The sequence below is a fragment of the Hemiscyllium ocellatum genome, chromosome 31, assembly GCF_020745735.1.
Source record: "Hemiscyllium ocellatum isolate sHemOce1 chromosome 31, sHemOce1.pat.X.cur, whole genome shotgun sequence".
Taxonomy (NCBI): Eukaryota; Metazoa; Chordata; class Chondrichthyes; order Orectolobiformes; family Hemiscylliidae; genus Hemiscyllium; species Hemiscyllium ocellatum.
In genome coordinates, this window is record NC_083431.1 from 47,218,297 (window position 1) to 47,340,081 (window position 121,785).

The window sequence follows — 121,785 nt, forward strand, 5'->3', positions numbered from 1 at the left end:
GTTAAGTCTCTCTTCATAATACAACCTCCTGATCTCTGGAATCAATTTAGTGAACTTCTCGTGAACTGCTCCACTATAACTACATCCCAAATTTTCTACATCTAGTTCCTGTAGGAACGTTAATGCCATTTTGCGTAAGGGGGGATAATCTGTTTCATTGGCAATGGGATGTTATTGTAAGCTCAAGCCACACTATGTTCCTTGTCAGGGGAAGTGGAAAACACGCTCAGTGTAGAAAGATTATGACCCACAACAGCCTGCACCCTGAACCCGCAATGTTGAAAATTGGAAGTGGTGGGATTGAATTACAGAATCATACAGTGAAGAAGAGGCCATTTGGCCCATCGAGTGTGGTGCCACTTGAAAACACCTGACCTTTAACCTAATCCCATTTCCCAGCACTTGGTTCATAGCCTTGAATGTTATGATGTGCCTAGTGCTCATCCAAGTCCTTTTTAAAGGATGTAAGATAACTTGCTTCTATCATCCTCCCATAATTATATATTAAGGAGAAAGTGAGGACTGCAGATGCCGGAGATCAGAGCTAAAAATGTGTTGCTGGAAAAGCGCAGCAGGTCAGGCAGCATCCAAGGAGCAGGAGAATCGATGTTTCGGGCATGAGCCCTTCTAGCTTATGCCCGAAACGTCGATTCTCCTGCTCCTTGGATGCTGCCTCACGTGCTGCGCTTTTCCAGCAACACATTTTCAGCGCTAATTATATATTAAAACAAATAAACGAATCTCATAATATTTGATTTGCATTCCAGCACTCTGGGAAAAATACTTTATGAAGTATTTTAAAGTCTACTACTATCTTTAATCTGTCTGTTCAGTATTGTTATGATACACCCATGGAGCAGGTAGGGATCTGAACCCAGATCAGAGGTAGGGACATTATCACTCCACCACAAGAGCATCACATCAAAAGTTATATATTTTTCTTCCTTTTCTGGCATTCCTAGTCATTTCTCTCCTATCCTGGAATCCTGAGAGAGACAACAGACTGACTAGTGACCCCCATTACACTCTGATGCAGTCAGTCAGACCTGGTGTTTGGGGGGAGTATTACAAATGGATGGTATATTACAATGAGGAACACGTCCTTGGAGCCTCCAGCTCTGAGTGGTGACCCATATGAAGACGTTGCCAAGTTTGAAAGTGTAAAGTTCCCTACAGATTGCTACGTCACTAATTTAAAAGATAATCCACCTGTCATATAACCCTGTTTTTATTTTATTCCGTGCAGGCAGGATAAGCACTTTGAAGACAGTTTCTGACTTCAGCATTTGATCAAGAAAGAAACTAGTTTAAGACGACGAGAAGGGAATGTCTCTGAGGCACCGTGTGAAGGTCCAGCTCAGAAGATGGAGGCTTTCCCTTTGGCTGCTTGGTATCCTCATCACCTCAGTAACTATTGTGATGATCTATATGGTTGTTCCAGGTAAGTTTAAAGTCCTGTGCCCCTTGCTGTCAGTCAGGTGAGTGACAGTAAATTCTTTCTTTGAATTTTTAACATTTGGAATTTGAAGCAAAGTTGCAGAATCAGAAACAAGCAGCAATGGGACTATTGATTATCTGATGGATGACTTCTGCTAGCTTTGCAATGGTTTTATTTTAAACTTGAAAACACCTGAGAGTGCTTGTCATTCACGTTTATTGAGAAGATTAGCTCACCAAAAGGAATGGATTACCTCCAAATCTGGAACCACAGGTCAAGACAGTAGTTATTGCTTATCCTAACAAGAGTCTAGTAAAGACTGAACTGTATTCAGGTGGAAGTGGAGTCACAGTGCAGGGGACCCAGGTTTGATTGAAGCCACACTATCTGTGTGGAGTCTGCTTGTTCCCCCCCCGCCATGCCTGCATGTGTTTCCTCCCACAGTTAGGCAGATTGAACACGGGAAGTGTAATGTTACGGGGATAGGGTAGGCTGGTGGGGTCTGGGTGGGCTGCTCTTCCAAGAGTCGGTGTGGACTCAATGACCTGAATAACCTGCTTCCACATTGTAGGCATTCTAAAGGCTAATGTGATACCGTCGGCATGTATCCTGCCCTAAAAAGCATAGTTTTTAAAGCCTGTCTTGTTCACTATCAGACTGTTTCATGGTAATTTTATTAACACCGACCTTTTATCGGTTTTAAATTGCCATAGTGAGATTTGAACTCATTGCTTATTCACTACGTTGCTAGATTGCAGTGAATAGCAGCTAAATTTGAACTGGTTTCTTCTGAGTGCCAAGCAGTCACCCTCTATAGTGCTCCTCATCTTTTGTTGTGTAATTATTTAGCAAACACCTTCTATTTTCCCCATTCCTCCTGGTGCCTTGATTGGATACAGTCTGACTCTCCTCATCCAGAGTCCGACTCTGCCTTTCATAGCCCACAGTGCCCTCTGCAGCCACTAATAGAAACAGCAGTTGTACAATTCTGACTGAGGCTGTGCTGGAATTGACCAGTGGGATGTCAGGATAACAATGAAAGAGCAACCCACTTGCATTTATTGGGAAATTGGAAAACCCAATAAACAGCTGAACATAAGATGCTGCCGCACATTAGGAGTGCATTGCAAAGTCAGCAGCAGTAACGTGTGGTGTTATTGAGCACCAGGTGGTTCTGCTGAGTGTGCAGGAAGAGATTTGATTCTTAAGATGCAGGGGCATAAGTAGGCCATTCATTGCCATCAAGTCTGCTCCATTATTCACTGAGATCCGTGTTAGTGCCTCAAATGCACATATGTATGCACAGTCTTGTATGTGTAGGAGATGGCCTGGATTTGTTGGATAGAGGGTTTCAAATGTTTCTTTCCTTGGTATGCTACCTTAGAGAACTGAAGTGTGTTTGTGACTATGTGAATATATACACAAAGATTGGTTTATGAATAAAGTAAAACAGGAACCCTGTTGAAATTCAACCACAATATTTCAGAGAGTGTAATGGTTGGGAAACCCCTGGTGGAAATCAACAGGAGAGATACAGCAGGTTCAGGTTCACACATGCCTCTGGGAACACAGCCACACTCAGAAGAGATTATATGGTAGAGATAAATAGCTCTTTTGGAAATGTTGTCAAATTAGGAATTTGCATTTAGTATCTTTTCTTTCTTTCAGAAACTGAACACATTGCAAAACGTGAAGTCACAAGTAAGTCACTTGTAAGAATGGCCGCTATGCAGCTGGTTCTGCTATAACGCATGTGTCTTCAAAGCAAATTGGCTTTAACGTGATGGGCGAAGTTAGACTGTTATTTATAGAGTGTGAAGTTTCCTTACCTGTATTTGCTGTAACACGATTCCAACTCCACTAAGCTAAATGGCACAATTTCCATATAACAGGAGAATGGAACTATCACCTTATCTGAGAACTGACTGTGTATTACCATTTCCTGGGGACTGACAGGATAGGTAGGTGTAGCAGGGATGGAATTTAATTGGTTGCAAGGAGCGCTAACCATGCGGAAATTAACTCATCCCTGACTTTAACCCGGCCCTCTCCCCCACCCCCCCCAGCCTAAAATGCTGCTCCACATTTGGCAAATCCTTGAAGGTGTATCATTTTTACTTAACACTGTGGAAGTATTCTTGTTGTTATTTAAGTGCAGTGGGAGGTTCCTCAGATATCACAGAATACACAGTCTCTCTCTTCAGAATTCACATCACCTCTTTCATGTTCAGAGATGAAGGGGAGGAGATGCCTCATTGTCTGGATAGAATTGCAGCTCTAGCCATTCATTGATGTGGCAATAAATCCAATCAATTTGGTTGCCAGTAAATTACCATTTGTAATCTGTCAGTCAGTTCATCATGAGGAATGGTTAATGGGGTAATTATTAACCCAAGTATATCGGGTATAAATGAAAGGGAATGAGGGGTGGCCCAGGATAGCAAGACAATCTGAATCGTGTTGTTCTGATCAGATTCAGGGAAACTATACCTGGATGAAAATGCCAAGCTCCTGTTCTCTGGGGACTGTTTGTTTGCTGTGCCCAGTAGAGCCCTTCCCAATCGTGAAACACTCATGGGAGCCCTTGTTGTATGTTTCAGAGTGATGCAAAAATACTTCTAGATGATTAAAGGGTTTTCTTAATAGTTTTTATTTCAAATGTCTGCCCCTTCCTTGCTTCAAGATCAAGGCTTCCAGCTCTTTGTAAGATGTGTTTACTTTCCTCTGAGTCCACACCCAGTCTAACCAATCAAGCACTGTGAGCACCAATCTATTAACACACAGACTGAACCAATCAAGCACAGTGAGCACAGATCTATTAACACACAGACTGAACCAATCAAGTACTGTGAGGATAGATTTGTTAATAGACACTCATAATCAAACCTCAAACAGTTGAACACCACAACCCCCCTTACCAGCATCTCCCTACTTCACCTGGGTATTGGGTATTTCTAATAAAGTGCAAAGTGTACATTTGCTGTGATCTCATGCAGTGACAAAACATTGCGAGACTAATTGAGGCCAACAGTTTCTAGTTGACACACACAGGCAGATAAACCCCTTTCCCACACCTTCCAGAATATTTTATCAGCGGCAGCTCAGTGGTAGTACTCACAAGTTTGATTCTGAAAACAGTGAGCTTGATTCCTGGGAAGTTAGCCCTGGTCAAGAAAATAGCAACAGCCTGGGACAGCTGTACCCATTAGGAATCCTGTGGAGTGCTGAGTGGAAATCTGAGTTGAGCTGAATTGAGCTGACTCCTTTGGTACATGTATGATGGTTGAAATGTGAATACATTGGCAGGAAATAGAAGACTTTTTGATTGAACTTTTTTTATTTTTAAGTTTGATAAGCTGATTACCATTTGTACCAGAGTGGTCTCAGGTCAGTGATTACCCCAGGATCTCAGTGAAATTCAGTCAACTATGAGTGGGTGGCACAGTGGTTAGCACTGCTGCCTCACAGCACCAGAGACTGAATTCAATTCCCACCTCAGGTGACTGACTGTGTGGAGTTTGCATGTTCTCCCCGTGTCTGTGTGGGTTTCCTCCGGGTGCTCTGGTTTCCTCCCACAGTCCAAAGATGTGCGGGTCAGGTGAATTGGCCATGCTAAATTGCCCGTAGTGTTAGGTGCAGGGGTAAATGTAGGGGTATGGGTGGGCTGTGCTTCGGCGGGTCAGTGTGGATTTGTTGGGCCGAAGGGCCTGTTTCCACACTGTAAGTAATCTAATCTAATCTACAGGTATATTTCCCAAACAATACTGCCTGAAGTTAGTGCCTTTTCAATAGTTTGCAGTTGACTTCTCTGTCCGACAACTCTCTTTATGAATCCTGCTGAATAAAATGACAGGTGGCAACCACCCTTTGTATTTTTACAGCCACATTACTTGGCAGGTCTTTGGAATTCCTTGTAGTTTTTTTGTGTTCTCACCAGGACTTCTGCTAATTTTGGGAGTGTTAAAGAATAAATAAATAGATGATTCTTTATCTCTTTGCTCTAATTATTACCATTGGCATTGCATTATGTTCCATGCCTGGCCCTCCACTCACCCACCTCCCACTATTTTTACAACTGCATTAATCCTATTACATCCCTTCTTCAATTCCAACAAAGGCCAGTTTGGACACGAAATGTTCACTCTGTTTCTCTCTCTAAAGATGCTGAGTTTCTCCAGCAATTTCTGCTTTTCATCTCAGATCTCCAACATCTGTCACATCTTGCATCAAATCTGAAATACAAGCGTTGGCATTTCAGTCAGTTTGGGAGCATACAATTTAATGAGACTTGTCTACCCCTCTCAGAACTAACTTGTGTGTCTCCTCTTTCATTTTAGATGATTCAGCATCAGCCCCTGTTTATGAAGGTAAGGAGAGGTGCCTTGGATTAATATCAGCGTTTCTTTTCTGCTCATTAATAAAATCTCATGTTTCTATAAAGGTGAACATAGTGATTGTAATAAGGTCAGCCAGGTAGACTTTATAGAACATTCCTGAAGAAGGGCTTATGCCCGAAACGTCGATTCTCCTGCTCTTTTGATGCTGCCTGACCTGCTGCGCTTTTCCAGCAACACATTTTATCAGCTCTGATCTCCAGCATCTGCAGTCCTCACTTTCTCCTAGACTTTATCGAATATGAGTTCCCTAATTGGGGCTGTTAATCTGGTCCATTCAGGGAGCCCTGGCTGACAGATATAAACAGGAGTGTCAGATGTGTTCACTCTCAGAGCTGGCTCTGAGCTAGCTGGGTCAGTGTCATGTACTATGTACATGGAAATAAAGAGTTGCTTGGTGACAAGACGCTGGTCTTTGTGGAGTTATTTCAATGAATATTTCTGAACCTCTAATTGATGAACGCAATTTTTTTTAGATTGCTTACAGTGTGGAAACAGGCCCTTCGGCCCAACAAGTCCACACCGATCTCCAATCCACCAGTTAGCAGTGGCTTAGTCACTTCACATTGCAGTTTGCTCCTCTGACCTTCCATCTTAGACACCAGTCAACAAACTCTGAGGGCAATGCACTGACCAGGACCTCCAAACCCTCTGTGCCAAAGCAAAATGGCAATTTCCCTCTGTCCAACATGTCTGGAGCAATTGACAAGAGCCGTGCAGGGCAGGAACATTGCAGGGAAGCTACATTTCAGGCTGCCAGCACTTGCTGGAAACGCAGACTGAGCCTTAATGACAATGTTGGCACCAGGCATCCTGGGAGGTCCAGGCAATGGCCAGTACTTCCACCCACAGCAAGTGGGAAACTGCAAGGGTTGGGCTGCCACAGTGTCATGGGGCATTATTTCTCATTTCCTGTCATTCAACATGGCTTCCTTTTACCCAACTCTTTAAGCCACCTGCCTATCCATTTTGATAATTGCCGCCTGACTCCAACCTTATTCTCTAATCTATTGCATGGTAACATACAGAGGGCTGCTGGTAAGTTAGATAAATTACATCTATGATGTTACCCTTATCTATCCTCTGTGTTACCTCCTCAAATAAATCTGTGAGGTTGGCCAAGCAAGACATCTCTTTTCAAATCCTTCTGACCACACATTGTTGTATTTCTGATTTCTGGATGCTTTTCTATTTGGTCCTTTATTCCCATTACCTTTTCTAGTGCCGATGTTGAGCTGACTGGTCTCTCGTTCCCTGAACATGTTCTACATGTTTTTTTTTTGTCTGGCTTGCAGCTGTTTTCTGATGAATTGTTAGAAAGTGCCTGAGCTATATCCTGCCTAGACTCCCTTAATATCTGCCCATGTAAACAATTAGGACCAGGGCTTATCCTCTTTGAGTTTGTTGAGTTTATTTAAAATTTCTTTCCTTTATTATTCAGAAGAGTTGTATTTGTAGCCCACATCGATGTCAGCTGATTTCTCAATAACCTATTGGAACTATTGGACCAACTCTGAGCTTAATGTGATAATGATAGATTGATAGTTAAGCCAGACTCATACTGCAATGATAGCCCTCAGGATTACGCCCACAAATTTCTGTTGAGGTTTTTTGTCACCCGAAAGAGAGAGAGAGAGAGAGAGAGAGCAGGTTGTACATTTTCAATTTAAATAGCGTGTCAATTTGAAAGTTCAGCAGACCTTCTGTACCTCTTTCACACATTCACGGGTATCCTGAGAACGGTAAATCACACACTGTAGAAAGCGAAACTTGTTTCAGCAAAAATTGTTTGAACTCTGCATTAAGTTCAGATGTCCCTGACTGGATTGAGTTTCCCAAATGTGTATGACTAACATCCCCCCTCCTTTATCCTGGCAAAAATAGGATCTGTTGGAAATGGGCCTGGATTTCAGCATTCAGCGTCCTTCTGTTATCTTGGCTTGGCATAAAATCCTTATGACTGTGGAAATGTGGGCCTGGGTCAGGCAAGGGAACAAACTGGAAGTGAATCTATCATGAGTTAGCCTTGACTGCAGGATCTAGTTATTCTTCTTGGCAGTATGTACAATATTTTCATTCCTTCATGTCATAATCAATATTTCATCCTTCAATCAATATCACATGACTATGGAAGTTGGGAAGTTATGTTGCAGTTGTACAGAATGTTGGTGAGGCCGCACTTGGAGTATTGTGCTCAGTTTTGGTCACCTGGCTATAGGAAGGATATTATTAAACTAGAAAGAGTGCAGAAGAAATTTACAAGGATGTTGCCAGGATTTAAAGGTCTGGGTTATTGGGAGAGGTTGAACATGCAGGAACGTTTCTTTGTACAGCATGGGAAACTTAGGGGGGGACCTTATAGAAGTGTATAAGATCATGAGAGGCATGGATAGGGTGATGCACCTCAGTCTTTTTCCTGGGGTTAGGGAATTGAGGACTAGGGAGCATCAGTTTAAGGTTAGAGGGGAAAAAATAAAAGGGAATCTGAGAGGCAACTTTTTCTTCAGAGGCTGGTACGCAGGTGGACTGAGCTGCCAGAGGAAGTAGTTGAGGCAGGTACGTTAACAACATTTAACAGGTATTTGGACGAATATATGGATAGGAAAGGATTAGAAAGATATGGGCCAAGTGCAGGGATATGGGGCTCGACTGGATGGACATTTTGGTCGACATGGACCAGTGAGGGCCAATCTGAGGAAGGGTCACTGGACCTGAAACGTTAACTCTAATTTCTCTTCACAGATGCTGCCAGACCTGCTGAGCTTTTCCAGCAACTTCTGTCTTTGTTTCTGATTTGCAGCACCTGCAGTTCTTTCAGTTTTCACTGTCTTTAGTTTGTCGGCGTCCATTACATAAATAAGTGACCACATTTCCTGTACAACAGCTGTTAATATCAAAAGTAATTGCATCAGTGCTTTGGAGTGTTCTAACATTGTGGGCAGTGGGACAGCAGTTTTGTTTTAACTGGAAGTTGATGAACCAGCACTCTCGATAAACTGGTAAAAAGTATATGCCTCAAATACCATGGAGTTCACACTATTATTCTGTCCAATTATTATAGTTTTTAGTTTATTTATCTCAATAGGGATAAATATACTTGGTGTCCAATCGAATGGCCCTGCAGAACAACAAGAATGGACTCAGTTTTGAAACAAGTCCCCCTCAAATACCATGTGATGTCTGAGTAGTCACTTCAGAGTGTGAGTGAGAAGGCTGTTGGTATGTTTTATTTAAGGCAAAGTTGCGTTATTATTTAAATGACATATACTAGTGATGTGCATATCCCCTGCATTACATTTCTATTACTCAGTGTGTGTTTTTACATTGATTATGTGGGTCTCTTGATTATCCAAAATACTTGAACAATTGGCGCAATCCTGGTCCCATAGGTGCCAGTTAATAAAATGTTTGCAATAGTAACTCTTTTTCCTTTCAGTTTATAGTTCAGTTCTTTGAATGGACTACAGAAATGGAGAGGAGGCACCGAAAATATTGAGTATTTTCAAATATTGAGAATTTGTTTGTCAAACAAAGACAGTGAACAGTTTTTCACAAGTTGTTTTTTATTTTCTGACCCCAGGAGTTCGCTTGGTGAATGGGCACAATCCATGCCAGGGTCTTTTGGAAATCCTCTACAATGGCACTTGGGGAACGGTATGTGATGATGATTGGGACATCGTCGATGCCAATGTGGTTTGCCAGCAGCTTGGATGTGGCCGTGCCCTCTCTGTGGCAGGAACCCTGCCCTTTGGCAGAGGGTCAGGGCTGATACTGCTGGACAATGTAGATTGCAAAGGGACCGAGTCATCACTGAGCGAGTGTGGAAGCCTGGGCTGGGCCATTCACAACTGCAACCATTATGAGGATGTGGCAGTCATATGCAATGGTACAAAGTTTACTTTTAATCCTCATTAAATTTAGTTTTAATCTTAATTAAGTTTGGTTTTAATCCTAGACCTGAGAATTGTTAATACTGTAAATGACTGAACAAGTTGGTAATAACATACCTCAGTGGGTAAACAGCATCTCAATTCAGAGTGATGATAAAGTAATTAACCCACCTCAATGCTGTAATCTTAATTTCAATTCTGATCGATAATTCCAGTTTTGCTTCCAGAGTCCATTTTCCTGTCCACAGCCCTCTCTTAAAATGCGTGCCATGGTTGGACTAGGGTGCAAGCGAAAGTTAAAAGCCCCATTACCAGGATCCTAATCTCTGATCACTTGAATTGTATTGCTATCACTTTGCTGGCACAGAAAATCCCATCTGAGTTAGGCAAGAGCATATCACGGTAATGTGGAGGGAATAAGGACAAATGTTACATTCACCGGAGAGATGGTAATCAAACAAAACATATTTTCAATAATGGGCAAAGAAACCTGAATGTGATGAGGAGAATTTTATTGATGCAATGAGTAGTTATGATCTGGAATGCACCACTTGAAAGAGCAACAGTGACTTTCAGAGGGGATTGGATAAATGCTCAACCAGGAAATATCTTACAACGCTGTGAGTAAGGGTAAGAAAGTGGGACATTTTGGACAACTCCTTCAAAGATCAAGCACCAATATATAGGGCTGAAATACCTCACGCAATAAAAACTTTTATCACAAATGACACAGACGTAACGTTATAGCACAAAGATGTGCAGGTTAGGTGAATTGGCCATGCTAAATTACCCATAGTGTTAGATGCATTAGTCAGAGGGAAATGGGTCTGGGTGGGTTACTCTTCGGAGGGTCAGTGTGGACTAGTTGGGCTGAAGGGCCTGTTTCCACACTGTAGGGAAGCTAATCTAATCTAATGAGACATTATAAGACACGGATTGCATTGTGGCTCAGTGGTTAGCACTCTTCCTCACAGCGCCAAAGACCCTGGTTTGATTCCAGCCTCAGACAACCATCTGAAATTTATAAGTTCTCCCCATATCTGAATGGGGTTCGTCCAGGTGCTCTGGTTTCCTCCCACAGTCCAATGCTGTGCAGGTTGGAATGATTGTTATGGGAAATCTGGGGTGATGGGGATAGGGTGAACATAGAACATAGAATACAGAAAATTACAGAGCAGTATTGGCACTTCAGCCCTCGATGTTGGACCAACCTATGAAGCCAATCTGAAGCCCATATAACCTACACTATTCCATTATTATCCATATGTTTATCCAATGACCATTTAAATGCCCCTAAAGTTGCAGTCTACGACTGTTGCAGGCAGGGTGTTCCAAGCCCTTACTACTCTTTGAGTAAAGAAACTACCTCTGACCTCTGTCCTGTATCTATCACCCCTCAATTTAAAGTTATGTCTCCTTGCGCTAGCCATCACCATCCGAGGAAAAACTCTCACTGTCCACCCGATCTAATCCAACTTATATGTCTCTATTAAGTCACTTCTCAATCTTCTTCTCTCTAACGAAAACAGCCTTAAATCCCTCAGCCTTTCCTCATAAGACCTTCCCTCCATACCAGCCAACATCCTGGTAAATCTCCTCTGCTCCCTTTCCAATGCTTCCACATCCTTCCTATAATGCGGTGACCAGACCTGTATGTAGTACTCCAAGTGTGGCCGCACCAGAGTTTTGTGCAGCTACAACATGACCTCATACCTCTGAAACTCAATCCCTCTACCAATAAAAGCTAACACAGCGTATGCCTTCTTAACAACCCTATCAACCTGGGTGGCAACTTTCAGGGATCTATGTACATGGACACTGAGATCTCTCTGCTTATCCACACTTCCAAAAATCTTACCATTATCTCAGTACAATGAATTCCTCTTACTCGTTCCAAACTGAACCACCTCACATTTTTCCACATTAAACTCTACTTGCCCCCTCTCAACCCAGCTCTGCAGCTTATCTATATCCCTCTATAACCTGCAACATCCTTCCACACTGTCTACAACTCTACCGACCTTAGTATCATCTGCAAATTTACTAACCCATCCTTCTACAGCCTCCTCCAGGTCATTTAAAAAAAATGACAAACAGCAGTGGCCCCAAACAGATCATCGCGGTACACCACTAGTAATTGAACTGCAGGATGAACATTTCCCATCAATCACCAACCCCTGACTTCTTTCAGCTTGTCAATTTCTGATCCAAATCGCTAAATCACCCTCAATCCCATACGTCTGTATTTTCTGCAATAGCCTACCATGGGGAATCTGTCAAACACTTTACTGAAATCCATATACACCACATCAACTGCTTTACCCTCGTCTACCTGTTTTATCACCTTCTGAAAGGACTCAATAAGGTTTGTGAGGCATGACCTACCTTTCACAAAACTGTGTTGACTACCCCGATCAGATTATTCCTTTCTATGTGATGATAAATCCTATCTCTTATAACCTTTACTAACACTTTACCCACAACTGACGTAAGGCTCACTGGTGTATAATTTCCAGGGTTGTCTCGACTCCCCTTCTTGAACAAGGGACAACATTTGCTATTCTCCAGTCTTCTGGCACTATTCCTGTAGACAATGATGACATGAAGATCAAAGCCAGAGGTTCTGCAATCTCCTCCCTGTCTTCCCAGAGAATCCTAGGATAAATCCCATCTGGCCCAGCGGACTTATCTATTTTCACACTTTCCAGAATTGCCAACGCCTCCTCCTTGTGAACCTCAATCCAGTCTAGTCTAACAGCCTGTATCTCAGTATTCTCCTCGACAACATTGTGAATATTGATGAAAAATTTTCAATTAGCGCCTGTCCTGTCTCTTATCTATGTGAGGTGAGGTAGGTCTGGATGGGCTGCACCTCAGAGGGTAGGTGCAGATTTGATGGGCTGAATGGCCACTATCTGTACTGTTGAGTTTCTATGACATCCAGTACCACATTGTGCAGGTTTCAGTTTTAATTATTTGGCTTTGGTCCAAGATGATTTCTAACTTCATCCTTTTGGGCTGTTCACCTTCATTGCTGCTGGTGTTTACCACCTCTCCTTCTGTAGGAATGACCTTGCCATTTCAATAACCCAGCTTTGCTGAGCCTACTACATTGTTTGAATGGAGCATAGCACATGCTCAGACAATAATACCTCAATACAAAAACAAAACATTGTCCAATCCCTTTCAGTTCCGAAGAAAAATCACACTGGATTTGGAAAGTTAACTCTGTTTCCCTCCCAACAACTGCTGCCAGACCTGCTTGTTTTATGCAGCATTCTCTGTCTTTCCCCATGTCTGCTCTACACTGGGCCAGCAGGAGAGAGTATACATGATGTTGAAACTAGTAATGGGAGAAGCTCTATTTATCCCGACTGGAGTTTTACGCAGCGCTGAGCAGCTGAACGAAAGATCCCAGAGCATTTCTGTGTTTATTTTCATTTGAAGTACACCCTGTATGATAACCCTGTTTGTTACTGTGTGGTCAGTGTAAACAGTACGGTTTTAAATGTTCCCAATCACAGAAGGAGTGGTGTCAATGATACGAAGTGGCCATGCATACGAATTTATAAGTAATGCAGGCAGCTTTCTGCAACGGTTATAGTGTGAGACTGGTTAGAGGCAGTGCTGGAGTTACTGTGTAGACTGGTTAGAATCAGTGCTGGAGTTACAGTGTGAGACTGGTTAGAGTCAATGTTGAAGTTACTGTGAGAGACTGGTTAGAGTCAGGGGTGGAGTTACAGTGTGAGATTGGTTTGAGTCATTGCTGGAGCTACAGCGTGAGATTAGTTAGAGTCACTGCTGTCATTACTGTGAGAGACTGGTTAGAGTCAGCGCTGGAATTACGGTGTTAGACTGGTTAGAATCAGTGCTGTATTTACAGTGAGAGACTGCTTTGAGTCAGTGCTGGTGTTACAGTGAAAGACAGGTTAAAGTCAGTGCTGGAGATGCAGTGTGAGACTGATTAGAGTCTATACTGGAGTTACAGTGACAGACTGGTGAGTGTCAGTGTTGGAGTTACAATAAACGTCTGGTTAGTGTTAGAGCTCGAATTACAGCGCGAGACTGTTTGGAGTCAATGCTGGAGTTACTGTGAGAGACTGGTTAGAATCAGTGCTGGAGATGCAGTGAGAGACTGGTTTGAGTCAGTGCTGTAGTTACTGTGAGGGATTGGTTAGAGTCATTGCTGTAGCTACAAGGTGAGATCGGTTAGACTCAGTGCTGGAGTTACAGCGATAGACCAGTTAGACTCAGTGCTGGAGTCACAGTAAGAGACTGGTCAGAATCAGTACTGGTGATACAGCGTGAGACTGGTTAGAGTCAGTGCAGGAGTTAAAGTGAGATACTGGTTTGAGTCATTGCTGGAGTATACTGTGAGACTAGTTCTGGAGTTAGAGTGAGAGACTGGTTATGGTCAGTGCTGAATCTACAGCATGAGATTAGTTAGAGTCAGTGCTGGAGTTATTGTGAGAGACTGGTTACAGTCAGTGCTGGAGTTACTGAGTGAAACTGGTTCGAGTCTGTGCTGGTGGTACGGTGAGAGACTGGTTAGAGACAGTACGGGAGTTACAATGTGAGAGTAGATAGAGTCAGTGCTGGAAATACAGTATGAGACTGTTTAGAGTCAGTGCTGGAGTGACAGTGTGAGACTGGTTAGAGTCAGTGCTGGAGGTACTGTGCGAGACTGGTTCGAGACAGTGCTGGAGCCACAGTGTGAGACTGTTTAGAGACAGTGCTGGAGTGACAGTGTGAGACTAGTTAGAGTCAGTGCTTGAGATACAGTTTGAGACTATTTGAGACAATGCTGGACTTCCAGTGTGAGATGGTTAGAATCAATTCTGGAGTTAGAGTGAAAGGCTGGTTATAGTCAGACTGGAATTACAGTGAAAGACATGTTAGAGTCAGTGCTGGAGATACAGTGTGAGATTGGTTAGACTCAGTGCTGGTGTTACGGAGTGAGACTGGTTTGAGTCATTGTTGAACTACACCGTGAGACTAGTTAGCGTCAGTTCTGGAGTTACAGTGGGAGACTGGTTAGAGTCATTGCTGGAGTTACAGTGTGAGACTAGTTAGAGTCAGTGCTGGAGAGACAGTGAGGGACTGGTTAGAGTCAGTGCTGGAGAGACAGTGTGAGACTGGTTAGAGTCAGTGACGGAATTACAGTGTGAGACTAGTTAGAATCAGTGCTGGAGTTATTGTGAGAGACTGGTTAGAATCATAGAACATAGAACATAGAACATAGAAAAATACAGCGCAGTACAGGCCCTTCGGCCCTCGATGTTGCGCCGACCGAAGCCTACCTAACCTACATTAGCCCAATAACCTCCATATGCTTATCCAATGCCCGCTTGAATGACCATAAAGAGGGAGAGTCCACCACTGCTACTGGCAGGGCATTCCATGAACTCACAGCCCGCTGAGTCAGTGCTGGAGATACAGTGTGAGTCTGTGCTGGAGTTAACGTGAGAGACTGGTTTGAGTCATTGCTGGAGTTACAGTGTGAGACTGGTGAGAGTCAGTGCTTGAGTTGCAGTGTGAGACTGGTTAGAGTCAGTGCTGGAGTTACAGCGTGAGACTGGTTAGAGACAGTGCTGGAGTCACAGAATGAGACTGGTTAGAGTCAGTGCAGGCGGTACAGTGTGAGACTAGTTGGAGTCAGTGCTGGAGGTACAGTGTGTGACTGTGTGAGAGTCAGTGATGGAGGTACAGTGAGGGATTGGTTAGAGTCAGTGCTGGAACTACAGTGTGAGACTAGTTAGGGTCAGTGATGGAGATACAGTGAGAGACTGGTTAGAGTTAGTGCTGGAGTTACAGTGAAAGACGGGTTAGAGTCAGTGCTGGAATTAAAGTGTTAGACATGTTAGAGTCAGTGTTGGAGTTAGTGTTATCATGGTTCGAGTCAGTGCTGGAGTTAAAGTGAGAGACTGGTTAGAGTCAGTGCTAGAGTTACTGTGTGAGACTGGTTCGAGTCAGTTCTGAAGGTTCAGTGAGGGACTGGTTAGAGACAGTGCAGGAGTCACAGAATGAGACTGGTTGGAGTCAGTGCTGGCGTTATAGTGAGTGTATGGTTATATTCAGTGCTGGAGTTACAGTGGGAGATTGGTTCGCTGGAGTTACAGCGAGAAACTGGTTAGAGTCAGTACTGGAGTTACAGTGAGAGACTGGTTGGAGTCAGTGCTGGAATTACAGTGTGCTACTGGTTGGAGTCAGTGCTGACGTTCCAGTGAGAGACTGGTTGGAGTCAGTGCTGGAGTCACAGTGAGAGACTGGTTGGAGTCAGTGCTGGAGTTACAGTGAATGTGTGGTTATATTCAGTGCTGGAGTTACAGTGATTGTATGGTTAGAATCAGTGCTGGAGTTACAGTGGGAGATTGGTTAGAGTCAGTGCTGGAGTTACAGTTTCAGACTGGTTAGAGTCAGTGCTGAGTTACTGTGTGAGACTGGTTAGAGTCAGTTCTGGAGGTACAGTGAGGGACTGGTTGGAGTCAGTGCTGGGATCACAGTGTGAGACTAGTTAGAGTCAGTGCTGGAGTCACAGAATTAGACTGGTTAGAGTCATTGTGGAGTTGCAGTGTGGGATTGGTTAGAGTCAGTGCTGGAGTTAGTGTGAGACTGGTTCATGTCAGTGCTGGAGCTACTGTGTGAGACAGGTTAGTGTCAATGCTAAAGATACATGGTGAGACTGGTTAGCACTAGTGCTGGAATGACTGTGAGAGACGGGCTAGAGTCAGTGCTGGAGTTACAGTGAGACTGGTTATAGTCAGTGCTGGAGCTACAGTGTGAGACTAGTTAGAGTCAGTGCTGGAGATACAGTGTGAGACGGGTTAGCGTCAGTGCTGGAGTTACTGTGTGAGACTAGTTAGAATCAGTGCTGGGGCTACAGAGGGAGATTGGTTAGTGTCAGTGCTGAAGTAACAGCAAGAGACTGATTTGAAGATGCCAGTGTTGGACTGGGGTGTACAAAGTTAAAAATAACACAACATCAGGTTATAGTCCAACAGGGTTAATTGGAAGCACACTAGCTTTCAGAGGGATGCTTCTTCATCAGGTGATAGCGGAGGGCTCGATCGTAACACAGAATGTAGAGCAAAAATTTGCAGTGTGATGTAACTGAAAATTATACATTGAAAAATTATTGTCTGTTAAGCCTTTCATCTGTTAGAATACAGTGATAGTTTCACTTCTTTCATGTGTAAATCACAAAACCCTTTTTTTAAAAGTTGCATTCTCATGTTAGCTGTTAACAATGATGATAGCTAGACAATATGTTGAAGGTGGTGGCCCCATGTGTTCTCTGTCTATGACCTGATGTTCAGATTGATTCTAATCTAAAAAGTGAGATAAAAGTTTTACATAACTTCTTGCAGTTTTTGAGCTCAGAGTTCTACATGAATGCATGCAGTTTTCAACAAAGTGCAATGTAACTCTGCAAGTACAAATTCATGAGAGACTGGTTTGAGTCAGTGCTGGAGTTACAGTGTGAGACTGGTTAGAGTCAATGTTGAAGTTACTGTGAGAGACTGGTTAGAGTCACGGGTGGAGTTACAGTGTGAGATTAGTTTGAGTCATTGCTGGAGCTACAGCGTGAGATTAGTTAGAGTCACTGCTGTCATTATTGTGAGAGACTGGTTAGAGTCATTGCTGGAATTACTGTGTTAGACTGGTTAGAATCAGTGCTGTATTTACAGTGAGAGACTGCTTTGAGTCAGTGCTGGAGTTACAGTGTGAGACTGGTTAGAGTCAGTGTTGGAGCCACTGTGTGTGACTGGTTAGAGTCAGTGCTGGGGTTACAGTGACAGACTGATGAGTGTCAGTGTTGGAGTTACAATAAAAGTCTGGTTAGTGTTAGAGCTCGGGTTACAGCGCGAGACTATTTGGAGTCAGTGCTGGAGTTACAGAGTGAGACTGGACAGAATCAATGCTGGTGTTGCTGTAAGAGACTGGTCAGAATCAGTACTGGTGATACAGTGTGAGACTGATTAGAGTCAGTGCAGGAGTTAAAGTGAGATACTGGTTTGAGTCATTGCTGGAGTATACTGCGAGACTAGATAGAGTCAGTGCTAGAGTTACAGTGAGGGACTGGTTCGAGTCAAAGCTGGAGTTACAGTGAGTGTATGGATAGAGTCAGTGCTGGAGTACAGTGGGAGATTGGTTAGAGTCAGTGCTGGAGTTACAGTTTCAGACTGGTTAGAATCAGTTCTGGTGGTACAGTGAGGGACTGGTTGGAGTCAGTGCTGGGATCACAGTGTGAAACTGGTTAGATACAGTGATGGAGTTACACAGCGAGACTGGTTAGAGTCAGTGCTGGAGTCACAGAGTTAGACTGGTTAGAGTCAGTCCTGGAGTTAGTGTGAGACTGGTTCATGTCAGTGCTGGAGCTACAGTGTGAGACAGGTTAGAGTCAATGGTAAAGTTACATGGTGAGACTGGTTAGCATCAGTGCTGGAATGACTGTGAGAGACGGGCTAGAGTCAGTGCTGGAGTTACAGCATGAGAGTAGTTAGAGTCAGTGCTGGAGTTACAGTGTGCGACGGGTTGGAGTCAGTGCTGGAGTTACAGTGAGTGTATGGTTAGAATCAGTGCTGGGGTTAGAGAGGGAGATTGGGTAGAGTCAGTGCTGGAGTCACAGTGTGAGACGGGATAGCGTCAGTGATGGAGTTACAGCGAGAGACTGGTTATAGTCAGTGCTGGAGCTACAGTGTGAGACAGGTTGGAGTCAGTGTTGGAGTTACAGTGAGTGCATGGTTAGAATCAGTGCTGGGGTTACAGAGGGAGATTGGTTAGTGTCAGTGCTGGAGTTACAGTGTGAGACTAGTTAGAGTCAGTGCTGGAGGTACAGTGAGGGACTGGTTAGAGTCAGTGCTGGAGATACAGTTTCAGACTGGTTAGAGTCATTACTGGGGTTACAGTGTGCTACTGGTTGGAGTCAGTGCTGGAGTTACAGTTTCAGACTGGTTAGAGTCTGTGCTGGAGTTACAGTGTGAGACTGCTTAGAGTCAGTGCTGGAGTTACTGTGTGAGACTGGTTAGAGTCAGTGCTGGAGCTACAGTGTGAGACTGGTTAGAGTCAGTGCTGGAGATACAGTTTCAGACTGGTTAGAGTCATTACTGGGGTTACAGTGTGCTACTGGTTGGAGTCAGTGCTGGAGTTACAGTTTCAGACTGGTTAGAGTCTGTGCTGGAGTTACAGTGTGAGACTGCTTAGAGTCAGTGCTGGAGTTCCAGTGAGAGACTGGTTAGAGTCAGTGCTGGAGTTACAGTGAGTGCATGGTTAGAATCAGTGCTGGGGTTACAGAGGGAGATTGGTTAGTGTCAGTGCTGGAGTTACAGTGTGAGACTAGTTAGAGTCAGTGCTGGAGGTACAGTGAGGGACTGGTGAGAGTCAGTGCTGGAGTTACTGTGTGAGACTGGTTAGAGTCAGTGCTGGAGGTACAGTGAAAGACAGGTTAGAGTCATTGCTGGAATTACAGTGTGGGATTGGTTGAAGTCAGTGCTGGAGTTAAAGTGATAGACTGGGTAGAGTCAGTGCTGGAGTTAGTGTCTTTTTGGTTAGAATCAGTGTTGGATTTACACTGAGAGATTGGTTAGTGTCAGCGCTGGAGTTACAGCGTCAGACTGGTTAGAGTCAGTGCTGGAGTTCCTGTGTGGGATTGGTTAGAGTCAGTGCTGGAGTTACTGTGTGAGACTGGTTAAAGTCAGTGGTGAAGTTAAAGTGATAGACTGGTTAGAGTCAGTGCTAGAGCTACAGTGTGAGACTAGTTAGAATCAGTGTTGGCGTTAGAGTGATAGACTAGTTAGAATGTGTGCTGGGGTTACTGTGAGAGACTGGTTAGAGTCAGTGCTGGAGTTGCAGTGAGAGACTGGTTAGATTCCTTGCAGGCGTTACAGTGTAAGATTGGTTTAAGTCAGTGCTGGAGTTACAGTGTGCTACTGGTTGGAGTCAGAGCGAGAGTGACAGTTAGTGTATGGTCACATTCAGTGCTGGAGTTACAGTTTCAGACTAGTTAGAGTCAGTGCTGGAGTTACTGTGTGAGACTGGTTAGAGTCAGTGCTGGAGCTACAGTGTGAGACTAGTTAGAGTCTGTGCTGGTGTTACAGTGTGAGACTGGTTAGAGTCAGTACTGGGGTTACAGTGTGCTACTGGTTGGAGTCAGTGCTGGAGTCACAGTGAGTGTATGGTTATATTCAGTGCTGGAAGTACAGTGTGATACTGATTAAAGTCAGTGCTGGAGTTAAAGTGATAGACTGGTTATAGTCAGTTATGGAGGTACAGTAAGGGAATGGTTAGAGTCAGTGCTGGGGTCACAGTGTGAGACTGTTTAGAGACAGTGCTAGAGTTACACAGCGAGACTGGTTAGAGTCCGTGCTGGAGTCACCGAATGAGACTGGTTAGAGTCTGTGCTGGAGTTCGTGTGAGACTGGTTCATGTCAGTGCTGGAGTTACTGTGTGAGACAGGTTAGAGTCAATGCTGGAGTTACACGGTGAGAGACTGGTTAGAGTCAGTGCTGGAATGACTGTGAGAGACGGGCTAGAGTCAGTACTGGAGTTACAGCGTGAAACTGGTTATAGTCAGAGCTGGGGTTAGAGAGGGAGATTGGTGAGAGTCAGTGCTGGAGTTACAGTGTGCGACGGGTTGGAGTCAGTGCTGGAGTTACAGCGAGAGACTGGTACGAGTCTGTGCTGGAGTTACACTGAGAGACTGGTTAGTGTCAGCGCTGGATTAACAGTGTCTGACTGGTTAGAGGCGGTTCAAGTCAGTTCTGGAGGTACAGTGAGGGACTGGTTAGAGAGAGTGCTGGAGTCACAGAATGAGACTGGTTAGAGTCAGTTCTGGCGTTACAGTGAGTGTATGGTTAGAGTCAGTACTGGGATTACAGTGGAAGATTGGTTCGCATCAGTGCTGGAGTTACAGTGTGAGACTGGTTTGAGTCAGTGCTGGATTCACAGTGAGTGTATGGTTAGAGTCAGTGCTGGAGTTCCAGTGAGAGACTGGTTATAGTCAGTGCTGGGATTACAGTGTGCTACTGGTTGGAGTCAGTGCTAGAGTCACAGTGAGTGTATGGTTATATTCAGAGCTGGAGTTACAGTTTCAGACTAGTTAGAGTCAGTGGTGGAGTTACTGTGAGAGTCTGGTTAGAGTCCATGCTGGCATTACATTGTGAGACTGATTGGTGTCAGTGTTGGAATTACAGTGAGTATATGGTTAGAGTCATTGCTAGAGTCTCAGTGTGGGATTGGTTAGAGTCAGTGCTGGAGTTACTGTGTGAGACTGGTTGGAGTCAGTTCTGGAGTCACAGTGAGTGTATGGTTATATTCAGAGCTGGAGTTACAGTTTCAGACTAGTTAGAGTCAGTGGTGGAGTTACTGTGAGAGTCTGGTTAGAGTCCATGCTGGCATTACATTGTGAGACTGATTGGTGTCAGTGTTGGAATTACAGTGAGTATATGGTTAGAGTCATTGCTGGAGTCACAGTGTGGGATTGGTTAGAGTCAGTGCTGGAGTTACTGTGTGAGACTGGTTGGAGTCAGTTCTGGAGTTACAGTGAGTGCATGGTTAGAATGAGTGCTGGGCTTACAGGGGGAGATTGGTTATAGTCAGTGCTGGAGCTAAAGTGTGAGACGGGTTAGCGTCAGTGCTGGAGTTACAGTCAGTGCATGGTTAGAATCAGTGCTGGGGCTACAGAGGGAGATTGGTTAGTGTCAGTGCTGAAGTAACAGCAAGAGACTGATTTGAAGATGCCGGTGTTGGACTGGGGTGTACAAAGTTAAAAATAACACAACACCAGGTTATAGTCCAACAGGTTTAATTGGAAGCACACTAGCTTTCAGAGGGATGCTTCTTCATCAGGTGATAGTGGAGGGCTCGATCGTAACACAGAATGTAGAGCAAAAATTTGCAGTGTGATGTAACTGAAAATTATACATTGAAAAATTATTGTCTGTTAAGTCTTCCATCTGTTCGAATACAGTGATAGTTTCACTTCTTTCATGTTAAATCTCAAAACCCTATTTTTTTAAAAGTTGCATTCTCGGGTTAGCTGTTAACAATGATGATAGCTAGACAATATGTTGAAGGTGGTGGCCCCCTGTGTTCTCCGTCTATGACCTGATGTTTAGATTGATTCTAATCTAAAAAGTGAGATAAAGGTTTTACATAAATTCATGCAATTTTTGAGCTCAGAGTTCAACATGAATGCATGCAGTTTTTCAACAAAGTGCAATGTAACTCAGTGCTGGAGTTACAGTGTGAGACTGGTTTGACTCCGTGCTGGAGTTACAGTGAGAGACTGTTTATAGTCAGTTCTGGGGTTACAATGAGAGCCTGGTTAGAGTCAGTGCAGGCGGTACAGTGTGAGACTGGTTGGAGTCAATGCTGGGGTTACAGTGAGTGTATGGTGAGAGTCAGTACTGGAGTTACAGTGGGAGACTGGTTCGCGTGAGTGCTGGAGTTACAGTGAGTGTATGGTTAGAGTCAGTGCTGGAGTAACAGTGAGAGGCTGGTTAGAGTCAATGCTGAAGTTACAGTGTGAGACTGGTTAGAGTCAGTGCTGGAGTTACAGTGAGTGCATGGTTAGAATCAGTGCTGGGGTTACAGAGGGAGATTGGTTAGAGTCAGTGCTGGAGTTCCAGTGAGAGACTGGTTAGAGTCTGTGCTGGCGTTACTGTGTGAGACTGGTGAGAGTCAGTGCTGGAGGTACAGTGAGGGACTGGTTAGAGTCAGTGCTGGAGTTACACTGAGTGTACGATTAGAGTCATTGCTGGAGTTACAGGGTGAGACGGGTTGGAATCAGTGCTGGAGTTACAGCGAGAGACTGGTACGAGTCAGTGCTGGAGTTACACTGAGAGACTGGTTAGTGTCAGCGCTGGATTAACAGTGTCAGACTGGTTAGAGGCAGTGCTGGACTTACTGTGTGAGACTGGTTAGAGTCAGTTCTGAAGGTACAGTGAGGGACTGGTTAGAGTCAGTTCTTGAGGTACAGTGAGGGACTGGTTAGAGACAGTGCAGGAGTCACAGAATGAGACTGGTTAGAGTCCGTGCTGGAGTTAGTGTGAGACTGGTTGGAGTCAGTGCTGGCGTTACAGTGAGTATATGGTTAGAGTCAGTACTGGGATTACAGAGGAAGATTGGTTCGCATCAGTGCTGGAGTTACAGTGTGAGACTGGTTAGAGTCAGTGCTGGAGTCACAGTGAGGGTATGGTTATATTCAATGCTGGAGTTGCAGTGTCAGACTGGTTAGAATCAGTGTTGGAGTTACGGTATGAGACTGATTAGAGTCAGTGCTGGAGTTATAGTGTGAGAATGGTTAAAGTCATTGGTGGAGTTACTGTGTGAGACTGGTTTGTGTCAGGACTGGAGTTACAGTGAGAGACTGGTTGGAGTCAGTGCTGGAGTCACAGTGAGGGTATGGTTATATTCAATGCTGGAGTTGCAGTGTGAGACTAGTTAGAATCAGTGTTGGCGGTACAGTGATAGACTGGTTAGAATGTGTGCTGGGGTTACTGTGAGAGATTGGTCATAGTCAGTGCTGGTGTTACATTGTGAGACTGATTGGAGTCAGTGTTGGAATTACTTTGAGTATATGGTTAAAGTCAGTGCTGGAGTTACTTTGTGAGACTGGTTAGAGTCAGTTCTGGAGGTACAGTGAGGGACTAGTTAGAGTCAGTTCTGGAGGTACAGTGTGAGACTGGTTGGAGTCAGTACTGGGGTTACAGTGGGAGATTGGTTCGCATCAGTGCTGGAGTTACATTGTGAGACTGGTTAGAGTCACTGCTGTAGTTACAGTGACAGACTGGTTTGAATCAGTGCTGGAGCAACAGTGTGAGACTAGTTAGAATCAGTGTTGGCGGTACAGTGATAGACTGATTAGAATGTGTGCTGGAGTTACAGTGACAAACTGGTTAGAGTCAGTGCTGGAGTTACTGTGAGAGACTGGTTAGAGTCAGTGCTGGAGTTTCAGTGGGAGATTGGTTAGAGTCATTCCTGGAGTTATAGTTTCAGACTGGTTAGAGTCAGTGTTGGGATTACAGTGTGCTACTGGCTGGAGTCGGTGCTGGATTCACAGTGAGTGTATGGTTAGTGTCAGTGCTGGAGTTCCAGTGAGAAATTGGTTAGAATCAGTGCTGGGATTACAGTGTGCTATTGGTTGGAGTCAGTGCTGGAGTCACAGTGAGTGTATGGTTATATTCAGTGCTGGAGTTACAGTTTCAGACTGGTTAGAGTCAGTGGTGGAGTTGCAGTGTGAGACTGGTTAGAATCAGTGTTGGATTTACAGTTTTAGACTGGTTTGGGTCAATGCTGGAGCTACAGTGTGAGACGAGTTAGAATCGATGTTGGCGTTACAGTGATAGACTGGTTAAGAGTGAGTGCTGGGGTTACTGTTAGAGACTGGATAGAGACAATGCAGGAGTTCCAGTGAGAGACTGGTTAGAGTCAGTGCTGGAGTTACTGTGTGAGACTGGTTTGAGCCAGTGCTGGAGGTACAGTGAGGGACTGGTTAGAGTCAGTGCTGGATGTTACAGTGAGTGTATGGTTAGAGTCATTGCTGGAGTTACAGTGTGAGACTGGTTAGAGTCAGTGCTTGAGTTACAGTGAGACTGGTTGGAGTCAGTGCTGGAGTCACAGTGAGTGTACGGTTAGAGTCAGTGCTGGGCTTACAGTCGGAGATTGGTTCGAGTCAGTTCTGGAGTTACAGTGTGAGACTGGTTAGAGCCAGTGCTGGAGTTACAGTTTCAGACTGGTTAGAGACAGTGCTGGAGTTGCAGTGTGAGACTGGTTGGAATCAGTGTTGGAGTTACAGTTTTAGACTGCTTAGAGTCAGTGGTGGAGTTACTGTGTGAGACTAGTTTGCATCAGGACTGGAGTTACAGTGAGAGACTGGTTTTAGTCAGTGCTGGAGCTACAGTGTGAGACCAGTTAGAATCAATGTTGGCGTTACAGTGATAGACTGGTTAGAGTGAGTGCTGGAGCTACAGTGTGAGACTGGTTTGAGCCAGTACTGGAGTTACTGTGGGAGACTGTTTATAGTCAGTTCTGGGATTACAGCGAGAGACAGGTTAGAGCCACTGGTGGAGTTACTGTGTGAGACTAATTAGAGTCAGTGCTGGAGTTACAGTGTGAGACTGGTTAGAGTCAGTGCTGGAGTTACAGTGAGAGACTGGTTGGAGTCTGTGCTGGAGTTACAGTGAGAGACTGGTTGGAGTCAGTGCTGGAGTCATGGTGAGTGTATAGTTATATTCAGTGCTGGAGTTACAGTGGGCGATTGGTTAGAGTCAGTGCTGGAGTTGCAGTGTGAGACTGGTTAGAGTCAGTGCTGGAGTTACAGTGAGAGACTAGTTGGAGTCAGTGCTGGAGTCATGGTGAGTGTATAGTTATATTCAGTGCTGGAGTTACAGTGGGCGATTGGTTAGAGTCAGGACTGGAGTTGCAGTGTGAGACTGGTTAGAATCAGTGTTGCAGTTACAGATGAAGACTGGTTAGAGTCAGTTCTGGGGTTATAGTGTGAGACTGGTTAAAGTCAGTGGTGGAGTTACTGTGTGAGACTGGTTTGCGTCAGGACTGGAGTTACAGTGAGAGACTGGTTGGAGTCATTGCTGGAGCTACAATGTGAGACTAGTTAGAATCAATGTTGGCGTTACAGTGATAGACTGGTTAGAATGTGTGCTGGGGTTACTGTGAGAGACTGGTTAGAGTCAGTGCTGGAGTTCCAGTGAGAGACTGGTTAGAGTCAGTGCTGGCGTTTCAGTGTGAGACTGTTTGGAGTCAGTGCGGGGGTTCCAGTGAGTGTATGGTTAGAGTCATTGCTGGAGTTACAGTGTGGGATTGGTTAAAGTCAGTGCTGGAGTTACTGTGTGAGACTGGTTAGAGTCAGTTCTGGAGGTACAGTGAGGACTGGTTAGAGTCAGTGCAGGAATCACAGAATGAGACTTGTTAGAGTAAGTGCAGGCGGTGCAGTGTGTGATTGGTTGGAGTCAGTGCTGGAGTTACAGTGAGCGTATGGTGAGAGTCAGTACTGGGGTTACAGTGGGAGACCGGTTTGCGTCAGTGCTGGACTTACAGTGTGCTACTGGTTAGAGTCAGTACTGGAGTCACAGAATGAGACTGGTTAGAGTCAGTGCAGGCGGTGCAGTGTGTGATTGGTTGGAGTCAGTGACGGAGTTACAGTGAGTGTATGGTTAGAGTCAGTGCTGGGGTTACAGTGGGAGATTAGTTAGAGTCAGTGCAGGAGTTGCAGTGAAAGACAGGTTACAGTCAGTGCTGGAGTTGATGAGTTTTTGGTTTGAATCAGTGCTGGAGTTAAAGTGAGAGACTGGTTTGAGTCAGTGCTGGAGTTACAGTGAGAGACTGGTTAGAGTCAGTGCTAGAGTTACTGTGTGAGACTGGTTCGAGTCAGTTCTGAAGGTACACTGAGGGACTGGTTAGAGTCAGTTCTGGAGGTACAGTGAGGGTTTGGTTAGAGTCCATGCTGGAGTTAGTGTGAGACTGGTTGGAGTCTATGCTGGAGTTACAGTGAGTTTATGGTTAAAGTCAGTGCTGGGGTTACAGTGGGAGACTGGTTAGAGTCAGTGCTGGAGTCACAGTGTGCTACTGGTTAGAGTCAGTGCTGGAGTCACAGTGAGTGTACGGTTAGAGTCAGTGCTGGGGTTACAGTGAAAGACAGGTTGGAGTCAGTGCTGGAGTTGCTGTGAAAGACAGGTTAAAGTCAGTGCTGGTGTTAAAGTGATAGACTGGTTAGAGTCAGTGCTGGAGTTACAGCTTCAGACTGGTTAGAGTCAGTGGTGGAGTTACTGTGTGAGACTGGTTTGCGTCAGGACTGGAGCTACAGTGAGAGGCTGGTTTGAATCAGTGCTGGAGCTACAGTGTGAGACCAATTAGAATCAATGTTGGCGTTACAGTGATAGAATGGTTAGAGTGAGTGCTGGGGATACTGTTAGAGACTGGTTAGGGATAATGCTGAAGTTCCAGAGAGAGACTGGTTGGAGTCAGTGCTGAAGTTACAGTGACTGTATGGTTATATTCAGTACTGGTGTTACAGTGGGAGATTGGTTAGAGTCAGTGCTGGAGTTCCAGTGAGAGACTGGTTAGAGTCTATGCTGGCGTTCCAGTGTGAGGCTGTTTGGAGTCAGTGCGGGGGTTCCAGTGAGTGTATGGTTAGAGTCATTGTGGGAGTTACAGTGTGGGATTGGTTAAAGTCAGTGCTGGAGTTACTGTGTGAGACTGGTTAGAGTCAGTGCTGGAGTTTCAGTGGGAGATTGGTTAGAGTCATTCCTGGAGTTATAGTTTCAGACTGGTTAGAGTCAGTGTTGGGATTACAGTGTGCTACTGGCTGGAGTCAGTGCTGGAGTTACAGTGAGTGTATGGTTAGTGTCAGTGCTGGAGTTCCAGTGAGAAATTGGTTAGAATCAGTGCTGGGATTACAGTGTGCTATTGGTTGGAGTCAGTGCTGGAGTCACAGTGAGTGTATGGTTAGAGTCAGTGCTGGAGTTGCAGTGTGAGACTGGTTAGAGTCAGTGGTGGAGTTGCAGTGTGAGACTGGTTAGAATCAGTGTTGGATTTACAGTTTTAGACTGTTTTGAGTCAGTGCTGGAGCTACAGTGTGAGGCGAGTTAGAATCAATGTTGGCATTACAGTGATAGACTAGTTAAGGGTGAGTGCTAGGGTTACTGTTAGAGACTGGTTAGAGACAATGCAGGAGTTCCAGTGAGAGACTGGTTAGAGTCAGTGCTGGCATTTCAGCGTGAGACTGGTTAGAATCAGTGCTGGGGTTACTGTGTGAGACTGGTTTGAGCCAGTGCTGGAGTCACAGTGAGTGTACTGTTAGAGTCAGTGCTGGGCTTACAGTCGGAGATTGGTTAGAGTCAGTTCTGGAATTACAGTGAGAGACTGGTTAGAGTCCATGCGGGAGTTACGTGAGACTGGTTAGAGTCAGTGCTGGAGTTATAGTTTCAGACTGGTTAGAGTCAGTGGTGGAGTTACTGTGTGAGACTGGTTTGCATCAGGACTGGAGTTACAGTGAGATTCTGGTTTGAGTCAGTGCTGGAGCTACAGTGTGAGACTAGTTATAGTTAGTGCTGGAGCTACAGTGTGAGACTGGTTAGAATCAGTGCTGTAGTTACTGTGTGAGACTGGTTTGGGCCATGTCTGGAGTTACTGTGAGAGACTGTTTATAGTCAGTTCTGGGGTTACAGCGAGAGACAGGTTAGAGCCACTGGTGGAGTTACTGTGTGAGACTGGTTAGAGTCAGTGCTGGAGTTACAGTGTGAGACTGGTTAGAGTCAGTGCTGGAGTTACAGTGAGAGACTGGTTAGAGTCAGTGCTGGAGTTACAGTGAGAGACTGGTTGGAGTCAGTGCTGGAGTTACAGTGAGAGACTGGTTGGAGTCTGTGCTGGAGTTACAGTGAGAGACTGGTTAGAGTCAGTGCTGGAGTTACAGTGAGAGACTGGTTAGAGTCAGTGCTGGAGTTACAGTGAGAGACTGGTTGGAGTCTGTGCTGGAGTCACAGTGAGTGTATGGTTATATTCAGTGCTGGAGTTACAGTGGGAGATTGGTTAGAGTCAGTGCTGGAGTTGCAGTGTGAGACCGGTTAGAATTAGTGTTGGAGTTACAGTTTGAGACTGGTTAGAGTCAGTTCTGGGGTTATAGTGCGAGACTAGTTAGAATCAGTGTTGGCGAAACAGTGATAGACTGGTTAGAATGTGTGCTGGGGTTACTGTGAGAGACTGGTTAGAGTCAGTGCTGGAGTTCCAGTGAGAGACTGGTTAGAGTCAGTGCTGGCGTTCCAGTGTGAGACGAGTTGGAGTCAGTGCGGGGGTTCCAGTGAGTGTATGGTTAGAGTCATTGCTGGAGTTATAGTGTGGGATTGGTTAAAGTCAGTGCTGGAGTTACTGTGTGAGACTGGTTAGAGTCAGTTCTGGAGGTGCAGTGGTGAGGACTGGTTTGAGTCAGTGCAGGAGTCACAGAATGAGACTTGTTAGAGTAAGTGCAGGCGGTGCAGTGTGTGATTGGTTGGAGTCAGTGCTGGAGTTACAGTGAGTGTATGGTGAGAGTCCGTACTGGGGTTACAGTGGGAGACCGGTTTGCGTCAGTGCTGGACTTACAGTGTGCTACTGGTTAGAGTCAGTACTGGAGTCACAGAATGAGACTGGTTAGAGTCAGTGCAGGCGGTACAGTGTGTGATTGGTGGAGTCAGTGACGGAGTTACAGTGAGTGTATTGTTAGAGTCAGTGCTGGGGTTACAGTGGGAGATTAGTTAGAGTCAGTGCAGGAGTTGCAGTGAAAGACAGGTTAAAGTCAGTGCTGGAGTTACAGTGAGAGACTGTTAGAGTCAGTGCTAGAGTTACTGTGTGAGACTGGTTCGAGTCAGTTCTGAAGGTACACTGAGGTACTGGTTAGAGTCAGTTCTGGAGGTACAGTGAGGGACTGGTTAGAGTCCGTGCTGGAGTTAGTGTGAGACTGGTTGGAGTCAGTGCTGGCGTTACAGTGAGTTTATGGTTAGAGTCAGTACTGGGATTAAAGTGGAAGATTGGTTCGCATCAGTGCTGGAGTTAGTGTGAGACTGGTTTGAGTCAGTGTTGGATTCACAGTGAGTGTATGGTTAGAGTCAGTGCTGGAGTTACAGTGGGAGACTGGTTAGAGTCAGTGCTGGAGTTACTGTGAGAGACTGGTTAGAGTCACTACTGGAGTCACAGTGTGCTACTGGTTGGAGTCAGTGCTAGAGTCACAGTGAGTGTATGGTTATATTCAGTGCTGGAGTTACAGTTTCAGACTGGTTAGAGACAGTGCTGGAGTTGCAGTGTGAGACTGGTTAAAATCAGTGTTGGATTTACAGTTTTAGACTGGTTAGAGTCAGTGGTGGAGTTACAGTGAGAGACGAGTTAGAATCAGTGTTGGCGTTACAGTGATAGACTGGTTAGAGTCAGTGCTGGAGGTACAGTGAGATACTGTTTAGAGTTTGTGCTGGAGTTACATTGTGAGACTGGTTCAAGTCATTGCTGGAGTTTCAGAGTGAGACTGGTTAGAGACAGTGCTGTAGTCACATTGTGACACTGTTTAGAGTCATTGCTGGACTCACAATGTGAGACTGGTTAGCAACTGTGCTGTTGTTACTGTCTGACACTGGTTAGAGTCAGTTCTGGAGTTACAGTGAGAGACTGGTTATAGTCAGTATTGGGATTACAGTGTGCTTCTGGTTGGATGAATGCTGGAGTCACAGTGAGAGACTGGTTTGAGTCAGTGCTGGAGTTACAGTGAGAGACTGGTTAGAGTCAGTGCTGGAGTCTCAGTGTGAGACTGGTTAGAATCAGTGCTGGTGTTACAGTGAGAGACTAGTTCGAGTAAGTGCGGTAGTTACAGTGTGAGACTCATTAGAGTCATTGCTGGTGTTACAGTGAGTGACTGGTTTGAGTCATTGCTGGACTCATTGTGAGACTGGTTAGAGTCAGTGCTGGAGTTACTGTGTGAGACTGGTTAGAGTCAGTGCTCTAGTCATGGTGAGAGACTGGTTAGAGTCAATGCTGGACTCACAGTGTGAAACTGGTTAGAATCTGTGCTGGAGTTACAGTGTGAGACTTGTTCGAGTCATTGCTGGACTCAGTGTGAAACTGGTTAGAGTGAGGGACATGTTAGAGTCAGTGCTGGTGTTACAGTGAGTGTATGGTTAGAGTAAATGCTGGGGTTACAGTGTGAGACTGGTTAGTCAATGCTGGAGGTATAGTGAGGGACTGGTTAGAGACAGTGCCATAGTCACAGTGAGACACTGTTTAGAGTCAATGCTGGCATTACAGTGTGTGACTGGTTAGACTCATTTCTGGAGTAACAATGAGAGACTGGTTAGAGTCAGTATTGGAGGTACAGTGTGAGACTGGTTAGAATCAGTGTTGGAGTTCCAGTGAGAGACTGGTTAGTCAGTGCTGGAGGTACACTGAGGGATTATTTGGAGTCAGTACTGAAGTTACAGTCAGAGGCTGGTTAGAGTCAGTGCTGGAGTTACAGTGAGAGACTGGTTAGAGTCAATACTGGACTCAGTGTTAGACTGGTTGAAATCAGTGCTGGAGTTACAGTGAGTGTATGGTTAGTGTAAGTGCTGGGGTTACAGTGTGAGACTAGCTAGTCAATGATGGAGGTACAGTGAGGGACTGGTTAGAGACAGTGCTGTAGTCACAGTGAGACACTGTTTAGATTCATTGCTGGACTCACAGTGTGAGACTGGTTAGAGTCAGTGCTGGAGTTCCAATGCGAGACTGGTTAGAGTCAGTGCTGGCATTACATTATGTGGCTGGTTAGACTCATTTTTGGAGTTACAGTGAGAGACTGGTTACAGTCATTGCTGGCGTTACTGCGTGACACTTGTTAGCGTAAGTTCTGGTGTTACAGACGGAGAGTGGTTAAAGTCAGTGCTGGAGTTACAGTGAGGGACTGAGTTCGAGTCATTGCTGGAGTTACAGTGTGGGACTGGTTATAGTCATTGCTGGAGTTACAGTGAGAGGCTGGTTAGAGTCAGTGCTGGCGTTACAGTGAGAGACTGGTTGCAGTCAGTGCTGGAGTTATATCCTGAGACTGGTTCAAGTCATTGCTGGAGTTACAGAGTGAGACTGGTTAGAATCAGTGCTGTAGTCACAGTGAGACACTGTTTAGAGTCATTGCTGAACTCACAGTGTGAGACTGTTTAGCGTCAGTGCTGGTGTTACACTGTGTGACTGGTTAGAGTCAGTGCTGGAGTTCCAGTGCGAGACTGGTTTGAGTGAGTGCTGGAGTTACAGTGAGAGACTGGTTAGAGTCAGTGCTGGAGTTACAGTGAGAGACTGGTTAGTCAGTGCTGGAGTTGCAGTGAGAGACTGGTTTGAGTCATTGCTGGACTCATTGTGAGACTGGTTAGAGTCAGTGCTCTAGTCATGGTGAGAGACTGGTTAAAGTCAATGCTGGACTCACAGTGTGAGACTGGTTGGAGTCAGTGCTGGAGTTACAGTGAGTGTATGGTTAGAGTCAGTGCTGGGGTTACACTGTGAGACTGGTTAGAGTCAGTGCAGGAGTTACATTGTGAGACTGGTTCAAGTCATTGCCGGAGTTACAGAGTGAGACTGGTTAGAGTCAGTGCTGTAGTCACAGTTAGACTCTGTTTAGGGTCATTGCTGGACTCACAGTGAGAGACTGGTTAGAATCAGTGCTGGAGTTACAGTGAGTGTATGGTTAGACACAGAGCTGGAGTTCCAGTGTGAGACTGGTTAGAGTTAGTGCTGGGGTTACAGTGTGTAACTGGTTAGACTCATTTCTGGAGTTACAGTGAGAGACTGGTTAGAGTCAGTGCTGGATTTACAGCGAGAGATTGGTTTTAGTCAGTGCTAGAACTACAGTGTGAGACTGGTTGGAGTCATTGCTGGACTCAGTGTGAGACAGGTTTGAGTCAGTGCTGGTGTTACAGTGGGAGATTGGTTTGAGTCATTGCAGGAGTTACAGTGCGAGACTGGTTAGAGTCAGTGACGGAGTTCCAATGCGAGACTGGTTAGAGTCAGTGCTGGCATTACATTATGTGACTGGTTAGACTCATTTTTGGAGTTACAGTGAGAGACTGGTTACAGTCATTGCTGGCGTTACTGCGTGACACTTGTTAGCGTAAGTTCTGGTGTTACAGACGGAGACTGGTTAGAGTCAGTGCTGGTGTTACAGTGTGAGACCGGTTAGAGTCAGTGCTGGAGGTACAGTGAGGGACTGGTTAGAGACAGTGCTGTAGTCACAGTGAGACACTGTTTAGAGTCATTGCAGGACTCACAGTGTGAGTCTGGTAAGAGACAGTGCTGGTGTTACAGTGAGAGATTGGTTAGAGTCAGTGCTGGCGTCCCAGTGCGAGACTGGTTTGAGTTAGTACTGGAGATACAGTGTGTGACTGGTTAGACTCAATTCTGGAGTTACAGTGAGAGATTGGCTTTAGTCAGTGCAGAGGTTACAGTGTGAGACTGGTTAGAATCAGTGCTGGGGTTACAGTGAGAGACTGGTTAGAGTCATTGCTGAAGCTACAGTGTGAGACTAGTTAGAGTCAGTGCTGGAGTTACTGTGAGAGGCTGGTTAGAGTCATTGTTGAAGTTACAGTGAGAGACTGGTTGGAGTCAGTGCTGGAGTTACAGTGAGAGACTGGTTAGAATCAGTGCTGGAATTACAGTGTGAGGCTGGTTAGAGTCATTGTTGAAGTTACAGTGAGAGACTGGTTAGAGTCATTGCTGGAGTTACAGTGAGAGACTGATTTGAGTCATTGCTGGACTCAGTGTGAAACTGCTTAGAGTCAGTGCTGGAGTTACAGAGTGACTCGTTAGAGACAGTGCAGTCGTCATAGTGAGAGAGTGGTTAGAATCATTGCTGGACTCACTGTGTAAGGCTGGTTAGAGTCAGTGCTGGAGTTACAGTGCGAGACTGGTTAGAGTCAGTGCTGGAATTACAGTGCGAGATTGTTTCGGTAAATGCTGGAGTTACAATGAGAGACTTGTTAGGGTGATAGCTGGACTCACAGTGTGAGACTGGTTGGAGTCAGTGCTGTAGTTACAGTGAGTGTATGGTTAGAGTCAGTGCTGGGGTTATAATGGGAAATTGGTTAGCGTCAGTGCTGGAAATACAGCAAGAGACTGTTTAGAGTCAGTGCTGGAGTTACAGTGTGAGATTGGTTAGAGTCAGTGCTGGAGATTCCGTGTGAGACTCGTAAGAGTCAGTGCTGGAGGTACAGTGAGGGACAGGTTAGAGTCAGTACTGGAGTTACACTGAGAGACTGGTTTGTGTCATTGCTGGACTCGCAGTGTGCAAGACTGGTTAGAGTCAGTGCTGGAGTTACAGTGTGAGACTGGTAGGATTCAGTATTGGAGTTACAGTGTGAGACTGGTTAGAGACAGCTGTTGTCACAGTGAGAGACTGGTTAGAGTCATTGCTGGACTCGCCGTGTGAGACTGGTTAGAGTCAGTGGTGGAGTTACAGTGCGTGTATGGTTAGAATCAGTGCTGGGGTTATTGTGGGAGATTGCAGTTGAAAATGTGTTGCTGGTTAAAGCACAGCAGGTTAGGCAGCATCCAAGGAATAGGAAATTCCTATTCCTTGGATGCTGCCTAATCTGCTGTGCTTTAACCAGCAACACATTTTCAACTGTGATCTCCAGCATCTGCAGACCTCACTTTTTACCCTTATTGTGGGAGATTGGTTAGTGTCAGTGCTGGAATTACAGAGAGAGACTGTTTAGAGTCAGTGCTGGAGATCCAGTGAGAGACTGGTTAGAATCAGTGCTGGAGTTACATTGCAAGACTGGTTTGAATCATTGCTGAACTCAGTGTGAGACTGGTTAGAGTCAGTGCTGGACTAACAGCGTGAGACTCGTTAGAGACAGCTGTCGTCACAGTGAGAGACCGGTTAGAGTCATTGCTGGACTCGCCGTGTGAGACTGGTTAGAGTCAGTGCTGGAGTTACAGTGCGAGACTGGTTTGGTAAGTGCCGGAGTTACAATGAGAGACTTGTTAGAGTCATTGCTCACTCACAGTGTGAGACTGGTTGGAGTCAGTGCTGTATTTGCAGTGAGTGTACGGTTAGAGTCAATGCTAGGGTTATAGTGGGAGATTGGTTAGTCAGTGCTGGTAAAACAGTGTGAGACTGGTTAGAGTCAGTGCTGGAGGTACAGTGAGGGACTGGTTAGAGACAGTGCTGTAGTCACAGTGAGACACTGTTTAGAGTCATTGCTGGACTCACAGTGTGAGACTGGTTGGAGTCAGTGCTGGAGCTACCGTGTGTGACTCGTAAGAATCAGTGCTGGAGGTACAGTGAGGGACTGGTTTGTGTCATTTCTGGAGTTCCAGTGCGAGACTGATTAGAGTCAGTGCTGGTATTACCGTGGGAGATGGTTCGAGTCAGTGCTGGAGTGACAGTGTTAGACTGGTTAGAATCAGTTCTGAAGTTACAGTGAGAGACTGGTAGGATTCAGTACTGGAGTTACAGAGAGAGACTGGTTAGAGTCAGTGCTGGAGTTACATTGTGAGACTGCTTAGAGCCATTGCTGGAGTTACAGTGCGAGACTCGTAAGAGTCAGTGCTGCAGGTACAGTGAGGGACAGGTTTGAGTCCGTGCTGGAGTTACAATCCGGGACTGGTTATATTCAGTGCTGGAGTTACGGTGAGAGACTGTTTGTGTCATTGCTGGGATTACAGTGGGAGATTGGTTGGAGTCAGTGCTGGAGTTACAGTGTGAGACTGGTTAGAATCAGTTCTGAAGTTACAGTGAATGTATGGTTAGAGTCAGTGCTGGGGTTAGAGTGGGAGATTGGTTAGTCAGTGCTGGAATAACAGTGTGAGACTGGTAAGATTCAGTACTGGAGTTACAGTGTGAGACTGGTTGGAGTCAGTGCTGGAGGTACAGTGAGGGACAGGTTAGAGTCAGTGCTGGAGATACCGTCCGGGACTGGTTATATTCAGTGCTGGAGTTACAGTGAGAGACTGGTTCGTGTCATTTCTGGAATTCCAGTGCGAGACTGGTTAGAGTCAGTGCTGTAGCTACAGTGAGTGTATGGTTAGAGTCAGTGCTAGGGTGATAGTGGGAGATTGGTTAGTCAGTGCTGGAATAACAGTGTGAGACTGGTTGGAGTCAGTGCTGGAGTTACATTGAGTGTATGGTTAGAGTCAGTGCTGGAGTTACAGTGTGAGACTGGTTAGAGTCAGTGCTGGAGTCACAGTGAGAGACTGGCTCGAGTCATTGCTGGAGTTACAGTGAGTGTATGGTTAGAGTCAGTGCTGGAGTTACAGCGTGAGACTGGTTAGAATCAGTACTGGAGTTACAGCGAGAGACTGGTTAGAGTCAGTGCTGGACTCGCCGTGTGAGACAGGTTAGAGTCAGTGCTGGAGTTACAGTGCGAGACTGGTTCGGTAAGTGCCAGTGTTACAGTGAGAGACTTGTTAGAGTCATTGCTCACTCACAGTGTGAGACTGGTTTGAGTCAGTGCTGTAGTTACAGTGAGTGTATGGTTAGAGTCAGTGCTGGAGTTACTGTGTGAGGCTGGTTAGAGTCAGTGCTGGAGTTACACTGTGAGACTGTTTAGAGTCAGTGCTGGAGGTACAGTGCGTGTAAGGTTAGAGTCAGTGCTGTGGTTCTAGTGGGAGATTGGTTAGCGTCAGTGCTGGAATTACAGCAAGAGATTGTTTAGAGTCAGTGCTGGAGTTACTGTTTGACATTGGTTAGCGTAAGTTCGGGAGTTACAGAGAGAGATTGGTTATAGTCTGTGCTGGAGTTACAGTGTGAGACTGGTTAGAGACAGAGCTGTAGTCACAGTGAAACTCTGTTTAGAGTCATTGCTGGACTCACAGTGTTAAACTGGTTACAGTAAGTGCTGGAGTTACGGTGAGACTGATAAGAGTCAGTGCTGGAGTTACAGTGTGGGACTGGTTAGAGACAGTGCTGTAGTTACAGTGAGACTCTGTTTAGAGTCATTGCTGGACTCGCAGTGTGAGTCTCTTAGCGTTAGTGCTCGAGTTACTGCGAGAGACTGGTTAGAGACAGTGCTGTAGTCACAGTGAGAGACTGGTTAGAGTCAGTGCTGGACTTAGTGTGAGACTGGTTATAGTTAGTGCTGGAGCTACAGTGTGAGACTGGTTAGATTCAGTGCAGGAGTTAGTGAGAGACTGGTTATAGTCAGTGCTGGAGTTACAGTGTGAGACTGGTTCGAGTCGTTGCTGAAGGTACAGTGAGTGTATGGTTAGAGTCAGTGATGGAGTTCGTGAGAGACTGGTTATGATTAGTGCTGGTGCTATAGTGTGAGACTGGTTAGAGTCAGTGCTGGAGTTAATTGTGAGACTGGTTGGAGTCAGTGCTGGAGTTACAATGAGAGACTGGTTCAAGTCAGTGCTGGAGTTACAGTGCGAGACTCTTTATAGTCAGTACATGAGGTACAGTGAGAGAGTGGTTAGAAACAGTGCTGGAGTTACAACGAGAGACTGGTTAGAGACAGTGGTGTAGTCACAGTGAGAGACTGCTTAGAGTCAATGCTGGACTCACAGTGTGAGACTGGTTAGAGTCAGTGCTGAAGGTACAGTGAGTGTATGGTTGGAGTCAGTGTTGGAGTCACAGTGAGTGTATGGTTAGAGTCAGTGCTGGGGTTACAGTGTGAGATTGCTTACTGTCAGTTCTGGAGTTACAGTGAGAAACCGGTTATCGTCAGTGCTGGAGCTATAGTGTGAGACTGGTTAGAGTCAGTGCTGGAGTTACTGCGTGACATTGGTTAGTGTAAGTTCTGGAGTTACAGAGAGAGACTGGTTTGAATCAGTGCTGGAATTACATTGTGAGACTGGTTAGAGTCAGTGCTGGAGTTACAGTGAGTGTATGGTTAGAGTCAGTGCTGGAGTTTCAGGGTGAGACTGGTTCAAGTCAGTGCTGGCATTACAGTGAGAGACTGGTTTGAGTCATTGCTGGGGTTACAGTGGAAGATTGGTTAGAGTCAGTGCTGGAGTTACAGTGAGAGACTGGTTAGAGTCAGTGCTGGAGTTACAGTGAGAGACTGGTTAGAGTCAGTGCTGGAGTTACTGCGTGACATTGGTTAGTGTAAGTTCTGGAGTTACAGAGAGAGACTGGTTTGAATCAGTGCTGGAGTTACATTGTGAGACTGGTTAGAGTCAGTGCTGGAGGTACAGTGAGGGACTGGATAGAGTCAGTGCTGGAGTTACAGTGCAGGACTAGTTATCGTCAGTGCTGGTATTACAGTGAGAGTCTGGTTCGAGTCAATGCTGGAGTTACATTGTGAGACTGGTTAGAGACAGTGCTGTAGTCACAGTGAGACTCTGTTTAGAGTCATTGCTGGACTCGCAGTGTGAGTCTCTTAGCATCAGTACTGGACTCACAGTGTGAGACTGGTTCGAGTCAGTGCTTGAGTTACAGCGAGAGACTGGTTAGCGTCATTGCTGGGGTTACAGTGAGAGGCTGGTTTGAGACTGTGCTGGAGTTACAGTGCGAGACTGGTTAGAGTCAGTGCTGGAGTTACAGTGAGTGTATGGTTAGAGTCAGTGCTGGGGTACAGTGGGAGATTGGTTAGAGTCAGTGATGGAGTTAATGTGTGAGACTGGTTGGAGTCAGTGCTGGAGTTACATTCTGAGACTGGTTCAAGTCAGGGCTGGAGTTACAGAGTGAGACTGGTTAGTGACAGTGCTGTAGTCACAGTGAGAGACTGGTTAGAGTCAATGCTGGTCTCACACTGTGAGACTGGTTAGAGTCAGTGCTGGAGGTACAGTGAGTGTATGGTTCGAGTCAGTGCTGGGGTTACAGTGTGAGACTGGTTAGAGTCAGTGCTGGAGTTACAGCAAGACTCTGTCGAATTGCAGACACAATATCCACACATTTCCTTCAACTTCCTGTGCTTAGGCCTGGAGTTGACGCGAACCATTAAGAGGTGAGATCAGCTCAGGCCCTGCTGGTTTGGCCAGGTAACTGGTTGCATTTTGGATAGTGAGTTGAGTATCTGGCCTACTCATCCTGTCTGATACCTACTGCTGCATGTCCAATATTTTGTGGTTAAACATGCTTCCATCAGTGATACCCCCACAACAGACTGGATTTCTTCCTTTTCCTGTGTGCAGCAGCTTCACAGTGAGTTGGGCCGAGAAAATAAGATGCTTTTTATTTTGTTACTCCCAACTAAGTCATCAGCCATTATCCCTGCAACTGGAGTGAATCTCTGTACATAATGAAATCTCTACGCAGGCCGAGACATGGCACCAGTATCCAGTCTCAGTGGCCTTGGGCAGTGGTCACTGATGCTGGTGCCGAGGAGCACTATCTCTCTGTGCCCTCCATTGGGTTACCTGACTTCAAAAAAAGAGACAGGAGCCTTCACCCGTCAGTATTCCTGCTGATGTGTGCTCCTTTCTCTCCCATTCACTTATGGGAGTGTCTGGTTTGGCTAGCATTTATTGACCACCCCTAATAGTTCTGGAGAAAGTGGTGGTGAGTTGCCGCCTTGAATTGCAGCGGTTCCTGGGGTGTCGGGGCACCCACAGTGCTGTTAGGAAGGGTGTTCCAGGATAGTGAAAGAACAGCAACGTAGTTTGAAGTCAGCATGACTTGTGGCTGGGAGGTGAATTACTAGTGGTACTATTTCATGCCTCTGCTAGCCTTGAGCTTCAAGCCGGCAGACCTGGGCATTTAAGAGTCTTGTGAAGGTGCCTGCATAAACTGCTGCCGTGCAGCATGTAGGTGACACTCACTGATGCCATAGCACGACAGCGGTGGAGGCCGTGCCTGTTGAAGGTGGTGGAGAGCGAGCGGAAAGGTCACGGGAGTGAGTGAAAATGGGAACCTTGTGAGGCATCACAAGCCTGGATCACGCAAGGCCCTGGACATAACACTAAAACATTTTAAAGTGGCCCTGTATGAAGTGGTGTTGGTATATTGTGGTGCTCAGTGAAACCAGGATCAGCTATTTCACTAGATTTATTTCATTAAATGATCACCATGTGAACTCAGGTGTTCTATCTGGTTCAGGAATGTAAGTCACCAGTGATTGTAACTCTTCCTTCCTCACAGTCTCTGTGAGAGTGGCAGGCTATAGATTTGAGATCCCCACAATGAGATAGGAAACAAGAAAGTAAGTTCCCGTCAAAGATTCACTTCGGTGTTTCTCCAAGAAGCAATGTTAACTGATGTTTCTGTCTCCAGATTTCAGCTCAACGCCAAGCAACCTGGTCAATAAAACCCAAGTATCTGCCTGGGAATATAAACAAGGTAATTCTTATATAACAATCCCTTAACCAGCGTCAGCTTTATTGCCTTGAGTTACCATTTACACAGTGGCTCAGTGGTTAACCCTGATGCCTCACAGCGCCAGGGACCCGGGTTCAATTCTAGCCTCTGGCGACTGTTTGGGTGGAGTTTGCACATTCTCCCCGTGTCTGTGTGGGTTTCCTCTGGGTGCTCTGGTTTCCTCCCACAGTGGGAGAAAGTGAGGACTGCAGATGCTGGAGATCAGAGTTGAAAAATGTGTTGTTGGAAAAGTGCAGCAGGTCAGGCAGCATCCAAGGAGCAGGAGAATCGACGTTTTGAGCATTCCTGAAGAAGGGTTTATGCCCGAAACGTCGAGTCTCCTGCTCCTTGGATGCTGCCTGACCTGCGCTTTTCCAGCAACACATTTTTCAGCTCTTTCCTCCCACAGTCCAAAGATGCGCAGGTTGGTGAATTGGCCATGCTAAAATTACCCAGAGTGCTCAGGGATGTGTAGGTTATGTGTATTAGTCAGGGGTAAATGCCGAGCAGTAGGGGAATTGGGCTGGGTGGGTTACTGTCCAGAGAGTCGGTGTGGACTTGTTGGGCTGAAGGACCTGTGTCCACACTGTAGGCATTCTATATGGGCAGCATGGTGGCACAGTGGTTAGCACTGATGTCTCACAGCTCCAGGGACCTGTGTGGAGTTTGCACATTCTCCCTGTGTCTGTGTGAGTTTCCTCCGGGTGCTCTGGTTTCTTCCCACAATCCAAAAACGTGCAGTTTAGGTGAATTGGCCATGCTAAATGGCCCATAGTGTTTGGTTCATTAGTCAGGGGTAAATGTAGGGGAATGGATCTGGGTGGCTTACTCTTCAGAGGGTCAGTGTGGACTTTTTGGGCTGAAGGGCCTGTTTCCACACTGTAGGGAATCTAATCTAATCACATGCAAATTTACAATGCAGAGATCACACCATTAAGGATGAGGACTGGCTGGCCTAAGTTAAAGTACTAGAACAGGTTGGTTATCCGAACTGCAGTGGTACGTGTCATTCCAGACTGCAGTGGTACATGCAGTTAGACAGACCGGCCACTAAACACTGTTCCAGCTTATTCACAAAACATGCCTACCAGCCTGAGGCAGGTAGCCCAAGAAACTACTTTCCAGCAACATTCAACAATTGCAGAGTGGAGGGGAGTAAACTGGGTTGAGAAAATCCACATTGAGTCCACATGTCTCCACCATACAGTGTTCTGGTTATGATCCCTGTTATTCTGGTTATTTCGGCACACTGTATTCTGTCTGCTATACAGTGAAACAGAGAACAATCAAACACTCTCTCTGGAGAAGGTTGATGAAGAAGTTGCTGAAGTCTTTAAATGTATAATTCAAATTGAACCTCTCTATTTGGAAGTTAACCATTTCTTCTCTTTTCAGGAGAGGGCAATATTCGGCTCGTCAATGGCTACAACTCCTGTCAAGGCAGAGTGGAGATTAAGTACAGAGGACAGTGGGGAACAATTTGTGATGATGACTGGGACATGAATGATGCCAAAGTCGTGTGCCGGCAGATGGGCTGTGGCACAACGATATCCTCCACCACCAACTCTTATTTTGGATATGGCAAAGGACGGATTCTATTGGACAACGTCAACTGTGACGGGACTGAGCCATCGCTATTAAGCTGTAGCAGCCTGGGTTGGGGTGTGCACAACTGCGGGCACCATGAAGATGCAGGAGTCATCTGTACAGGTAATGCTTTCAACAAACCATTCACTTCATTGGAAAGCAAACGGCAACTCAATTTATGGCGCCTTCTCTCCCTCGCAATAAAAATATGTCAGGTTCTGGATATCGGTTTGCTCGCTGAACTGGAAGGTTAATTTTCAGATGTTTCGTCACCATACTAGGTAACATTTTCAGTGAGCCTCTGGATCAAGCATTGGTGGCATGGCCCGCTTTCTATTTATGTGTTTTTATTTCCTTGGATTGGTGGCATCATTTCCCATGATGATATAATTTCCTGTACATTTTCTTGGGGGTACCTGAACACGAAATGATGTCACCTCAGGAAATGACATCACCAACCCAAGGAAAACTAAACAGATAAATAGAAAGCGGGCCATGCCAGCAGTGCTTGATCCGGAGGCTCACTGAATTTGTTACCCAGTAGGGTGATGAAACGTCTGAAAACAAACCTTTCAGCTCCGCAAGCAAACCTACATCTAGAACCTCAACCTGAGCAACAAATCTCAATACTCGATATACCAGTTTCCTCTTGCTCAGCTAAACCGATATGGTTCCCCTCATGTGTTCTTGGATAAATGAATCACCAAAGCCTGCTGAATATTACAAAATGCGATGTTAATTTACTAAATGCTAAATGCATTATAATATAACATTTGATCATCGGTGCTTCAAATCTCTGAGACTGAGTATAGGACCCTTGAGATGGGTTCGCCTGTTCATTCTGATACAGGGTGCAAGAAGTAAGTCCATTGATAACTTTACAACTGAGCATGTGGTCTCAAAATTATCACAGGCTATCCCAGGTTTCAGCTTAAAGAGGGAGGTGAACTGTGGTTGGACCAGGTGCTGGAAGTCATTCCAAAAATAAGTTTGATGTGATATAGAGTGCCCAATGCTGCCTTGATTTGGTGCAGAGCTGGAGGAGAGGAGAGAGGTGATCAAACTGCAGGGAATAAGCAGGCTGTGACCCCTCGGAGGGAGAGAGGAGAAGATACTCCTTTGAGTCAATGCCTGGAGTTAACCCTTGAGGACTCGGATGCTGTGCCAAAAAATGTTCAGCCATTTTAACATGAACCTTGAAGGTTCAGTAACTGTATCGTTATGTGTCATATCTCAGATAATGTTTAAGGCAGCACAGCCCAAGCATTCATCCATCTGCAACAGGTCCCAGCTTGTTCCAAACGTTCACATTTCACCCTTACCCGCAGCTAAGGCGGTGGTGGTGAAGGGGTTCTATCACTGGATTAATACAATCCTTTGACTGAGATGTTTGTGTTGGTCCAAATCCCAGCACAGCAGGTGGTGAAATTTGATTTTAAAAAGCTAGCTTTAAGGATACTGTGTCAAGGGTTGTAAACCACCTGGATCTCTAATGCCCCTTAGGGGAGGGAATCCTGACTTGGCCTGGTTTCTGTGTGATTCCAGATGCACAAAAATATTACTGACTTCTAAAACCCTCTGGACAATTGAGGAAGGGCAATGAATGTTGGTAGAGCGTGAAATGTCCACCTCCCATGAATGAGTAAATGAAAATTTAACTCTATATCTCACAACTAGCACATACTACCAGTTGTTCAACGATGGCAGACACACCATCCAATGACAGCCACATCATCCAATGACAGCCACATCACCCAATGGCAGCCACATCACCCAATGGCAGCCACATTATCCAATGGCAGCCATGCCATCCAATGATGCCATGGCATCCAATGACGCCACACCATCCAATGGCAAGCACATGATTCAATGACAACCATATCATCCAATGACAGCCACAGCATCCAATGACAGCCACATCATCCAATGCTGCCACACCATTTAAAGGCATCCACATCATCCAGTGGCAGGTACATCGTCCAATGACAGCCACATCATCCAATCACAGCCACATCACCCAATGACAGCCACATCATCCAATGACACCCACACCATTTAATGGCATCCACACCATTTAATGGCAGCCACATCATCCATTGACAGCCACATCATTTAAGGGCAGGCACATCATCCAATGCCAGTCACATCATCCAATGTCTGCCACACCATTTAATGACAGCCACACCATTTAATGACAACCACACCATCTAATGGCATCCACATCATCCAATGACAACCACATCATCCAGTGGCAGCCACATTATCCAATCACAGCCACATCATCCAATAACAGCCACATCATCCAATGACAGGCACATCATCCAATGACAGGCACACCATCTAATGGCAGCCACACCATTTAATGGCAGCCACACCATTTAATGGCAGCCACACCATTTAATGGCAGCCACACCATCCAATGACAGCCACATCATCCAAAGATAGCCACACCATCCAATGGCAGGCACACCATCTAATGGCAGCCATATCATCTAATGGCAGCCACACCATCCAAACATTATGTTCATTGGCACCAGGACAGATCTAGTAAAAGTTCTGCACCTGGCCAGGCCGCTGACGTGAGCACCGTAGGCCTCCTTGAGCCCTGGTGATTGACTTCTGATATACCATCCTGTCCCAGGCCATAAGTGATACCCTCCTCTCTCTTGCATCCCCAGAGGCAATAGGGGATTTCCTATGGTGGGGAATGGGCACAGCTCCATTTCTGTACTCCAACTACTCAAGAGGGAGATGCTGTTTCCAAACATTGGAGTGGCGATGAGTGAGGCTGAAGCGGCCAGTGGTGGGGCCAAAGCGATTGCTGATGACACTTCCCCCTCAGGCTGTAACCCTTCTGTTTGCCAGGCTGGGTAAACATGAACCTCTTATTCCTCTCCCACCCTTGTGCCTTTCTCCTTTCAGTTAGCCAAGAACTGCTACCTGGCCAAGCAGCGGTGGAAGAGGAAAAAGTGGAAAATCCGAATGACAGCGATGAAGGAAAACACTTGCCATTCAATCTCTCATTCTCAGCTGTCAGCTCTGACACTGTCACTATGAACAGTTTGAAGGATAGCTCTGAGATCAGGTTGAAGCCATTGAATATACAGCAGTCTCTAGCCAGCTCAGTGGACAAGGGGAGGACTAGGAACTGATTTTATACATTGGTCCTACTGTTTGAAGGAATCAGATGAGCACTTCGAATGGGGAAGTTACAGAAGGAAGCTAATGGGTTTGCACAATGAAATATTTGATATATTGGCTGGTCTGGCAGAAAGCCTGTACCCAGTGTCAAGTAGCATGAAGGAGTCTAGCAGCAACTTGGCACAGCACATTGACATTAAACTTGACAGCCAATATTGAACAGGATTCGAACACAATGAGGCATCTGATGATTGAAACCTCAGCTTCCACCACAATCCACCAGAGACTGCGAGCTGTGCTGGAGGCTCAAACTGATGTCACGCAAGCCTAGCTCACTGCCCAGTGAACTCAGATTTCTGCCAGGATCACTGTGGATCCTAGTGTTCTGCAACTTCCCACCAGCCACGCTGTGGCCACAAGGGTCACATTTAATAGGAGCACTGGGGCAAATACGGATCATGGGTGATACTGAAACACACAAGGATAATTAATTGATGTTTGGTGTGATTGAATTAATAAGTTTTATTTGGAATGCTTATTTCTGTCTTGTGGTGAATGGATATGGAGAGATGGGAAGGTGTTGGATGTTTGAGAATTGGGGAATTGTGATTGTGTTCACTGGTATCACAATCACACGTCTAATTACAGGCTTGTCAGAAAGTGCATTTTTTTAAGTGCCTCCTTTCTTGCACTCAGCTACCCACTGTGTGACCCATGGCAAGGACTCATTACGGGCTTTCAGGAACCTTCATAAGGTCAAGGCTAAGGCGCATGCACACTCTATCACAAACCTTTACCAGCACTTTGCAGAGTCCCACAGAGCTTGTAAGAGCATCATAGATCATGGAAGCATTGTTGAAGCATCACAATTGATCTGTTTTATCACAAGCTTCCACTCAGTATCTGCAGCTGCAACTCAACTTTCCTCCCCACCCCGGCTCACGACATTGTGGGTCAACCCCCAGTGGGTGGACTGCAGGGGTTCAAGAAGGCAGCTCACCACCACTTCCTCAAGGGCAACTAGGGATGGATAGTAAATGCTGGCCGACCAGCAGCGCCCGCATTGCATGGATGAATAGAAGTGAACATGAATTCACACATGTTTAAAGAAAATAGGATTACAAAACAATCTGAAAAGTATATAGGCCCATCATGGGATCAGATTGGGTTGGATTTTATGTCCCTCTGCTGGCCTTGTTTGTGGTCAGACCGTGGGATTCCAAACCATGTCAATGGCTCGCTCCCCCCCATTTTCCCATCCTCTCCTCAACTGGCTCTCCATGATATAGTGGGGAGTGTGACATTGGTAGCCCTTCAGTCATTGATCAAAGTTAAATAGTTAATGAGCAATTCAGCTTGTTCACAAGTCAGCTGGCCCACACATAATGCTGTCCTCATCATAAACTGACTGTGTGGGCAGACGGGTGAATTTCAGAGACTTTTTAAAAAAATAATAACATGGTGGCAAAGATTTGATTGTCCAGGGTGGGTGGGTGGGGGGGCAGTGGGTTGTGTCTTTTGGAGAGGGACAGAGCACTGTCTGTGTTGGGGGCACCTCCTCCCTTCCCCATCCAGGATGTTCCAATCCCTTTGTTCCTCCCTGACTTTTGACTCTTCCCAGAGCTCACAGGAATTACTCTTCTAAGTGTTTGAGTCTTTGGGCCCTCCCGGCAATGCCCACTGCTCCAGTCCGGTCTCTGCTGGAAGTGCAAGTACTGCTGGTGAATCAGACTGGCCAGCCTCTCTCATACCCCCCCAATAAATATCAGCCCGATATGTGTGTGTTGATCAACCTGAATCTGACAATTTCCTTCTTCCCCATGTTGCAAAGTGCCTTTCTCCATTAAAAAGTACTACAGTAAGTGCACAAACCACTGTTGTAATTCTGAGCAGTTAGATTGTACATTGCTATTAAATATCAAATCTTGCGCTCAGCATTTCACTCATTATGTGATTGCTTTCCTTTTTTTAACTTCAAGATTCCCGGACTCCCACAACAGCTCCAGATGTTTCATCCATTACACTTATGGCAGACCACACTGGGACCGAATCTACTGCCACTACTCTTCACAGTATGTACACTTTTATCTTAAGCTTATCCAGAGCTGGTACTGAATTCCAAATGAAAGTGATGGAATTTTCTGTAACAGCCCCACACCTATCTGCGCCCCTCCGTGACTCCATGCCCCCCCGCCCCACCAACTCATCCTCCACTCCCAGCACCTTCCCTTGCCACCGCCAACATTTATGACCCGTCCCTAATTGCCTTTAACCGAGTGGCTTGCTGGGGCCATTTCAGAGGGAGCCACGTTACAGTTTACAGTCACTTAGGCTAGACCAAGAAAGGATGGAAGATTTCCTTTCTAAAGCAAATGGGTATTTCCAAGATAAGTGGTAGTTTCATGGTCACCTGTACCCACACCTCTCCCCTCACCTCCATCCAAGGCTCCAAAGGATCCTTCCACATCTGGCCCTCTTGAACTGTCCTACCTGTCCATCTTCCTTCCCACCTATCCACTCCACCCTCCACTCTGACCTATCACCATCACCAACACCCCCACCACCACCTGCATCTACCTATCCCAATCCCAGCTACCTTCCCCCAAGTCCCATCCCTGTCAGCCCCCTTGCATATCCCCTCACATTCCTGATGAAGAGCTTATGCTTGAAATGTATCCTGTTCCTCGGATGTTCCTCTGATACTGCCTGACCAGCTGTGCTTTTCCAGCAGCATACTTTTTGACTCTGATCTCCAGGACCTGCAGTCTTCACTGTCTCCCAGTTGATTAAGACCTTACTGTGAAACCTCTTCCAAGGATGCAGTCCTCACTTTCTCCGAGTTTACCACTTAAGTGTGGAAGGTGGTAAAATCACCCCTCATATTGTCCCGGATAGAAAGTCTATATCAGGTCCCGGACCTTCCCGTGGCCTGCCACTTCAACACACAATCCTGCTGCAATGTTCCAATGAAGCTCAACGCAAACTGGAGGAGCAGTTTGACTCGGCACTTCACAGCCTGCCAGTCTCAACATTGAATTCAACAACTTCAGATGATTGTCCCATCTCGACCCCTCTGTTTTAATTCTGCTCCGTAATTTTATTTCATTTATTTTATTTATCCTTTTTTTATATTTTGAAATTTTTTTTCACTGTTCTGTACCTCTTATTTCTTATTTTCTCTCTTTCTCTCACTCCCCACTCTCTCATCACTTCTTTCCTCTCTAATTCCCCCTTTGCTACCCTTCCCCCCCTGTTTTCCATTTTGCCTCTGCTTCACCCATCCCCCACATATTTTGTCACATAGCACTGGCTTCAGCCTTGGTCATTCACAGCTCCTAATCTCCCTATAATCTCTCTATGCACTCATTATCACCTCTTTATTGCTACCTGTAGCCATGACTCACCTTCTCTCAGCTTAGTATAAATACCTCCCTATTTCTCCCCTTTTTTTAGCTTTGACAAAGGGTCAGTTAGACTTGAAACGTCAGCTCTTTTCTCCCCTTACAGATGCTGCCAGACCTGCTGAGATTTTCCAGCATTTTCTCTTTTGGTAGTCTATATTTCAGATTGTTTTGGGGCAGCCTGGCTTCCGAAAGCTGGTTGAAAAATAACTTCCAAAAGGGAATTGACTAAAAAATTAAAGGGAAAGCATTTAGAAAGGAGGCAGTGAGCAAACAGGCAGAAGAATGGATTAATTGGATAGCTGTTTTCAAGAGACAACATGGACATTAAATGGCTTCCTCTTTAGCTGTATTGTTCTATTGTTCTGAGCAGTCAGCTGATTGGGTCGGGTGACATTTGGACAATCTTTCAGTTGGTGCTTTTCACTCTACCATAGATTTTGAGCCTCGCTGCCAAAGCCAACATTTATGACCCGTCCCTAATTGCCTTTAAGCGAGTGGCTTGCTGGGGCCATTTCAGAGGGAGCCACATTACAGTCTACAGTCACTTAGGCTAGACCAAGAAAGGATGGAAGATTTCCTTTCTAAAGCAAATGGGTATTTCCAAGATAAGTGGTAGTTTCATGGTCACCATTACTAGGACTTAGGCCATAAGACACATGAGCAGAAGTAGGCCATTCAGCCCATCAAGCCTGTTTTATCATTCAATGAGATCATGATCTGATAATCCTCACTCCCACTCTCCTACCTCTCCCCTTAGTTCCAGTACTGATTAGAAATCTATCTCAGCCTTGAATATACTGAATGACCCATCCTCTACAGTAAAGGATTCCACTTGTTTTCAATGCTATGATTATTAATTAAAATTAAAATCCACCAAATGCCTTGATGGGATTTGAATCCATGGAGAGTTTGGGCCTCTACTTTGCTAGTGCAGACCTATTGCCACTGTACCATTGTTTCTCCTCAAGCAGAATGGCGCAGAATTTGGAAATTGTTGACGTGTTTCCCCAGTGAATGGGGTCTGGGAGCAGTGGAAGGTCTATCTACAGCAATAGTTCTTATTTCTCCAGAGCTCCAGCTTATCTCTCCATGCTTCCAGCTCACTGCCTTTATTCCTGATGAAGGGCTTTTGCCCGAAACATCGATTTCGCTGCTCGTTGGATGCTGCCTGAACTGCTGTGCTCTTCCAACACCACTAATCCAGGAGAACCAAAAACCAGTCCATTTCCCTCAACGTAATTGCTGTCCGCTGTCCACTGTCCAGTCCCAGCTGGGAATGTTATGCTGCAGTGTAATGCAGGATATGGTCAGTATTGTGGAAATTTTGAGTCAGTGTGAAATCTGGCCATTGACACTTTGTTCCAGGTATATACAGAGTTACCATCTCTGAGCTGGAAGTGGGAACCACAGTCAGAAAATCTGGAAGTGCAGGATTCCCTGAACTGTCTGGAGTTTTACTCAAGGGCCTCTTAGAGTACATTATCAAAGCCTGATTGATGTCCAGTGGGAAAGGCTGTGATTTGGTTTTGTGGGGGGTTAGGTGGAGTGCTGGATGGGAGAGTGGGTGGGAAATGAGCTTGTGCTTGTATTTGAGACAGAGGTGGGGGGAATGAGATGGTATCGAGCTGGGAGGAGCAGAGACACCTTGGGGAGAGTTACTGATGATGGGGTGGGATCTAGAGGAGATAGGATGGAAGGGTTCGATGATCGGAGTGGGGTCAGCTGGAGATCTTGGAACTGGAAGCTCAGACTGATCACAGAGAGGAGATTTGTTTGCAGATTTCCAATCTTGCCCCTGGAAGTAAAACGCATACACTTCTCCCCTCTCGGGTAACTGCGTTTGGACTCAGTCTTCATCTATCTGATCTTTCCTGGCTTCTATTGACACCGTATTAAAAATACAATCGTGCAGCCTCCTCATCGAGGTTCAATGAGCAATCCTCCTGTTGACAGCGATTGACTCTGTACCCAGCTTCCCTCACCCTTCAGCCCCAGCAAACCTGACCCACTGCTTCCAATTATAATCTGGAGTCTGCTCCGATTCAAGTTCAAAATGTTTAACTTTGCACTTTATCCAAATCCAGTTATTTTGGGGGGGGGGGGCGGGGGGGGGGGTGAGATTGAGCAATAAGAGAGATGCTTGCTGGTGGTTTAACCTGAGCGTCACTACACCTCAGTCAAGGGGAGAGTTTGAGAAAGAGAGTTCATTCAGTTGGACAAACAGACAAAGCCTGTTGCTTCAAGACTTCAGAGAAGCTGAGAAAAGGAATCTTTTCTTTTTAATGTAAGTTGTTATCCCTTCAAATTGTTCAAGGAGTACAATTAATTAAAGCTCTTTCTGTTTAGTTGCAGATGTGACCGACCAAGTTTCTGAACAGCTGACAACCATGAAACACACAACTCCCCAGACTGGTAAACTTAATGAGTTTTCATTCACTTGGGGTAAAGTTGTTGTTATGTCAGCCACAGTAAGATATGGCTCCATGTAAATGTATTATTGTGAGTGTGTGAGACTGTCTGAAGTCAGTAAGTGGCTTCCTGCTTCTCCTATGGGCAGAGTGTAACCTACCCGATTGTAGACTCTGCTGCATCCATTTCATTTTCTGGGAAAATGCTGAGCTGAACTATTTCCTGAACATTAAAATGAAATAAACCTCAAACATACCCATCTAAGGGGGGTGGGGGTGGGGATGGGGGTGAGGGGAGTTGGGGGAGCAGACTTAATGTGGACTTTAGCATTTAAATCTTTCTGAATTCAGAAATCAACCTGATCTCAAGCTGCTAAGGAATCCTGAGCAAATGTTTTTCCCAGTGTGAGCCCATTTTGGAGTTTGGAAATTGCCATGACTCCTGGATGAGAGCTATGAGGATATTGGAGTGGGAGGGGTGCTGTGAAGGAGCAGAGTAATGACAGAAGAGGCAAAACAAGGGGCAGGAGGGAGAGGGGCAGGGCTCCATTATGGCCATTACTGCCTCAGAACCCCCAAAATCTCAAATCGTAATCCCAATTGGGAACACAACACCCACTTAGGAACCCAACACCCAGTTTGGAACATCCTTCCTTAGCCCTCTCACTGGCCTTTTAGAGAACCTCATTCTATGTTAGGGAATCCAAACAGAACAAAATCCTACACGTGAGGCGGCACAGTGGCTCAGTGGATAGCACTGCTGCCTCACAGCGCCAGGGACCTGGCTTCGATTCCAGCCTCGGGCAACTGTGTGGAGTTTGCACATTCTCCACGTGTCTGCGTGGGTTTCCTCCCACAATCCAAAGATGTGCAGGTCAGGCGAATTGGCCATGATAAATAATCCAAAGATGTGCAGGTCAGGTGAATTGGCCATAATAAATTGCCCATAGTGTTAGGTGCATTTGTCAGGGGTAAATGTGGGGAATAGGTCTGGGTGGGTTACTCTTTGGGGGGTTGGTCTGGACTTGTTGGGCTGAAGGGCCTGTTTCCATACTGTAGAGAATCTAATCATTTAGCAGGCTGACCAACATCTGGACCTGAACCACGTCCTTGATTTACAACCATAAGGAAACATATCAATGTAGGACCGTTGTAAGAGGCTAACTGTGAATATAAATTTCCTTTGAGATTATCCTTTCCTTTCTTGGTTAAGGAACAAGATTACAGTGATGTATTGGTTGATTTATTTGAAAGCAGTCTTAAAAATGCTCATTTAAAAGTGAGGACTGAAAACTATGATAATCATCTGAGAATGTTTTCAGCTAGATCCATCCGTCTGGTGAATGGGAACAACAGCTGTCAAGGCAGAGTGGAGATTTTCTACGGCAACAGTTGGGGAACCGTGTGTGATGATGAGTGGAATATTAAAAACGTGGCAGTGGTGTGCAGGCAGTTGGGATGTGGTGGTGCCGTTACTGCCACCGACCTGAGCTACTTCGGCTATGGCCGTGGCCCGATATTGCTGGACAACGTGAACTGTGAAGGGACGGAGTCGTCCTTGTCAGACTGTTTTAACCTCGGCTGGGGAAAGCACAACTGCAGACACCATGAAGATGCCGGTGCTATTTGTATAGGTAAGGCCGACATCAATCGCAACACACTTTTACATGGAAACCAACCAATCACACTGTTTCTTGCATGTTCAGGATATCCCAAGGTGCTTCTGGTGCAGGTGTCATTGTCATTTCAATGCGGCAGCCATTTTGCACCCAGGGAGGCCTAACTAATAGCATTGAGTAAATATGCTCATGTTATGGTCCCCTCAATATATTTTAAGAAGGTAACCTAGACCCTAACCTTTTCTTATTTTAAAGGTAGATGAGAAGTGCTGTGTTCCAGATGGGATGTGATTGGTCAAACTACTTGATGTTAAGCAAAACATAATTTATTGAAAAACCATAGTTAAAATAAAACAAAAGATAGAGAAATTTAGAATAACTTAACCAACTTATTGGAAAACTTAACCAAACAACATTGTTCTAATATAGCAACATCCAGCAAACACACACCTTGGCAAAAAGGCAAATTCAGACACAGTTTCTCAGATGCAGTTCTCCAATCCAGGAGGAAAAAGGATCCAGAGAAAAATCAGAGAAATTAGCAGCTAGGAGACATTCACTGAAGCTTCCAACTCTTTTGAGATTCCAAAGGCTTCTGCTCAAAACTAAATCTAAAAAGTAAAAAAAAAATAGAAACCTGATCTGTGAGAGCTGGCCACACCCATTCTGTCTCCAATGTCCCAATTAAAACAAACTCCCCAGCTTTCTCAAACTGTTTACTTTCTTAGAGACAGCTTGTCGCCTCTGCCTTATAACCTTCTTCAAAAAAAACCAACATGACTAAATAACCTGTTAAAGTGACAATATCATCACATTGAACAGGACAACACGATGCTTCTCTTAAACAGAAGTGTCACAGGATCTCCCATGTGAAGCCCAGAGGGCAGCATAGCTCATTCATAAGATAGCAACCCCCCCTCTCCCCCAAATAGTGCTATATTCCCTTGGTACTGCAACCAAGTGTCAAGGGAGATCTTGTGCTTGACCCCCCCACCCTGGAGTGGGACTTGAACCCATAACCTTGGAGCTCAGAGATGTTCAAAGATATGCAGTTTAGGTGGATTGGCCATGCTAAATTGCCCATAGTATTAAGGGATATGGAGGCTAGGTGGGTTAGCCATGGTAAATGTGGGGATAGAGGGATGGAGATCAGAGCTGAAAATGTGTTGCTGGAAAAGCGCAGCAGGTCATGCAGCATCCAGAGAGCAGGAGAATCAACGTTTCAGGCATGAGCCCTTCTTCAGGAAGGGCTGAAGAATTCCTGAAGAAGGGATCGTGCCCGAAACGTCGATTCTCCTGCTCTTTGGATGCTGCCTGACCTGCTGCGTTACAGGGATGGAATCAGGGGTTGGGATGCTCTTCTGGGGGTCGATGCAGACTTGATGGGCCGAATGGCTTCCATCTGCATTATAGGGGTTCTATGATGTTTCTGTGAACTCAGAGATTTTGAGGCCAGAGGAATTTAAACCACAGCCGGTTGGTTCCTTTATGCCCTCTAGATGTGGTATACACTTGGACATGGGGATCAGTTTCCTACAAAAGAACATGGTGAAGCTTGTGTCTTTTTTGAATTCCTTGAGAGCCTTCTGTTTCCTTTTTATTTTCCATGGCAATGCCTCGGACAGTTGGAGTCAACTTACCAACAAACCAGCGCTCTTTTCTCCTGTGGTATAAATAGTTGGGGTTGTTTGAGATTTGGCATTCTGTAATTGTCCTGATGAGCACAAGGCAAAAAGTTTCAGCTTCCTGTCTCTTCTCATCAATTAATGGCTTTTGCAACAAGGAACAGAATTATTTTGGAGCTCGTCCGATTTAATGAATAAAAATGCTTTTTGCCACCCTAGTTAGGATGTAAATCCCAACGGATCTGGTTTGCAGGTCAGTGAGATTCACTCTTTCCATTGCCTAGGTTCCAGCCAAATGCAGTGCTAGAAGAGTCCATTTGCAGCCGGCTCATGTCAGCCATTGCAAAGCCATGAGCCAAGGACGACATTTTGCTCTGGTTTTATACCACCTTGCCATCATGAGTGCGCTGCATGAGGGAGAGACAATTGACTGAGGAGCCACTTTACTGGCTCAGTGTCACTGACTGCCACTCCTTTCAGCCCTCCTCTCCTTTCTTATCACATCCTTTGTTGTCTCTTCCATGTCCCCTTTCCCCTCCCTTCTCTCCCCGCTCTGGTCTCTTCTCTAATGTTCCCTCCCCCCTTTTCTCATTCCCTCTCTCTCTCCCCTCTCTTTTCCACCTCCCCTCTTCTCACTGCTCTTCCTCTCTTTTCTCCTCCTCTCCCTATCGCCTCTCTCCTCTCCTTCCCATCTCTCTCCTGTCCTGTCCTGATCCCCCTCCTCATCTCCTTGCCTGTGGAATTCGCTCCCTACCCTCAAGTCATGGCATTTACCCACTTTACGTATTGAAACACCCATGATTCAGAGGGCGCTGACAGATGTAGGAAGCTTATTTCTCCTTCTGGGAGAGTCTAGAAGCAGAGGGCATCATCTGAGAGTGAAGGGGGTAATCCTTTTAAGGCAGAGATAAGGAGCAATGTCTTCTCTCTGAGGGAAGTTAATCTGTGGCATTCTTCACCACAGAGGACTGTCGAGGTTGGGACATTAAGTATATTCAAGTCTGAGAGATTTTTAATCAGTAAAGGATTCAGGAGCAAATGCAAGAAAGTGGAGTTGAGGATTATCAGATGAGCCATGATCTCACTGAATGACAGAGTGAACTCGATGGGCTGAATGGCCTGCTTTGCTTCCACATATTATGGCTTTATGGTCATCGAAACAATGCTATGGGATAGTTGGTACCAATATATTAAAAAAACAGCCCAGGTAGTTTCCATTTCCTGTAACTGATACATGTACTTCCTGCTTTTATTGTCACCCGCATGGCTCACGGGAAGACAGCAGCAAATTAGAAAGGAGCGGATATGAAAACTATGAGTCAAAAGTGAAGTGTGTGTGTAAACCATTGAAAAGTCATTCATAGCTTTGGTTAACCATAAGCAACACCAAAGGACTTTGCCAGCAAATTGTAAAAAAAAACCTAAACTACCAGGGAACGAAGGTACCATCATGAATTATAGCCCTCAAAGACCAAACCATCTGAAAGGAAATGATACAGGATTTTGCTTCAGCATCTGCTGTGTATGTTCTGTCGCCCCAGGGGCTCCCATAAAAGAAGCACTTGGAAAGCCCTAGAATTTGGCCAAGTTTCAATATTCTCCATGAATAAACAAATCCGTGTGGATAGGAATTGAGACATCCCAAATCGCCAGACAGTTCATCAGTCACTAACGGAGATCTGTATTTCATTTCAGAGTATAAAACTCCCGATGTGACAGGTTCTGGCAAACAAGCACCAGTAATAACCACGACAAGAACATCACAAGCATTGAAGACGGCAAAAGGTAATACACAAAATAATCAGTAACCATTGAACTATTTCAGAAGCTTTTAGCAGTGTGCATTGGGCTATGTAACCATGGGAACATGGTGTGATCGTTTTGTACGGGCAGTGTTCTTAAATTTAGTGATGAATGCATCAGTACTGGGTTGACTCTCATTGCTAAACTGTCTATCTTTGTTCCATTATTGCTGTCATACCTCACCCCTAACCTCCCTGTCATTCTTCAACAACAAGCCTCAATTGATTGTGCTCTGATATCGCCTCCATTGCCAAAGTGGGAATCTCTTACGTACTTGCTGCGTGTGTATGTGTGTCTGAATGTGTATGCATGTGTGTGTCTGTGTGTGTGTGTGTGTGTGTGTCTGTGTGTGTCTGTGTGTGTGTCTGAGTGTGTGTGTCTGAGTGTGTATGTGTATGTGTGTGTGTGTGTGTGTCTGAATGTGTATGTGTGTGTGTCTGAGTGTGTGTGTCTGAGTATGTGTGTGTGTGTGTGTCTGTGTGTGTGTGTCTGAGCGCGTGTGTGTGTCTGAGTGTGTGTGTGTGTGTGTCTGAGTGTGTGTGTGTGTCTGAGTGTGTGTGTGTGTCTGAGAATGTGTCTGAGTGTGTGTGTGTGTGTGTGTGTGTGTGTGTGTGGCTGAGTGAGTGTGTGTGTGTGTGTGTGTGTGTGTGTGTCTCTGTGTCTGTGTGTGTGTCTGAGTGTGTGTGTGTATGTGTGTCTGTGTCTGTGTGTGTGCGCGCCCCTGAGCGTGTGTTTGTGTGGGCATATTTAAACACAAGACATAGAAGCAAGTGCAAAGATGCATTATTCTTCCTGGAGTCTATGTTTTGCAAGGTTTTGAGCTTATCTGTTTATTTCAACAATCTAATAGTGCACTTGATTTCCTACACTGTGCTAGTTAATACCTCTACAGAGATATAGAGACATTTCTCAGTGCCTGTCATTTGTTGAGGAGGTTATTGCACGTTTGATTGGCAGGTTCTTGTGGCTAGGTTCCAGCACAGATTCATCTCTCTCTCTCTTTATCGTGGTGGCGTTTGTTATACATACGTCTTGAATTTGGACCTTCTTAAATCTGAAAATGCCCAGAGCCACTGACTGCAAACAAGTAAATGTGAATGCAATCATTCACCCAGTGCAGCAAGTTAGATTCTCCAAATGGTTGTGTATGCAGACACGCCCCCAGTGCAGTCACATTGCCTGTGTCATCAATGCCAATGGGATCCCTGCATCAAGGAATATGACCAAGAAAATACAAATGTATAAGGCAGACCTCAGGCTTGTTCCGCCATTCAATAAGGTCATGACCACTCTATTTGTATTTTGAATTCTTATCCACCCTAATCATCCTCGATTCCCCTGGTGAACAAGAGTCTATCCTTACCTTCCAACAATTCAATGACCCACACTTCACTGCTTTCTGAAACAGTGAGTTCCAAACTCTCTCAAATCTCTGAGAGAGAAACAAATTCTCCTCATCTCTGTCCTGAAAGGATGACCCTTGACCATTCATTGCAAAACTGTGCCCCCCACTACACACACACGCGCGCGCGCGCGCGCACACACACACACACCCTATCCCCTCCCATCTTGTAAAGACATTCAGGATCTTATACACCTCAATCGAGTCATCCCTCAATCTTCACTTGTGGAGGGTTAAGACCAAATTCTTAGCTTTTCCATGTACTTCACATGTTTATAGATCAATTCCAATCTTGGGATCGTTATTTACTCACTATTGCACCCCTAACACTTGTCCACCCGTTCCCCAGCCCTCACTGCTTCCCTCCCACTCGCTTCCTGTTGACTGGCTTTGGGAGCGAGAAAGAGAGGGTGAGTGGGTAGAGTGTTGGGGAAGAGAGGGAGATCGGGAGCCTGGTTCCAAGTGACAGAATGGTGTGCCAAGTGGAGCAGTGAGTGGAGTGAGGTTGGCATGGCAACTTTGGGCATCAGTACACCACCCATGGGTATATTGGTGGATTTAGCACTGGCTCCCAGTTCTAGGCTCACCTCAATGGCAGCAACATCGACTTCCTATTTCATTTTGTGGTCAGATTAGAAATCTATAGAGAAAGAGAATTTCTTCAAGCGGAGGGATCTGGGTACAGAGAGTAATTCAGAAAGCTAATAGAATGTTTTCATGTACTGCGAGGGAAATTAAATGCAAAATGCAATATACATCAGTTACAGAAGGCATTAGTCAGACTACCTTGTTAACCTACTGGATCAAATAGATATCTCCCTCAGGTTGACCCTCAGAGCTGTTCCTTCAAGCAAGGGCCCAAAATTCTGAAATTCCCTCTCTAGATGTTTTTGTTTCTCTAATTCTGGTTCCTACTTATAGAGTCGTAGAGATGTACAGCATGGAACAGACCCTTTGGTCCAACCCGTCCATGCCGACCAGACATCCCAACCCAATCTAGTCCCACCTGCCAGCACCCGGCCCATATCCCTCCAAACCCTTCCTATTCATATACCCATCCAAATGCCTTTTAAATGTTGCAATTGTACCAGCCTCCACCACTTTCTCTGGCAGCTCATTCTATACACATACCACCCTCTGCATGAAAATGTTGCCCTTTAGGTCTTTTTTATATCTTTCCCCTCACATCCTAAACCTATGCCCTCTAGTTCTGGACTCTCCCACCCCAGGGAAAATACTTTGTCTATTTATCCTTTTCATGCCCCTCATGATTTTATAAACCTCAATACGGTCAACCCACAGTCTTCGAAGCTCCAGGGAAAACAGCGCTAGCCTATTCAGCCTCTCCCTGTAGCTCAAATCTTCCAACCCTGGCAACATCCTTGTAAATCTTTTCTGAACCCTTTCAAGTTTCACAACATCTTTCCGATAGGAAGGAGACCAGAATTGCACACAATATTCCAACAATGGCTTAACCAATGTCCTGTACAGCCGCAACATGACCTCCCAACTCCTGTACTTAATACTCTGACCAATAAAGGAAAGCATACCAAACGTCTTCTTCACTTTCCTATCTACCTGCGACTCCACTTTCAAGGAGCTATGAACCTGCACTCCAAGGTCTCTTTGTTCAGCAACACTCCCTAGGACCTTACCATTAAGTGTATAAGCCCTGCTAAGATTTGCTTTCCCAAAATGGAGCACTTCACGTTTATCTGAATTAAACTCCATCTGCCACTTCTCAGCCCATTGGCCCATCTAATCAAGATCCCATTGTAATCTGAGGTAAACTTCTTTGCTGTTCACTACACCTCCAATTTTGGTGTCATCTGCAAACTTACCAACTACACCTCTTATGGTCACATCCAAATCATTTATATAAATGATGAAAAGTAGTGGATTCAGCACAGATCCTTGCAGTACTTCACTGGTCACAGGCCTCCAGTCTGAAAAACAACCTTCCTCTACCCTCTGTCTTCTACCTTTGAGCCAGTTCTGTATCCAAATGGCGAGTTCTCCCTGTATTCCATGGGATCTAACCTCGCTAATCAGTCTCCAATGGGGAATCTTGTCGAATGCCTTACTGAAGTCCATTTAGATTACATCTACTGCTCTGCCCTCATCAATCCTCTTTGTTATTTCTTCAAAAACCTCAATCAAGTTTTGAGACATGATTTCCCATGCATAAAGCCATGTTGACTATCCCTATCAGTCCTTGCCTTTTCAAATACATGTACATCCTGTCCCTCAGGATTCCCTCCAACAACTTGCCCACCACAGAGGTCAGACTCTCTGGTCTATAGTTCCCTGGATTGTCCTTACCACCTTCCTTAAACAATGGCACCACATTTGGCAACTTCCAGTCTTTCAGTACCTCACCTGTGACTATCGATGATACAAATACCTCAGCAAGGGGCCCAGCAATCACTTCCTTAGCTTTCCACAGAGTTCCAGGGTATACCTGATCAGGTCCTGGGGATTTATCCACTTTAATGCATTTCAAGACATCCAGCACTTCCTCCTCTGTAATATGAAGTTTTTCAAAATGTCACCATCTATTTCCCTACATTCTATATTTTCCATGTCCTTTCCCACAGTAAATACTAATGCAAATTACTTGTTTCGTATCTCTCCCATTTTCTGTGGCTCCACACAAAGGCCGCCTTGCTGATTTTTGAGGGGCCGTATTCCCTCCCGAGTTACCATTTTGTCGTTAATGTAAACCCTTTGGATTCTCCTGAACTCTATTTGCCAAAGCTCTCCCATGTCCTCTTTTTGCCCTCCTGACTTCTCTCTTAAGTATACTCTTTCTGCCTTTATACTCTTCTAAGGATTCACTCGATCTATCTTGTCTATACCTGACATATGCTTCCTTCTTTTTCTTAACCAAAACCTCAATTTCTTTAGTCATCCAGCATTCCCTATACCTACCATCCTTTCCTTTCACCCTGACAGGAATATACTTACTCTGGACTCTCGTTATCTCATTTCTAAAGGTTTCCCATTTTCAGCAGTCCCTTCACCTGCCCCCAAGCAACTTTTGAAAGTTCTTGTCTAATACCATCAAAATTGACACTCTTTAAAAACTATATTTTTGCACTAGCTTTTGGCCTCTCTCCTAGTACCAACTTAAGTGGTCTGGAGTCTAACACAATGTTTCTGTGCAGCACTAGAAGATATTTGACTGTGTTAAATGTGCTACATAAATTATTCCTAAGTTATTGTTGCTGCTGTTGTAGAATTTATTCTGCCTGCTATTTCATTTCTCACTATGAATGTAGGACTAAGTCAAAGAAAAACGACCACCATAGTTTTAAATATCAATTGAAGAAATGCAGTTTTCTATCACTGGTATCCACACACACCAACAAAATGGGACCCCAGTTCGACTGGGACAATAAATCCATCCTGGGACAGGCTAAACAAAGACATGCATGGGAATTCCTACATGCCTGGCATTCAAACAGGAATTCCATTAACAAACATATTGATTTGGATCCCATTTACCAAACTCTCAGAAACAGAACTGGAAATGATATCACCCACCGCAACAAACTGAGAGAATCATAGAGTCATACAGATGTACAGCATGGAAACAGACCCTTCCATGCCGTCCAGAAATGTACGGGGTGATGGATTCTCAGGGGAATGTAACACGAACAGCCAAGTTTTCTGGTGTTGAGACTGGCTTTAATGCAACGAGGGTACGTCGGCTTCCAAGAAGAGAGGTAAATAGCAAGCAGGACAGAACATTAATGCTTCACCAGAGGCTCACTGATGATGTTACCTAGCATGGTGACATAATGTCTGAGAACAAACCCATCAGTTCAGTGCAAACGTACAACCTAGTTCTTTCTGCAAATTAGGCGCTCACTTCCTTCCTCCAAGTCATTAATGTATATTGTAAACCTTTCTTTCAAACTCCCATTATATCTCTCCTTATAATCTTTCCAACTGTGTGGCCATTGTTAAGACTCCTTTACACCAATCCCACAAATAACTTCATGCCTTTTTCCATTTCACATTTCTCAATCTCGCCCAAACTGTTTCTACACCCTCGCTTCCTGTCAACTCTTTCTGTTGTGCTCATACCAACATTCAGTCTTAGGCCCTGCTGCGAATGGTTTCTGATCTTCTTGTGCCTCCTAAATGTGAAGTAGCCTTCAATATTCAGATCCCAGTACATATCAGCTTGTTGCCATGTCTCTGACATGGGCACCAGATCATATTTATTAATTTCTACTTGTGCTCTCATGTCTCTCTTTCTAATGCAATATGAACACAGCCACAGACCCTCAAGTTTTGTCCTTTCCTTATTGTTGTAACCCAGTTTTATATACTGTTTAACTCTTATTGTTCATCATTTCCCATCTTAATACCATTTTCTCTTGCATTATTTCGACTCTTTGGTTTGCATATTTTCCTGAATTTGATCACTTTCACCCAGTACTTCATTTCAAATGCTCATGAGTTCCATTGGTATGTGGCTCACGACAACTCTGATCCCCCACCATGTTTCAGACTTAGCCTGTCCCAATGTCACAGACCCCAGTACCGGTGCCAGTGCTCCATGAACTGGAACCCATCTCTATCACATCAGTCTCTAAGCCACACATTCATTTCTCTAACCTTGCGTGCTTTATGTCGATTTTCACATGGCTCAGATAATAATCCCACAGGTTACTGGCTTAGCAGTGCTGCTTCTTAATTTCATGCCTACCTCCTTGTGCTGACTTCCTTTCCATCTATTACCTGTGACATCCTTCTCCTCCCACTCTACGTCCTTCTTGTGCCTTGAGCAGATGTCCCATACCGGCACCAGGCAGGCAACATGGCATTTTATTTCACTGACCATCATTGTGATTCTATTTTGATGTGATATAGCAGCACCTATAGAACTTGCCTTTCAAAATCTCCTCAATCCTAGCCTATGGGTCCCCCTTGGACCGGAACCCTATGTAGTGCTATGACCCATATGTCTGACCACCCAAGCCTGAGTGTAAGTTGTAGGGTCTGCTCAAGTGCTCACCTCCAATGCAGAATGCACGTGTGGGAATACTGCACACAGTTTCCTGACTAGCACCATTATTCAGGGGTGATTAAAACAAAACCCACATTATGGCATTGGTGTCTGCCATCTTGGAATCCAGGTCCAGCCCATCATCTTAAATACCACCTGGCCCTGTTACAACATGAACATGTGGCTATGCCCCAGCTGATATGTTACATTTCTGGTTACCCTTCCCTAACATTCATCTCCACAGGGATCACTGGTAACAGCAGGAATGCTGGGAGATTTCCCTTGGAGCCTCCAGGTGTGGGAGGTGGACCAAGTGGGAAGGGTTTGGAGCCAGGAGCATGGGCTGGAGAAGGAGAGGCTGAGGGTGGAGCCAGTAGGTGCAGACCTCCAGCTGCTGAAGAACTAGACAGACCGCCAGGACATCAACCCCGAGACCAATATGTCACATGGAGAGGAGCATTTCCTTTGCGTCTGGAATCATCTGGTTCAACTGGTCACAGGAAATTAGGAATAGAAGCGCCATCACTTGACCCTTGCTAGCTAGCTGATTGAGATCAGGAGCCAAGCTGTCGACTGGGTTTGGAGTGTGGTGTCAGTTTCTATTGTAAATAGCTTTGTTTCTCTGAGTCACACACTCCATTAGTGTTGGAATTTGATGCAAGTGGAACACAGGATCCCTGTATATAACCTTCAGACAGCCCCAATGCTTGAATCACATGTAATAGCACAATTCAGTCAATCTGACCATTTTGAGACCACAAGGTGACAACGTCACCCAGCCATTATCAAGCGCCCACTTCCTCCCTGTCAATGTGGCCACGCACTGATCTGAGGAAAGCATGAGACACAAAGTGACACTGAACAGCGAGTTTTATTCAGATGATTCGGAAATCAGTGGGTCAGGAGTTACTGCAGCTACACAGTTGAGCTGAGCCTGGATTACAGAAATCACAGTTAGTTTCCTCAGGCAGATCTCACAGTCATTCGTGTTTCCTTTTGGTTACTCATTTCAGCATGCAACATAAGCCACCGAAGCAGTGTATATCTTTCCAAATCTCATTGTTCCTACATGTGTATCTGCATGTCCCTCCATCCTCCTCACAAAGAGTACTAATCCCTGTGAATTAGAAAGTGAGAGTACATTAATGTCAGCAGTCAGATCCTGTGAGCTTCCAGGTCTGGGCTAACTGAGCGTGATGTGGACGTCTCCAGTACACAGTGCTCCCAGTGTGGCTAACTCAAAGTACATGGAGACCTGACTTGCAGACACTGCTCCAAATTTGGTCTGACCAAGGTACAGGATGGCCTGAATTGTAGACATTGAGATTGAAGGAATATTTTCCAAGACTTGATCACTATTAAACATTGCAAGTTGCATCCTAGCAAAAGAATAATATGAAATTTGACGCTGAATCACAAAAGCGGATATTAGGAACAGTTGTAAAAAAGCTTCCCCAAAGAGCTCGGTCTGAAGGACAATTCCGAAGGAGGGGAGGGAGAAAAGGGTGGGAAGATATGGAAGGAATTCCTCAGCCTAGCCCCCCCCCCCCCCAGATAGCTGATGGCACCATTTGCAAATTGCTTAAAATCTTAAGAAGGTTTGGAGGTTTCAATTTACACAGGAATGCAGCTATCCAGAAGGGTTTTGGGACTGGAGATCATTACAGAGGCAGGGAGGGAAGGGACCATGAGGGGATTTGAAGATATTAAGATAATAATGCAAGTTATCACTCAGGGACAGCTCAGGGGGGATAAACAAGGTGGCTGAGGATCACCCCTTAGTTGATAATCAGTGAGGTTGGATAATTACACAACATTTTTCGAACAGTTCAAAACTGAGACTGAAATCTTTATATATGGGGTGTGTTTTATGTTTTAAGGAACTGATGGACTTAAGGCAAATATCAGTCACATTTATATTGTGTAGGGCACGGTCTTCTGTATCTGAATGGCATCTGTCTCTACTGTGAATATTTGCAAATAAAGAGTGATGTACTTACCTCCAAGGATTGGCCTGTCTATGAACACTTCATTAGCAGTGACGGACTGGCCAAGGACCAGGGACCCAATGAACAAAAGCAGTGCTGACCTCATTCTCTGCTGCTCTCCTCACAGTCACAATGAGAGAGCTGGAGCACGGAGGCTTTTGAAATGAACACACAGGTTAGTCTGTAGTTATACATCACCCAGACACATTGAGGATTGGCTCTACTTCTGACACGTGGAAGGGACAGTTCCCTTCCGGAGACGAACAGTAATTGGAATCAAGATTCCAGTCTTACAGTCTGTTTGCTTTATTAATCGACAGAGAAGTAGAGCCGGGTAATGACTGAACATGGCTTGGAAAGGGTAGACGCTAGGAAATTGTTTCTGTTAGGCGAGGAGACTAGGACCCGTGGACACAGCCTTAGAATTAGAGGGGGTCAATTCAGAACAGAAATGCGGAGACATTTCTTCAGCCAGAGAGTGGTGGGCCTGTGGAATTCATTGCCGCAGAGTGCAATGGAGGCTGGGACGCTAAATGTCTCCAAGGCAGAGATTGATAGATTCCTGATGTCACGAGGAATTAAGGGCTACGGGGAGAATGCTGGTAAGTGGAGTTGAAATGCCCATCAGCCATGATTGAATGGCGGAGTGGACTCGATGGGCCGAATGGCCTTACTTCCACTCCTATGTCTTATGGTCTTATGTTGAAAACAGATCTTCTATCTTTAACATAAAAACCATTCTTCAGAAAAATTGAGCCATTTGGCCCATTTGTCTTTTTAAATTTACTGAATCATACCAACATAACCTCTTCTCAGTTTCCTGCTGTCGTGCCTTTGTTTCCCTTTATAATTATTCATCTAACTCCCCTATTTAATGGTACGATTAGATCGCTGAGAAGTATCCCACCCAGATCCACTCCCCTACCCTATTACTGTACATTTCCCTGACTAACGCCTCTAACTACACATCCCGGAACACTATGGGGCAATTTAGCATGGCCAATCCACCTGACCTGCACATTTTTGGACTGTGGGAGGAAACCAGAGCACCCAGAGGAAACCCACATGCAGGGAAAATGTGCAAACTCCACACGGACAGTTGCCCGAGGCTAAAATCGAACCTGGGTTCCTGGTGCTGTGAGGCAGCAGTGTAAACCACTGTGCCACTCACGATCTGCTTCTGATAAGTTTGAAACAGAACATTTCAATCACAACTGAGTGCAGGAAGGAATTCTCCTCATCTTCCAACTGGTTAGAGTCATGGAGATGTACAGCACAGAAATAGACCCTTCGGTCCAACCCGTCCATGGCGACCAGATATCCCAACCCAATCTAGTCCCACCTGCCAGCACCCGGTCCATTTTCCTCCAAACCCTTCCTATTCATATACCCATTCAAATGCCTCTTAAATGTTGCAATTGTACCAGCCTCCACCACTTCCTCTGGCAGCTCATTCCATACACGTACTACCCGCTGCGTGAAAATGTTGCCCCTTAGGTCTCTTTTATATCTTTCCCCTCTCACCCTAAACTATGCCCTCTAGTTCTGGACTCCCCGACCCCAGGGAAAAGACTTTACCTATTTATCCTATCCATGCCCTTCATAATTTTGTAAACCTTAATAAGGTCACCCCTCAACCTCCGACACTCCAGGGAAAACAGCCCCAGCCTGTACAGCCTCTCCCTATAGCTCAGATCCTCCAACCCTGGCAACATCTTTTCTGAACCCTTTCAAGTTTCACAACATCTTTCCAATAGGAAGGAGACCAGAATTGCATGCAATATTCCAAAAGTGGCCTAACCAATGTCCTGTACGGCCGCAACATGACCTCCCAACTCCTGTACTCAATACTCTACTCAATAAAGGAAAGCATACCAAACGCCTTCTTCACTATCCTATCTACCTGCGACTCCACTTTCAAGGAGCTATGAACATGCACTCCAAGGTCTCTTTGTTCAGCAACACTCCCGAGGACCTTACCATTAAGTGTATAAGTCCTGCTCAGATTTGCTTTCCCAAAATGCAGCACCTTGCATTTATCTGCCATTTCTCAGCCCATGGAGAAACTGAGGACTGCAGATGCTGGAGATCAGAGCTGAAAAATGTGTTGCAGGAAAAGCGCAGCAGGTCAGGCAGCATCCAAGGAGCAGGAAGATCGACGTTTCGGGTATAAGCCCTTCTTCAGGAATGAAGGGCTGCCTGAAGAAGGACTTATGCCTGAAACGTCGATTCTCCTTCTCTTTGGATGCTGCCTGACCTGCTGCGTTTTTCCAGCAACACATTTTTCACTTCTCAGCCCATGGCCCATCTGGTCCAGATCCTGTTGTAATCTGAAATAACCAAAGTTTGTGAGAAGATTTGTAGCTCGGGTGCTCGTTGTTGTGGTTCTGTTCGCCGAGCTGGGAGTTTTTGTTGCAGATGTTTCGTCCCCTGTCTAGGTGACATCCTCAGTGCTTGGGAGCCTCCTGTGAAGCGCTTCTGTGATCTTTCCTCCACCATTTGTAGTGGTTTGAATCTGCCGATTCTAGTTGTCAGTTCCAGCTGTCCTTTGCAGTGGTCGGTATATTGGGTCCAGGTCGATGTGCTTATTGATTGAATCTGTGGATGAGTCTGTTTACCCTACCTATGCCCCTCATGATTTTATAAACCTCTACCAGCTCACCCCTCAGCCTCCGATGCTCCAGGGAAAACAGCTCCAGCCTGTTCAGTCTCTCCCTGTAGCTCAAACCCTCCAACCCTGGCAACTTCCTTGTAAATCTTTTCTGAACACTTTCATGTTTCACAACATCCTTCCAATAGGAGGGAGACCAGAGGGGTCCTATTTTCTCCCTCGTTACCATTTTGTCCTTAATGTATTTATAAAATTCGTTTCAATTCTCCTTAACCCTATTTACCAAAGTTATCTCATGTCCCCTTTTTGCCTTCCTGATTTCCTCCTTAAGAATGCTCCTACTGCATTTATACTCTTCTAAGGCTTCACTCAATATCTGCTGTCTATTACCGGACATGTCCTTCCTTTCTGTTATCAATTACCTTCCACTGGTACCTAAGTGTACTACTCTGAAATTCTCCATGACAAGTATTTGCAAAGTTCTCCCTGTTACCCTGGGACCATAACGTACTGATCGACCAACATCACTTCCTCTCAGCTCCTGGGTGTGACCTTATTCATGCTCATGGGAGCCTGCTGTGTGAACACTGGCTGCCAGGTAACCTACACTGCAGCAATGAATACATGTCACCAGGAATCGATGGACGTAGAGATCTCTGGGAGAGCCCGTGGCTGAGGAAAGTGTGAATAAGAAGCCAACCTTTTATTCTACCCTTTCTGACAGGTCTACATTGCCTTCCCCTCGTTTTCTGTTCAGCCTCTCACCTCCTCTCCTTTTTCTCTTTTATTCACCCTACCCCATTATCTCTGCTTCTCTCAAATTCTGACTACACACTCCCTGTCTGAAACTCTCTCTCCCTCCTACCTCTCCATTCTCTCCCTATTTGCTTCCCTCTTTACCTCCCTGCCCCCCCCAACTCGTTCTCACATTGCGTCTCAGTTTCACTGCTGGTGGTTTCTCCATCTCCGTCTCAGTTTTCCTCTGATGCTGTCTCTCTGTGTCTCTCTCACCCTGCCTTCACCATCTGACAGATTGTGAAGTAGTCCTCATTTTAAACTGTCTTTGGTTTGTGAAGTGTTTACCTCCAAGACAGAACTGCATTGTCACCAGTTGCCGTCCAGCCCAAAATTCTTTAGCAAGAAGCACAGGATGAGCTGCCGCAGAATAGGAGCTAGCAGCGAGCTGCCTGTCTGTCAGGACAATAGGCAGACTCACTGAATGTCGACAGATCAGCGATAAAAATCATTAAAAACTGTGCAGGGGTTTTACATGAAGGTAACACACACACACGGACACACACACACACGGACACATACACTCAATCACTCTCAGACACACACTCACTCACTTTCTCACATGCACTCACACACACACACGCACACACACATTCTCTCTCTCTCTCTCACTGACACACACACATTCTCCCTCTCCCTCTCATAAAAACACTCTCACACACATTCTCCCTCTCTCACTGACACACACAAATACATTCTCTCTCTCTCTCACACATATTCTCTCTTTTTCTCTCTCGCACACACACTCTCTCTTACACACACTCACTCACTCACACATCCATTCTCTCTCTCTCATACACACATTATCTCACTCTCTCTTACATACACTCTCACACACATATTCTCTCTCTCTCTCACTCACTCACATGATCACACATTCTCTCTCTCTCTCACGCAAACACTCTCACACAAACATATCTCTCACTCTCACGCAAACACATTCTCATACAAGCTCATTCTCTCTTTCACTCATTTACACACACGCACAAATTCTCTCTCACACACACAAACACATTCTTTCGCACACACCTTCACACGAACACATTCTCTCTCACACACACATTCTCTCACTCTCTCTTACACACACACACACACTCAGACAAACACATTCTCTCTCGCACACACTCTCACACAAACACATTCTCTCTCACACAAACACATCCTCTCTCACACAAACAGACATTCTCTTTCTCACACACACAAACCCTCTGACACAAACATATTCTCTCTCAAACACACTATCACACAAACACATTCTTTCGCTCTCTCTCTGTTACACTGACACACACACATGTTCACACACACATTCTCTCTCTCACACACACAAACACTCTGACATACACACACCTCCCAATCAGCTCCATACCTAATTCCTTCAGTTGACACAACAATCATTTGATCCAGACATCGATTGGCACTAAAAGTCCCTCTCGACTCACCTACTCAAACAGAGTTTAGATTAGGGTGGCACTGGAAAAGCACAGCATTTCAGGCAGCATCCGAGGAGCAGGAAAATCGATGTTTCGGGCAAAAGCCCTTCATCAGGAATACAGCTCTTTGAATCAGTATATTATTGTGATTTTATGCAATCCAATTTTTACTGGAGCTTCAAGATCAGCTCCAGCCTCTGAATTCTCAACAATAGGGACAGCAAGTCAACGGGATGGCTTAGAGAATGGTATCATTTATCGTAAGGGGAATTAAATGCAACAATGGGAGGTTCTGTTTCCATTGTAAAGGGTATTGGTGAGACCCAGTTCTGAAATACTGTGTGCAGTGTTGTCGTGAAACAGAAATGTGATATACATCATGCTGCCATCACTGTATTAAGGCATGTGACCTAATAATATAGAGGGCTCAGTCTCCATCTTACTGACTCCTGTCCTCCTGCAGCATGACATGCTGAGGGAAGTGACCTTCAGTATATCTGACTGATTTCCTTAGTTTCAGCCCAGACCTGTGAGTGCAAATGTAGGTATTCGGTGCTGTACTACTTTGTACAACATGACCTGTGCCTCATATTAATGCACCAGGAGCTAACATAAGTACCAGATCACAATAATTGAAGATCAGATGTCATGTCATACAATATGAATCTCCTTATTTAAGGGAGCATTGAAATGCAGTGGAAACAGGTCAGAGAAGGCTTACTACACTACAGCTGGAATGTACTGATTGTCTTACAAGGCATGGTTACACAAGCGAGGTTGGAGTTTAGAAGAGTCAAAGTCAATGTAATAAAAATGTACAAAATGGAGAAAGACTGCAGAAAGCTGTAGCCCAAAGGAATTGAGACCCTCACGCATGAAATACAAAAAGTTGGCAGATAAGTTCAGAGGCTAAAGGGAAGGTACATGAGATATTACAGTCATAGAGATGTACAACATGAAAACAAACCCTTCGTTCCAAGGCATCCATGCTGACCAGATATCCTAAATTAATCTACTCCCATTTGCCAGCATTTGACCCATATCCCTCTACACTCTTCCTGTTCATATCCCCATCCAGATGCTTTTCAAATGTTGTACTTGTACCAGCCTCCACCACTTCCTCTGGCAGTTCATTCCATACACACACTAACCTTTGTGTGAAAATGTTGCCCCCAAGGTCCCTTTTAAATCTTTCCCCTCTCACCCTAAACCTATGCCCTCCAGTTCTGGACTCCCATACCTCATGGAAAAGATTTTGTCTATTTATCCTATCCATGCCCCTCATAATTTTGTAAAACTCTGTAAGGTCACCCCACAGCCTCTGACGCTCCAGGGAAAACAGCCCCAGCCTGTTCAGCCTCTCCCTATAGCTCAAATCCTCCAACCCTGGTAACATCCTTGTAAATCTTTTCTGAACCCTTTCAAGTTTCACAACATCCTCCCTATAGGAGAGAGACCAGAATTGCATATGATATTCCAAAAGTGGCCTAACCAATGGCCTGTACAGCCGCAACATGACCTCCCAACTCCTGTACTCAGTACTCTGACCAATAAAGGAAAGCATACCAAATGCCGCCTTCACTATCCTATCTACCTGTGACTCTACTTTCAAGGAGCTATGAACTTGCACTCCAAAGTTTCTTTGTTCAGCAACACTCCCCAGGACCTTACCATTAAGTGTATAAGTCCTGCTCTGATCTGCCTTTCCAAAATGCAGCACCTTGCACTTATCTAAATTAAACTCCATCTGCCACTCCTCAGCCCATTGGCCCATTTGATCAAGATCCTGTTGTAATCTGAGATAACTTTCTTTGCTGTCCACTACACCTCCAATTTTGGTGCCATCTGCAAACTTACTAACTATACCTCCTATGTTCACATAACAAAAAGCAATGGACCCAGCACCAATTGTTGTGACACTCCACTGGTCACAGGCCTCCAGTCTGAAAAACAACCCTCCACCATCACCCTCTGTCTTAAACCTTCAAGCCAGTTCTATATTCAAATGACTAGTTCTCCCTGGATTCCATATGATCTAACCTTGCTAGCCAGTCTACCATGAGGAACCTTCTTGAAAGCCTTACTTAAGTCCATATAGATCAAGTCCACCACTTTGCCCTCAAGAATCCTCTTTGTTACTTCTTCAAAAAACTCAATCAAGTCAGTGATACGTGCTTTCCCACAGGCAAAGCCATGTTGACTATCCCTAATCAGTCCTTGTCTTTCCAAATACATGTACATCCTGTCCCTCAGGATTCCCTCCAATAACATGCCCACCACCGACATCAGGCTCACTGGTCTATTGTTCTCTGACTTGTCCATACCACTCTTCTTAAACAGTGGCACCACATTAGCCAACCTCCAGTCTTCCTGCACCTCACCTGTGACTTTCAACTCAGCAAGGGGCCCAGCAATCATTTACCTTGCTAAGGTATACCTGATCAGGTCCTGGGATTTATCCACCTTTGTGCATTTTAAGACATCCAGCATCTCCTCCTCTGTAATATGGACATTTTTCAAGATGTCACCATTTACTTCTCCACATAATATAGCTTCCATATACTTCTCCACAGTAAACACTGATGCAAAGTACTTGTTTAGTATCTCCCCCATCTCCTGAAGTTCCACACTTGCTAATCTTTGAGGGGCCCTATCCTCTCACTTGTTACCCTATTCTCCCTCATTACCCTTTTGTCTTTAATGTATTTGTAAAATCCCATTGGATTCTCCTTAACCCTATTTGCCAAAGGTATCTCATGTCCTCTTTTTGCCCTCCTGATTTCCCTCTTAAGTATGGTCCTACTGCCTTTATACCCTTCTCAGGATTCCCTCGATCTCTGCTGTCACTACCTGACATATGCTTCCTTCTTTTTCTTGACCAAACTCTCCAATTTCTTTAGTCATCCATCATTCCCTATAGCTACCAGCCTTCCCTTTCACCCTGACAGGAATATACTTTCTCTGGACTCTCGATATCTAATTTCTGAAGGCTTCCCATTTTCCAGCCGTCTCTTTACCTGCGAACATCTGCCTCCAATCAGCTTTTGAAAGTTCTTGTCTAATACTGTCAAGATTGGCCTTTCTCCAATTTAGAATTTTGACTTTTATATCCAGTCTATCCTTTTCCGTCACTATTTTAAAACTAATAGAATTATGGCCATTGGTCCCAAAGTGCTCCCCCACTGACACCTCAGTCACCTGTCCTGCCTTATTTCCCAAGAGTAGGTCACATTTTGCACCTTCTCTGGTAGGTGCATCCACGTGCTGAATCAGAAAATTTTCTTGGATGCACTTAACAAATTCCTCTCCATCTAAACTCTTAACACTATGCCAGTCCCAGTCTTCGTTTGGAAAGTTAAAATCCCCTACCATAATCACCCTATTATTCTTACAGATAACTGAGATCTCCTTACAAACTTGTTTCTCAATTTCCCGCTGACTACTGGGGTCTACAGTACAATCCCAATAAGATGCTCATCTCTTTCTTAATTCTCACTTCGACACAAATAACTTGCCTGAACATGTTCCCAGGAATAGCCTCCCTCAGCACAGCTGTAATGCTATCCCTTATCAAAAACGTCACTTCCTCTCCTCTCTTGCCCCCTTTCTGTCCTTCCTGTAGCATTTGTATCCTGGAACATTAAGCTGCCAGTCCTGTCCATCCCTGAGCCATGTTTCTGTAATTGCTATGTCCCTAACCATGCCCTGAATTCCCTGTTAGGCCTCTTGCATTGAAATAAGTGCAGTTTAATTGATCAATCCAACCTTGTTCTCTGTATTCTTTCTCCCTGCCCTGACTGTTTGACTTGTTCCCTTTCCTAACTATATCAGTCTCAGACTTATCTCTTTCTTCACTATCTCCCTGAGAACCTCCTCACCTTGACCCCGGTGTTGGACAAAGTTAAACATCACCCGACATCAGGTTACAGTCCAACAGGTATATTTGGAAGCACTAGTTTTTTGGAGCGCTGCTCCTTCATCAACAGGGATGAAGTTGTTATAGCAGGGATCAGTGCTGGGGCTGTAATTATTTACAATATATGTCGGTGATTTGGACGAGGAAGGTGAAAAAACGATACCTAAGTTTGCAGATGGCACAAAGATAATTGCGAAGTGGGAATAAAAAATGAATATTATTTAAATTGAGAAAAGTTACAAAATGCTGCAGCAGAGAGGGATTTGAGAGTTAGAGAGTCATAGAGCTGTATAGCAGAAACAGACCCTTCAGTCTAACCTATCCATGCTGATCAGACATCCTAAATTAGTCTTGTCTCATTTGCCAGCATTTGGCCCATATCCCTCTAAGAGAAAGTGAGGATTGCAGATGCTGTCGAGTCAGCGTTGAAAAGTGTGGCGCTGGAAAAACACAGCAGGTCAGGCAGCACCCGAGGAGCGAGAGAGTCGACATTTTGGGCATAAGGCCTTCATCAGGAACATGAGGGTGAGGTTAAGGGGGCTGGGAGATAAATAGGAGGATGGGGTAGGGGTGGAGTCATATAGCTATCCAGATGCCTTTTAAATGTTGTAATTGTACCAGCCTCCTCCACTTCCTCTGGCAGCTCATTCCATACACGTACCACCACTTGAAAAGGTTAGCCCTCAGGTCCTTTTTAAATCTTTCCCCTGTCACCTTAAACCCAATGCCCTCTAATTCTGGACCTCCCTAGTCTGGGAAAAAGACCTTGGTTATTCACCCTATCCATGCCCCTCATGATTTTATAAACCCCTATTGTGTCACCCCTCAGCCTTTAACACTCCAGGGAAAACATCCCCAGCCTGTTCAGCCTCTCCCTAAAGCTCAAATCCTCCAACTCTGGAAACATCCTTGTAAATCTTTTCTGAACCCTTTCAAGTTTAACAACATCTTTCCGATAGCAGGGAGATCCGAATTGAATGCAGTATTCAAAAGGTGACCTAACCAATGTCCTGTACAGCTTCAAATGCTCTCCCAACTCCCATTCTCAATGCTCTGACCAATAAAGGAAAGCATACCAAATGCCTGCTTCACTATCCCGTCTACCGGTGAATCCACTTTTAAGAAATTATGACCCTGCACTCCAAGGGTTCTTTGTCCTGCCCTGTTTTGCCTTAACAAAATGCAACACCATATGTTAATCCAAATTAAACTCCATCTGTTACTCCTCAGTCCATCTGATCAAGGTCCCATTGTCCTCTGAGGTAACCTTTTTCACTGCCCACTACACCATCAATTTTGGTCTCATCTGCAAACTTACTAACTATACCTCCTATATTCGCAACCACATCATCGCTATAAATGACAAAAAGCAGTGGACCCAACACCAATCCTGTCAGTACATCATTGGTCACAGGTCTCCAGTCCAAAAAAATCTCTGTTCCTCCAACCTTCAAGCTAATTTTGTATCTAAATGGCTAACTCTCTCTGGATTCCATGTGGTTAAACCTTGTTAATAAGTCTACCTGCGGAACCTTGTCATGTGCCTTGCTGAAGTCCACAGCGATCTTGTCTACCACTCTGCCTTCATCAATCTTCTTTGTCACTTCTTCAAAAAACTCAATCAGTTTAGTGAAACATGATTTCCCACACACAAAACCATGTCGACTATCCCCAATCAGCCCTTGCTTCTCCAAATACATGTAAATCCTGTAAGTCCTCATGCAAAATCACATAAATCACAGTGTCCATTGCTGACTTATTTTCTGAGCCACACGGATCCATTAGCTTTGGGATTTGATGCAAGTGGAACACAGGATCCCTGTATATAACCTTCAGACAGCCCCAATGCTTGAATCACGCATAACAGCACAATTCAATCTGACCATTTTGAGACCCCAAGGTGACAATGTCGCCCAGCCATTATCTAGCGCCCACTTCCTCCCTGTCAATGTGGCCTCACACTGATCTGAGGAAGAAATGAGACACAAAGTGGCACTGAACAACACAGTGAGTTTTATTCAGATGATTTGGAAATCAGTGGGTCAGGAGTCACTGCAGCTACACAATTGAGCTGAGCCTGAATTACAGAATCATAGTTAGTTTCCTCAGGCAGATCTCACGGTTATATGTATTTCACTTTTGTCACTTATTTTGGCATGCAACATATTACATCACTGAAACTGTGTATATCTTTTCAGATTTCTTTAATGGTACGTTTCACCCTGTATATTCCTCCATGATCCCCACAAATGCGAGTAAACTCTGTGAATTAGAAAGGTGGGGGTACATTAATGTCACCAGTCGGGTCCTTTGAACTTCCAAGTCTGGTCTAACTGAGAATAATGTGGACCTCTCCAGCACAGCCTGCTCCCACTGTGACCAACGTAAGGTATTAGATTAGATTACTTACAGTGTGGAAACAGGCCCTTCGGCCCAACAAGTCCACACCGACCCGCCGAAGCGCAACCCACCCATACCCCTACATTTACCCCTTACCTAACACTACAGGCAATTTAGCATGGCCAATTCACCTGACCCGCACATCTTTGGACTGTGGGAGGAAACCGGAGCACCCGGAGGAAACCCACGCAGACACGGGGAGAACGTGTAAACTCCACACAGTCAGTCACCTGAGTCGGGAATTGAACCGGGGTCTCAGGCGCTGTGAGGCAGCAGTGCTAACCACTGTGCCACCGTGCCGCCCATATGGGGACCTGACTTGCAGACACTGTTCCACACATGGTCTGGTCAAAGAACAGGGAGAACCAAAGTGTGCAAGTTTTATTATGTCTTGGCCACAATAAAATATCAGCAGTAAAAGAATAAAGTATAATTTTATATGAGTCCTAAGAGCAGATATTGGTACAGTTGCCAAATAACTTGCTCAAAGGGCTCAGTCTTAAGGACTGTTTTAATGGAGGTGAGAGGGAAGTGGGGAGATTACAAAGGGAATTCCACAGCTTCAGCCCAGACAGCTGATGGCACCATCACCAATTGCAAATTAGTTAAAATCCGACAAAGGAGGAACCCCAGAAGGCTTTGGGACCTGGAGGAGTTTACAGAGGCAGAGAGAGAGGAGGGACCTGAGGGAATTTGAAGATTCCCAGATAATAATACAAGTTATCCCTGAGGGGCATCATACCATGGGCAATGCAAATTGGCTGAGGATCACTCCTCAGTTAGTAATCTGAGAGGTTGACTAATTACACAGCATTTTACAAACAATTTAGAACTGAGTTTGAAATTGGTACACGTGGATAGAGTTTTAAGGGTTAATGAATTAAAATGGGATGATGGAGTTTCAACCGATATCAGTCACAGTATGTTATACAGCACACAGTCTCGTGGGTCTGAAGAGCATCCTGTTTTCCTCTGAATGTTTTGAGAAAGTGCTGCCCCAGGACCAGGCACCCAATGAACAAAAGCAGTGCTGTCCCCAGTCTCTGCTGCTCTCCTCACAGTCACAATAAGGGGGCTGGAAGCACAGGGGCTCTTTAAATGAACGCACAGGTTAGTTAGTAATTGTAAACCACACAGACACATTGAGGGTTGGCTCGACTTTAGACTCGTGGAGGGGACGGTCGCCTTCCTGAGACAGAGAGTAACTGGAATCAAACATTACATGTGTCTGCTTTGTCCATTAATTAACAGAGATGGATCTAAGTGATGCCTGAACTGCCCGAGTCTGAAAGACATTCTTTGTTGTATTCAAAGTGGGAATCATTCTGCCGTTGAATTTTTGCCATTTAGGGCATCATACCTCAACTGTATGTTGGTGTAATTTGAGATCTCTTTATTTGTCCCACCAATGCTTTCCTTTTCAAGAAAACCATTGATGCAATTTCCTTTTTGAGCATTATAATTAAATTAACTTTCTTTGTTCTTTCAGTCACTTTTCAAGTCACAACAATTTACGGTGTCAAGATACTTTCTCCTCATCTTCCATCCAGTTCTTTTCCCATGAGCTTTAATGTGTTTCTGCTGGTTACTGAATCCCCATCTCTCACGAATCTTCTTTGGCCAATATTCGAAGCTGTTGGAGAGCTCACACTATATTGTGCAAACATTACCCACTGATCATCCACCACTAACTCGGGTTTACTGACCACACCTTCCTGATAGTTCTTGGAGTTTGCTATGCATAAATTGGTTGCTGTTTTTCCTATACTGCAGCAGTGAGCAGCAAGTGATTGCCTGCAGAGACATCTTGAATTTCCTCAGATTGTGATAGGTGCTGGAGAACAGTTATGTTTCTGTTCTCTTTTTCCTGCCATCCCTCTCTCATCAGATGCTTTTCTCTTGTCTATTCCTTTAGGTCCCTCATTCCCGCTGATTCTCCCTCTCTCTCCCCACCCTTCTTCTCCTGTTCACTATCTTTTTCCTGATGGTTTTTTTGTTCCACTATCAGACTCACTCTCCTTTCTCTCCCCTGTCACTATCTCTGTCTCTGACTCGCTCCATTTGTATGCTCATTGCACTCTGTATCTCCTCCACTTCAGCTCTCTCCCTATTGATTTCTGGATTATTTTATGTTTCTCTATCCCACTCTGATTCTCTCTTTCACTATTTATGTCTCCTCTTTCCTTCCTCTCCTTCTTAACCTTCCTCTCATGCTACCTCTTCATGTGTCTCTCAGCCTCCTCATCCATTTGCCAGGATAGTTAAATATTTCTCATTTTAATCTGTTGTTGATTTCTTCAATCTTTACCTCTGAGGTAGAACTGTACCGTCACAAATCTCCATTTTGTCTGACATCCTTTAACAAGGGTCAAGAATGAGCTGTCCCTGAACATGAACCAGCAGCTCATTGTCTATCCATGTGAACAAAACGCAAACTTTCAAAGTTTGAGTGTCTGTATGCCATCAGTAAAATTAATTAGATCCTGTGAAATACTGTGTATGTAGTATACACGTATACTCTACACACATAACAATACTTACACACAGACTTACACTCTCACACTTACATGTCGGTACACACGCTAATGTGCTCATCCTGACACATATACACTAACACACAGTACACAGACATGCACAACACTCAATGAGACATAAACACACACCAACACTCACTCACAAACTGACCCACACTAGCAGACACACTCAGGTGCACACACTCGTACTGACACTGACACGTTCACACAGACACCGACACGCGCACATGTACACTGACATACACACAGCTGCACGCACACACAGATGCACACAGACACAGACACACACTGATACACACTCTTGCTCTCTCTCTCTCACACACACGCACTCACACAGACACACACACTCACACTTACTCACACGCACAGGTGCACACACAGACACACACACACACACACACACACACTCACACAGTCTCTCTCACACACACACACACACACACACACACACACACACACGCATTCAGATTCAGTGTAGGTGGAGAGAGGATGAGTATTTGGTGGTGGTCAGTAGTGTCTGTTTTAAAATCGGGGCAGCAACTTCTGTTCTATTAAGTTTTCAAGGGCCAGTGACATGTTGAACACAGCCTGTGAACTCCAAACAGCTGCATTTGACATTCACCCCTTCAGTATCCTCCTGAATATCCAGTGGAGATGGAGTACACACTGTGACTCATCAAACAGCCCCTCTCCACCACCACCACCTACCCACCTCCCACCCCCCCCCCCCCCCCCCCACCCCACCCTCCCCCCCTCTCCGAGCATTGTCCCAGCCATTTCCCAGCTGCAGGTCACTGCTATTAAACAGGGAGAGAATATAACTCACAAGACAGCTCAGCACCAGACTCAGCCTGCTCTCCTGTCCCCCCCAGTGTCTCCATGAGCCCTTTAACTTTGCTCTACCCAGACAGCCCATTTCTATTACCCCCACACCCCCCTCCCCCCACTCTAAGTGGACACCCACTATACCGATCTCTGCCACTAAGTTACCTCCTTGCTCTGAAACCTGGCATTAGAGTTTGGTGATATTGACTATGGCCCTGTACACACCGCCACTCCCACCTCCCCCCACACCCGCCCCCATGGAGACCATGGTTGGTGGTCACTCATAATCGCTCCCCTCTCCCCCACCCTCTAAGCATTCCTGTTCCTTTCCAGATGTCTCCTTTATACCTCAACATATTTTCCTTATACCTTAACATTGCTCCCATCACCATCCTTGCTCCTACCTCAATGCATCACCCCTAGCCTTGAATGCCCCCTTCCTCCTCTCCACTGCTCAGCATACGGACCCCCAGGACAGGATCTTCAGCCCCCTGACTAACTTTGACGGACCGCCACAGGGAAGGAGAGACCAGACTGCAATCACTCTCCCTGCAGCTCCCCTTCTGACAGAACACAGTTCCCCTGACTGCTTGTGAGGGTCCTACAGGACTGACTGTATTTCACTCCCTGACCATGACCACCACAAGTGGATAACTGACCATGGCCAAGCCCCTGGACTGTGTGCGGATCCACCCTTGGCTGATGACATTGAGACTCCCTAAGAGACAGTAACCCCTTCCCGCATTAACTTGATGAAGGACTAGCCCCCACATGGCCATTTAGTTGAATAAATGTGTAGAGTGTTTGTTGCACAGGCAGCTGCCACATGGTGTATTTGTGAGATTGACATCTCAATGTGCCATACAGCAAGATGTCCACTCCCTGGACTGATCCACACTCATCATTACAATACCAGCTTAGCTCTGTGTCTGCACCATACAGTCAATATAGCAATACAAGTGCTAACGTGCGAACAGAGATAGCCTATCAACAAGCAGCAAGGCTGTTTTTTTTGAGAGGCAGGTAGTTGCCAAATGAGTGAACGCGAAGAGAAAAAGTGATCAGTTCTGATGCAGCCTGGTCCATGTGTGCACTGGGGTGTGGCCCTGTACCCAGTGTCCTCACAGCTCATTGCAATACTGGTTACCCGTGCACACAACGTGCAGATGCAAGTGGGTCGGAGAGGTGCCCCGAGGGTTCTGCCAAGCTAGCAAATGTTGGAAGGCAGCGTCCATGTCTGTGGAATGCAGGCAACTGGTACCCATGGAGTGTGTCCTAGACATTATTCCTGGGTGTTCAAGGTGAAGATCTGCAGGAGCATGTGGCCAGCTGGGACTTTTCCTGGTGGGCATTGTCAGCATGCGGTTACTTCGCGGTAGGATTGGAAGGTGAGATGTGCCATTCATGAGGCCAATAGTGAGCATTGATCCGTGTTACTAGGAACCTCATTATTGCCTAGTGAGTATCTGGCATTGATGTCTGGGACTTAATTAGAAAATGCAAAATGTCCTCCCAATGTTGAGAATGGTGTGACGGAACTTCTCATGTGCTTCTCCATGATCCACATTGTTCCAACCTGTCCAAGATTCTTCCCACTGTCTACAGTGTCCTGTTCCAGCTGTTTAGAATACATGTACTGGGTGCTCTAATTTCACCAGGTGAACATGTCATCAGATATTCCATAATAGTCCCAGAGTTGGTCCCCGGGCTTTATGGTTATGCCAGCAAGGCTAATAGGCCAGGGCATGAGATTACAGGATTAGGTTAGATTCCCTACAATGTGGAAACAGGCCCTTCAGCCCAATAAGTCCACACCAACCCTCCGAAAAGTAACCCACCCAGGACCATTTCCCTCTGACTAATGTACCTAACACTATGAGCAATTTAGCATGACCAACTCACCTGACCTGCACATGTTTGGACAGTGGGAGGAAACCGAAGCACCTGAAGGAAACCCACGCAGACAAACTCTACACAGACAGTCACCCGAGGCTGGAATCGAACCTGGGTCCCTGGCACTGCGAGGCAGCAGTGCTAACCACTGAGCCATCATGGTTGTACTCAGCTGTGGCTGTTGTTGATAATAGTCTTCGGATTTATGGATTGGATACATTGTGAATCTATCCAATTGAGCGCAGTGCTCAGGCCACATAGGTGTCATCAATGCAGAGGTTGGACTCAGACTCTTTAGTTGACGTTCATCTCAGGTGTTGACACCAGATGTCTCTCACTGAATGAAGGTTTAACTGGCATTTCTGCTTGAGCTCCCACCTTGAGCAGAGTAAACACTGATCACATTGCTGGAATCTTCTCTGTGTGACAATGCTGTCACTTTCAAAAGGTTATTTTGTCCTTGGTTTTTTTGAAGGGAAGTCATAGAGGCAGAGATGCCGAGGAGTCTGGTTTAAGAATGGAAGGGAAGTGGCTGGTTCTTCCAGCTCAGGCTTTTTCTAGCTGTTTTAGTTTTAGCTGGAGCCATCATAAGATAAGTGAATCAAGTGGAATTGTGAGCTTCAGTAAAGAATTCCTCACTGACTTTCCTCTGAAATCTCCCTCTAGAAATTGTTGCCTCCTGCCTGTAAGAATCTGTGTTTGAATTTATCTTTCTGCCAAGGGGTGTGTTTGTGGGATGTTCCTGGATTGGAACTGTGAATTTGTCATAGTTACTGTGGGTCAGTTACATTTTCCAGTAGTTGTTCTTCTAAATTCCACTTTCTTTTATTTGTGTTTCAACTGCAGTCTTTAAGTAAATTCTGGTTTCCTTAAAGTCCAGTGGTTTGACCAGCTGCGTCACCCCTGGACACCCACCATGCATCTCCCTTTGAAATAAGAAAAAGTTAGGGTCTGGGCTACCTTCTGAAGGTATTTTGAGGGGGTCTGGCCTGGTCCATTGCATCTCTGTCCCATCGTGTGAAAACCAGTAACGCTCGTGCATGAACCCCACACTCAGTTGTGCACACAAGCAGGCAAAAAACAAGAGCAGGGAATGCGATCATTGTTGGAAAGAGGTCAAACTAGAGGAAGTGAAAGGATTGACTGAATGCACTGAGTGGTGCCCCTCAGATGTATTTATTATCACAGAAGGTGGTTGAGATGGCGAGAGGCTGTTGTCTTGTAGACAGATGATAACTGGAGGCCCATCAAGGTGGGATAGTCATCAAGGAATCTAATCAGGATTTGCAACACACCACCACCCTCTCAAGGGCCAATTCAGAATCGACAATAAATGTTGGGCCAGCCAGCGAAACCCTGTGAATGAATGAAGGAACTCCCTCACCCATCGAGCTGTCAGAATATGGGGCTCATTTCAGGGCAAGGAGGAGGAGATAAAGGAAAACTGACCATGTACAATGAGCATTATGGCAGGAGACACATGTTTTGATTACAGGGGAGTGTAGCAGTAATTTGGGAATACTGAACTCACATTCTTATGGCAACTATTGTGACCTCAATAAGAGTCTGTGATTTAGAGTCTGTGAGAAAACAAAGTTGGAAGTGTTGGAGGATGCAGTGATTTTGACACTGGATTGGACATGGGTTCAAATCCTACCAGGGACTAAATTCAATTCACAAGTCTGGAATACAATGATTAGACTTACAGTGTGGAAACAGGCCCTTCGGCCCAACAAGTCCACACCGACCCGCCGAAGCGCAACCCACCCATACCCCTACATTTACCCCTTACCTAACACTACGGGCAATTTAGCATGGCCAATTCACCTGACCCGCACATCTTTGGACTGTGGGAGGAAACCGGAGCACCCGGAGGAAACCCACGCAGACACGGGGAGAACGTGCAAACTCCACACAGTCAGTCGCCTGAGTCGGGAATTGAACCCGGGTCTACAGGCGCTGTGAGGCAGCAGTGCTAACCACTGTGCCACCGTGCCGCCCACTAAGGGTCGTGTCAGTAGTAGTGAACAGGAAAAGAATCAATTCTTCTAAAAGCTGCTCTGCTTCATGAATGTACCCTTGGGACTGACCCTAAACCTAACCCAATCCCTAATCTAACCCTGACTGTAACACTGACCCTGACTATGACCCTAATCCTAACCTTAACCCTAACCCTGAATCTAATCCTGACCCTAATCCTAACTCAAACTTTGACCCTGACCCTAATCCTAATCCTGAATCTAAACCTAACCCTAATCCTAACTCGAACTCTAAATCTGACTCTGACCCTGACACTAACCCTAAATCTAATCCTAACCCTAATACTAACTCTAACCCTAACTCTGACCCTGACCCTGACCCTAATCCTAATCCTAATCCTAACCCTGACTCTAATCCTGACCCTAATCCTAACTCGAGTAAAAAGTGAGGTCTGCAGATGCTGGAGATCAGAGCTGAAAATGTGTTGCTGGTTAAAGCACAGCAGGTCAGGCAGCATCCAAAGAACAGGAAATTTGACGTTTCGGGCTAAAGCCCTTCATCAGGAATGAGGAAAGTGTGTCCAGCAGGCTAAGATAAAAGGTAGGGAGGAGGGACTTGGGGGAGGGGTGTTGGAGATGTGATAGGTGGAAGGAGGTCAAGGTGAGGGTGATAGGCCAGAGTGGGGTGGGGGCGGAGAGGTCAGGAAGAAGATTGCAGGTTAGGAGGGCGGTGCTGAGTTCGAGGGAATTGACTGAGACAAGGTGGGGGGAGGGGAAATGAGGAAACTGGAGAAATCTGAGTTCATCCCTTGTGGTTGGAGGGTTCCCAGGCGGAAGATGAGGCGCTCTTCCTCCAACCGTCGTGTTGTTATGTTCTGGCGATGGAGGAGTCCAAGGACCTGCATGTCCTTGGTGAAGTGGGAGGTGGAGTTAAAGTGTTGAGCCACGGGGTGTTTGGGTTGGTTGGTCCGGGTGTCCCAGAGGTGTTCCCTGAAGCGTTCCGCAAGTAGGCGTCCCGTCTCCCCAATATAGAGGAGGCCACATCAGGTGCAGCGGATGCAATAGATGATGTGTGTGGAGGTGCAGGTGAATTTGTGGCAGATATGGAAGGATCCCTTGGGGCCTTGGAGAGAAGTAAGGGAGGAGGTGTGGGCGCAAGTTTTACATTTCCTGCGGTTGCAGGGGAAGGTGCTGGGAGTGGAGGTTGGGTTGGTGGGGGTGTGGACCTGACGAGGGACTCACGAAGGGAGTGGTCTTTGCGGAACGTTGATAGGGGAGGGGAGGGAAATATATCCCTGGTGGTGGGGTCCGTTTGGAGGTGGCGGAAATGACAGCAGATGATACGTTGTATACGGAGGTTGGTGGGGTGGTAGGTGAGAACCAGCGGGGTTCTGTCCTGGTGGTGGTTGGAGGGGCGGGGCTCAAAGGTGGAGGAGCGGGAAGTGGAGGAGATGCGGTGGAGGGCATCGTCGATCACGTGTGGGGGGAATCTGCGGTCCTTGAAGAAGGAGGCCATCTGGGCTGTGCGGTATTGGAACTGATCCTCCTGGGAGCAGATGCGGCGGAGACGAAGGAATTGGGAATGTGGGATGGCATTTTTACAGGGGTCAGGGTGGGAGGAGGTGTAGTCCAGGTAGCTGTGGGAGTCAGTCGGTTTATAGTAGATGTCTGTGTTGATTCAGTCGCCCGAGATAGAAATGGAAAGGTCTAGGAAGGGGAGGGAGGAGTCTGAGACAGTCCAGGTGAATTTGAGGTCGGGATGGAAGGTGTTGGTAAAGTTGATGAACTGTTCAACCTCTTTGTGGGAGTACGAGGCAGCACCGATACAGTCATCGATGTAGCGGAGGAAAAGGTGGGGGGTGGTACCAGTGTAGTTGTGGAAGATGGACTGTTCCACATATCCTACGAAGAGACAGGTATAGCTGGGGCCCATGTGGGTGCCCATGGCTACTCCTTTAGTTTGGAGGAAGTGGGAGGATTGGAAAGAGAAGTTGTTCAGGGTGAGGACCAGTTCAGTCAGTCGAAGGAGGGTGTCAGTGGAAGGGTACTGGTTGGTGCGGCAGTCTAAGAACTACCCACCTACGTTCGGGACACCACCCACGGCCTCCACCTCCTCCACGATTTTCGCTTCCCCAGTCTCCAACGCCTTATCTTCACGATGGATATCCAGTCCCTGTAACCTCCATCCCCCATCATGAAGGACTCAAAGCCCTCCGCTTCTTCCTTTCCCGCCGCACCAACCAGTACCCTTCCACTGATACCCTCCTTCGACTGACAGGTCCACACCCCCCACCCAACCTCCACTCCCGGCACCTTCCCTTGCAACCGCAGGAAATGCAAAACTTGCGCCCACACCTCCTCCCTTACTTCTCTCCAAGGCCCCAAGGGATCCTTCCATATCCACCACAAATTCACCTGCACCTCCACACACATCATCTATTGCATCCGCTGCACCCGATGTGGCCTCCTCTAACTCTATTAACTCTAACCCTAACTCTGACCCTGACCCTAATCCTATCACAGTCTTTACCTGGCCTGGATACATTTGACTCGAGAGCCACATCAAACATGCTCACTCTTCACAGGAAATGACTGACCAAACCATTTGAAAAGCTGGCCTTGCCAATGGTACCCACATCCCATTAAAGAATAAAGAGAAATGTTGAGCCCTCATAAATTAGGGAAAGCAGACATGACCATACCTTAGAAAATTATGAAATGCCTTTTAATTCTGCATGTGCCTATACTTGCATGAGTTCAGGAAGAAGCAAGCAGAAGGATTCAATAGTGATCATTTCCATCACTGTCATTATAACATTGCAAAACTTTCTAGCCAATCCAAACCATCTTGAAACATGAATCCCTTTAGGAGATCATAAAACAGTCAAACCTTCAGAGATTCAAACTTAACTTGAAAAAAATTAACTTATTCTGTATTCATAAAATTGTGAAAACCAAAAGAAATGATCAAATGCCTCTTCAAAATGTTTTAATTTCATTAAAAATGTACAGCGAAACAACTCTCATAGACTCTCTGCTGGCTGTATCACACTGAGTTAAATCCGTCAGTGACATTTGGAGTTCAGACAAGCATTCATAATGGGTTTCCAAACTCCAGTCTGTGTCAGCATTACCTCTGGAACTGAAGACTTTAAGACCGTTGTGATGACTGTCTGCTTTACGGATTTAAATAGCTGAACAGATGACTGAATTGTCAATCGAAGGATGGATCAAATGATGAGAAAAGTGACACATTAACTATCCATCTCAATACTGTTGGATGTGTAAGAGCACTTTCTGCACTGGATTGAATACTCTAATTGTCTGAACACTTCCAGAATGCTGGTCACTTAGCTTTTAAAAGCAAAGCCCACTCATTATTTTTTTTGAATTTATTTAATTTATCACAGAGCATTATATGGAGTTGTAAATGTTTCCACTCAACTCCAGAGCATGAATCCCTCATAACTCCTTTGTGAAACCCTGAAACGTGTCAGCTACCATGAAAAATCTAACTCTACGGAAAATGGTGAGGAGGTTGCAATGAATATCAAAGGAATGGGTCAGAGTGGGATTGCTGTTTGTGCTTGCACCACCCACACCCCCTTATCCTGGGATCATAACAATTTCCTTTGATGGGAATGAAGTTGGGAATCCCAGAATGGGCTGCTACCAACCATTTATAAATCTGACCTGCTCCTAATACAGAGAAGATGGAGGCACCAAGATCCAGGCACAGAGGATTTGTTGCTTTTTTTTATGATACACATGTTAAAAATTGTTGTTACTGTCTCATTCTTGGCAATGGCTACCACAAATAGCAAGGTTTTGAATTGTGTTATCATTTGTGTGTGTTTTTGTTTGCAATCCTGTTTTAGAATCCCAAATCCGCCTGGTGAGCGGACGGCACCGGTGTGAGGGCCGGCTGGAGATCTACTTGATGGCCCAGTGGGGCACGGTTTGCGATGACGCCTGGGACTTGCGGGCAGCGAGGGTGGTCTGCAAGCAGCTGGGATGTGGCAGGGCCCTGGCCGCGAAGGCACGGGCGTACTTCGGGCAGGGCGTTGGCATCATCCACCTCGACAACGTGAAATGCAAAGGAAACGAGAGCTTGCTGAACCAGTGCTCCCATATCGGCTGGGACGTCCACAACTGCGACCATACGGAAGATGCAAGTGTGATGTGCACATTATGAACAATCTCGACGAAGGTGCCTTCTGTTGGCTGTGGGGGTGGGGTGGGTGCGGTGTGTAGGGGGAGGCACGGTGAATATATGTAAATCTATAAATGTGTAAATAACTTAAAACTACCAAACTGAAATCCCCATATAATGTGCACTTTATACTTTTTAAATATTATCTCCCATCACAGGTTTAATGTGTATTATCTTACGAAAGATGATTATTTCCTGTACCAGCAAAGCTGTGCTTTCAGGTGAGAGATGTGTTTCTTTGGCATTGTTTCTGAGCAGCACTCATTTATAGACCAGTGTCTGTTCCCTGAGGCAGATAGCACCATAAATTGCTACCTGACGGCAGACTAGGACTAATCCAGAAAGTAATCTTCCGTCCACCGGAGAGAGACAGTTGGTTATGTGTAACCTGAGGGTGACCACTCGACAAGCACAAGGTGAAAGTGGGTAAGCAGAGACTCTATAAGCTACCACAGGCTGTATAGGGCTTGAACCCAGAATGTTGGCTTTATTCTGCTTCACCTTAGCTTGCTGAGCTAACTTGCAGTCTATAAACTATTCATCAATCATCGAATCCCTACAATGTGGAAGCAGGCCATTCAACCCATACCGACCCTCTGAAGAACACCCCACCCTATCCTTGTAACCCTGCATTTCCCATGGCTAACCCACCTAACCTGCACATGGCTTGACACAATGGGCAATTTAGCATGGCCAATCCACCCAAACTGCACACCCTTGGACTGTGGGAGGAAAACGGAAACACAAGGAGAATGTGCAAACTCCGCACAGGGTGGAATCAAATCTGGGTCCGTAAGACCATATGACATAGGAGCAGAAATTAGGCCATTCAGCCCATTAAGTCTGCTCCATCCTTGTCTCTCTCACCATTCAATCATGGCTGATAAGTTTCTCAACCCCATTCTCCTGCTTTCTCCCTGCAACCCATGATCCCCTTGACAAACAGGAACCTATCTGACTCTGTCTTAAATACACCTGGCCTCCACAGCCTACTGTGGCAATGAGTTCCATAGCTTCCCCACTCTCTGGCTGAATAATTTACTCCTTATCTCCGTTCTAAAGGGTCTTCCCTTTACTCTAAGGCTGTTCCCTTGGGTCCTAGTCTCTCCTAACAATGGAAACATCTTCCCAATGTTCACTCTGTCCAGGCCATTCAATATTCTGTAAGTTTCAATCAGATCCCTCCTCATCCTTCGAACCTCCATTGAATATTGACCCAGAGTCCTCAAACATTCCTCATCTGTGAAGCCTTTCACTCCTGAGATCATTCTTGTGAATCTCCTCTGGACCTGCTCCTGGGCCAGTACACCCTTCCTGAGGTAAGGGGGGGGAAAAGTGCTTACAATACTCTACATGTGGGGTGGGGGTGGGGGGGGGTGGGGGAGGGTGGTGGAGGGTGGTCGGACCAGAGTTTTATAAAGCTTGAGAAGTATATCCCAGCTTTCATATTCCAATCTTCTCGAAATAAATGCAAACATTGTATTTGCCTTCCTAACTACTGACTCAACCTGCAAGTTTACCTTGAGAGAATCCTGGCTGAAAATGTGTTGCTGGAAAAGCGCAGCAGGTCAGGCAGCATCCAAGGAGCAGGAGAATCGACATTTCGGGCATGAGCCCCTCTTAAAGAATGTGCAAACTCCGCACAGGGTGGAATCAAATCTGGGTCCATAATGATTCCTGAAGAAGGGCTCATGCCCAAAATGTCGATTCTCCTGCTCCTTGGATGCTGCCTGACCTGCTGCGCTTTTCCAGCAACACATTTTCAGCTCTGATCTCCAGCATCTGCAGTCCTCACTTTCTCCTTGAGAGAATCCTGGACCAGTGTCCCTGGTGCTGTGAGACAGCAGTGCTAGCCACTGTGCCACCCTATGGAGAGGACCACTGCACAGTTCTGACAGCTATCAGCAGACACTGCTTAGGGAATTGAGTGAAGTCTGCCTTTTACCACTGTGGTGGTATATATACAGATAGCTTTCTCTTTCTTTTAATTTAAAGTGTATTTTAGAAGGCGCACATCCTGGTTGAGGATAGTAGATATCTTCTCTGTAGGATGTAGGTCACATCCATTTCAGTTCTGTCTTGTTAAAGTTGTAAATAGTGAGTTATACAGCACGGAAACAGACTACACTATACTATAGTGTAGTAGAGTTATACAGCACGGAAACAGACCCTTCGGACCAACTTGTCCATGCCGACCAACTTTCCCAAGTTAAACCCGACCCACTTGCCCTGCATTTGGCGCATATCCCTGTAAACCTTTTCATGTACCTGTCCAAATATCTTTTAAATGTTGTAACTATACCTGCGTCTAAAACTTCCTGGAGTTGTTAATTCCACATATGAACCACCCTCTGTGTGAAAAAGATCCCCCCCTTGGGTCCCCTTTAAATCTTTTTTTTCTCTCACCTTAAACATATGCCCCCTAGTTCTGAACTCCCCCACCCTAGGGAAAAGACCTTTGCTAGTTACCTTATCTTTAGGAGGATAATGGGAAAATTCTGGAGCTCTCTTTTCCCCATAATCTGTTGAGGGTCTCTCCCTAAGGGCATTGTAGGTCAACCAACAGCACATGGGCTGCAGTCGCTCAAGTAGGCAGCTCTGCACTACCTTATCAAAGGGCAATTAGGGATGGGCAATAAATGCTGGGCCAGCCAGCCACACTGTCATCCTAAAAAGAAATGGTGGCCCAAAATATTGGGGCAGCATGGTGGCTCAGTGGTTAGCACTGCTGCCTCACAGCACCAGGGTCCCAGGTTCGATTCCAGCCTCGGGCAACTGTCTGTGTGGAGTTTGCACATTCTCCCCGTGTCTGTGTGGGTTTCCTCCAGGTGCTCTGGTTTCCTCCCACAGTCCAAAGATGTGCAGATCAGGTGAATTGGCCATGCTAAATTGCCCATAGTGTTAGGTACATTAGTCAGAGGGGAAATGGGTCTGGGTGGGTTACTCTACGCAGGGTCGGTGTGGAGTTGTTGGGCCGAAGGGCCTGTTTCCACACTGTAGGGAATGTAATCTAAATGAGTCAGTGCATATTCTTCTTAAATCACTATTGAAACTTGTCAAACTGAGATCAATAATGTGTAGTTATCAATGGTTAGGGAAATACGGCAGGTGAATAAATTCAGATATAGATCATTCATGAGTTAATTGAATAGCCACCTCTGTGTTCTTGCTCATGTTGAAATGGGTTTCCGGTAAACTGCCATATTAAACCTTCGCCTCTATCGTTTGAAATAATGATGTGAAATGCATTGTGACAGCTATGACCAGAGCAGGACCTTCACAGTGCATGTTTGGTGAGAACAATACGTGTGAGGGGAGTTCTATAAACTGCTTCCATGTTGTACAAGCCATTTGTCATTTGAACTCATCAATGAGATTAGTGTAAAGAGTAAAAAATGAGGTCTGCAGATGCTGGAGATCACAGCTGAAAATGTGTTGCTGGTCAAAGCACAGCAGGCCAGGCAGCATCTCAGGAATAGAGAAGGCCTTATGCTCGAAACGTCGAATTCTCTATTCCTGAGATGCTGCCTGGCCTGCTGTGCTTTGACCAGCAACACATTTTCAGCTGTGAGATTAGTGCCCCATAGTTAATCTTATCTTTCTGTTGAAGTATGGGTCTGAAAGGACCACCAATGGTCTAATTACCAGAGTTAATCTTAGTCGTTGAGAGGAAGGCCCAGAATGTATTGAGTGAGCTGATTTCTGGCCCTAGCCACTCTTCCTTGGTCCATAGGTAAGGAACAAAAAGCCCAGTGTACTCCTAATAACTTGGTGCTTGAGGGTGTGCAGAGAGGCAACCAATGTCACCTTGGGTATACGCTGATATTCACGGCACTGATACACACAGAGAGGAAAGGGATGCTACTTACACTACAGCACTGGAGGTGAGGGCTTGGCAGGGGAGGGGATGACCAGTCACACAGCCAAGCCAGAAGTTTTGATTAGCCACATGCTTTTGAGGGTGGTGGGGAGAGGGGTGCTGTGAGTGTGTGTGTGTGTTTTTGCCCTCATCCCTGGAGAGATGTTTCATATGGGGGGAGTTTGGTTAACCTGGAGAAAGAATCCCTAACCCAGCTGTGGAGGAAATGACCCTGTCCTAGCCTTACTGTTGTTGCTAGGTTTCCCCAGGCCTGGGAATCCTGCTTGGCTGTAGTTAAACCCAGAGGGTTTCTCACCTAATGAACATGATTAAAATGCCATAATGCTTCCTGGGAGTGGGCAAGCTGCCCTGCCTGAGTAACAACCCAAAATTGCCAAGTCTTTGCCCATTTAACCCTTGCTATCCACCACCCTGCAAGTCTCAACTCCTCCCAAAGGTCCTCAGATATAACCTTCCAAACCCATGACCACTTCTATCTAGAAGGACAGGGGCAGCAGATACATGGGAACACCACCACCCGCAAGTTCCCCTCCAAGCCACTCACTATTCTGATGTGAATTGTCTCCCTAAGGGTATTGGGTGAATTGGGGGAATTGTCTCCCTAAGGGTATTGTGGGTCAACCAACAGCACATGGACTGCAGCGGTTCAAAAAGGAAGCTCACCACAAACTTCTCAAGGGACATGCAATAAATACTGGCCCAGTCAGCGACGCCCAGACCCCAAAAAGAAAAGGTGGCCCAGAATGAGTTAGCCTATTCTTCCCGAGTCAGAAAGGCTTCAAAAAGCACTCACTTGTTCCAGCTCCCCATCTCCAGGTTGTCACCTGTTTTCAGGATCCTTGGTAACTCAACTGACAGCAATTATCTTCTTGTCAGGTTCCATTTTGGGCTGTGGGAGCCAGATTTAATGGTCATAATGAAGAGTTCCTCCCTCTCCAAAAAATGTCAGCACAAAAACCACAGCAGACATGCGCAGGACAGAGTTAGAAACCCGTTTTCCAGGCTTCTAATTTTTAGCTAAACACCGATATACCCTCCCAGCCCCAACATGCCCACTCTCCTGCCTATCAAGGGTGATGAATTGGTCTGACGTGTATGAGGTGGCAGTTAAGCGATGGGAGAGCCTTACTGTCTTTGCCTCTGCTCTGCCTCAGCTGAATGGTGTGTGGACAATAATATCAGAGGCAGCAGACAAAGAAAACCTCTCGGAGGCCTGATAATGTTTGAGCGTCAGACTGAGCCTCAGGCCGGTACAACTTCAGTGATTGAACATTGTCCAAAGCCCTTCCATTGGATCAAATGTGCCTGCTACTGTTTCACCAGGTATAACAAATATCAGCATTATAATAAGCGATTATTATTGTTAATTAATATTAATTGTATTAGTAATATCAATAAATATTAATGATCAATAATATTAATATGCATTGTCACCTTTAGATGTCTACTCTGATCTTTGCCAATTGCTCTCCATGATAGGCAGAATTTAATGCCATTCCCCATAGCAGGTGGTTTGTGGGAGGCACTTTTACTTAACCCGGAGGATGCTGGGTAAAATTGGGGACCCCACAGTCTCTCTCTCTCTGGTTATATCTACCATGGGAAGGAGTGTGGATGGACTTCATGCTGCACTGCCAATGGCATTTCTTATACAGGTAAAAAGTGAGGTCTGCAGATGCTGGAGATCAGGGCTGAAAATGTGTTGCTGGTTAAAGCGCATCCAAGGAATAGGAAATTCGACGTTTCGGGCCAGAGCCCTTCATCAGGAATGAGGAGAGGGTGCCAGGCAGGCTCAGATAAAAGGTAGGGAGGAGGGACTTGGGGGAGGGGCGATGGAGATGTGATAGGTGGAAGGAGGTCAAGGTGAGGGTGATAGGCCGGAGTGGGGTGGGGGCGGAGAGGTCAGGAAGAGGATTGCAGGTTGGGAAGGCGGTGCTGAGTCCAAGGGAATCGACTGAGACAAGGTGCGGGGGGAGGGGAAATGAGGAAACTGGAGAAATCCGAGTTCATCCCTTGTGGCTGGAGGGTTCCCAGGCGGAAGATGAGGCGCTCTTCCTCCAACTGTCGTGTTGTTATGTTCTGGCGGTGGAGGAGTCCAAGGACCTGCATGTCTTCGGTGGAGTGGGAGGGAGAGTTAAAGTGTTGAGCCACGGGGTGTTTGGGTTGGTTGGTTTGGGCGGCCCGGAGATGTTCCCTGAAGCGTTCTGCAAGTAGGCGGCCTGTCTCCCCAATATAGAGGAGGCCACATCGGGTGCAGCAGATGCAATAGATGATGTGTGTGGAGGTGCAGGTGAATTTGTGGCGGATATGGAAGGATCCCTTGGGGCCTTGGAGAGAAGTAAGGGAGGAGGTGTGGGCGCAAGTTTTGCATTTCCTGCGGTTGCAGGGGAAGGTGCCGGGAGTGGCCAATGACAGGTGAGAGACTATTCATACAGACAACCTCAAACAACAAACCCCAACGGGATGACTATGGGCTTCCAGGGAGATTTCCCTCATTGGAAATCCTGCAGCTTTTATTACCCACTATTGCAAACTGAGGTCCCATTCAGTGCCACCCAACTGCTCTTGCTGTCAACTTCCCCTACAAACACCCCTCCCATCGCCACTCACCTATAGCCTGGGTTCCTCAGCAATTGTGAGCCATAGGTGGGTGTGTCATGTTAAATTCTGCCTAATGGATGTACATTGGTCTCGGGTTTGACTCTTGTTGCTGGTCTCTAACCTGTTAGAGAGAGGATATGCACCTGAAGGGAAAGGGAAATCGACCCATTGTTAATGAGATATATTAAAGATTGCATTAGATCCAAGGAAGTGGCTAATAGAATTGAATTGAATTTATTGTCACGTGTACCAGGGCACAGTGAAAAGCTTTTCCTTGCGAGCAATACAGGCAGATCACAGAGTTAAGTAGCATAGATAAGTAAATAATAGATAAACGGGGGCGAAAACCAAAACACAGGTACAGGCAAATGTTAAGAGTTTGTGAGTCCATTCAGTATTCTAACAACAGCAGGGTAGAAACTGTTTTGAAACCGGCTGGTGCGTGTGTTCAGGCTTCTGTACCTTCTCCCCGATGGTAGAGGTTGTAGAAAAACATTGTCAGGGTGGGATGGATCTTTGAGAATGCTGGTGGTCTTTCCCTGACAGTGGGCCTGGTAGATGCTTTCTATAGATGGGAGGTTGTACCATTTAAGACTGTCTCTGATTTTGAATAGTACAGTTGCCATGCCAGGTAGTGATACATCCAGACAGAATGTTCTCAATGGCGCTCCTGTAAAAGTTGGCAAGGGTATTCATTGTCATGCCAAATTTTCCTGAGGAAGAAGAAACATTGTTGAGCCTTTGTAACCAGTGTGTCCACATGAAGAATCCAAGAAAAATTGTTGTTGATGACCAGTCCTAGGAGCTTGACACTCTCCACTCGTTCCACCTCTGTGCTGTTAATGTGTAGGGGGACATGAGTAACATCCCGCCAAAAGTCAATAATGAGTTCCTTGGTTTAGCCAGCATTGAGAGCTAGGATGTTCTCAGTGCACCATTTTTCCAGGTCTTCCACCTCCAGTCTGTAGATTGTTTCGTCACCATCTGAGATTCGACCAACTATGGTGGTGTCATCAGTGAACTTGTAAATGGCATTAGTCTGGTATTTGGTGATGCAGTCATGGGTATACAATGAGTGCAATTGGGGGCTGAGTACACACTCCTGGGGGGGCTCCAGTGTTTAGTGTTAGTGAGGATGAAATATTGTCCTCAATCTTCACTGATTGTGGCCTGTGGGTCACAAAACTGAGGATCCAGTTGAAGAGAGTGGGGCTTGGTCTGAGATCACTAAGTTTAGTAATCAGTCTCGAGGGGATAATAGTGTTGAAGGCTGAACTGTAGTCAATGAGTACGATTCTTATATAGCTGTTCTTGGTGTCAAGATGTTCTTGCGAGGAGCGAAGGGCAAGTGATATGGCTTCTGATGTTGATCTGTTGGTCTGAAAGGCAAATTGGAGTGGGTCAAGAGTAGTGGGGAGGCTGGAATTGATTAATGCCATGACCAGCCTTTCAAAGCACTTCATGCCCACCGTGGTTAGGGTCACTGGGCGGTAGTCATTGACACATGCTGCATGAGCCTTCTTAGGCACAGGGATGAGGTTGGCCTCTTGAAACAGGCAGGGACAGTAGCCTGCTGCAGGGAGAGGTTGAAGATGTCCAAGAAGACCTCTGCCAGTTGATCTGCACATGTTCTGAGTGCACGGCCTGGTACTCCGTCTGGCTCCATCGCTTTCCTTGGATTCACACGAAGGAAAACTGATCTGAGCTCTGATGCAGTGAATGTTGGGATAGGTTCATCAGGACTTATCGGAATAAGTGTTACCTCTCCGCCGAAATTCTGCTCAAAGCGAGCATAGAAGGCATATAAGGGTATATTGAAGGCATATAAGCATAAAAGGGTGTTAGAACATGGCTAGAGGAATTTAGTGTAAGTAAGTGGGAAGGTATTCACTTTGATACAAATATAAAACAGAAAGGCAGAATATTACTTAAATAGTGAGAGTTTGGGAAGTGAGAGTCGAAAAGCATCTGTAATTCCTTGTTTGTGAGTTCCAACACAAAGGTGAAGCAAGTAATTAGGAAGACAATTTGTATGTGGGTCTTCATCATAAGGGGAATGGAGTATAGCAGCAAAGATGTTTTGCTGCAGTTATATGGAGCTCTGGTGAGACTCACTCTGAGTTATTGATCCCCTTATCCAAGGATCGGCATACTTAACATCGAGCGAGTTGACATTCTCTCTAAGCTGCATGGCTGCACATCCACTCAAAGGCTGGTGGTTAATGTGCCGGTACATTGACTTCCAGCTGAAGAAACCTCTACCACAAACAGTACCTTGGGGGCCTACACAGCAGCATCAAAAATGACAGGGAACTTAGGAGGGAATGCAATGGTGTTTCATCAGATGAATCCATGCAGTGGCATGATTGTCCTATGAGGAGAGATTGAGGGGACTGGGTCTTGTGGAATGGAAGATGAGCTCAGTGAAAGTTACACGTCCTTACAGGGTGTGAGATGGTGAATGCTAATAGTAATTTTCACCTGGCTTGTGAGTCAAGATCCAGATCACCTAATCTCAACAGAAAGGATAGGCCATTAAAGAGTGTGATGAGGAGGAATTTGTTCTATCTCTGGGTGGTAAATCTTTGGAATACCCTACCCCAGGGAGCAGGTTCAAGATCAAAACTGGCAGATGTTTGGAGGGAGACTAATGTAGGAGAGAGGCTTTGAGGCAGGGGATCAGCCCACAGGAAGGTGCAGCGGGCTGAATGGCCTCTGCTGGTTCCTATCTTCTGGGAAAGTATGATGTTCATATTGAAGTCAGGACATTGTTTTGATGCTGGTGAAGTTTCAGAGTTTTACTTTGGCTGGCTGGACTCTGCCTTTCACACAGACAACACGGCAATCTGTGCAAAAACACATTGTCACCAAATTTCCAATACTACCTTGGCTTAACATAATTAACTGAACGCCATATGGAGATGAAGAGCTCAATAACCCTCTGGCCCATCAACCATATCAGTTTAGTACCTGTTTGAAGAAACTTTCCTCACAATTGCTGCTGATTGAGTGTTGTTAATGTTTATGTCCCAAGAACAGAAAAGTGAAAACAGGACAGGATGTGGATAATGTTCAGTGGAGCAGAACAATTATCCGACCAGACCTGTGGGTTTGACAAGGCAAGGGCAGCAACTCTCCTGTTATTCTGTAGTGGGAACTGCGTGGGTAAAGGAAGGTTTTGATATTGGATATATGCGGAGAAGAAACAGCTTGAATTGCTTTACCATCAGTGCCTATTATCATTAATGCCTTAGAACTGAAGCACTTATAAATGATGAGAGAAGTAGTGAGATTTCTAAAGTTAAGTGGCTTAACCATTGATGTGATCTTTTGTTGCTTATTAATGCGGCCCGTTTGGTAGTTTTCAGGAGAGTGTCAAAGAAAGGTCACGTAGAGAGGAGTTAGGGAATGGATTCCAAGGTTTCAGGCCTCAGCAGCTAAAGGCAGAGCCACTACTGGTAGGACGTCTCTGAGAAATTGATAATGGGTTGATTGAAACTGAGGGGAATGTTTTGAGTAATGGAGTAGTGAGGACAATGGGATAAAGGTGGGTGCTTTATGTGGGGAAATGCACTGATCCTTGATGTGTTGAAGAAGAACAGCGTGGTGCAACTTTCAATTATTCCAATGAAAACTAACCACGGTTCTGGTCGTGCAATAAACCCAGGTTGTCTGTGCAATGGAACAGGCCGCAGTTTGATCTGAAAACTGAATAGTCAATTGCTTGCTTCACGAGTGAGGATGGTTTGTCCTCTTGGTTTGTGCTGGGGCGTCTGATTGCAGCTGGAAATAGTGCTGAGTACACTATCCCTGGGTCTGTCGGGAGGGGAAAAAACCAATCAAAGTTTGGGAGAAGACCTGTAGCTCGGGTGCTCATTGTTGTGGTTCTATTGTGGTTCTCATGAGCAAAACCAATGCAGTGTACAAAATCCCATGCAAGGACTGCACAAAACACTACATAGGACAAACAGGAAGACAGCTAATGATCCGCATCCATGAACACCAACTAGCCATGAAACATGACCAGCTATCCTTAGTGGCCAAACACGCAGATGACAAGCAACATGAGTTCGACTGGGATAACACTACTATTATAGGACAAGCCAAACAGAGAACAGCCAGGGAATTCCTAGAGGCATGGCAGTCATCCACTGATTCAATCAACAAGCACATCGACCTGGACCCAATATACCGGCCACTACAGCAAACAGCTGGAACTGACCACCGGAAGCGGCAGGTACAAACCACTATAAATGTCGGAGGAAACATCACAGAAGCGCTTCACAGGAGGCTCCCAAGCACTGAGGCTGTCACCTAGACAGGGGACGAAATGTCTGCAACACAAATTCCCAGCTCGGCGAACAAAACCACAGCAACCCATCAATCAGAATACCTGCTCCTGTTTGCTGGCTGGTGTCTGTTTGGATTTGGCTGTGAAAGCTCTTCATGTTTCAAACTCTTCCAATCTGACTGTCCTCATTCAGACCAAGTGAATGTCAAATTGAGTGATGGCATGGTGCATGACTGGCATCATGAAGTAGGTGCCAATGCAAGTCTTCAATGTGTGTGTGCGGGGGGGATGGGGGAAGGCGAGCGCAGAGGTGGAGGAAAGGTGTTGGTATGTGGAAAATGGCGAACTATTGAAAAAAATTTGCATTTAAAACTGTCGAATGGAGTGAAGACTGGAAATATGGCTTAAAATGATCTTTCTAATGACAGAATTTCCTTTGATTTCAAGTTTCGTACAAATATTTTGTAATAAAGATACTGCACATGAATAATTGCAATAACGAGCCATTTCACAATCATGTTTCATGCTTGATACAGTGCTTTTTATGTAGCTATTGTGTATGTCTGTGTGTGTGTGTCTGTCTGTGTTTGTGTGTGTCTGTCTGTGTGTCTGTGTTTGTGTGTGTCTGTGTGTCTGTCTGTATGAGTGTGTGTCTGTCTTTCCATGCGTTTGTGTCTGTGTGTGTCTCTGTCTGTGTGTGTCTCTGTCTGTGTGTGTGTCTGTGTGTGTGTGTGTGTCTGTGTGTGTCTTCCTAGACAAATGGGCTGTTTCCCCAGTTTCCATGCTACGGAAAACTCAGTAGTAACCTTTGACTCTCCCAAATCCACGGAGTTCAGAAAACGTGTCTGATTTATGTTAATGATGCAATATCTCTCACTGTTCAACTGTGTACTTTTTGTATCATATCCTTTTGTTGTTAAATTCAAGTTACACCAAATAATAAAAACTTATAAGATTCTGGATTGTTTCAATTGGAACATTTTCATTATTCACTTTCTTAAATGATGTTTACACTTTTTTGGTTAAATTAACAGTTCCAATACCTTTTCCACCTAATTGCCTCTCCTTTTGTCACACAATGTATTTAACTCGAAGCAATCCTTTCGAGACAGCACATTTTAAGCTTTTCAAAGTAAGCTATGCCTTTTTTAAAAAAAAATCATTCACAGATGTGGGCATTGCTGGCGAGACCAGTATTTATTGCCTGTTGCTAATTGTCCAGAGGGCAGTTAACAGTTGACTACATTGCCGCAGGTCTGGAGTCAGATGTAGATTAGACTCAGTAAGGATGGCTGTTTCCTTACACCAAGAACATGAGTGAACCAGATGGGCTTTTTTCTCCAACAATCAACGATTGATTCATCGCCATCAATAGAGTCATAGAGATGTACAGCATGGAAACAGACCCTTCGGTCCAACCCGTCCATGCCGACCAGATATCCCAACCCAATCTAGTCCCACCTGCCAGCACCCTGCCCATATCCCTCCAAACCCTTCCTGTTCATATACCCATCCAAATGCCTCTTTTTTTAAAATTGATTTCAAATTCCACCAAACATGGCAAGATTTGAACCAAGTTCCTGAGAATATCACCTGGGTGTCTGAATTAACAGTCCAGACCATCACCCCTCCTGATTTGAGATTTGCACTGCACACACTGCTGGCCTTACTGATGGTCCAGTGTGATCACTGTCAGAATGCTCGGCCAAGCAAGGAATGACCAACCAAACCTCCCACTCGGATCCCTTCAGTGATTCTTGTAATTCCAGAGAGGGGAGAATTAGCGACTATCTAAGGAGCTCATTAAATACTCACCTGCTATTAGCTACAATCCAACTGGGGAAGCGGTGTTTGTTCTCCATGGAGTAAAGGAGATTGAGAGGAGATTTGTTTGAGGGGTACACCATTATGACTTGTTTGGATAAGAGTGATAAAGGAGGATTGTGCCGGCCAGCTGATGGGAGATGGACTGGAGGGGCACGGGTTTAGGTTTTCAGGCATTATGTGGGGTTTGGAGGGCTGCTTAAGGAGGAACAATTTTATGCAGCGAGTGGTAATGACCTAGAACTCTCTACGTATGAGCATGGGATGGAAACAGAAAGAACGGATGGTGGAAATAAACGTGCATGGGCTATGGGGATGCAGCAGAATGGGTCTGACTGGGCTGCTCTCCAGAGAGTTAGCATGGAATTAATGAGCTAAGTAGCCTCCTTCTGTGCTGTATTGACTCCTGGCTCTATCTGTACTTCCAGTGTAAACAACCATGATACAATAATGCCAGTATAACATTATACAGCCAGCTACTTAGCTCAGTTAACTAACCAGCTAGCATGTAGGTTGGATTAAAGGGAACAGCACAGGGTTCTATCCTTGCTCCAACTGAGGTGTGCTCTGCAGCTGTCTCCCAATGCTATCTATAGTTAAAAAAACGTGACTTTGCCATCTTTCCCTGAATAATTATCAATAACCTACCGATGGGCAGAAAGCCTTTGGTGACAGAGGATGTTACATAACGTCAAGCTGCGCAGTATTTGGAATCTCCAGTTCAGAAGTAACTTCAACCTGTCTTCAGCCTAACCTGGTAGGAAGAGAAAGTGCAGGAGTACTTACAGAGTGTTTCCCACCTTTCCTCAGTGTTCCTTCCATCCACGATGAAAACTGGCCAATCATAGCTCACCCCTTTGCTCCCCGTGCTGTCAGCTTTGGTTCAGAAGATTGTGGGTTTAGATCCCATCTCAGAAATGTGAACAGCCAACCTCAGTGCAAGGACCTGCTTTTAGTGTGAGATGTTAAACTGCAACTCCATCAACCATCTCCTATCATAGAGTCATAGAGATGTACAGCATGGAAACAGATCCTTCGGTCCAACCTGTCCATGCCGACCCAATATCCTCAATTAATCTAGTACCATTGGTCAATGCTCCTCTAAACCCTTCCTTTTCATATACCCATCCAGATGCCTTTTAAATGCTGCAATTGTACCAGACTCCACCATTTCCTCTGGCAGCTCATTCCATACACGTACCACCCTCTGCCTGAAAAGTTGCCCCTTAGGTCTCTTTTATATCTTTCCCCTCTCACTATAAACCTTTGTCCTCTAGTTCTGGACTCCCCCATCCCAGGGAAAAGACTTTGCCTAGTTACCCTATCCATGCCCCTCATAATTTTGTAAACTACTTTAAGCTCCGATGCTCCAGGGAAAACAGCCCTAGCCTATTCAACCTTTTCCTATAGTTCAAACATTTCAACACTAGCAACATTCTTTTAGATCTTTACTGAACCCTTTCAATTTTCACAACATCTTTCCAATAGGAAGGAGACCAGAATTGCACACAATATTCTAAAAGTGGCCTAACCAACGTCCTGTACAGGCGCAACATGACCTCCCAACTCCTGTACTCAATACTCTGACCAATAAGGGAAAGCATACCAAACGCCTTCTTCACTATCCTATCTACCTACAACTCCACTTTCAAGGAACTATGAACCTGCACTCCAAGGTCTCTTTGTTCAGCAACACTCCGGAGGAACTTACCATTAAGCGTGTAAGTCCTGCTCTACATGGTTCTGAAAGGGTTAATGCTGAAGACTGCATTAAGCTCCATTCAAAATGAGGTCTTGGGGGTGGAAAGGTCAAACAGCGCTGGAGGAAGGAAACCCAACATCGAAGTCTCCTCATGTTCTCCGTAACACTGTTACCATCTCAATGTAGCTTGTACCTTACTTCTGACATGTAATAAATATATCTTGTTTAAGTCATGAACCTTTTCTCCCTAAACTAGCTCGTGGTCTTCCTATATCACAGTAACCATAGCAGTTCCTAGAGATCTCAACTTTAAAGGAAAATGGTGGCAGCATATCTACCTTATGGTGACCAAGAATCCAATGAGCTTATACAACATGGAGACCATCAAGGATTTACAAGGATGTTGCCAGGGTTGGAGGGTTTGAGCTATAGGGAGAGGCTGAACAGGCTGGGATTGTTTTCCCTGGAGAGTCAGAGGCTGAGGGGTGACCTTATAGAGGTTTATAAAATCATGAAGGGCATGGATAGGATAAATATACAAAGTCTTTTTTCTGGATTGTGGGAGTGACCATCTGAAGTTTAGTTTAGCTGCACCTTGTATTGTAAATGTCAAAGACCCTGCAGCACAACTCAAAGACCAACAGCAGAGGTTGCTCTAGTGCAGTGGACAATAGTTATCCCTGCTTTGTGCCCTCCTAAGACACACAGCAGCCAATTTCTACACAGCAAAATTCCACAGACCGTCATGTCATAATGATCAGATACTCCAGGTTTTTCTGACATTTATTGAAATTAGTATTTGCCTGCACCCCACTCTCCTGTTTAGAAAAGAAATGATAAAGTTGACAAAAATATGTGATTATTTGAAGGTGAGGCATGACATGGTAAGGCAGTGCTAAATTAAAATTGCAATATTTTTGCAGCTGGATCAAACTCCTTATCTTGTACTGCCTTCACTGTCAGAGCTCGGGTTTAACCAACTGGGTGAGGCAATGGGAGACTGAGTCCAACACAAGTTTCTAAAAGGCCAGCTGGAGTTGGCTGGTGGGACTTGCCCATGTCCAGAGATTGACAGCTCACAGCCTCAATCTCGAAGCTGGAGCAAGTGCCAGATGGTTCTGGAAGTAAGATGATGAGGGATCCAATTGGCCCAGCTCTAAATGGTCTTCTGCATCTCTGCCAGTGTGTATTGTCAACAGTCCATGTAAATTCTTTCATTTTTATTGACCCATTACTAGCATTAGTTCTCAAAGAAAGTGTTTGTGGCATTACAGGCTCCCCAATCACAAGTTCATCCTGCTCAGACAAAATGTCTAATTGATTAATTCAGTCTCTTCCTTTTGAATTTTTTATAAATGAGATGTGAGTCATTTCTTTCCTGCAACTGACGCAATTCAATTATTCATCAAACAGCGAGTGTTTTTTTACTGCAAGGAACACCCAGCACAGAGAGCAGGCAACTCAGAAAAGCTCAGGACTGGAAAGGACAGAGGCAACTTGTCTGTCTCATCTGCACAACAGGACTTAGGTAGAGATAACGCTCCAATGAGTGTAGCGGGATATTGATGTCATGTTAGAATGTTTGAACACAACATGGGTGCTGGGGAAAAAATAAGCACTACAGTAATGTGGGGGTAATAAAAAGGAACTGGAGTCTCAGATATCCTACTTACTCTATAGAATGATTGAAACTCTTCTCCCAGTTAAGGACATTTAACAGTTAAAAGAGCAAAACTACGAAATTCCCTCCTAAGTGCCCACTCATTTGGTGCCAAGGTATCCAAACTTCCAGAACTGCACTTCTTGATGTTAAATGTAGTGTGACAGGGTGAGGCAGGTGTGAGCTGGGACCAAATAGGGTAAGTCGATTGCAATTTCAGCCAGCCTGTTTAACACTAATGTGACAACAATGCTGCTATTCTGTAGATCAACACTCCAGTGACTGCCTCCTTCTAACTCTAACACACACACACACACACACACACAGGAAAAATCATTGATCTCACCATGGGATTACTCAAGCAATATTTCTGCTTGTGTGAGCCCTTCTGCAATCACCGCACAGCAAGATGTCCCTCCTACTGCCCACTGCATTATCTCACTGTGACAGAGGCTTCCCTATCAGCTACACTAGCGAGGAACTGGGAGGATGAGCAGGAGGAGGAAGAGGGAGGGGGAGGAGGAGGAATCAGAAGAGGAGGAAAGGAAGAGTTAGGAAGAAGTGGTGGAGGTGAACAACTCAACTCCTTTTTGGTCTTGGCCAGTGATTGAGGTGGGAGAGGGATGGTTAATATTGAGGGGTCACTGATCGAGGAACTGTGACTATTGGGCAGGTTGGAAATGGAGGATGTGGTGATGTTGGAGGCAACAGTCATGTGGGGGAGAGGTCAGTGACGGGGGTCAGTGTAGGAGGCCAGTGATGGGGAGGTCAGTATTAGGACTTTTTGATGGAGGGTTAGTGACAGGGGGTCAGTAATAGGGGATCAGTGATGGGGGTCAGGTATGGAGTGGTCAATGATGGGGGTCAGTGATGTGGGAGGAGTCAGTGATGGGGAGGGGGTCAGTGATGGAGAGGGGTCAGTGATGGGGGGAGGAGTCAGTGATGGGGGTCAGGAATGGGGGAAAGAGGTCAGGGATGGTGATCAGTGATGGGGAGGAATCAAGAACGAGGAACGGGTCAGGGAAGTGAGTCAGTGTTGGGGGTCAGTGATGGAGATGTCTGTGATGGCGTTCATTAATAGGACAGTCAGAGATGTGGGTCAGAGTTAGGGGAGGGTTCAGTGATGGGGGTCAGGGATGGAGGGATCTGTGATGGGGAGGTTAATGATGTGGGTCATGGCCCCTCCTTTGCTCCCCTAATTTTTTTTAATTCACTTGTTGGATGTGGGTGTCGCTGGCTGGGCCAGCATTTATTGCCTGTCCCTAGTTGCCCTTGAGAAGGTGATGGTGAGCTGCTTTGATTAGATTAGATCCCCTACAGTGTGGAAACAGGCCCTTCAGCCCAACCAGTTCACACTGACCCTCTGAAGAGTAACCCACCCAGATCCATTTCCCCTCTGACTAGTGCACCTAACCCTATGAGCAATTCAGCATGGCCAATTCATCTGACCTGCACACCTTTGGACTGTGGGAGGAAACCGGAGCACCCGGAGGAAACCCACGCAGACACGGGGAGAATGTGCAAACTCCGCACAGACAGTCGCCCGAGGCTGGAATCAAACCTGGGACCCTGGTGCTATGAGGCAGCAGTGCTAACCACTGAGCCACCAAACCACTGCAGCCCGTTTGCTGTGGATTTACCCACAATGCCCTTGGGGGGGGGGGGGGGAGGAATTCCAGGATTTTGACCAGTAACAGTGAAGAACAGTGATATATTTCTAAGTCAGGATGGTGTGTGGTTTGGAGGGGATCTTATGGTGTTCCCAAGTATCTGTTGCCCTTGTCTTTCTAAATGTAAGTGCTTGTGAATTTGGAAGGTGCTATCGGAGAATCTTTGGTGAATTTCTGCACTGCATTTTGCTTTTAGTACACGCTGCTGCTTCTGAGGGAGTGGATGTGGCGCCAATCAAATGGGCCACTTTGTCCTGGATGGTATCAAACTTCTTGAGTGTTATTGGAGGTGCACCCATCCAGGCAAGTGGGGAGTGTTCCATCACACTCCTGACTTGTGCTTTGTAGATGGTGGACAGGCTTTTAGGAGGTGAGTGACTCGCTGCAGTATTCCCAGCCTCTAACCTGCTCTTGTCACCATTGTATTTATGTGGAGAATCCAGTTGCGTTTTTGCTCTCTGATAACCCCCAGGATGTTGATAATGGGGGATTTCAGTCATGATCACACCATTGATTGTCAAGTTGTAGTGGTTAGATTGTCTCTTACTGGAGATGGTCACAACCTGGCATTTGTGAGACAAGAATATTACTTGTCACTTGGCAATCCAAGCCTGGATATTGTCCAAATCTTATTACATTTGGACATGGATTGCTTCAGTATCTAAAGAGTCACAAATGAGGAGTCACAAATGATGCTGAACATTGTGTAATCATCAGCAAACATCCTCACTTCTGACGACACCTAATGGATGCCCTGTCTTGAGTTGCTAGATCTATTTGAAGTCTGTCCCATTTAACATGGTGATAGTGCCACACAACACGATGGAGGGCATTCTCAATGTGAAGTTGGGACTTTGTCTCCACAAGGGCTGTGTGGTGGTCACTCTTACCGATACCATCATGGACAGATACTTTTGCAGCTAGCAGTTTGGTAAAGATGTGGTGCAGAATGTTTTCCCTTCTTGTTGGTTCCCTCACCACCTGATGTAGACCTAGTCTACCAGCTACATTTTTGAGGACCAGAGAAGCTCGATCAGTGGTACTGCTGCCCAGCCACTCTTGGTGATGGACATTGAAATCCCCCACTCAGCATACATGTTGTGTCCTTACCATCCTCAGTGCTGCCTCTATGTGTTGTTCAACATGGAGCAGTACCACTTCATCAGCCAAGAGAGGACATTATGTGGTAATCAGCAAGACATTTCCTTGCCCGTGTTTAACCTGAAGCCATGAGTCTTCATGGGATCCAGTGTCAATGTTGAGGACTCCCAGGGCAACTCCCTCCTGACTATATGCCATATGCCTGTGTTTTTCCTGTGCCAGTGGGACAAGACATATCCAGGGATGGTGGTGCTGGTGTCTGGGACATTGTCCGTAAGGTATCATTAAGTGAGTATCACTACCTCAGGCTGTTGCTTGACTAGTCTGTGAGACAGCTCTCTGAATGTTGGCGCTAGCCCCCAGATGTTAGTGAGGAGGACCCTGCAAGGTTGACAGGGCTGTTTCTGCCGTTATCTTAGCCAGTTCTTCCTTAAGTTCCCCTGCACTTTCTATACTCCACTAAGATTCCCTTGTCCTGTTTTGTGTCTCTCTTTTACTTTGCTTCGAGTCCTGAAAGTTGCTAGATATGCAGGGTTCTTTGGGTGTGTTCACAGAGTTATAGAGATGTACAGCACAGCAACAGACCATTTGGCCCAACTGGCCCATGCTGACCTGATATCCTAAATTATCTAGTCCCATTTGCCAGCATTTGGCCCATATCCCTCCAAACTCTTTCTATTCATCCAAATGCCTTTTAAATGTTGTAATTGTACCAGCCTCCACCACTTCCTCAGGCAACTCATTCCATACACCCACCACCCTCACGTGAAAAGGTTGTCCCCAAGGTCCCTTTAAAATCTTCCCGTCTCACCTACAACCTATGCCCTCCTGTTCTGGGCTCCCCTACCCCAGGGGAAAGACCTTGGCTATTTACCCTATCCATGCCCCTCATGACGTTATAAATCCCTATAAAGGTCAGCCCTCAGCCCCCAATGCTCCAGGGAAATTAGCCCCAGCCTACTCAGTCTCTCCATCCAAACCCCTCAATCCTGGTAACATCCTTTAATTCTTTTTTAAACTCTTTCAAGTTTAACAACATCTTTCCTTTAGCCGGGAGACCAGAATTGAATGCTCCTAAGTTTCACCCTAAAGCAGACATGTTGGGCTTGTATGGCCCCAATTCCATTTTGAACACCTCCCACTGTTCTGCTATAGGTTTACCCTCAAGTGTCTGTCCACTTTGACCAGATCCTGCCTTATTTTAATAAAATCCACCTTCCCCAAACCGTCTTTATCCTTTTCCATAACAACTTTAGCAACCACAACATTGTGTGTTCTGTCCCGAAACACTTCCACTATCAGTTTGAGCAGCTGTCTGGCTTCATTTCCCAGAATTCAGTCCAGCATTGCACCATCTTCATTTACATGTTAATATAACATGCACTCCTGTATATATTTTAAGAAATTTGCCCTCTCTAAATCCTTTACACTGTGATTATCGCAATTGATGTCAGGCAAGTTGAAATCCCTAATATAATTACCCTGTTTTTATTTTTCCTCTCCACAGATGCCACAAGCTCTTGAAGACCATAAATCATACGAGCAGATTTAGGTCAGTGGGTTTTGGGAAGATTTGCAGCTCAGAAGTTCTGGATGTGGGTTTGATCGCTGAGCTGGAAGGTTCATTTTCAGATGTTTCGTCACCATACTAGGTAACATCTTCAGTGAGCCTCCAAATGAAGCACTGGTGGCATGGCCCACTTTCTATTTATGTTTTTAAGTTTCCTTGGATTGGTGATGTCATTTCCTGTGGTAATGTAATTTCCCATGATGATGTCATTTCCTGTTCTTTTTCTCAGAGGGTGGTAAATGGGATCCAAATCAATGTGTTTGCTGATAGAGTTTAGGTTGGAACGCCATGCTTCTAGGAATTCTCATGCACGTCTGTTTCGCTTATCCTAGGATGGGTGTGTTGTCCCAGTCGAAGTGGTGTCCTTCCTCATCCATATGTAAGGATACTAATGAGACTGGGTCATGTCGTTTTGTGGCTAAATAGAAAGTGAGCCATGTCACTAGTGCTTCATCCGGAGGCTCATTGATGATGTTACCTAGTATGGTGATGAAATGTCTAAAAACGAACCTTCCAGCTCAACAAACAAACCTACATCCAGAATTAGGCCACTCAGCTCATTGAGTTTGATCTGTCATTCAATCATGGCTGATAGGTTTCTCAACCCCGTTGTCCGGCCTTCTCCCTGTAACCCTTGATCCCCTTATCAATCAAGAACCTATTTTTCTTTGTCTTGAATATACTCAATGACTTGGCTTCCATTGCCTTCTGTGACAATAAGTTCCACAGATTCACCACCTTCTGGCTGAAGAAATCCCTCCTCATCTCAGTTCTAAAGGGTCACTGCATCGCTGTGAGGCTGTGCCCTTGGTCTCTCGTAGTATTGGAAACTCCTTCTCCACATCCACTCTATCCAGGCTGTTCCATATTCTGAAAGTTTCCATCAAATCCCCCTCTCATCCTTCTCAACTCCACTGAGTACAGACCCAGAGTCTTTAACTGCTCCTCATACAACACGCCCTTCATCCTCGGGAGTGTTCTTGTAAACCTCCTCTGGACTCCTCCAAGGCCAGCACATCCTCCCTCATATACAAGGCCCAACACTGCTCACAGTATTTCAAATGTGGTCTGACTAGAGCCTTGTACAGCCTCAGCAGCACTTTTCTGCTCTTATAGTCTAGCCTTCTTAAAACAAATATTAACATTGCATTTTCCTTCTTAACTGCTGACTGAACCTTAAGAGAATCCTGAACTAGGACCCCTACGCCCTTTGTGCTTCAAATTTCTAAAACCGCTCTCCATTTAGAAAATAATCTATGTCTCTATTTCTCCTGCCAAAGTGCATAACCTCACACTTTCCCACATTGTACGCCATCTGCCACTTCTTTGCCCTCTCTCTGAGCCTGTCCACATCCTTCTGCAATCTCCCTACTTCTTGCCTGCCCCTCCACTTATCTTTGTCTCATCTACAAACTTAGCAATAATGCCATCAGTTCTGTCATCCAGTTTATTAAGGTATAACATGGATAGTAATGGTCCCAACACACATCCCTGTGGAACTCCACTAGTCTCTGGCTGCCATCCCAAAAGAGTTTGCTTTATCCTTGCTCTCTGCCTTCTGCCAGTCAGCCAATCCTCTACCTGTGCAGTCCTTTACACAAAACATGGGCTCTGTCTTATTTCGCAGCCTCATGTGGGACCCTGTCAAAGGCCTTCTGGAAATCCATATAGATCATGTCCACTGGCTCTCCTTTGTCTAACTTGCTCATTAGCTCCTCAAAGAATTCTAACAGATTTGTCAGGCATGACCTCCCCTTGATAAAGCTGTGCTGACTCAGCCTAAGTTTAACATGCACTTATAAATGCTCCCCAGTCTCATCCTTAATAATGACCTCTAAAATCTTACCAATATCTGAGGTCAGGCCAACTAGCCTAAAGTTTCTTGTCTCCTGCCTCCCCTGTCTTCTTAAACAGGGGGCTACATAAGCCATTTTCCAGTCCTTAGGACCTCCCCTTGACTCCAGTGATTCCTGAATGATCACCACCAAGTTCTGTACAATCTCCTCAGCTGCCTCCTTCAGAACTCTAGGATGTAGTCTATCCAGACTGGGTGATTATTCTACCTAAAGCCATTTCAGTTCCCACAGCACCTTCTCCTTAGTGATGGCCTCTATACTCACCTCTGCCCCCTAGTCTCATGAAGTTCTGGTATGCTGCTGTTGTCTTCTACTGTGAAAGCTGATGTAAGGTATCTATTCAGTTCCTTTGTACCCCATTACAACTTACCCAACCTCATTTTCCACTGGTCCAATATCCACTCTCGCCTCTCTGTTAGCTTTAGGATAGCTAAACATAGTTTTACAACATTCTTTTATATTACTAGCTAGCTTACTCTTGTTTTTCATCATCTCCCCCCTTTATTACATTGTTTTAGTTATCCTCTTTTGCTTTTTAAAGGCTTCCCAACCCTATGCCTTCCCACTATCCTTCACCACACTGCAAGCTTTACCTTTTGCTTTTATGCTGTCCCTGACTTCCCGTGGTTATTTCGTCGTCTTAAATTCATTCACAGGATGAGGACATGACCGGCTAGGGCCATCCCTAATTGCCCAAAGGGGTTTAAGGGGCCAACCGCATTGCGGCAGGTCTGGGGTCACATGTCAACCATTCCGGGTAAGGACAGCAGTTTCATTCCCTAAAGTCAGGGAACCAGATAGGTTTTCCCCATGGATTCATAGTTACCATTAGACTCTTATTTCTAGATTTTTTAAAAATTGAAGTCAAGTTTCACCACCTGCTCTGGTCAGAATTGAAACCCAGGCCCTCAGAACATTCCCTGAGTCTCTGCATTTGAATACTGGCAATAATACCACGAGACAACCACCTCCCTTCAGTATGTGATGTCTTCCTTGGGATGAATTTCTGTCGTGCCTCATGGATTAACCCCAGAAACCCCTGCCATTGTTGCTCCATCGTCTTCCCTGCTAGGCTCCCATTCCGATCAGCACTGGCCAGCTCCTCCCTCATGTCTTTGCAGTTACCTTCATTCACATGTGACGGGTGGCACGGTAGCACAGTGGTTAGCACTGCTGCCTCACAGCGCCAGAGATCCGGGTTCAATTCCCGCCTCAGGCGACTGACTGTGTGGAGTTTGCACATTCTCCCCGTGTCTGCGTGGGTTTCCTCTGGGTGCTCCGGTTTCCTCCCACATTCCAAAGATGTGCGGGTCAGGTGAATTGGCCATACTAAATTGTCCGTAGTGTTAGGTAGGGGGTAAATGTAGGGGTATGGGTGGGTTACGCTTTGGCAGGTCGGTGTGGACTTGTTGGGCCGAAGGGCCTGTTTCCACACTGTAAGTAATCTAACCAGCATCTCCCTCTCAAACTGCAGGATGACTTCTATCATATCATGGCCACTGCCCCCATGGGTTCCTTCACCTACAGCTCCTTAATCAAGTTGGCCTCAATTCACATCACCAAATCCAAAATTGCCTGATTCCTAGTTGGGAGTTTGATGCTGGAAAAACACAGCAGCTCAGGCAGCAACGGAGGAGCAGGAGAATCGACATTTCAGGCAAAAGTCCTTCTTTCTAGTTGGCTCTACCATACACTGCTCAAAAAGAAAATCTCGTAGACACTCCACAAATCCCTTTTCTTAGGATCCACTACCACCCTAATTTTCCCAGTTCCACCTACAAATTGAAATCTCCCTCGATTATTATAACAGTGCCTTTCTTACATGCCTTTACTATTGCCATATTTATTGTCCCCCCAACATGCTGATTGCTGCTCGGAGACCTGTACATTGTTCCCATCAGGATCTTTCTTCCTTTGTGGTTCCTCACCCCTCCTGCACAGCTTCTGCCCTTTCCAACTCTATGTCACTTCTGCTATCAATTTAGTTTCATTTCTTACTAAAAAGGCAACCCTGTCCCCTCTATCCATCCGCCTGTCCTTTCAATAGGATGTGTATCCTTCAATATTTAGTTCCCATACCTGATCCCCTCACAAGCATGTTTCCCCACAACATCGTACCTGCCAACTTCAGTCTGTGTTACAAGCTCATTTACCTTGTTTCATATACTGTTCACATTTAAGCACAACACCCTCAGTCCTGCATTGATTGTCTTCCCTCTCACCGTTGTCCCCTTATCTGCCTGAAGTTAGTTTCTTGACCCTTTATAAATTCTCTGTTCTATTATCGGTTCTTGAAGCTCTTATAATCTCTGCTGACCTCCTACTCTCTTCAACTTTTTCTGGAATTTTCCAGAGTTGTAGAGTGTGGTGCTGGAAAAGCACAGCTGGTCAGGCAGCATCCGAGGAGCAGGAGAGTCGACATTTTGAGTAAAAGCTCATGATCAGGAATGTGCTCCTCAGATGCTGCCTGACCTGCTGTGCTTTTCCAGTACCACACTTTTGACTCTGATCTCCAGCATCTGCAGTCCGCACTTTCACCTTCTTAATTTTCCATGCAACTAAACCAACCCCAACACTATTTAGTTTAAAGCCCTAGACCAACTGAATATATTGTCATTTCTATTTCTCTTTAAATCTATCTCTTTGATCAATCTGCCAATTGCAGTGATTGTAATGAGGTTAGCCAGGTGGACCTCATAGAACATGATTTGATCTGCTAATCTGAACCAATCACGGAGCCCTGGCTGATAGATATAAACAGGAGGTTAACTGGAAGGGGCATGGGGTGGACTGAGAGGCGGAAGGGGGAAAGGGGGGGGGGGGAGGGCTGCCTTAGAGTGGCCAGAAGGTGGGAGGGATGGATCTGTATTGTCTGCACTTTTGTATGTAACAGAATTGTCTAATGTACAAATGTCATTGTCACTGTCTTGTCATATGTGGAACTGGGATTTGAGGTTCCTCATCTCCCTGTAAACTGGTTGAACGGTAGAGTTTGGGGCCTAGCTTTGCTGCTCCTCTCCCTTGTAAAATTGCTGTCTCTTGTGTACAGCTGTAAATGTTTTTTGTAAACTGTTTTCTAATTTGTTAATAAAATAAAATAATAAACAGGAGGTTCTGAGAGCTGGCTCTGCGGGAGCTGGATCAATGTCAAGGACTCTCCACCTATAGATAAAGGGTGACTTGGTGATGGGGTAGCAGCCTCTGAAGAGTTATTTCCACAACTCCTTTGTCTATTACTTTCTCGGTGAAGTGCCTAAGAAGTGAAATGAGTGGGAAACTCTGAGGAAGCCAATAGCTTTGACGTTGCTCATCCAGGACTCTGGGTGGCACTCCTTGCTTTGGGAAGGTACCTAGTGAAGGGCGTGGAGAAACTGGTCAATCTGATCCAGCTGGTTTCAGTCAGTCCTCTTTGTGATTAATATGGAACAGTATTGCAGCACAAAAAACTGGTAGCCCAGAGAGCACAACCCCACAAGCACCTCAAAACAGAAAGCATAGATTTAAAACCATATGTTTAACCCTGCCTGGCTTTGCAAATATTGTTGACATTTGATTTGTTAGAATGGATACTTTTGTTATGGTATTGTACAAGTAATGTCCTCTATCCTGTTCATTATTGGACATGGTTGTGGGCTGGAAATATGCTGCTGATTATCTTGTGGTTTGATGCAGTGGTCTTTGTATGCTGCATATTGACTGCCTCTCTCTAGCTGTCAGGTCATGACCCATTCCAATCCTGTTGAAAGGTTTGAGCAGGTCCAGGCTCACTCTTTAATGCAGTGAGAAATCTACTGCTGGAGGAGCCACTTCTTTAACTGGGATATTAAACTGTGGCACAGACAGCCCTCAGCTAAATGTAAAAGATCACACTGCACTATTTCAAAGCAGCTCAGTTGAGTTCTCTCCAGGGCATCCAACCCCCTTCCCAGCCCCTCATCCCTCCCTTCCATTCCTCTGATCGACCCTTCCTTCCAGCCACCAATCGGATTCATTCCTCCCATTGACCAACCAGGTTGTACTCTCTACCTGTCTTCACCTAACCCCACCTCACCACCCTCTTCACCTCCCCCCCATCCCCTTTAGCTGCAGTTCCCTTTACACCCAAGCCCAGTCCTGAAGAAGGGTTATACCTAGAACATCGACTCTCTACCTCTTGATGCTGCCTGACCTGCTGTGCTTTTCCAGCACCACACTCTAATCCTGACTCTAATCTCCAGCATCTGCAGTACCAGTTTCCACCTTGGTCAAAAGCAGCCAACATCAATTCCTGAGGGTTCAAGTTTGGAGATCCAACACATAGATTGGAATTTTCCATCTTGGAGTTAAAATGAATGAAGTATTGGGTGCCATTACGATGTGGGTAATGCCTCATCCACCCCCCAGTTCCACCACCAATGGAGAAGCCACTGGAAGTGAGTGACCCGTCAGTGGAGTCAATCACTTCAGAGGGACAGAGATACCCCCGCTTCTACTGGAGGCCGGGAGTCACAGTGAGGTGGCGCTAGGGGTCCTGAGTGTGAGGTGAGTGTGGGTTCAGCACGGGACTTGGTGTTGACGAGGTGAGCCCAGCGAAAAAGGGATGGCACCAAAAAGAGTGGGCTGGTGGGCCTGGCACAGGAGGCAACGAAGCGATGGAGGAGGGGCAATGGCATGGGTGTGGTTTGTGAGCTGGCTCAGGACTCACGGTCGAAGTGGTGGAATGAAGACAGACTTTCTTTCAGTTCCATCTTTTTATCTTCAACAATCCAAAATGGCGCCAGATTGAAGCGTTTCTGTGCATTATTCACTGTAAAATGCAAGTGATAATAAATCATTCAAAAAAAAACCCATTGAAGAGGGAAGCTGCTTCAAAAAGGTCCCAGTTGGCACAGGGACACTGTATAGCAGGGACAGTGCAAGGTGAGTGCAGGGTCTGGGTTACAGGGAAGGAAGGGTCGGGGAGAAGATGTAGGGGACCCTCTGAAAAGCAACCCACCCAGACCCATTCCCCTACCTTATATTTACCCCTAACTAATGCACCTAACACTATGGGCAATTTAGCATAGCCAACTCACCTGATCTGCAGCTCTTTGGACTGTGGGAGGAAACCCACGCAGACTCAGGGAGAATATGCAAACTCCACACAGTCGCCCGAAGTGGGAATCAAACCCAAGCCCCTGGCGCTGTGAAGCAGCAGTACTAACCACTGAGCCACCATGCCATCCCCTGGGAAGGCAAGCCATCCTACCCAGAATTCAATTCCTGAGATGAAGGACAACAGGGAAGCACCCATGTATGCCAGCTCTAACCACCAGCCTTCTTGGTGCTGCTGTGGTAGTGAAAATCCCTGCTGTGAAGGCGCTTTGAGATGCAGCAATGGCTCATCACCCTGTGGAACCAGGGGACAGTCTTCAGTCAGAGCAGGAGTGAATGTATCCACTTTTAGAAACACATGTACCTAATGTATAAATTATCTACGAGCAGGTTATAAAATAGTTCCAGGCATTACAGATAATTCAATAAAAGTACCACATCTTTTATTTGAGTATTATACTCTTAGATGTTTCCATCCATTTAAATTGGAATATTTACCAAATATGACCAGGTACTATTTACATTGCAATGCAATCTCTGAGGGTTTTTACGGGTTAACACATCCTCAGGATTCCATGGCCAAAAGACCTCAGACAGTGTTCTCTCCCCACTGTGCCTCAGCAGCAGCTGCCTCAATCTTTACTGCGTCCCTCAGCACATAACCCTGGACAGTTGATTGTGCCAGTCTGCACCGGTCAAGGTCAGCTCCTTGGTCTGGAAGAGCAACAAGTTTCGGGCAGACCACAGAGTGTCTTTCACCAAGGTGATGGTCCTCCAAAACACGGCTGATCCTTGTCTCATAGAGCTCAGAGTCATGCGTTGTGGAGTTGCTTGGGACAAACCTCAACAAACCTCACTGCATCTGTCTCTAGACTCCCTTTGCAAAAGCACATTTCAGCAGGAGATGTGCAACAGTCCCTACCCCCTCCCCGTCCCCCAGCCACTTTGAGGGCAGCGTGTGGTGGCATGTAGAGTCCAGGTGTACATGAAGAGTTAGATGGGTAGTGCCCTCCTCGCCACTAGCAAAGAGACATCTTGGTGCTTGTCGGAATATTCTGGGGGAGAAATCTATTACTGCAGTGGGACCATGGACGGCACGGTGGCACAGTGGTTAGCACTGCTACCTCACAACGCCAGAGACCCGGGTTCAATTCCTGCCTCAGGCAATTTGTCTGTGTGGAGTTTGCACATTCTCCCTGTGTCTGTGTGGGTTTCCTCCGGGGTGCTCTGGTTTCCTCCCACAGTCCAAAAACGTGCAGGTTGGGTGAATTGGCTGTGCTAAATTGCCCCTAGGGTTAGGTAAAGAATGGGTCTGGGTGGGTTGCTCTTTGGAGGGCCGAAGGGCCTGTTTCCACGCTGTAAGTAATCTAAATCCTGGAAGCAGTTCTCTGACCATTGCAATGGTCTTTTACAATCTTGTTTCTCCATGAGTGCCAACACCACCTTGCTGGCAGATTATCACATGATCCAAACAATCAGCAATCTCACACTTTCCGCAGTTTGTATGCAGCTTGTTCACAAAGTTCATGTTGGACTGGACATACGGATATATCGTGTCCATTCTCCCTGGTGAATGTTGCTTGCTCACAGGGGCAGACCCCCACTAAATGCCAGTTGGCAAAGGCTGACCAACCCTTTACTCATGGAAGATCTGGAGACGATAGATGGGGTATTGGGGGACAATGCGGAAGGTCAGCTCAACAGGTCTTTTCTCCCAAGCCTCACGTCATCCTGGGCAAAGCATCTATATTCCTTTATTCAACACATTCACATATTCCCTCACACAAGAGCAGCTTCACAACAAGAGAAGTTCTTGCTGGATTTCTTGCGCCTGACGTAGAGAGCGGGAGTCGGGAGATTTCCTTGCTTGCTACGTGCATCTTGGAAGAAAGTGTCACTTGGTTCTACGGCACTCAGCCGTCCAGATTTCACACTCTGCCGACACTCACCCTTCCTGCTCCCTGTGGCTCATGCACACCATCCCACATTCCCCCAGCCAACCTCCACACACCCTCATACTTACAAAGTCACTCATCAGGAACAGGAATGCACCATTGGGTTTGTATCATTACTTGAATTGAATTGAATTGAATTAGCTTTATTGTCACGTACTCATGTGAGTACGGTGAAAAATGTACAAGCTGCTAATTATGGTACCATCTTAGGCACAGAAGTGCCTTTACACAGGTTCTTGAGGAGAAATTCTTTGGAAAAAAGTTTGAAAAATAAAGAAACAAACATGTCCAGCATTGCAGACCTTCAAAAATACAAAATCATGGTAATAAATTTGAAAAATAAAGAAAAAATTCAGAATTACAGTCCTTCCACTATAATATAATAATGAAAGAAAAAGTCCACTTAGTCAAAAGCTCATGGCGAGTCTGATTGTGATCTCTCCTTTCTTGCTCCCCACCCCAATTATTTGTCAACTCCTTTGTCATCGAAAGATCGATCCAACACGGCCCAAAATACATTCGATATTCCGGCCTCTACTGCTCACTGGAGAATAGAGTTTCACAGCCAAATGACCCTTTGAGAGCTCTGTCTGCCTTGTTTTCAAACCGTGTCTGTTCATTCCTGTCTCTCCCACAATAAGAAACATCTTTTCAGCATTCTTCCTATTAAATCTACTCAACATTTCACAGGTTTTAGTATTTCTCAATTAAAAAAAACAATTCTAATGGATACAGGCCAAACCTATCCAACCTTTCCTCATCATTTGATCCCTTCATCCCAGGAATTGGTCAAAGGAACCTTCTAATGTAACATCCTTTCTCTAATTAGAGATCCAAACTGTAGGCCCAGTACACCAGATGCCATCTCACCAACTGCAGCAAATGCCAAATCCCATTCCCCTTGCAATAAACAATGATATTCCATTTGCTTTCCTAATCACTGTTGTTCCTGCATTCTAACTTTGTGTGAGTCATGTATTGAATAGCCAGATCCCGCTGAATGACAATCTCTCTCAATTTAAATACTTTGCTATTTTTCTAATTATTCCTGCCAAAGTGGACAGATTTCCATTTTATCACATTATGCACTATCTGCCAAATTCTTGCCCACTTACTTGGCCGAGCCATATCCTTTTCCTTATGTCCTCTTCACAGAATACTTGTCTACGTATCTTTGTCTCTTCAGCAAGTTTGGTAATCATGCTTCCAATTAATTGGTATTGGTTGTAAATATTTGATGTTGTAAAACTGATACCTGTGGCATATCAACCAACCCATGTTGCCAACCCACATGACCTATAATCATATGCTCCCCCCCAATGGTTTTTCCGATGTACCCTATCCTACAATGGGCAAATCACTTCTTAGTTTAGTTTTTTTTATCTCTACCTAAATTGATTCTGCATCTTGATTTTTTTTCAACTAAGATCATCTTTCATGTGTTTATATTAATTCTTTTTTTTGTGGGATGTGGGTGTGACCGGCTGGACCAACATTTATTGCCCATCCCTAGTTGCCCCACGAGAAGGTGGCGGTGAGCTGCTTTCTTGAACCGCCGCAGTCCATGTGCTAAGGGTTGACCCACAATGCCCTTAGGGAGGGAATTCCAGGATTTGACCTACTGAAGGAACAATGATAAATTTCCAAGTCGGGATGGTGAGTGACTTGGAGGGGAACTTGCAGGTAGTGGTGTTCCCAGATATCTGCTGCCCTTGTCCTTCTAAATGGAAGTGTTATTTAATAAAATTATACTTAACTAATGAAGCTACCCCACCACATTTTTCCACCTTCCTGTTTTGATGGATCGTGATGTACCCTTGAATATTCAGGTCCCAGTCTTTCCTAACTTGCAATCCCTTATCTTGCCATGTTAATTCAAGTTGCCCCATCTCCTTCATGCCCTTTCATATGCTCAATGTCAAGTCATTATGTTTCCATGTCCATTGACCCAATATTTACTCTGGACAGAACCAATGAGATGATCCAGGCTTTCATTAAAGGGTTAACTGGCAGTTTTATGACATGGTAATGAGTTTTCTTTTCTTGGTAGGTCATTTGTCAATGACTCAATGCTTATTCACAGAAGATAAAAACGTGTCAAATGCTTCAAGCTGCTGTGATTGATACTTTAAAGATTTGATTAATTGGCATTTTGACAGAGTATAGCAACAGCAGATTTTGTAAATTAAAATTGGGTAAGGGTGTTTTTACCAGCAGTGCCACACATACCGTTAGTATTATAAGAAACACTGGTTCAGCACAGAATGTAAACTAGGCCAGTCAGCATCTCCAGAGGGATCTTGTGCTCTAGATTGACCACACACTCACTGAGTCTATTTCCCCCACCATTACTTTAGTATTGATCACACATCATGAGTGGGCCCTGGGCCTTAGTACCACCATCTTGGACAGGGTGACATAGCTTGTCATAGCCTACTTTATTTAATCCCTTCGGAATTCTTAAAATAGATGTTCGGATGTCATGTTGAGGTTGTACAGGATGCTGGTGAGGCCTCTTCTGGAATACTGCGTGCAGTTCTGTTATAGGAAGGTTAAACTGGGGAGGGTTCAGAACAGATTTACCAGGATGGTGCCGGAAATAGAGGTTTTGAGATATGAAAATAGATCTGAATGACTGGACTTTTTCATTGGAGCTATTCTAAAAGAAGGACACAAGAATTCTCCCATCTTCTGGCCAATTTTTTTTCCCTCAATCAGCATCAGAAAGGAAGATTTTCTTGTCTGTACCACATTGCTAATTGTGAGACCTTGCTGTTTGCAACTTGGCTGCTACATTTCCTGCATTGATACTCTACATACTGCACCTCAAAAAGCACTCAATTAGCTCTAAAGAGCTTTGAGATGTCCTGAGATTATAAAAGTTGCCATATAAATGTACATCTGTATTCTTTAAAGGGAATTGCAATGATTTTGATGAATTTCTGATATTTATAATGGACATCCCTATCATACCAGTGAAGAATATTTAATTACCACTGAAACCAAATTTGAAATATATTTATAGACATTAAGCTACAGCCATTCCCATCCTCTGCAGTTCCAAATCTCACTGAGAGTTTAATGATTTTGATTTGTTTTTCTAACAGTGATCAGATCAATGATAAAGAGCCTTTTTTATTGAGTGCGGCTGTGATTTTCAGTTTGAGAATATCTTCTTCCATGTTTAGTTTACACACTGCAGTTCCAATGTAGCCAAACTGGAGAATGCATCTGCACAAGTTAATGTTACACTGACTTGCATTTCCATTCAATGTATTAAACAAGAGCTGACCTCTGCTCATTCTGAGGAGGAATTATATTGAATACATTTGCAACACTTCAGTTAAATGTCAGCTGCAGCTCAGTTGGTAACTGACTGATGTCTAAGTCAGAAGTTTTTGGGTTCAAGTCTTGGTCTAGGGCCCGATGAGTACTGAGGGGGTAGTCAATGGCTGAACAAAAAACAAAGAACAAAGAAAGTTTACAGCCCAGGAACAGGCCCTTCAGCCCTCCAATCCTGTGCCAATCCAAATTCACTGACTCTATCATCCAATTCCTAAGGATTTGGATCCCTCTGCTCCCCACCTAGTCACACATCCATCCAGATGCACCTTAAATGAATCTACCATGCCTGGCTCTACTACCTCTGCTGGCAACGCGTTTCAGGCAACTATCACCCTCTGTGTGAAGTACTTTCCGCGTGTATCCCCCTTAAACCTTTCTGCTCTCACCTTCAATGTGTGGTCTCATTATTGAATCCCTCATCCTGGGAAAAAGCTGATCTCTATCCACCCTGTCTATACCCTTCATGATTTTATAGACCTCAAATCAGGTCTCCCCCCCACCCAATCTCCTATTTCTATTATTATCATCAGGGGATTCATCTTCAGTTTCTGGGTCAGTGTTTACCCCTCAGTCAATGTCACAATACAAGATTATTTGATCCTTGTCACATTCCTGTTTGTGGGAGTTTGTTGTACACAAATTACTGCTGCTGTTCCTACTTCATAACAGTTACCATACTTCAAAAGCATTTTATTGGCAGTAAAGCACTAAGATATCCAGTAATATTGAAAGCTTGCAATGGCAGGTGGAGGGCAGGGGCAGTAAGAGGGCGACAGACCCATTAAGAGAGTAGGTTATCTTGGGCATAATACTGGGTAGTGAGGCGGATTTAATAAATGACGTCTGAGTGAAAGATCCTCTAAGAAGTAGTGATCATAACATGCTAGGATTTAAGTATTTAGTTCGAGAGTGAGAAACTGGGTTTGGAAACAACTGTGTTTAGTTTTGATTTAGGGAATTATATTGAAATGAGAACAGAGTTAGCCCAGGTAGACAGGGTGGATAAATTGGCAAGAAGCAAGCGGTGACATTTAAAAAGGAGGTAATTCGTGACTGTCAGGAAAAAATACATCCCAATAAAGGAGGAGACATTCTGAGAGAAGGATAAACCAATAGCTAACCAAGGAGGTTAAAGAATGTATTAAGTTGAAAGAAAAAGCATAGAAGGTGACAAAAGTCACGGAAAATCCCCCAAAGACTGGGATAAATTTAGAATTCAGCAATAAAAAGACTGAAAAAGATAAGAAAGACAGAAAACTAACCACAAAGCCAAATGAGCAAAGAATAAAAAAAATACTGACAATAAACGTTTCAGAAAATGAATTTGGACAGAAGATTTTGGGGGTCAAGGAAATGACCGATGAGTTAAACAGGTTGTTTGTATCAGTCCTAGTGATGGAAGAAGCTTTGAAATTCCTTTTAAAGAATACAGGGAAGAGTTAAGTACCATCGCCATCGGTAGGGAAATAGTATTAGACAAACTAATGGGGCTAAAGGCAGATGAGTCCCTTTGGCCCTAATGGCTTGTATCCTCAGATTCAAAAAGAGGTATTTCTCATTTTCCAGAAATCATTCAATTCTGGAAAGGTACTAAGAGGATTGGAAAACTGTTAAAGTAACACTCCTATACAAAAAGGAAGGGAGGCGAAAAGCAGGTAACTGTAGGGCAATTAGCCGAACATCTATTGTTGGAAATGTATTAGAATAAACTATTAAGGAAATGACAGCAGAAAATTTGGAAAATCATCATCTAATCAAGCAGAGTCTACATAGCTTCATGAAAGGAAATTTATTAGAGTTTTTTTGAGAGAAAGTCTCAACCAGATTGGATAGAGAAGAGTCAATACATGCATTATATTTGGAATTCCAGAAGATGTTCGACATGGAACAAGGTTAAGTCATAAGATAACAGCCCATGTTGTTGGAGGTAATATATTGACACAGTGAGTGGGGATTATGGGTTCTTTTACAGGTTGGCAATCTGTAGTCAGTGTGGTAACCCAGGGATCAGTGCTGGAACTATAATATATATTTTAGTTAATGTCTTGGAGGGAGGAAGGAAGTGAATGTATTAATTTACAGTTGGCACAGAAGAAGAGAAAAAAAAAATAGGTGGAAAAGCAAGTTGTGATAGGAATACAAATTTTGCAGAGAGATATTGATAGGTTAAATTAATTGGACAAAATGTCAAATGGAGTAGAATGTGGGAAAATGTGAAGTTGTTCAATGGAGAACAGTGGGAGGGAATGGGTCTGTGAGGGATGGGACCATTGGAGGAAATGGGGCAGTGGGAGGGGATGGGTCTGTGAGGGGGTTGGACAGTGTTGGGGGGTGGGGCACTGAGAAGGGGTGGAGCAATTTGGGGTGGAGCAGTTTGAGGGTGGGATAGTGGGACTGTAAGGGGTGTGGCAATGGGGTGGGGCAGTGAGGGCTGGTGGGGATGTGGGAGGAGTGGGGCAGAGTGAGGAGTGGAACAGTGAGGAGTGGGGCAGTGAGGGGGTTGGACAGTGGGAGGGGGTAAAAATGTGTTGAAGATAATAAGTGCTTGGGTGAGACGGGGTTCACTATGTTCAGGACAAGTATTATTATGAAAATCTTTTTTTAAAAAAAAATCAAAAATGCATTCAAAACAAGAAAGCCCCTGCTCTGTTTGAGCAGCAGCTTGGTTCCTGCTTAATCCTGTGAACAATTAGACACTGATTTTTCAATCAGGAAAGTGGGATGGTTAAAATGGGAAAGGACTGCAGGAGATTGGTAACAAAAGAAAATAACTGAAATCTCTTCTAATTTAGGACTGGGGAACCCTTATATCTCCGACTCTTGCAGATGTGAAAGTGTTCAGCAAATACCAGCAGAAGCTCAATCATGGCTCACACTCTTGTCGCTTCAGGATGTTCTGGGACAGCTGTCTCAATGGACCAATGTCCATCAGTATGGCACAATCCTAGAACCCCATGCATTTGGTCTGAACTGTGGAGAGACTAGATCCTTGTGTATTTAGCCCTCTCAGTTTCTGAGAGGACACATAAGGGAAAATTAAGTCAGGGTTGCTGATGATTAGTAAAGGATGTTGCCATGGTTACTCCTGTGCACGCAGAATAAGTGAAAACAAGGGTTTTCTTTCTTTTTGTTTATGGGCAAAGATTGGATTCTGACTTCCAAAGCTAGAAAATAAAATCATAGCTGAGGCAAGGTGCCATCTTCTGCA

The 121,785-nt window shown here is 45.4% G+C and overlaps 1 protein-coding gene across 1 annotated transcript; it reads left to right on the forward strand.

Annotated features, from left to right (window-relative positions):
* The first annotated feature begins 1,326 nt into the window (after positions 1-1,326).
* On the forward strand, positions 1,327-86,031 carry LOC132830271 (scavenger receptor cysteine-rich domain-containing group B protein). Its single transcript, XM_060847814.1, has 11 exons — positions 1,327-1,441; positions 5,776-5,805; positions 9,413-9,718; positions 39,373-39,438; positions 40,852-41,166; positions 43,966-44,128; positions 51,323-51,630; positions 66,717-66,747; positions 72,461-72,474; positions 77,984-78,010; positions 85,715-86,031. The coding sequence occupies exons 1-11, from the start codon at positions 1,327-1,329 to the stop codon at positions 86,029-86,031; spliced, it is 1,692 nt and encodes a 563-aa protein (XP_060703797.1).
* The last annotated feature ends 35,754 nt before the right edge of the window (positions 86,032-121,785 follow it).

Bases quoted from the DNA above. Each gene is read 5' to 3' on its own strand.
- LOC132830271 (XM_060847814.1), top strand. From the start codon at position 1,327: ATGTCTCTGAGGCACCGTGTGAAGGTCCAGCTCAGAAGATGGAGGCTT. The intron at 5,806-9,412 runs GTAAGGAGAGGT...TTCTGACCCCAG, and splicing joins ATCAGCCCCTGTTTATGAAG to GAGTTCGCTTGGTGAATGGG. The intron at 78,011-85,714 runs GTGTCTCCATGA...ATCCTGTTTTAG, and splicing joins CTGCTCTCCTGTCCCCCCCA to AATCCCAAATCCGCCTGGTG.